At 46.2% G+C, this 144,179-nt stretch overlaps 1 protein-coding gene across 1 annotated transcript in view; it reads right to left on the reverse strand.

Moving 5' to 3' along the window:
• LOC311220298 (butyrophilin subfamily 3 member A2-like) overlaps window positions 1-1,278 on the reverse strand; it is a gene marked incomplete at both ends in the record, with an annotated part of 9,925 nt that extends 8,647 nt beyond the window's left edge. Inside the window, one exon of the mRNA XM_084303804.1 lies at window positions 1,206-1,278. Within this exon, the coding sequence (XP_084159930.1) occupies window positions 1,206-1,278 (73 nt within the window). The remainder of the gene's footprint in view (window positions 1-1,205) is intronic.
• Between the last annotated feature and the right edge of the window lie 142,901 nt (window positions 1,279-144,179).

The following is a 144,179-nucleotide window of genomic DNA, read 5'->3' on the forward strand; positions in this document are numbered from 1 at the left end:
TGTAAATATTGAGTGTCACTGATGTTCTCATTAACACTTCCAATAGGAAACTGTAATATCAGATTTGTGAATGTAATAAAAAGTAACTATTCTATACAGTTCATCAGAAAATTCTGTCAATCAGGATGTTATCTCAAGAGCAAGTTCTGTAATCTCACACTGTAAAATCAGGGACTCGTGAAACCAAACAAAATATAGTGGAAGACATCCCATAGCAGTAATCAGATCACATCTCTGTAGGTCCACATGCACTTTGTGTGTGTGTGTGTGTGTGTGTTTTTCCATCCTCTGCCATCCTTCATCACTACCACTTATCTCCTCAGAGCTTAGTATAACCTCAGGGAGGTGTTGTTAGAAATACTGAGCTCAGCTTGTAAGCTAGTTCAGAGGTAGAAAAGACATGTCTACCATGCAGAAAATAAAGATCATTTTGTGAAGCTGGAATTCAAAAGGTGAGAGTCTGCTGTTTACCTAACATCAGATGTCTATAATATTCTCACTAGGACAACTGTGTTTAGTGATGAAACACACCACAGTAAGTACATTTAATTTGACATATAGTCTATTTTTTGAAATATAGTCATTTATGAAAAAAATAAATCTTGATGTTTAACAGCAAAGATACCATTGGCCCTTTACAGTTTACTTTCCTATTCAGCCACTCTGAAATGGGCAGCTCTTGGCTTTCTCAGCTTGATAAAGTGACAGGGCCAGCTAAGCTGAAAACAAAAACAAAAACAAAAAACACAACAACTCCAAAACAGAGAATTGAAAGTCCCTTATAAACAGGCATGTAAGGCCAGTAAATCTAATTTTAATCCTATATTGAAGATTTAAATGAGTCTTTAATATTGCTTAGACATTGTATAATGTGCATGAATGGAGTATATTATGATTTCATATAATCCTACTCTTTGTTTCAGCTTCAGAAAATGAGTAGAGGGAATGGTGTGTGTCTATATAAAAAGTATAGCTACAAATATATTGCAAAATAAAATACTCATTGACAAACAACACACAAGTCTATAATTCTTTTTCTTCTTTTCTTTTCTTTTCTTTTCTTTTCTTTTCTTTTCTTTTCTTTTCTTTTCTTTTCTTTTCTTTTCTTTTCTTTTCTTTTCTTTTTCTCTTCGCTTCGCTTAACTGCTCTGAAAATTATTGTCTTTTTAAAATCAAATTCAGATTAGAACAGAACACAGACTTACCTGTGACCAAATGAGCTATGTGTAGAAAAATAATAATGTGAAGAGTCATTGCATACTGAAATCTGGAACCCATCATTCGGAAGACATCAATAAGCAACACTTGCAGGGCAAATCTTACCAGATTCCTGTAATATTTTCAAGCACAGAATGGAAAATTAGAAGACTGACACAAGAACCAGTGCCATGTTTACATATGTATGTGTATTTATGTCACTGTATATGGAGTGACACAAGGACAAATCCTTAAAGGTATTTAGGCTGAATCCTAACTTGAACGAAACTAAGACAGTGAATGAATGAGCTGTTTTTAATGGAAGATGATCAATTAATTTATGTTTCCAAGACTTTTACTTGCTAGCACAGAAAGAGTGATATTTCTGAGGCTCAGAAGGACATTATATTGGATCTCAAGTGCATTTCACAGGCCTGACCTCCAAGGGTCCCTTACACACTACGTGTTCAGGAAACCTCTAGTCTGGATGCCAACATATTTTCTAGATTATGAGAGACTAAATATATACTTAACAAGATGTATCTAACTTCAGGCAAGTGACACCATGAGGCAGGCAGAAGTCATACAAAAAGCAACTTCATTTCTAAGTCCCACTAAAAGACACCTGTTCTGCACTGAAATTCCATATACTGTTTCTCTACTTAATCCTGCTTGGTGAAAACTTCTGTTGTTGTTAATTTCCTGATGGAGAAAGGAGCTAGGGTTTCTAGAAATAATGTTTAAAAATGGCGGAAGAAAACTACAACAAAATCATGTGTTTTTTTTTTCTTTTGTGAATAAAATACTTAAGTATTTCTAACAGTAGCAGACTTGTGTGCCATTTAAAATCAAGAACTGCAAGCGTTCAGCTTGGGAAATGAATGAATTAGCTTTTAAATTGTTATTCCAGGCCTATACATTCAGTAAAAGAAGCTATGAGTAGAACTGACCTCCTTCCTATGAGCTAACTCACTATATACAGATCCTTGGATAGAAATATATAGGTAAGACAAAGTGACCTATTGGGTTACTGTAAAGAAATTCAGAGATGATACAGAATCACAGAATCACAGAGTCATCTAGGTTGGAAGAGGCCTTCAAGATCACCTAGTTCAACCTCTGACCAAACACTAACCAGTCCTCCACTAAACCATATCACTAAGGTCTACGTCTAAGTGTCTTTTAAAGACCTCCAGGGATGGTGAATGCACCACTTCCCTGGGCAGCCCATTCCAATGCCTAACAACTCTTTTAGTACAGAAGTTTTTCCTAATATCCATCCTAAACCTCCCCTGGTACAACTTTCTCCCATTCCCCCTCGTCTTGTCACCAGGCATATGGGAGAATAGACCAATCCCCACCTCACTACAGCCTCCTTTAATGTACTTATAGAGTGCAATAGGGTCGCCCCTGAGCCTCCTTTTCTCCAGGCTGAATAACCCCTGCTCCCTCAGCCACTTCTCGTAAAACTTGTTCTCGAGACCCCTCACCAGCTTCATCGCCCTTCTCTGGACTCTCTCGAGCACCACCATGTCCTTCTTGCAGTGAGGGGCCCAAAACTGAACACAGTACTTGAGGTGCAGCTTTGCCAGAGCCGAGTACAGGGGGACAATCACTTCCCTAGACCTGCTGGCCACTGACATACAGTCAGTGATACACTGACATGCAAATCTAGGAATCTCACCCATTGTTTATATATACTTATATACATACCTATATATATATAATATAAAATGTAAATACCTTCCCCTGATCAGAGCTTTCCCTATGAGCTCTAGAAATAATTTAGTCCAGCCAAGACTACTTATAGTACAGACTCACATAAATGTGCATGGGAAGGGACTAGTTTCTTTAGAGCCTAAAAGCATTACTGTTCGTATGCAAGGACTGCAGAATATACACAGTGCTCACTTCTTTGTGAAAGCTAACCCATGTGCATTTTTTCTTTCCTAACAAAAGAAAAACATGGACCAGTCAAAAGTTTAAAAGGAAACTAGGAATTGTAACTGCTGAATGTTATGCCCATGGTTGTAGTCTGCACTCACTCATTTATACTTCTGTTGAACTACCAACTGTTCACTGGAATGTAAAGTTAGCTTTACTGAGATCTAGACTGAAGGAAGGAAGAATAAAAATACTGAAATCTGTGGCTAAACTACTGAGCTTTTTGTGTCTTACTTTTATTTATTTCTGATTTACACTGCTCCAAATAAAGGTAAAGGCTCATACATCAGCCTTTATTAAAAATACAAAATAAAGAAGGATGAAAAGAAAAGAAAAGAAAAGAAAAGAAAAGAAAAGAAAAGAAAAGAAAAGAAAAGAAAAGAAAAGAAAAGAAAAGAAAAGAAAAGAAAAGAAAAGAAAAGAAAAGAAAAGAAAAGAAAAGAAAAAGAATGAAAGAGAAAGAGAAAATATTTCACTGATTTGTACCAGTATCTGGAAAAATTTGCAAAGATTTATTGCTTATATATACAAGAATATACAAATCCGTATCCTCTGTATTGATTATTTACAGAATAAATTTATACCTCTGTTAAACTTCATTAACAAAAATGATCTATATTGTGGTATGTATAATAAATCATATTTTTATATACCTATTAGACAAGTAGGTATAAGAAGTCTCTATTTCTGACCAAAAAAAAAAAAAAAAAAGTGAAATTTTGCTTTCATAAATGGAAATAAGTTTCCAAATCAGCAAGTTACAGCCCTTAGCCCAAACCCCAACCACTACAAGAGTTTTGGAAAACTCTCTTTCGAGCAACCTAGCAAATAAAAAGTAGCATTTCAGCAACAAATCTCTTTAATAAAGGTTGCTAGTAGATAGCATCTGATGAAAACCATAGTCATAGATCAGATTTACACATTATCTGTGATTCTGTGATTATAAACTCTTGAGAAAACAGATTGCTTTAATCTTCATATTATAGAAAGACCTTAAAAAACCTTTAACAATTTCTTTAAAGTGTCACCCACAAAAGAAAATTATATATTCCCATTGATCCAGGCAAGAAAGGAGCCATCTTAAGTCCAGACCAAAATCATTTCCTCAAGACTGTAAATAGCAAAAGACTGTCTCAATATTCATACAAACCACACCAAAAACTTAATTGTGCACAGTTCTGTTTCAGCCAGAATTTAATTCCTTACCTGAATAAGAATATTCAAAGTATCAGTTTTAAATTCAGCATGCGTTACAGAAGTAAGGAATCTTTGAGATTGACTTGTATTGCCTAAGCATATGTACTTTTGTTTTCCATATCTATAGAGGGTGTAGACTTTAGTAATTTACTCACTCAAGCTAACAACTATTAAAGACTGAACTTTCACCACTAGCAACTTATTACCTTTGGGTCCGACAATCTATGGTAAGAGATATCTAAAGGTGGAATTTGCCCACACACCTAGATCCAAAGTGCAACTTTCAAACACCGGTGTACCTGTTCAGTGCAACTAATGTTCTTGTATGACTTTTTGACAATTGCTGCAATTAAACTGAGAAAACATGATAAAACTGATAAAGCATGAACAGAAGAGAGAGAAAACAGAAGAAGGTATGTTGCCTGAGTCCATTACCCATGAGGATGATTTGAAATTAGAAGTATGAATATACTGCTCAAAGACCATGTAGGAAATCAAAGTAATTTAGAAAAGTTAAACCTTATGATTCAATTATACCAGCTTTTTTATGTATTAGAGAGAGGGAAAGTTAAGATCTGTAGAAAGAAGGGAAATATTTTGATTTACAAGAATCAGATCCTAGAGAGAAAAAATTACTGAACTTCTAAACAGGGCTTAATTCCCCTTCACTTACAGGTGGAATGGATTCTTTGTGTCACTGACATGAGATTGCACTAAGATTTAAAGCACTATTGTTGTTACTGTTGTTGTTTTGTTTGTTTGTGTGTTTATTTGTTTTGTGGCCCCTAGGAAGGATCAGTCATTTTGACAGCTATTCAAGATGCAGTTACCAGTCAAGGAAGGTTCAACATTCTGGACGGTAGAGGGAGCATAATCATTCAGCTGAGACCTGGAAACTTTGCCCAGCAGGTCCTTGCCTAGCTTCCCTCCTTGCCTGCCCTCCCTGCCTGCATTTTTACAGATTGGATCAGGTTGCCCAGGGCCTCGTGCAACCAGATCTTGAACACCTCCGGGGATGGGGCATATACAAATTCTCTCGGCAACCTGTTCCAGTGCCTCACTACCCTTACAGTGAAGAATTTCCTTCTAATGTCTAATCAAATCTACCACCTTTTAAGACCATTTCTCCCTTCCCTATCATTATCTGAGTAAAGAGTCCTTTTCCATCCTTTTTATAAGATTCCTTTAAGTATTGAAAGGCTGCAATGAGGTCTCCCCAGAGCCTTCTCTTCTCCAGGATGAACAACCCCAGCTCTCTCAGCCTTTTTTCATATGAGAGGTGCTCCAGCCTTCTGATCATCCTTGCGGCCCACACCTTGTGGTCCACATCTTTCTTGTGCCGGGGGCCCCAAACCTGGATGCAGTACTCCAGGTGGGGCCAATCCTTCAGCAGTGGACTGCTCAAGTCCCCTGCAAGCAGCAGTTAATGCCAGAACTCCTGATCCACCATAGTTTCCTATCTATGGGCTGCAGGTCCTGCCTGGGCTCTATGCCTGCGGGGCTCTCCATGGGCTGCAGCTTCCTCCAGGCCACAGCCACCTGCTCCACTGTGGTCTCCTCCTCCAGCTGCAGTGTGTAGATCTGCTCTGCAGTGGGATCCATGGGTGCAGGGGGACAGCCGGCTCCACCAGGCACCTCTCCTTGGGTTGCAGGGAAAATTGTGCTCTGCATCTGGAGCATCTCCTGCCCTCTTTCTTCATTGACCTTGGAGTCTGCAAGGCTTTTTTTGTGCACACATTTTCTCATTCCTCTCCCATTTGCTGTGGCACAGCAGTTATTTCCCTTTCTTAAATATGCTATCACAGAGACAAAACAAGTGTTAAGTCCTTGGCTTGGCTCTGGGCCTTTTGGAGTCATTAGGAACTAGATCTTCTCCAACATGGGGCAGCTTCTTGAGTATTGTTGCAGATGCCATCTGCTACCATAGTGTTGCCACATAAGCCCAATATACCTGCTCTTTATGGTCATCCTGGGCTCCATCATTCAGAAGGTTCATTTTCAAGCAAGTTCCTTTGTGGTTTCTCCAGCTTTGCCTCTGGAAAGATGTTTTTAAGCATCACTTATGCTTCTTCAAAAGTCTCCCTTCCTAAGTGACTGTAGGATTTACTACAAATTCAGTGGTGTTTCATGTCCTGGTATAAAGATAAAAAAATATGTTTTTCTTTAGTTTTCTTGAAGGGTGCTTGGGTCCAGTAGTACTGAGTAAAATCCAACCTGAGTGATGATGATATTCCTGCACCTTTTATAAAATGTGCCTGAGGAGGTTCCTGGGGTGTTCTTTTAATAAATTTAATTTAATTTCCCCAGGAAGCATTTCAGCTAACAAAAGAACTTCAACTATGCAGTTACTGCAGAGAAATTGATTCTGAATGTAGCCATACTCAAATTATATATATAATATTATATATATTATATTATATATTATTATATATATTATAGAGATAATATATATATATTATCTCTATAATATATATATAAATTATATATATATATATAGTACAAATCTATGTCTTTCTTTTGAGAAATAAGCAACTCTTTTTTCACCAACCTTACATAAACTTTGTATCTCTGGGAAACTACACAGCTTAATCAAATTTGGTTAGAAACAATAGTGTTTCTGGCTTCAAAAATCAGAAGGATGAAGGAGATTGGCACACTTTGCCCTCATAAACTTGGTTTCCAGTCATGTTTTTGTTTAAATAAATAAATAAATAATAATAATATATATAATATAAAATAACAATAATAAAATCTGGAGTAAAGTTAATAAGCTATTTGGCTGACATTTTCAGTCAACAGTAGTTCTTGTATTTCCATGATGGAAAACAGGAAATATGGACAGAAGCTTCCCCCCAGAGCAAAACAAAACAGAAACAAAACAAAACAAAAAGACCCTTTCTATTCTACTGCCACACATAGCAGTTCTAGAACATCTGTTTTTCAGGAATCTTCTATACAATCTGGATATGGAAAGAGAAAAAGCAGTCTCATCCTGAGAGCACTAAATCCTTGTTGACAGGATGACCACCAGTCAGGAAAGCTGAAGTATAAAAACGGGAAGAAAGTTCAACTGAAATTGTTAAATTGTTTCCTGATCTTGAACAGGACAGAAGACCTCTGTGAGAGAAAAATGATAGAATCAGAGTATCATAATACTACCAAGATCCAGATATGTCTGCAAACAGAGGGCAATACTTAAGCATGTGGTGAAAATGGGAAGGGAAGGGAAGGGAAGGGAAGGGAAGGGAAGGGAAGGGAAGGGAAGGGAAGGGAAGGGAAGGGAAGGGAAGGGAAGGGAAGGGAAGGGAAGGGAAGGGAAGGGAAGGGAAGGGAAGGGAAGGGAAGGGAAGGGAAGGGAAGGGAAGGGAAGGGAAGGGAAGGGAAGGGAAGGGAAGGGAAGGGAAGGGAAGGGAAGGGAAGGGAAGGGAAGGGAAGGGGAAACATGATGTACTAACTTGTTCATTACATACTTCTAAGTCTTATTTTAAATGATGGTTGCTAAGAGAACCAATTTGCATAGAAGCACAAGGAGGAATATCCCCATCTTGTTTCACTTGTTTCATTGATCTCTATACTTGTTCAGTATAGAGATCAATTGGGAAGAATGAAGCTATTTCGGTGCTTCAGCATGAATTTTGACATTAACCTTTTCCCCAATCAGGCTGGTCAAGCCCCTCTAGCCCTATTGGATGTTGAAAATGCAATCACAAGTTTCAGTAGTAATAAAGATATGAGGACAAAGGTGCACCACAACCAACCCCCCTACAGAAGTCTTAAGGTTCTTACTATTCAGGTAAGAGATTATATTTTCACTAAATCCATAAAGAAAAATCCCCTGCGTCTACAATGATACTTGAATTAACTGCTGTGGATTTAACAGGTTGCCTGACGTAGCATGCTGTAAGCATGCTGAGTACAGATTTGTTCAGTGGTGACTTAGAAAATCAAGATCTTTGGAGGAAGCTGGAAAAAGCCACATGTATTAAATCACAAGTTTCTTTTTAAAATGCTGATGGAATTCAACAGGGAGATTAGTACAGTAACATTTTTTCCCTAGGAATTTATCCACAGGGGTAGTTTTATTTTGTTTTGTTTTGTTTTTCATTAAGAAAGAAAGAATTAAAAAAGAGCAGTTTGCTAGTATCAAAAGACAAAATGAAATACTTTTAACACCTAACTGAAAGGAAGAAAAAAAGTATGTTGGTGAAGGCAATAGAGTTTCTGGAAGACAAAGGTAAGTATGGACAACTGAAGAGAGCAGGCAAGAAGTATATTTCTTTTGCACCATTTAGTGTAGGTAGTTAAATTTAATAGGGAGATGTCTAGAGCAAAGATGCCTTGCAATCTTCTTTGCCTTTGACATCATCCAGTGCATTGTCTGAATCTTTATTCATGTATTTTCCTATAGTGTTACATGTGCATTTATGCTTGTTATTTTGCATTGAACATGTGAAGAGAGCAAAGGAGTCACACAGGAGTTTCATCTGGAAGCTTTAGTTTTGGTCCTGTGGGTGATTAGGAAACCAGCACGATGATGGGTTCCACCCTTCAGTGGTTGACAGCTATTCACATACTGACTTTTCAACACGTATCATGTCTAATTACAGGTAAAAATAGTTCAACTTCAAATATATTTAATCAAACAGCTTAATTTTTTCCTCAGTTCACATAACTGTAAAAGTAAAAAATAATGTCTCCATCTTCTATTTCCTTTTAACTTGGATGACATCAGAGACTTAAAATACACAAGTATGACCCTGGTACAGTCTGGTTTGTGTTAAGGTTGAGACCTTAAGGTCTGAGATCTCTGTGTAGGCTAAAAGACAAGATCAGGCAGAAGGAGACTTATAACCCTCAAAACAGGTGAATGGATACCAGGTGGGATGTTCCAGGGTAATTCAGTACTAGACAACCAGGTGTAGCCAAATAAATTATGCCCAAGATTTTCAGTTTAGTTCATAGATTTATCTGCTTACACTTAATTCTCAACAAGTAGGTGTTGGCATGCAAGCTTAGCATCTAGGACACAATTTATTGTCCATGTAATGGAATCTATTGGTATTTTAGACAGTGCAGAGTTCTATTCTTGCTTTTTGATGCTCCAAAAAATTCCAGACTCAACATGTACCTTGAGTCACGTCTACCAGTCCTGTATCTAGGGTACATCAGGGCATCAGGTAAGGGCGTTAAAAACTCTATCACAACCAATGAACAGATTCACTGTCTACTGTAGGATGGATGAAAGGGAGTATTGACTAGATGTCCATGGACTATTGTAAGAATGTAGTCAATTAAATAACTGACTGGAAGTCAGGTCAGTTGCAGATCTCAGTTTATTCAAAGATGGAAGCTTCACTTTTGGTTCTGTTGATGATTAGGAAGTCTGGGTGTCTGTTTTTAAGTGCCCAGTTCTGGATCTTAATCTAACTCCCTTTGTCTCTCACTTTGTCTCTCCTCTATCTACTGCTTCACATGAGTGAAGGTCTGTTGCAGGTCACATCTGCCAGCACCGTAGCACCATGTGAATGTGTTAGACACCCTATGACACTTCAATTTATAGAAAGTACCATAGTCTGGGCAGATGAATCCCACTTTTGTATTTCTTTTAGATAGATTCTGCATCCTGTATGAGACTTTTTACAGTCTTCTCCTTTATTTTTCATTTTCACCTTTTTTCCATGACTTCTCAATAGCCATCACTTAATGGCCATGAACTTACTTAAGTTCATGTTCAATGTACTGAAACTCCATGAGCCTCAGATGATATGAACATTATTTATCTAAGTTCTTTGCCACATTATCTGATGTACTTGTCTGTCATTGTCTGATGTACTGCCATGTAAAATGTGATATGGGCAAACAAAACAACTGTTATTTTATCTCTACACAGATCAATTTATTAGCTATCCTCCTAATAGTTCAGTCATTGGAGTCATCGGAGAAGGAGTGGTTCTGCCTTGCTATGTGGTAGCAGAGAACTTTCCTGAGATATTCTCTGTCCAGTGGATATTTAATGAACAGTCTCAAAAAATACCTGTGAGCACATATGATGGAAAAACTCAAAAGGAAAAGCAAGATGAGAGATATCAAGGCAGAACAGAATTCTTCCATAGTGAATTTGGGGCAGGAAACATGTCTCTGCTCTTGAAGAACATCAGGAGTTCTGACAAGGGATCATATACTTGTGTGGTCTCTTTCAACGATGAGTACCATGATGTGTTAATTGAACTGAAAGTAGCAGGTCAGTGGCAATTCTCTCTCTCATTTTATTCAAAGATGAAGCACTGATCAGAGACATATATATACATCACTGACTGAGGAAAATATAATTTTAATATAATTTCACGGATAAACTCTTCTCATGTAAGAATGTGTTTTATTTGAGTTAACTTTCTCTCAATTAATGCCTACATCAGATTATTTGAGGTAAGATTTAGCTCCAGCTTGAGATACCTGCATTCAGGTAGCCAAACACTTGCATCTGTATGTGACTTGGGAGTACAACCTCCTTTCAAACTCAATGGAAGCCTAGAGTTCAGGGAACCCTGCAGTTATCCAGATACATTTAGGTTTCTACCATGTAATTGACCATTTTTGATCTTATTGCCCATGCTCTCTCTATGGTCAGTATAATCAATTGGTTCCATCCCAATATCTCATTGCTTCCCTTGCTGTTTGTACACAGCAGGAAAACAAATTAGTGGGTAAGTCTTCACTGCCCATATTTCCATTTCAGTACATTAATAGACACCATCTTCACTGGTAGCTTTTGTTAATGTGGTTTGCTTCGAATTGGACACATTTCTTCCTGCCACACAGGAGCCAATTTCTGCTGAATAGCTGTAGTGACACTTCATGTTGCAGCCAAATTTTTCAGATGTCTTCTTAGCTAATTCGAGATGAAACAAAAGTTTAACATCTAAGTAACACTACACGTTAGTTATCTGAGTTCCTGATTATAAATTTTATGACCTATTTATTTATTTATTTATTTATTTTTCTCTGTAGACTTCATTAGTGCTATGTCAGTAGAAATTTATTTGAAATAACTAGCTTAATCCTCTAATACATTCCACTGGTAACATCATTCAGGAATAGCAGTCCCTAGCTAGCCCTGTCTACCATAATCTCCATTAAGCCAGTCCTTATTCTTAATCTGAAAGTTACTGAATTGTTAACCATGAAGCAAGTAACTTCAGGGCCCAAATTCCTGTCAAAGTTCAAATTCAGAAAAGTCTTTCCATGTGCTTCCATACAAATATATATTTATATACACCCATATGTAAGTGTTGAATATGAGTGATGTCCTTATAAAACAGACAATTTCCCATTCTCAGTAGTGTTTGAAATAGAGAATACTTATGTTTTTTCCTTAGCTAAAGGTAGTGTGCCTTCCATTTCCCTGAGAAGTTACATGAAACAGAGCATTGGCCTCACCTGTCATGCAGATGGATGGTTTCCTAAACCTGAGGTGATTTGGCTGGACGGCCAAGGACAGGTGCGGAAGGAACAATCAACCACAAAGATGATGATGATGCCTTCAGGCCTTTACAGAGTCATAACTTCCATGAACCTAAAGCCCGGATCTGACATGGAAGTCTCCTGCAGGATAGTCAATAATCTGCTAAAGACAACGAGTGAGTCTAGAATTCAGATTTCAGGTGAGTGAGCACAATAGTCAACTGTTTGTAAGATTAAAAAGATAGAAAAACTGATATAGGTCCCGTTTTTATGTTGTGAGCTAGCCTGAAAAAGTAGTCCCAGAACGAGTACTGGAAAAAGTTCTTGAGAGCTGCAGTCTTCCGACACCTTTATTTCTAGTTTACTACACAACTATCAATTGTACCCAATAAATCATTTTCTTCTTCAAAGAAGGGCCCAGATACTTTCTATGTTCCCTTCTTCAGATTTAGGGCAGTCAACTACTGGAGCTGAATTAAAATTAATTAAAAATCCATCTGTATGCATATTTGAAAAGGACATATTTCCTTAGCTATGGCTGAATGCTCCACAGGATTTCATTATCCAGAAGTATGTTACCTGGCAATTTAACAAGGTGTGCACATGTAGGTTTCATAGCCCATAGCTGGAAAATAAAATAAAATAAAATAAAATAAAATAAAATAAAATAAAATAAAATAAAATAAAATAAATAATAAGAATATATAGTCGGAAGAATTAATATGATAGTTTCAATACCTCATAAATATTTTTATTCTATGTGTTTATGTTTGCTGTTTTAAACATGTACATTACTGTGTAATCATTATAGGGTGGATATAATGTCATGCTTCCCTGCACTCTGTAGCACTTAATACATCTCTTTTTCCTGGGAATATAGACAGGCATCAGGTAGTGTCAAGATAGGGTTTGACCCCCAAAAGAACTTCACCAACCCAAAATCTAATGTGTAGGCTGGAAAGGGAACTAGAGAGAAGCGTAGTGCTCTTGAAGAATTGAGTAAACTCCCTTATACGATGGCATTAAGAAATAATATAACACTGAATGTGGAGATACCTGTAATGAGACAATAGGAATCAACATAATAGAGAACTGTCTTAAATGTTATTCTTCCTGACTTATGCATCTTAGTTTGCAGGATGTGTCAGATATTAATTTCTCAAATATATTCAGAGTGAGTGTGTCTCTATTGCCCAGGGGTGATGGTTTCTTCCTTCTTTCCATCACCTGCTTTATACTCAGTTTATTATGAAGTACAACACACCCATGGAAAAATAAAAACAAAAATAGAAATTGAGAGACAGTACAGCTGTTTTTCTTGTCTTTTTTTGTTTTTCATGAACTGTGCAAACCTGTCTACCTATCTCAGACATCTCCTTCATATTTTCAAATGTGGTACCCACAGAAAGAATATCCCCAATTTACTTCTGAGGGAGAGTTTGAATTTGAATTTGATTCTTCCTGAATGTTGTTCTTTAGCAACATTACCAGGAAAATTCAAGCAAAATACAAATTCATCATCTCCTCAGATGTATTGGCTACAACCTGAGTTACAATTATCTATATGTTTTACTCATTAATACAATACAACTCGTTTTGGTCATTTTTACAGAGATTTTCTTTCCCTCCATTTCAAAGTGGCTGATTGTCCACCTGGTAATTTTATGTTTTATCACGGTCCTAATCTCCACTGTATTTTGTAAGCTGAGAAGTAAGTATTTCTTCCCATGTTTTATCAGTCAAAGTATAGAAATATCACAACAGTTCATATTGAAATCTATGATTGTAACAAAAGCATACAATCAAAATCACCAGTAATTATTGAATGACTGTATTCGGGAAATGGAACAAAAAAGGTGTGGGAAAGCACATGGGCTTAACAAGGAGGAATGCAAATTGAATGTCCTTAGGTCAGAGAGTTTCAGGTCTGACAAGTAGGCCCCTTTCTGTAATTGGAGACATAAATCCAGAGAGTAACCGATGACATGAAACACAAAACATGGAACGGTTTACCCTCAGTATTACTCTACAGAAATAGTGGAATTTTTTTTTTTGTTTGTTTGTTTTGTTAACCAGGTAACCACAAGAAAACAATTAAATCAGGTAAGAAATAAAGATGACGATTATGACAATTATGATACTTTGTAGAGTGTACGTGTTATTAGAATTTAACTAGAATAAATATTAAGGGACTAATTAGAAATCCTAGTTATAGACAAGTGTTTTATAGCTTTCCAGCTTACTTTTGTACCACATTGCAATAATACCCTGCACGAGCTTTTTCATCTGTGCTTATAAACAGCCTGCTTCAAAGGAGCTGACTGGCATTCCCTGCCATCTCAATCATATCTAAGATCCCTGTTTAGTCATTCAAGAGTTAATTAAGGTATCATAATCATTCCTCCACATCTTTAAAAGATAAAAAAAATAATAATAACAAAACCCAAAACTAACAGCAATTCAAGGATCCAAACCAAGGCCTTCCAGAAGACTTTACATGCAAGAAGCAAGTTTTCTTTGACTATGTCTAGTTGGTGTTCATGAGCTATATCTGTACTTAAAAATATACTTGAGTATCCACAGTCAAACTACCTGTTAGCAATAGCCCCGGGCTCATGCTGTCACACAGAAAAAAACTGCTTATTGTTGAGAACTAATAGACCCATGCCATAAACATACCAGGCTCTATTCTAACAAATAGATTGAATGAACAATTGTATCCTGAGGTACTTGTGGTCCCTGACTGCTCCCTGATATAATTGGCAATTGAGGCTAGAGATATCCATTGATCCATTGATCAAAAAATATCCATTGATCAGAAAATATGTATTCTCAGTCTATGAACCTTAGTTGGGCAGCAGTTGTGACAAACGATACCTAGGGAGGACTGAGTGTCTCAAGATGTTATCTTATTTGTTGTTGAACTCCATTAAAAATGAAGCAAGGTAAAAAAAAAAAAAAAAAAAAAAAAAAAAAAAAAAAGTTCTCTGGAAGAACAAGAAGCCTTGGGAAATTTAAATTATTAGGTTAAATTAAATTAAAGTTTGAACATCAGTTACTTCTGTTCACACATGATTTTCACTGTTGTAAGGTAAGTGAAGCTTACATGAATAACTACCATTATGATCCAATTTCTTTTGTTTTTCAGTAAAAATGAAGATGAAGATGGAAGAAGGTAAAACCTCTTTGCTTTTGAAATTATGTTAGGCTGTTCAGAAGTCTGAAAGACATAAATTCAGGAAAAAAATATTCGAATGCACGTTGATTTTCAAAACAGTAATTGTGGAGTAGCAGCCCTTTTCAATGCTATATCCAATTTCACTGTTTCAATGGATATCCACTGGGAGCACGGATTCACCTATAAGAGACCAGAGCTCTTTTAGAGTGACACCTACATGTCACTTGGGATACCCCAGGGCATCTCAAATGTTCTAGGTGTCCATGCATCTGAATACCCCTCTTAAATTGGTCAATTAAGGCATAATCTAAACAGGTTTTGAAAGAAGATACCTACCAGCAGCACAAATATGTCTTGTTTCTACTCTGTTTAAAAAAATGAGTTATCTAAATAAAATAAGGTTAAAATTTAGTGATACATTCATGGGTTATATTGTTGGCCTTACACCTACTTAAAGCAGTTAACAGTGCAATGAAAGCAGCCAAGCTTCAAGGATACATATACTGTATGGTTTTACAGTTTGTGTATTTACATTTTTGAGATCATTCAGCAATTCTATCACAGAGATTACACTGCTATCTGTGTACTGTTTTTTCTAGAAAATGAACAACTGAAGTCAATGTTAGGTAAGATGTTTTTGTTGTTGCTGTTGTTCATTGCATATAAAATCTATGTATTGAAGACATGCCTGTTTGTGGTGGTTTCTGTTTCTTTTTTTGTTGGTTGATTTTGGTCTGATTATTGGTCTTGATAGTACTCTTTAATGTGCTTACGCATTTAAAATTAGACACAAGACTCAACTAAAAGAATTATTTTCATGTGAAAATCTCCAAGCACAATCTGACACATTTACTTTACTTTTTATTTATTTATTTATTTTTAAAATAAGATAAATGTTGTGTGCTAACCTGTAAAATATTTGAAAAGAAAGTGTGTTTTTCACAGAAGTGATACATGTTTAAAGTGAAGATTTATGGAAAGTCCATATGTATAAAGTACAAAAGTTCTCTTAGTAACTTTTAACTTCCAGCTCACATCCAATAACTACTCAATTTCTGTTATTTCTTTCATTTTATGTGCTGAACTGTTTAGAACAAGAGAAAACCACGAATCGTAGAGGTAAATCTAATTTTCTTAAAAAAAATCATTGATGCAGTCAAGCCACAATGAAATAAGCTGCTTTATATAGATAGTTTGGTTTTAGTCTGAATAGCTTCTCAGAAATGCTTTCAGAGGTGCTTACATAGGAAAAGTATGGATGATATTTACCTCTGCCTCTATGTGCAGGAACTGTTGTACCAGTGCCATTGCCCTGCTCATGGTCCACTTACCTCCCTCTAAGGTTATTTCTCTTCCCTATGGTTTCACCTGAAAACAACTACAAATTTCTGTTCAGCTTTCTTATTCTATGCTTCCCCTCTTCCCATGTTAGAAGGAAAACAAAACAAATCAAACAAACAAACAAAAAAATAATTACTTGTATGACTTTTTGTCAGGGAATGTAGTGACAGGACAAGAACAATTAATGGTTTTAAACTAAAAGAGGGTGGGTTTAGATTAGATGTTAGGAAGAAATTATTTCCTGTGAGGGTGGTTAGGCACTGGAAGAGGTTGCCCAGAGAAGTTGTGGGTTCCCCATCCCTGGAAGTGTTTAAGACTGTGTTGGATGTAGCTTTGAGTAACCTGTTCTACTGGGAAGTGTCCCTGTTCATGGCAGGGGGGTTGTAGTTAGATGATCTTTCAGATCTTTTCTAACTAAAACCTTTTAGTGGTTCTATGATTCTAAGTTTAATGACAGAAGTCTCCCATGTAATTATATGCACTGTTCCCAGAATGAACAGCTGGGGATATATTTCTACTATCTTTCTTACAAACATTTGCTGTTGTTTCCTTCATTTTTTACATCAGTCATTTATGCTCTTGTCTTTTAGCAAAATCAAAACTCAAAGACCGCTTTGGTAAGACAAAACATCTTATATAAATTTTATGTTCCTGTCAAGCTTAGAAACAATAATCCAGGTCTTCAGTTGAGTGTGTCTATGCCATCTCTGAATGTGAAGCTGAAAAAATAAGGTGAAACATCCACCTATGAGATTCTGTCCCTTCCATTAAAAAATATCCCCCCTGGGTTCTTTTTCTGCTGCTTTACACTGTGACTAGACTAGGCCTCACTTTTTTGCTCACAAGATTTTGTTGCCCGACTTCACAACAAAGCTATAACTAACACAGATAACTAATGGGTTTTATCCTAGAGAAAATGCACCACATTTCCTCCCAGTCATCTAAAACAGCCCTCTACTTGAATGTGCTCTAGAAGGCTTATAAAGCACAAGCAGCTGGAGTAATCTTCACTGCTGTGGGGCTAATCCTTTTTCTAGAGAGCAAGAGAGATCAGTTCCAGTGTCTTCTGGTGAAGCAGCAAACAAACAACCTAAACAAATCATTCTTCGTGAAGGATTCCCACAGCCAGGCTTTTAGGCAGGAGGCAGAGTATTCTGTTATACTTTTGACCTTCTCCATTTGGAAGAATATGTTCCAGGAATGTAAGAAAATCCTGGGCCTGTACCTGTAGGGAGCTGAATTTAGGTTCAGTTGGGTCCAGGATGTCCACAAAACAAACTGACAGCTCATCACAAAGTAGAGAAACCCTTCTAGGGAAAAGCCAGACATTTTTTTTTCCTTCTAAAAAAGTCAGATAGTGTTATTATAAGAGCCATTAGGACACACAGGTACATCCAGGGTCAAACACATAGTAGAGAAATGGACTTTCCTGAGAGCACACTGAAACACAAAGATAAAATCAGAATTTCCCTGAAATGATCCCATCTAGGCTGTCCCTCAGCTGGCTCCCAGCTTCTCTGCTAAAGGACATGCCAAGCTTTATCCCAGGTCTAGTGTGTAAATGTAGAGCTGATGGAATCTGGAGGATAAACTCCGTGTTCTTCACCTTGGACCACTGACACTGGTATTGAAATAACATGAATAAAAATGTTTCTCACCAGATTTCAGAATTCTTTCCTTTTCTGTATTCTGGTGTTGTCCTATTTAGTAAAACTTTTGTGAAAAGGGAAAAAGAAAAAAAAATGTAGTGACAGGAATATTTTTCCCTTCCAGGTCAACTGAAAGCTGAGCTGGGTAAGTCATTAAAAACTGCTAAGAAGCAGAAGAATTTGTGAGTGAAGAGAAGAAAAGGCAAAACTGATGGAGAATCAGAGATGAATTGTACACGAGTAGTCTTCTCATTATTTTAGTTTGAGAAGTATTGTGGCGGCTTCACTCAGCTGCGCAGGCGAACATACAACTGCTCTCCACCACAACTGCTCTCTCACTCCCCCTCGCCAAAGTGAAAGGGAGTGAAAATACAATGAAAAGGGCTCAAGGTTTGATTGCCCAACAGTTATTGCCACAGGCAAAACAGACACAGCATAGGGGGATTAATGAAATTTAATACCTATTACTAAGAGGCTAGAGCAGTGAGAAACAAAAACCCAAGAACACCTTCCCCCCATTCCATCCCCTTCTACCTCTTCCCCTGAACAGTGCAGAGGAGTGAAGAATGAGGGTTACGGTAGTCCATGACATTTTGTATCCCCCACTCCTTCATGGTCTCTTTCTCTCCTCTGCTCCAATGTGGGGTCCCTCCCACAGGATGCCATCCGTCCCAAACTGATCCTACATGGCCTTCCCACAGGCAGCAGCTCTTCAAGATCTGCTCCAACATGGGTCCCCCATGGGCAGAAGCTTCCCCCCCAAGCCCCCAGCTCCTGTGTGGGCTCCTTTCCACAGGCTGCAGCTCTGGCCCAGGGCCTGCTCCTTTGGGGGCTTTCTGTGGGCCACAGCCTCCTCCAGGACACTGCCACCTGCTCCACCGGGGGCTCCTCCATGGGCTGCAGCGTGGAGATCTGCTCCATGTGGGAGCCATGGGTGCAGGGGGACAGCCTGCTCCACCAGGGGACTCTCCACAGGCCACAGGGTAACTTGTGCTGCATGCCTGGAGCACCTCCTGCCCTCCTGCTGCACTGATCTTGGTGTCTCAGTCTCACAGAGTGATATGCTCTCACAGAAGTGCTAAAAACATTACTTATTGGCTTGGCACTGGCCATTTGGAGCTCCCTGAAACCATCTCTTATATAACATGGGACAGCTTCTGGACTCTTCTCATAGAAGCCATCCCTGCAGTCCCGCACTACCAAAACCTTTCTATGTAAACCCAATACAAGTATCTAACTGCCTAATAGGATGTTAAAACCCTACTGTCTCTTACCTTTCTGCAGATTTCTGGGAAGCCCGGAGCCATGCAGGTAATTCAACAGGAAAAAAGGGTGTGAAAAGTGTTTTTCCATCTGTCCAAGTTACCCTGAAATGACAATGCCATGACTTTAGAAACTGGTAGGCTGAGCTGGAGTCACAGGGACATGCCGTCACCTGAGTTGGTTAAAAGGAAATGATAGTGGGATGGGCAATTTGGAAGACTGAGAAAAGCAGTTGCTAAGAAGTGTCAAAGGGTAGGGTATAGGCACCATTCCAGAGGGGATGGATGGTGACATGGAAAAGAGAGACAAATTTATTGTGAAGTGAGTGAAGAGAGAGAAAGAGTCACCTGGACTTACACCCCGAGAGAGTACATGGCTATGAGAGCTCTGAAGGTACCTGTTGGTTCCTCAGTGACCGTTGCATGCCCTGTTTGGGAGAATGTTTCAATTCTTTGTTGAATCACACCAGGACTGCTCAGACCCTCAAAGATTTCAGCCCATAGTCCCCTACAGAGACAGGTCCCTGAGTGGCTCTGCTCACTGGATTCTTCTTGTTTTCTCCTCCAGTGTTCATTGATGTGAATCCTGACTGCCGAGTCCTAGAGCTCCCAGTGCCGGGGACTCCAAAAGTTGAGGACACCTCATCTGAGCCTGAAAGCCTGAGCAATCCCTCCACAGTCCCGGTTCTGGTGGGGAAGGAAGGGTTTACAGCTGGGAAACACTACTGGGAGGTGGAGGTGGACCAGCAGCAGGACTGGGTGCTAGGGGTGGTGAGGGAGAAAGAAAGGCAAGAGGAGGAAGGGACAAATGCTGGTGAGGACTTCTGGGCTCTGCACAGATCCCAGGGAGAGTTATTCTCTAGCAAAGGAAACATCAAGATTGAGAAGAAGAGTATGAGTTACTCAGTGATTGGTGTGCTTCTGGACTTGGAGGAAGCACAAATTAAATTTTATGAAGCAGGGCAGAAAAATATCATAGTGAAAATCCCTCTAAGCCTTGGAAAGGAACATGCAGAAATATTTTACCCATTTTTACCTAAAGGAGAAGAAGGGGTAGTCACACCTGTTATCTGCCCAGTCTTAATCCCTGTCCCTTTGGAGACACTGTAGAAGGATAATTTGAATCAAATAGCTTGTAGAGGTAAGGTTCTCTTCAATGTGTCAGAGTGGACTAGAGGAGAGACAACAATGTCTTAGGACATCAGTTCTTATCAAATCCAGAGAGCAGTACTGTGGAACAAAACAGAAAAACTTGGAAAGAAAAAAAAAAAAAAAAAAAAAAGTAAATACTGAGGCAAAGATGCTGTGTCTAAAAGTAGAGAAAAAAAAGGTGAAGTTTGAAGCAAAATATCTTTTAATATTATTTGTTCTCAACTAAGAGAACATAAGAAGCCTGTAATGACTACATTTTGGTTGAGCATATGTCAAGGATATATTTGAATTCCAAGGCATGCATAAAGAATCACAGAAAAATGCATGATGGTAAATACAGGACAAAGAAAAACAAAATCCTTAATTTTTATTTTTTTTTTCTGAATGTTGTAAGAAGAGTGAGTATGAAGAAAATCAAAGTTTGAATTATAAAAGAACATCAGAAATGTTGGATTATTCAGTTAATCCATTTAAATGAGTATGATTATTAGAGGATTATTGCCTCCTGCTGTTGTAGAGGTCCTGTTATTTTCTCTGTCATTTCTTGATCTGTGACATTGTTGGGTGATGTTTTTTGTTTGTTTGTTTGTTGTTTGTTTGTTTTTCCATAACAACATGTTTTTACTACTTATCCATGCAATCTTGAGCACTTGTGATAACTGAATGGAGATAACAATGCCCTGGCCAGTAGCTGCCTCACCAAAGAGGGATTTATCCACTATTACTAGTGCAGTTGAAAAAGGAGTTAGGGTTCCCCCATTTAAGCTCTTAGATTTATGCATTTCTCTTTTACATGCAAATACTGTTTGACAGTTTCTCCAAGCTCCTGAAAGGACAATATAACTGGGCATCAGTCAGCTGGTAATGAAAAATTGCATGTTACAGCACTACGTTTTCTATTGTATTGTTTTGTTTGTTTGTTTGATTGTTTATCTTAGCCCATGAATTTTCTAACTTCTGCCTTTCAAGTTCCTAAATACTGCTTGTAGAGAGTGAGCTGTTTGATGCTGAGCTAGTTTACCACAACATGCATGCAACTTGTTTTAAAAGAAACCACAATGCTTTATTGGAGCTTCACGTTTGACACATGATGTCCAGCTGTTTTAGAGATGTGATGAGACAAAAGGGTGAAATTAATAATCTGTAGAAGACGTCTACCAAGAGAATGGACAAAAAGCATGGGATTAAATGCCTGAAGGTCTCATGGAACATGGAAATATTGCGCTAAACCTTAAGAATATATTATATGTAAATATATTACAATATATGTAATTTAATAATAATAATAATAATAATAATATATATATAAATAATAAATAATAAACTTTATATCTCTTGTTTATATGTTATATCATTTGTTTTTTTATTTGATTTCATCTGTTTACATCTTTTTCGTTTCATTTTGATGGGATGAGGGGTGTCACATTAAAAAGACACTTATCAGAGTCCTGTATTTGCCTGTTTCAGAGCTCTGCTAGGAGCTTTCACTGAGAGAGTCTCAGAAAGACGAAAGTATTTGCAGTCCAACATTTGCCAAGGACTTTCACTGAGGCCATTACACAAAGTTGAAACCTCTTCTAGGTTTCCATTGCAATCCATGTCACTCCAAGTTAGAGACAAGGGTATAATGAAGAACAGTGTAAGATGCTTTGCAGTTGCTCGTCCCCTATCCACCAGTGCTGTAACCCCATGGTAGAAGGCCACCAGATTTGTCAGGCACAAACTGCCCTTAGTGGAGCCACATGGGCTGTCACCAATCACCTCCTTATTTCCCATGTGCCTCAGCATAGTTTCCAGGATTATCTGCTTCATCATCTTGCCACGCACAGAAGTGAGACTGAAGGGCCTGAAGTTCCCCAGGTCTTCCTTTTTTACCTTTTCTAAAATATTTCCACTCTTCCAGTCAATGGGAACTTCACTGCACTGCCACAACATCTCAAACAGTTCCCTGCCAGTTCCCTGAGGACCCGTAGATTCATCTCATCAGGTCCCATGGACTTGTGCAGGTTCAGGTTCTTTAGATGGTCTCAAACCTGATCTTCTCCTACACTAGGCAGTTCTTTTTTCAAACAATCCATGCCTTTGCCTTTTGGGGCCCAGGACACGTGTCTTGAACTCTTGTCAGTGAGGACTGAGGCAAAATAGCAATTAAGTACCTCAGCCCTCTGCATATCCCAGATGACCAGGTCTCCCATTTCCTTCCACACAGGGCCCACGAATTCCCTGGTCTTCCTATTGTCACTGATGTACCTATAGAAACCTTCTTGTAGCAGTTGAAGTCCCTGGACAAATTTAATTCTATGAATGCTTTGGCTTTCCTAACCTGATCCCTGACTGCTTGGACAATGTTGCTGTATCCCTCCCAGGTTATTCATCCTTGCTCCTACTTGTGCACCCATGCAGGCCTCCTGGTGTTTTTTCCTGACTTCCTCTTTGCTGGGATGCATTGCTCCTGACCTTGGGGGAAGTGATCCTTGAACATTAAGCAACTTTCCTGGGTCCCTCTTCCCTCCAGGGGTTTGTCCCATGGCACTCTACCAGCCAGACCCCTGAAGAGGGCAAAGTCTGCTCTCCCAAAATCCAGGGTAGCAAGCTTTTTGTGCTCCCTCCTCACTGTCCTCTGGATCCTAAACTGCACCATTTCATGGTCACTGCAGCCAAGGCTGCTCTTGAGCTTCACACACCCCACCAACCCCTCCTTGTTGGTGAGAATGAGATCCAGCACAGCACGTCTCTTCATCTTAATGGCGCAGGAGCAGTCTGTTCCCATGTGCCCAAAGACGAGCCAGCGGGGAAGAAGACCGGCCTGGCTCAACAGAGAATTGTGGCTTGATCTTAGGAGAAAAAAGAGGGTTTATAATCTTTGGAAAAGCGGGCAGGTCACTAGGGAGGACTATAAGGATTTTGCGAGGCAGTGCAGGGACAAAATTAGGAAGGCCAAAGCTCATCTGGAGCTCAATCTGGCTACTGCCGTTAAAGATAACAAAAAACATTTTTATAAATACATCAACACAAAAAGGAGGACTAAGGAGAATCTCCATCCTTTACTGGATGTGGGGGGAAACTTAGTTACAAGAGATGAGGAAAAGGCGGAGGTGCTCAATGCCTTCTTTGCCTCAGTCTTTAGCGGCAATACCGGTTGTTCTCTGGATACCCAGTACCCTGAGCTGGTGGAAGGGGATGGGGAGCAGGATGTGGCCCTCACCATCCACAAAGAACTGGTTGGTGACCTGCTATGGTACTTGGATGTGCACAAATCGATGGGGCCGGATGGGATCCACCCAAGGGTACTGAGAGAACTGGCAGAGGAGCTGGCCAAGCCACTATCCATCATTTATCAGCAGTCCTGGCTATCGGGGGAGGTCCCAGCTGACTGGCGTCTAGCAAATGTGACGCCCATCTACAAGAAGGGCCGGAGGGCAGACCCGGGAAACTACAGGCCTGTCAGTTTGACCTCAGTGCCAGGGAAGCTCATGGAGCAGATCCTCTTGAGAGTCATCATGTGGCACTTGCAGGGCAAGCAGGCGATCAGACCCAGTCAGCATGGGTTTATGGAAGGCAGATCCTGCTTGACGAACCCGATCTCCTTCTATGACAAAGTGACGCGCTGGGTGGATGAGGGAAAGGCTGTGGATGTGGTCTACCTTGACTTCAGCAAGGCTTTTGACACCGTCTCCCACAGCATTCTCCTCAAGAAACTGGCTGCTCTTGACTTGGACTGGCGCACGCTTCGTTGGGTTAGAAACTGGCTGGATAGCCGGGCCCAAAGAGTCGTGGTGAATGGAGTCAAGTCCAGTTGGAGGCCAGTCACTAGTGGCGTCCCCCAGGGCTCGGTGCTGGGGCCGGTCCTCTTTAATATCTTCATCAATGATCTGGACGAGGGCATTGAGTGCACCCTCAGTAAGTCTGCAGATGACACCAAGCTATGCGCATGTGTCGATCTGCTTGAGGGTAGGAAAGCTCTGCAGGAGGATCTGGATAGGCTGCACCGATGGGCTGAGGTCAACTGCATGAAGTTCAACAAGGCCAAGTGCCGGGTCCTGCACCTGGGGCGCAATAACCCCAAGCAGAGCTACAGGCTGGGAGATGAGTGGCTGGAGAGCTGCCAGGCAGAGAAGGACCTGGGAGTGATGCTGGACAGTCGGCTGAATATGAGCCAGCAGTGTGCTCAGGTGACCAAGAAGGCCAACAGCATCCTGGCTTGTATCAGGAACAGTGTGACCAGCAGGGCTAGGGAGGTGATCGCCCCCCTGTACTCAGCTCTGGTGAGGCTGCACCTCGAGTACTGTGTTCAGTTTTTGGCCCCTCGCTACAAGAAGGACATGGAGGTGCTTGAGCGGGTGCAGAGAAGGGCGACAAAGCTGGTGAGGGGCCTGGAGAACAAGTCCTACGAGGAGCGGCTGAGGGAGCTGGGCTTGTTCAGCCTGGAGAAGAGGAGGCTCAGGGGTGACCTTATTGCTCTTTACAGATACCTTAAAGGAGGCTGTTGTGAGGTGGGGGTTGGTCTGTTCTCCCAGGTTCTCCCAGGTTCTGTGCCTGGTGACAGAACGAGGGGGAATGGGCTTAAGTTGCGCCAGGGAAGTTTTAGGTTGGATGTTAGGAAGAACTTCTTTACTGAAAGGGTTGTTAGACACTGGAACAGGCTGCCCAGGGAAGTGGTGGAGTCACCATCCCTGGAGGTCTTTAAAAGACGTTTAGATGTAGAGCTTAGGGATATGGTTTAGTGGGGACTGTTAGTGTTAGGTCAGAGGTTGGACTCGATGATCTAGAGGTCTCTTCCAACCTAGAAATTCTGTGATTCTGTGTGATTCATTGGCTCCTCTATCACTGGGAAAAGGAAGCTAAGCTTTCTGTAAGCTCCTCATCTGTCCCCAGGCAGAGCTCCATGCACTCCAGATGCTCATTGACACAGAGGGCATTTCCATCTCCCCTGTCTGCCTTCCTAAAGTGCCTGTATCCTTTGATTCCATCACTCCAGTCTTGGAAGCCACCCACTATGTCTTCATAGTATCAATGAGGTCATAGCCCTGCATCCGTAATTCTGTTTGTTCCCCATGTCAGGTGAGCTAGCACAGAGACATTTAAATTGGGTCCGTGATGAAGCTGTCTTACTGACTGGAGTAGCTGGAATGGCTGGAATTCCTGTATGCTGCTTTTCAGGTGCCCTCCTGCTGATCCGTGACTCTTCTCCAGACTCTGGACATCCATTTCTAACACTGTCTTCAAGTTGGAAGGAGTATGATCGACAGAGGTTCTCCTCCCCTGGAAACTCTTGTTTAAAACCCTCTTCACCAGATTGGTGAGCCTATCACCAGAAATATTCTTCCCCTTATCTGACAGATGGACCCCATCAGTCCCCATCAGACCAGGTTCCTCAAAGCAAGTCCTACTGTCTAAGTAGCTCTGTCTGTAGCACCAGTCCTGCACACCTCTGTTGATTTGACTGACCCTTTCAAAACCCTTCCCCTTGAGCTGGAGGACTGATGAAAATGCTACCTGTGCTACTGAGTCTTTTCTGCTGCTCCCAGGGCTCTGTAAACTCTCTTGACAGTCCCCAGACAGCTCCAGCTGCTCTGGTGCCCTCATGGAAGAGCAGCAGCAGGTAAGAGTCCTTAGGATTATGAGGCTTATCCGTTTCTTGGTGATGTGAGCCCCTGGTAAGCAGCAGACTTACTCAAGAGCAGATTGGGTCAGCAAATCAGGCTGCCTTACCCAGCTCCACACCCCTGCACTGGGTCTTTTGTTCCTTTTCCATCTGCAGGGGGTAAAACGATTCTGCAAGAACACCTCAGGCTTTAGGGACTCTTCCTCCTGCTGGTCCTTGTCATTGCTAGCTTCCACTGTCCTGCATTATTAGCAAAAATGATTAATTATGTAACTCTGCAGAGTCAGGTGTTTGGCAATCTTTCACAAAGCAAGGACACCTCTGGCTTGAATCACCATTATTTATACACAGCAAACTTGTGAGACTATCTCTTTTGCTAGTTTTAATTGGCTATTTCATCTCGCCTAACTTACCTCTTCTGAGTTTGCCCATTACAGAGGACAAAGGGTGTGTGTGTGTGTGGAGAGGAACCAAATCCCACATTAACATACATTAGTATTCTGATGGGTGTGGTTTTTAATATGTTAATGACCTTCACTGAGCTAAAGGTTTCCATAGGTCAGTCTGGAATCTTCCTGCAGCTGTGTTTTTTTTTTTTTTTTTTTTTTTTTTAACCTTTCATCCTTTATCTCCCTTGCTTCTGCTATCTCAAGGCTACCCATCTCCCTGTTTTCTTTAAGGTTTCCTTATTTTCCCCAGGTTAAGACTACAATTGGTCCTACTAATGCAGCCCAGAACACCATTACCCTTCTATGCAGCAAGGGCACATTGCTGTCTGTTGGCCATCTTGCTGTCCACCAGGACCTCCAGGTCCTTTTCTTCTGCCAAGCTGCTTTTCCAGCTGGATGTTCCCAGCATGTCCTTGTGCCTTATATAGTTCTTCCCCAGGGGCAGGACTTTGTGCTCCATTTTTCTGATTCACCTTGGTGAAAATTCAAATTATTGAAAATTACAATAGGTTTGGGTGGTGAGAAACAAAGACATAATTGAAACAATTCCCTTCCTCCACCCCTGCTTTGCCCAGGTTCAGCTTCACTCTATTATTCCCAGTCCCTCTCCCCACCACTTGGCACAGGCATATGGGGAATGAGGAACTGCAATCAGTCCTTAACGGCTGTCTGTTGTTCCTTCCTGCTCACACTTTTCCCCTCCTCCAGTGTGGGTCGTGTCCAATGGCTGTAGTCATTTAGGATAAACCTGCCCCACACTGAGGTCATCCCCCCTATTACTCTGCCATGTAAATCCAGCACAGCCTGGCTGTTCAAACTGTTTCCCCTTTATAGAGTATTCTACCTCACTGTCTGCTGATCTAACATACACTTTGTCAGCATGTCTACAAGGACATTAATGGGAGGCAGTGTCAAAATCCCACTAAATAGTAGGTATAAAACATCATCTTTCCCCATCATCCAACAAGCTGGTCACCTCTTCATAGGAGTTTAACAGGGTAGTAAAGCATGATCCGTGCTTCGGAAATCCACGCTGACTGTTCATAAGCACATTCTTGTCTTCTGTGTGTTTGGAAGTGGTTTCCAGGAGTGTTTTCTCCATCAGCTTTCCAGGGACTGCAGTGAGGCTGCTTGGACCATAGTCACCCAGGTCTTCTTCCTATTGCCCTTCTTGAATTTAGGGGTAACATTTGCTCTCTTTCAGACTTCAGGAGCCTCTCCCAGTTGCCATGACCTTTCAAAGATAATGGAGAGTGGTCTCTCAGTGACATCAGCCAGATCCCTCAGAACTTGAGGATGCAATCCATCAAGCTCCATGGACTTTTGTATGCCACATTTCTTTTAAGTGCTCCCTAACTTGGTCCTCCTCCACCAAGTGTAACATCTTCTTTTCTCCGTTCTGCCTTCACTCCTTCCTAAAGAAAATTCAACTTTGTTTCTAAGGCAACTAGAAATACCTCCTGCATTGTATTTTTCAGGAAGAAACTGCTGTGAGAAATGATATTAAGAGGAAAACCCTGTGAAAATCCACAAATAGTTAGATTCAAAGACATTACCTTCTCCAAAGGGAAAGTTACACCCTTTTCAAGCTGGTTTCTTTTAAGGGTATCTGCCAAGTCCCAAGGACAACATGCTTCCATTACCATTGTAACTTGACAGTAAAGCATCAGTCTTAGAAGAAAACGTGATCTTCAGAGTTGCACCCTGAGTTAATCTTTAACATTTCATTCTTCATTTCAGTTCCACTGTTCAGAGTTCAGTCTCTTTGATCTGAGACAGAAGATGGAGAGACCTTTCCTACCTTACAACAGGTGAAATACACATTTTATTCTGAAATAAGGTTCACTTCTGATGCTGGGCAGTGAGCATTCAGCTGGATGCATGATTGTCTTAAACTTCTTCCTAACACCAAAGTTTCTTTTGCATCTGATCGTTTACAACACAACAATGCAGCCCTCGTATGAAAGATGAAGTGTGATCTTCTGGCAGAGGAATGTCAGATTTAAACTTCAGTACCTGATTCTTTCTTTCATTTTCCTTTCCTTCTGCAGGGAGATGGTGCATAACCCACTGTCATCCTGCATGAGTTAAGGCTTAAGTTCACTTTCTCCGGCAAGAAGGTAAAACAGCTATCCGATATCATTGTTCACCTTCATACATCAAGACAGGTAAGGCGTTTCTCTTTTAACTTTTTCACTTCTGAACAAACCAAGAATGTCAGGCTTCCATAGAGATGGAAGGGAACTGCTCTATTCCCTTCAACAAAGCTGTGCACGCAGGGGCCAACAGTCTCTTCTCTCCACCCATGTCTCCTTAAGTGTTGTCAGGGAGGAAGTGTAGGCATCAGCAGCATGTTTGCTCCTGATAGCTCTTGCAGAGAAAAATGAAAGGGGGAGAAAGGGGGAGAAAGCTGAGGTATTGACTAGCCAGATGGGTTAGGTTTTGCTTCACCAAGGATTTGTCAGTTGTCTTTGGTGTATGGAAATAGCATTTATCTTGCAGCATATCTCTGAAGCGGAGGCTGCAGAGCAGGAGAAAAGGTCTATATTCCCTTTCTGAAGGGGACTGTTTGGTTCAGGGAAGCTCCTCCCTCTGTTCCTCCCCCCCACACACCCCCCCCCAGCACAGTGTCTCAGGGTAAAATAAATGCTTTGCAGAGATGTTAACAACCTCAAACTTTTCTGATTAGTTTGAATAATTAAGGTTGTCATCTTCTATGCAGTGAATATCAGGCCTTCATGAAAATGTCTTTTTTTCTTACCATTAAACCATCCATATTAAAATTCTACTGCATTCAATGAATTTGTGCGTTTGATACAAGTTGCAGTGCCAAAGTTAATTTAATTTTCTATCCTTCTCGTAGAATAATGATTGTTTATCTTAAAATATGTCACACTATGTCTATTTAGCAATGCACATGAAGCCTATGGGAATTAAGACAAACTGTTGTTTTTTGTTGTGTTTCTTCTTGTTTGTTTGTTTTAAAATGGCATATAAGCATTCAGTTGGTTTTGTTCTTTGAAGTTATAAATGTTGATCTGCTAGTCAGTGAGGTTTTTTTTGGTCTCTCCTCATATAACACAATATGTGTTTTTTTAAGCCAGAGAAAACAAAAAAATAACATTTGTTAGCAAAAATACCTTTGCTAAACAAAGTATCAGGTCTCAGCATTTGCTGGCTGGAACTCCTTTGTCCAGATGCTCCCATATGTGTCTGATCCTACTTTCTGCTCTCTGATGTATCCAGTCTCATCAGTACAATTCATCTCAGTTGTATTTGGGCTGGATGTATGGGGTTTCACTGAATTTCAAAAGAACTTGCAGTATTCAAATGGCAATGAATACAGCTAGAAGAGAAGCTGCTTTTGTCTAAGCACAAACATCTTGTGACATTTTTGGTATTTCCAAGCCATTTGGTATTTATAATCCAGATGGCAATAGGTTTCTACAAGTCCCCCACCCAAATGCCTGTCCTAGTATTCCAGGAAGAATAATACAATCTGAAACACTTTAATCACAGCCTTTAATCACCAAATAATAGAATCACAGAATTACACAGAATCACAGAATCACAGAATTGAAGGGGTTGGAAGGGACCTCAAAAGATCATCGGGTCCAACCCCCCTGCCAAGCAGGTTCCCTAGAGCAGGTTGCCCAGGTAGGTGTCCAGACGTGCCTTAAATATCTCCAGAGAAGGAGACTCCACAACCTCCCTGGGAAGCCTGTTCCAGTGCTCCGTCACCCTCACTATGAAGAAGTTCTTTCGCATGTTGGTGCAGAACTTCATGTGCTCTATCTTGTTGCCATTACTACTTGTCCTGTCCCCAAAAACCACTGAAAAGAGGTTGGCCAAATCCCTCTGTCTCACACACCTCAGGTATTTATACACACTGATGAGATGCCTTCTCAGTCTTCTTTGCTCCAGGCTGAACAGACCCAGGTCTCTCAGCCTTTCCTCATAAGGCAGATGCTCCAGGCCCCATATCATCTTTGTGGCCCTCTGCTGGACTCTTTCCAGGAGTTCCCTGTCTTTTTTGTACCAGGGAGCCAGAACTGTACACAGTACTCCAGGTGAGGCCTGAGCAGGGAAGAGTAGAGGGGGAGGATCACCTCCCTTAACCTACTGGCCACACTCCTTTTAATGCATACCAGGATCCCATTGGCCCTCTTGACCACCAGGACACACTGCTGGCTCATGGTCAACCTGTCGTCCACAAGGACCCCCAGGTCCTTCTCTGCAGAGCTCCTCTCCAGCAGGTCATCTCCCAGGCTATAGTGGTACATGTGGTTGTTCCTTCCCAGGTGCAGGACTCTACACTTGCTCTTGTTAAACCTTATTTGGTTTCTTCCTACTAACCTCTCTAGCGTGTCCAGGTCTTGTTGAATGGCAGCACAGCCTTTTGGCATGTCAGCCACTACTCCCAGCTTTGTGTCATCAGTGTACTTGCCTCGGGTAGACATTTTTCCCTCATCAAGTTCATCGATGATGTTGAACAAGACTGGACCCAGCACCGACCCCTAGGAAACACTGCTAATCACAGGTCTCCAGCTGGACTCTGCACCACCAATCACCACCCTCTGAGCTCGGCTAGTCAGCCAGTTCTTAACCCACCTTACTGTCCACTCCTCTATCCCACACTTTCTCAGGTTTGCTAGCAGGATGTCATTGGAGCCAGTATAGAAAGCCTTGTTAAAATCAAGGTAGATGGCATCAGCTGCTCTCCCCATCTACCCAGCAGGTGATGCCATCATAGAAGACAACAAGGTTGGTCGAGCATGATTTCCCCTTGGTGAATCCATGCTGACTACTCCTCATAACCTTCTCTTCCAATTGCTTGGAGATGGCATCCAGAACAAGCTGCTCCAATACCTTTCCAGGGACAGAGGTGAGACTGACTGGCCTGTAGTTTTCTGGATCCTCCTTCCTGCCCTTCTTGAGGACTAGAGTGACATTGGCTATCCTCCAGTCTTCAGACACCTCTCCTGTTCTCCAGGACCTTTCAAAGATGATAGAGAGCAGTTCGGCAATCACCTCTGCCAACTACCTTAGCACACATGGATGCATCCCATCGGGACCCATGGATTTGTGTGCTTTGAGCCCACTCAGACACTCCCAAACCACTCCCTTATCAACAAGGGGGGAGATCTCCACTTCCCAGACTCTTTCTCCTCCCTCAAGGGTCGAGGAGTCCTGGGGGGGAGTCCTTGAAGTAAAGACTGAAACCAATAAAGCATTCAGTATCTCCACCTTCTCAGCGTCTCTTGTTACCAGGACACCCCCCTTGTTCAGCAAGGGACCCACATTATCCCTAGTCTTCCTTTTACTGTTTACATACTGAAAAGAACCCTTCTTATTATCTTTTATCTCTTTTGCAAGCCTCATCTCCAGGTGGGCTTTAGCCTTCCTTGTCGCGTCCCTGCAGGCCCTGACAACATTTGTATACTCCTTCCAAGAGGACAGGACCTTTTTCCACATTTCATAGATCTTCCTCTTCCTTTCGATCTTGTCGATGAGCTCCTTGCTCATCCACACAGGTTTCCTTCCCCCCTTCCATGATTTCCTACTCTTAGGGATGCACCGATCCTGAGCTTGGAAGAAGTGTTATTTAAGTGTAGCCCAGCTCTGACATGCACTCTTGCCTTCTAGCAACCTAGCCCATGAGATACCCCCAAGCAGGTCCTGGAAGAGGTCAAAATTGGCTCTTTGGAAGTCCAGGGTAGCAATTCTGCTTTTTGTCTTACTTCTTTTACCAAGTTCCATCTTGAACTCCACCATCTCATGGTTGCTGCATCCCAAGATGCCCCCAACCTTCACATCCCTAACAAGCCCATCCCTGTTGGTAAGAGTAAGGTCCAGAAGTACCCTCTCCTCATCGGCACCTCCACCACCTGCATCAGAAAATTGTCTTCAATGCATTGTAGGAACCGTTTGGATTGTGCGTGTCTGGCTGAGTTGCTTACTCAGCAGATGTCTGGATGATTGAAGTTCCCCATGAGAACCAGCGCCCATGATTGTGAGGCTACCTCCAGCTGCTTGTAGAAGGCCTCATCGACCTTCTCCTCCTGATCAGGTCACCCGTAGTACACCCCCACAACTGTGTCCTCCATACCAGCCTACCCCTAAATTCTCACCCACAAGCTCTGCACTTGTCCTTCACCCTCCTCCAGGTGGAGCGGGGTACACTCTAATTGCTCCCTCACAGAAAGGGCAACACCACCCCCTCGCTTCCTCAGCCTGTCTTTCCTAAAAAGGACATAGCCCTCCATGACAGCATTCCAGCCATGTGAGCTGTCCCTCCACGTCTCTGTGATTGCAATGAGATCTTGGCCCCATGACTGAACACAGATCTTGAGCTCATCCTGTTTATTTCCCACATTTCGCACTTTGGTATACAGGCATTTTAGGGAAGCAGCAGGCACAGTTACCCCTAGAGGGACACAAGAAGATTCCGGATGGAATATCAGAATTATTACCTCCTCTGAGGAACCCTCAGATGATCTTATGGGACAACTCAGAGGTTTTTCCATACTATCTTCAACAGTGACACCAGTGACAACATCCCCCAGCCCTTCTCTGTCACTTTTAGCTCTCCTCCCTTCCCCCATCAAACCTAATTTAAAGCCCCGGTAATTAGCCCAGAGAGCTTGCTCCCCAACACACTTGTGACCCACTTACTGAGTTGAAGTCAGCAGCCCACACACCTGGCTTCTCAGAGGCCTGCCCATGATCAGCATACCCAAATCCTTGGTCTAGACACCACCCGCTCATTCACCTGTCCTGTTCTCCTTCTTCTTTCTGGGTCCTGGTCACCCAGAGGGAAGACAGAGGAGAACACTACCTGCGCCCCTGATTCCTTCAACAACCTTCCCAAGGATGCAAAGTCCTTTTTAATATTCCTAATTTTTCTAGTTGCAGCTTCCTAGGATCCAACCTGAATGACAACAGGAGGATAGTAATCCTCCGGTTTAACGAGCTGTGGCAGAGCCTTCCTAACATCTCTGACACATGCCCCAGGAAGACAGCACATCTCTCCGGATAGGTTATCTGGGCGACAAATAGGAGCCTCAGTGCCCCTCAGCAAGGACACCTCCTTTGAGGAGATGAGGAGATGCAATGCTCTCATCTCTAGGCAAGGTTAATCCCTTTCCCATATTAGGTCTCTAAATTAATGTCTTCAATAACATTTTCTAGTTTCTTGTGTGCCTATTATCTGTAAAGAGTCAATTTCGTTTATCTCAAATCCCATGAAAACTCCTGGAGAGTGGCAAGAGCAAGATTCAGCATCGATGAAGTTGTTGAACATTTATGAAATTTAGTGCCAGTTGCAGTGTCACATTCAATGGCCTGACCTACCTGTGAAGTTCATGGGGATGTGGACAATATACTTAACAGTGTCATCTCATTCTGTGGTGCAAGCATGATCTTTAGCTTCTTGGATGACCTGGGAACCAAAAGAGCCCATTTCCCTCCATGTACCACAGACTGAAGGGCTACCCACTCTAAGAAAAAAAATACAGAATATTGAACTATGGCAAAGTAGTAAAGATACCATACCAAAACTGTTGCTATGGGGACTGAGACAGCGACAGTCAACCATGTACTGGAAATGTCAAACTCCACAAAAAAGCCAGAGACCAGAGAAGGGTATGTTTTCTAGCACAGGGCACCAAAGTTGACCCTGGTGCAGCCCTAAATTATCTCAGGTTTGTGTCAGTGCTGAATGTGGTTGGCTGTGTCAATTAGTTACATGAAATCTTGTGTGAAGTTGAAAGAGAGGTTCTGATTTCACTCTGAAGTCTGATTGTTTCAGGGAGCCGTGTCTTCATGATAGCAAAGAGGACAGTTTCCCCTTCCTGTAAACCTTTGTACGGAAGCTGCTAAACACCATTTCTTCCCTCTTTCTTTACCCATCTCATAACATGGACAAAGAGACTTGTGAAACTCAGACCAGAGATTTAAATTGGTGTGTTAATTCATGTGTTCATCAAATTTTGCAGAAAACAGTGTGGGCTGGGTTGTATTTTTCTGTTTCTTGCATACACTCTTATAACCTTCTGGGAGCATGGTAGGCTGCAAGAAATTCTCAGAAGCTGAAATTTAAATTGAGACATCTGGACAGCAATAGGTTTTCCTGGCATTTAAACTCAACTGCTTGAGTGCATTGGAAGGCGTGTTAGTGCAATTTAAGAAATGTCCTGTGTTTAGGACAGATTTCCCTTCTATTATACTTACCTTCTGTGTCTTTTTCAGGTCAGCTGAATTATCATTCTACATATGTAACTGCAGTCATGGAGCAGAAGAATTGGCTTTTGTTCACCGTGGCACTGCTAGCAGCCACCCCCATCTCATCAGGTAACACTTACATAATCTCTTTTAATTCCTGAGGGATTAAAGTCTGCAGGTGATAAGAAATGCACAAGCTGAAGTTCATGGTCTCCTGAGACTTCCTCTTAACTCCAAAAGAGCCAGAGCTGCCCTGTCAGTATGATGTTTTGGAATTTTCCTCTTTCCAGCCTGAGTTTATATTCTTTGTTAGAGATGAGGTAGCCCTAACCCAACCCAGCTCTGCCACATCTGCCCTTGCCAAAGCAGCAAGAGCATTTCCAAGTCTACATGGGCAGTTTCCATTGACACAGCTGCCTCACTGCTGCTGACATAGATTGGAAAGGGCCATGGCAGGCTAGAAAGTTGGACAAAATGTTTCTGTACATTCTTTTAAGCAATTTTGTTGTTGTTGTTATTTTTCCTCCAAATAATCCCCTCTTATTCCACTTTTAAGAGCCTATTTTCTCCATACTTTTCAACACTTTGGGCTTCCACTTTTCCAGTGTTCATTTTGCTTCAGAGAAAAGAAAAAAGAAAAAGAAAAAGAAAAAAAAAAAAAAAAAAAAAAGAGAGTGAGAGAACAAATGAGTAAATATTACAAAGATAATGAAATGAAATGAAATGAAATGAAATGAAATGAAATAAAATAAAATAAAATAAAATAAAATAAAATAAAATAAAATAAATACATTTTATTTAATCTATAAATATGTTAGCAAACATGCTAACAGTTTTCCTCATATCATTAAAAATGCTTTCCAGATGTTATTCCAGTGGACAACAGTCATTTCCCCAAAGGATCACATAGGCTCTTTTTCTTTTTCTTTTTTTTTTCTTTTTCTTTTTCTTTTTCTTTTTCTTTTTCTTTTTCTTTTTCTTTTTCTTTTTCTTTTTCTTTTTCTTTTTCTTTTTCTTTTTCTTTTTCTTTTTCTTTTTCTTTTTCTTTTTCTTTTTCTTTTTCTTTTTCTTTTTCTTTTTCTTTTTCTTCTTCTTTTTCTTCTTCTTTTTCTTCTTCTTCTTTTTCTTCTTCTTCTTCTTCTTCTTCTTCTTCTTCTTTCTTTCTTTCCCTTCCTTCCTTCCTTCCTTCCTTCCTTCCTTCCTTCCTTCCTTCCTTCCTTCCTTCCTTCCTTCCTTCCTTCCTTCCTTCCTTCCTTCCTTCCTTCCTTCCTTCCTTCCTTCCTTTCTTTCTTACATTTCTGTTCTGATGTATTGCTTCATGGTCTTTTCAGATTTAACTGAAAAGAGAATAGTCTCTAATGAAGATTTCCAACTTGCAAGTGTTATCCATTCTCTGCGGCAGGCATAAATATCCCAGTTCTCTTTGCCTTTTATACTGGTACATTTTCTGATGGATTTCAGGCAGGTGTTTACTCAAGTTTGGTTCCTACAGAAAATTTCGAGGTCATCTCTCCCCCCAATGTGTTGGGGGTTGTTGGCCTGGACACAGTTCTTCCCTGCAATGTCACTTCCACGAAACCATTGTATGACATTGAAGTTCAGTGGAAGAAAATCACAGATGGGCATATAGAAGATGTCTACATATGGAGGAACACAGTTAACAAACCAGGGCAGAAATACGTGGGGAGGACTGAATTGCTAAAAGATGGACTTGCCGCTGGGAATGTGTCCCTAACACTGAAGAATGTGCTGCCAGCGGATGAAGGAACGTACAGCTGCATTGTGAATTCCAAGGACTGGAGTGCTGACACAACCACCGTGCTCAGCATTGCAGGTTGGAGATTTTGTGGGCTGGATTATGAAGGGAAGAGGGTTTTTACAGAAGGAAAAAAGCTATTCAAAAGTACACTGCCCCCAGCTGATCTCCCCTCATATGATCCATCATGTAATATGACCAGTCATATGATCCAGTGGGCCACATGACACCCAAATTGTGATGTGATTTAATTTTTTAATTCAGAGCCACTGAGAGACTGAGAGGTTGGCAAGAGGCTGGGAAGAGTTCAATCCATGTGCCACTCACTGTACAGGAGGCAATTAGGGGCACTAGCAACCTGGGCAGCCCAAGGAGGGCCACTTTTAGTTTTAGGCAAGGAAGGAGCTTTAAACTCTCATAGCATAAACTGCTTCCTTGAGTCTCTTGAGAGACTTCACCATACATGTTCAAAAGTGGTTGCATTACATAGAGAAGTGGAGTATGCGGGGATAGCTTGGTAAGACGGCCAAGAGATCAGGGTGAGTTCCTATGCAGGGTTCATCCCTGCTCTCAGCTTTACTGTGACAAGTGTAGGGTTAGCTAGCTGCAGTAATCACTGTTGGGGAGACGTGAGACCACATGATGGGGCACAACAACCCCAAGCAGCTCTACAGGCTGGGAGATGAGTGGTTGGACAGCTGCCTGACAGAGAAGGACCTGGGAGTATTGGTTGATAGTCAGCTGAATATGAGCCAGCAGTGTGCTCAGGTGGCCAAGAAGGCCAACAGCATCCTGGCTTGTATCAGAAACAGCGTGGCCAGCAGGTCTAGGGAAGTGATTTTCCCCCTGTACTCAGCTCTGGTGAGGACACACCTCAATTACTGTGTTCAGTTTTTGGCCCCTCACTATAAGAAGGACATGGAGGTGCTTTGAGAGAGTCCAGAGGAGGGCAACAAAGCTGGTGAGGGGGTCTGGAGAACAAGTCTTATGAGGAGTGGCTGAGGGAGCTGGGATTGTTCAGCCTGGAGAAAAGGAGGCTGAGGGGCGACCTTATCGCTCTCTATAGCCACATTAAAGGAGGCTGTAGTGAGGAGGGGCTTGGTCTATTCTCTGACCTGGTGACAGGACAAGGGAGAATGGGCTGAAGTTGTGCCAGGGGAGGATAAGGCTGGATGTTACGAGAAACTTCTTTACTGAAAGGGTAGTTACATGTAGGCATTGGAATGGGCTGCAAAGGGAAGTGGTGGAGTCACCATCCCTGGAGGTCTTTAAAAGACATTTAGATGTAGAGCTTAGTGATACGGTTTAGCGAAGGACTTGTTAGTGTTAAGTCAGAGGTTGGACTAGGTGATCTTGAAGGTCTCTTCCAACCTAGATGATTCTGTGATTCTGTGATTCTGTATGATGGACACATAAGTCCCCACCTATTGTGCTGGTGTGAAAGTTTGCCCTGTCTTCATGGACAGTAGGCATAATCTGTGTGTGGGAAAGTAATGTCACATGAAGCCAGTCAGCCTAGACTTGCTGATTGAAAACATCATCTCCTCATCCAAAAGTGGCTAGATAAGCTTTAAGGATAGGCAAGAGAAAGAGGTCCCAGCTGGTGTCCATTTCCTACTATCAACCAGGAAATATCTCTACAAAGTCCAGCTTGGACTCAGGGGTCTGACTAAGATATGCATGTGGTACATCCCACACCCTCACACTAGAGCAGTTTTGGTGCAGTCCCTATACAGCAATCATCAATACCCACTCCTTCATGCTAGCATGAACTGGGTAGATGCCAGGGAAAAAGCTGTGCATGCTTTACAGTTTTTATGTTTTCTTCTTTCCACTTCCTCAAAACTGGACCAGTGTCATACAGGTTCTGTAACAGCAGTAACAGATTCTTTTTGTAAGCAAAAGGTATAAAGACACACATCTTCTCTCTGCCAGGTAGGGAGCTGAGAGGCAGACCCATCCAGCATTGTGTCTTTTTCTTAGCCAAGGACAAGCTGGCATACATAGCAGAGAGGATCTGTGATCCCAGGGGACCATTTCAAGGTCTAGGCTAAGTACTAAAAGAAACTGGCAGGAAATGGGGCCAAACTCTCTATTAAACAAGAGCTGTAAATCCCAGGTAGAGATGCTTTTTGTGGAAACACTCTCCTCTCACTAATAAACTCTTGCTTTTAAGGTACCAATGAAGTATTCTTTGAAATATTGGGCCCCCGAGGACAAGGTATTGAGCTTGCCTGCAGATCACATGGATGGTTCCCCAAACCCACTGTCGAGTGGGTTGTTCGGAATAAGCAGATGCTGTCTCCAGACACCGAAATACATCAGGACAGCAAGGAGCTATTCAGTGTGCTGAGCCGAGTCACAATTACAGGACAGGAAGCAGAAGAAGTCACCTGTCAAATCCAGAACAACATGGCACAGGCTGAGAAAACTACTGTGCGCCTCTCAAGTGAGTCATACCTGTGGCGGTTTTACTTACCTGGGCAGCTGAGTTCCACCACAACAGCTCTCTCTCACTTCCCCTCCTCAAAGGGAAAGGGAAAGAAAATATGATGAAAAGGCTGAAGGGTAGAGATAAGAGCAGGGAGATCACTCAGTGTCCTGAGAAGCCTTTGCTATAACGATATCCTTTGTCCTAGAAGCTCTGTAAGGTGTTTTCTAGTGCCAGCGAAGTTAATAGGTCCAGCTAGAAGACAGAAGCTGGATCCAGCTGGAAGATAGTCCAGCTAGATGGATCACAAACCACCATGCCCAACTGCAGGCTGGACAGGCTGTAGTAAGGAAAGGGAAGGGTCCTTCTTGGCCTGAATGCTGTACAAGTCTCTAGAGAAGGCAGGCTCTGCCCCAGAAGGTAGGGTTTGTGGCTATTTCTTACATCAGTTCTAAGGGAACTCTTGGGTAGGTACTCTTTAAAAAGGTTAGATGCCCAAGGGACTGCTGAAAAACACTATCCCAGGAGTCCCAGATCATTGCTCATCCATCCACACATTTCTGTAACACTTATCACAGCTCAGATGAATTAACTTGTCTTTATAGACACTTGTAACCTCTGTGATCCAGAGGAAAAACGCCTGATAATTTTAGGGTAGAATTCAATTCTCCATCTTTTTCCAAAAGCTGAGATTTTGATCTGAATAGGTCAACTCAGCTCTGTAGTTCCTGGAGAAGTACTGACATGATCCCAAAGTGATTCCTCCTGATTGATTCCTCCTGATTGCACATTACAAGATGAAACTCAAAGATTTTTCTTTTCAAAGGTGCTGCTTTTCCACATACATCTGCATGGATCCATGCATTCTGGATACTATTGACTTTAACTCTTCTTATAAGTGCTGTGAGCGCTCTTCTTTTATTTAGAGGTAAGATTATTTTTATTTTTATTTTTTGCCTCAATGAAACCTATTGAAGACAAAGTGGTCATTGAACAAAACAAAAGAGCTTGGCCCTTCATCCATACCATGCTAGGCACCTGTGGGTGTAGATACATCTGCACAGAGACACGCCACAAGTCTTCACTCAGCTGGTAGTGTGGCCACAGTCCTGCTGCTGTGCAAAGTGGCCTTTATTTCAGTTGCCCCTGCCTGACCCCATCACACTAAAGTGTTCAAACCAGTCAGAGTTCAAGGTAGGGAGTGGAGATTGTTTATTTATCATAAGTTGCAAAATTTAAAGAAGCTAAGCCCAATACTCCCAATCTTTACATTGTACCTAAGCTGGAACCTTCAAAGAATACTTGGTAATACATTATGGCCAATAACAGGGTGGAAAAGAATGTAAAATAAAATAAAATAAAATAAAATAAAATAAAATAAAATAAACCCACTATAATTTCATAAAAAATGACATGGTTCAACTAAATACAAGTTATTTGTTTCTTCTACTCCATCCCCAGCATGATGTGCTTATACAACCCCCTGTGATACCCAACATGCTATGACCTGCCCCCAACCGAATTCAGATATTTTTTTCACATACAACCTACGTATGATCTTCAGATATTTCCTCTGTTCTTCATTATTTCATTTGCTTCTTTGAACATTACAGCAAAACAGAGGACCTCTAAGAAAAAAAAAGTTGTAGAAGAGACTTTTGAAAATCAAGGTAAGGGAGATCTCCATCTCTAAGTACCCACTTCAACAATCAGTCACAGTTGCCATCCATCTTTCATCTGGAAAGAGATTTCCTTGCATTCACAGAAGAAAGCTACTATACTTGTGCTCTTATCTCAGCTGAAGAGTTTGTTAAAATATGAAAAACATTTACTTTCCTAGGAGCCTTTTAGACTCACTAGCTTGCACAGGAAGATGTCAGTTCCTTTCCCTGGACATTTCCCTATGATGTGCCTTGAAATTCCTTCTGCTGTCATCCCTTCATCTAGCACAAGCACAAAGAACGCAACCCTCTGAACAGCTCAGAGCCCTTTTCCCAAGTCCCCAACTGACCAGGGAAGGATGTCTTAATTCCCAATATCTGAAAGCACTGAGGAAACCTGCAACCTCCTTGCATTAGTGGGTAACAGAAGAGAGAGTGCAAGCATCAGGAGGGGGTATCTCCATCTGTCTACAGGACTGAGGGACTGAGTGTTCTGAGGCTGACCTCTGTTAGGGCTATGTGGTGTAAATGCCTGAAGTAACTAAGAAAATAAAACTAACATTCACATTTTTAAGGAAAAGGTACAGCTTTGAAGAGGCTTTCAGGGTAGGGCATAACTGCATTACCTGAGCGTTTCCTAGGCTCCCAACCTTAGATGCTATCGCGCTGGGGAAACTTGGTGTGCTAGCTCTAAGGAACAGCGCGGAGCGTGGAGTGGAGTGGAGACACCACGGCTAGGCTCTGTAATCAGGTGGGGCCTCGATTGTTCTTGTGCACAAAGCTGCACTTTTTGCCACCCTAAGCCAAAGACCTGTCATGTTTTGACAAATGCTGTATCCTAGTGTACTTTTTGCTCATTATAATATCATTATAATACCAAAACACACCTCCATCCCAAAAGCTACCCGCCTCCAAGGTGCGACCACCCCTCACTGAGCATGCGCCCTGAATTTCTCGGAGCCTATTACTTTAAACGGAGACGGGAAAACTTTACACCAATCATAACTAAGATATGCTTGACTAGAGCCACTCAAGCTCCACCTAAAAGATAGAAAATAACATAAATTGGCCCAAGAGAGAGGGGATGTTAGGGAAGATACCACCGTCAGGGGAGATACCATCCCGAGGAAATACAACATCCTTAGGACCTCCTGACTCCTGGGATCAGTCGACGGGCTGAGCCTCTCTTCCCCCCCCATTGGGATGCCTTTGGGTGAGATCTGAATACTTGCTTATAAATCTCTATAGAGTCTTTGATCCTTTTAACGCGTTTATTTCTAGGCTGTGCACCTGTGACACCTGTAACACCTGTAACACCTATAACATGTATAACACCTGTAACATCTATAACATCTATAACACCTGTGTATTTTATGCATACTAGCTTGCTTTTGCAGACAGTCACTATCACCGGCAATCCAAAAGGACCTGATTATCTGTTGCTGTAATAAACCATACTTGATTGCATTGTGATAACTCTCATTAAGTGCAACGAGGGTGAGGGTGGTTATCCATGATAGTTCAGTGTTCTGAATCTAACCAGACCCCCAGACGGTTAATGCATTTTTGGTGAATGTCTGAACAGACCCCCAGACGGTTAATGCGTTTTTGGTGAATGTCTGAATGGACACCCAGACTGTTAATGCGTTAATGGTGAATGTCTGACGGGACCCCCAGACGGTTAACGTGTTTTTGGTGAATGTCCAACTGGTTCAGTACTCTGAATCCGACCGGGCCCGTAACGGTTAATCAGCTACACCCCTTAACGCGACAGTAAAATGTACTCTGAATCCGACCGGGCCCGTAACGGTTAATCAGCTACACCCCTTAACGCGACAGGCTACGACCATCTCTTTCGCATCAGTTTTCAATTCTCTGTGAGGAGTCTTATGGATCTCAAGCCATTACTCAATGTCTAACATTTGTGTTTTTTTCCCTTGCTGTACAGAATCTGAGAAAATGACATCAAATGCAGGTACAGTAAAATTAATCTCTCCACACTGAGAAAGTCCCACTCCATTTTTCCCAAGTTTTTGTAGTCATTATCCTTTAGCCTTTCTCCTAGGCCAGGCATCCACCCTTCCTCACTGTGGACCTCCTCCAATCTGCCCTTTCCTTTCACATCCTCTTTTTCATTCCCATAACAAGTTTACACTAAAGAAATTGTGGGCAAGGCATCTGCAGAACAAAATCCATGCCTGCAGCCATCACTAGAATTCACCTCACAAAAATGGAGTGGGTGTAGGCTTATCTAGCTCACTCAGGGTACCATGCTCAGAAGGGGAAATCACTTCACTGTCCCTTCAGGCCATGCATATCTGATGCAGAAAGATCTGAAATGTCTTCTTCAAATCCTCTACACAGAAAGCAAAGATGTTTTTATCTTTTTTCTCTTGCAGATTATGACTTACTTCAGGCTCGATATGGTAAGAGACAAATTATGGGAGAAAATAAATAGTGTGTTGCCACTATTGTGGAAAACAGACATAGATACAAACTGTCTGTGTTCTGATGCTCTAGGCAGATGTTAGTGAGAGATGAAGTCCAGTTATCTGACCTTGTGGTCATTGTTCTTCTCCCTGGGTAGCTCTCAGTACCTAGTAGTGGTAGCTCCCTCTCATTGACCAAGCACATAACAGTCCATGTTTCTCTTTCAGATACAATAAACAGAGAACTAGGTAAGTCAAGGCATCTTTCCTCTCTCTCTTTAAATACAAATCTGTCAGTGGTTGGGAACCACACCTTCCACTGATCACACAGTCCTAGCAAAACACTGTACTCCAGACAGTGAGCTCCTGTTTGAGGGCTCAGAGGGACTCAATGGAGACTCCAAATGACAATGAATTATTATCCACCATTTCCCATACCAGTCAGCATGCTGCAGGATTAGAGAACTTGTCCATAAGCTGCCTGATATATCTGGGGGTACTCGGGGCATATAATGCAAGTCCTGTGGGCTAGACCACTACATACACATGTGAAGGCCGTGCTCAGCTCCCAAGGAGCTTCTCCTTTGTCCCATATCATAAGCTTTCCTCAGTGGCAGGCCTGGGCCAATGCCAGGACAGAAGGTTTACTCCTTTGCTTGTGAGGTATCTCAGGCATGGCACAGTACTGCTCCACAAATGTGGAAGGGACATGGATCCAGCAAGGGCATTTTGGCCTTTGAATGCAGCCTCTGCTTTTGATTTGTGTTTTCTTTTCTTTTTTTTTTTTTTTTTTTTTTAAACAGAGTTCAGACGGGCTCGAAGCTACATGGGTAAGTTTGTGGACGTAATCTGACAGAAGGATTAGAAGCAAAGTCAAGGTGTCAAAGCTTAGAGCAAGTCCCCTTGTTCCTTCTGGAACAAGCTGGCCAAAACACTGCTGAGCAGTGGCAAATGGGCAAGGGTTGGTATCTCCCTTGGTTTTAGCTACACCCATGGTATGGGTCCCACAGTACTGAACCATGAGCAGCCAACTTGGGAATGAAGTTGTCATTCCTTGCTTGCCAGGAAATTGGCATCGCCCTCAGGCTAGAAGCCACGTTTGAACTCCAACATGACCTGGGAGCAGAGCTCTATTTCTAAAGCTCACTCTAAAAGACAACAGGTCCTCCTCCTCATAAGGATGTCGATGTCTGGGATTCTCTGCTATTTGTAACTAATGACTCCTCCTCTGTCTTTCCAGTGCCCATCACCCTGGATGTAGCATGGAAACACCCTGAGCTCGCCCTGTCCCCTGACAAGAGGACAGTCCATCATGAGCCTTCTGATCAGGGTTCCATCATCAAGTGCCAGCTTCCCATCGTGGTGGGCAGGGAGGGCTTTGCCTTGGGGCGGCATTACTGGGAGGTGCAGGTGTGGGATGGGCTGGACTGGGAGGTGGGGGTACTGACAGAGACTGTGAGGGACACTCTGAAAGGAGAGAGCTGGGAGGAGCTTCCTAAGCATGGAGTCTGGTCACTGAGAAGGGAGAAAGGAAAGTTCTGGCCCGAGGAAGCCAATAATGTGATGCATCAGAATACTGCCCCACTAGCAGCGGTTGGGCTTGACCTGGACTTAGAGCAGAACACGCTCTCCTTCTACAATGCTGGGGTTTCAGGACGTATCCTGGAAGTCTCCATCGAACCATCAATGAAACTGTACCCTTTCCTCAAACCAGGCCTTGGTAAGGTAGGAGAGAAGGGGAAACCCCTCTCCATCAACCACAACACAGGGTGGGACTACCCACAAAAAATGCAGCACGATATGGTACGTAGAAACCTGACCTGAGCTGCAATGATTCTTCTGGTCTCCATGGAGAGGGAGAAAGGACAGAGAAGCAGAGCAGATCATTGACAGACCTGCTTGGTTCCACCCAAACTCTGTCAGTGGCAGAGAAGCCTGGACTGGCAAATTCAGAAAGAGCAGGAAGTATACTTGTGCTTGTCATCTGAAATATCATCAACCCCCAGGAGCAACAGCTGGACCTATCAAACAAGGAGATGCAGTCACACCTTCTGCAGCTACCAGTTTTTGCTATTCCCTTGTCTTTGCACTCCATGTTCCTCTTCATTAAACAGAAAATGAAATAAGAAAGAGTGATTTTTCCTGTGATGCTGAGTGCTCTGATGTTGTTCTTTCTTCTTCTTACTGATAATCTGCTCATCAATGGGGATTCAAAGCCGTTCCTGCCCAGATTGTTAGGTTCCCATATAGCAACAATCTTCTGGAAATCCCTTGCAGCTAGTTAACTGATGCTTTTTGATGCAGGAAGCACTCTTACTAGAGATCCCAGATCTCAATAAATTTAATGCTTATTTGTTGCCTTGAGGTTCTTTCCCTGAGGGCAGCTATTTTTCCTTTGAAGTGCCTGCTTATGTTCAGCACAAACGATAATTACTTATTGTCTGCAGCAAGTGCACACCGCCAAATCATGAGCCTTGACTCCCTGCCCTGACAAGCACAATGCAGATGCAAGTGCAAATGTTGACAGGAAAGGCAATATGAAGCAGTCTCCTAGGGAAATTATTTGAATTTTCACTTGTCCCAATTCTTTCAGCTAACCTTCCCAGCCTGCTGCACCCTACGGGAGGTACTGAAGACACACTGGAAGGATATCTCAGGAGTGCCAGACAGCTATGATCACAAATGAGATATAATATTTTTTTTCTGTTTCAAATGCAAAGCCATTATCAGAATCACAGAATCACTGAATCACAGAGTTGTAGGGGTTGGAAGGGACCTCAAGAGATCATCGGGCTAGTGATGGGGAGGGGACATCATTAGGGCAGCTGACCTAAACCGACCAAGGGGATATTCCATGCCATATGATGTCGCACTCAGCAATAAAAGGTGGGAAAGGGGAAGCAGAGGGGGGCTGTCACTGTGGAAGCGTCTATCCTCCTGAAAAAACACTATGCATATTGAGGCCTTTCTGCCTTACTTCCCACGATGTGGTTGAACATTGCTCATGGGTGGAAAGTAGAGAGGAACTGCTTTTCTCTCTCTGCTCTCTCTGTGCTTCTGTGAGGTCTTTTTTTTTTTTTTTCCTTTTTTTTTTTTTCCCCTCTCCCTTTTCCCTTTAATTAAATCATCTTCTAAAAGGGATATTTAGTTTAGATATTTGGAGGGAATTAGATTTAGATGGTAAGATATAGGAAGAGGTGGAAGAGGAGGTTGCTCAGTGAAGTCATGGATATATCATCCCTGAAAAAGTTCAAGTCATGCTTGGATAGGGCTTTATGGAAGGTGTCCCTACTCATACTGGGGGAGGTGGATGCAGGTGAACTGCTATTCAGTTAATCCTGTTACCTGTAACAGAAGAAATGCCCAGTATTTGGCTCTGAACTTTCTACAGGCTTTGGCCACAGGAATGACAGATCACAGAAAGGTTGATGTTGGCACGTACATCTGGAGGTCATCTGATCAAAATCCACTGCTCAAGCGGGTCCACCTAGAACAGATTGCCCAGGACCATATCTTTGTATGATGATGGTTTAAGGTCAAGTTGGATGGGACCCTTAGCTGACCTAAGGGGTGTCATCTCTGCCCTTGGTGCAGGTGATCATTAAGATCTCTTTGTAAACAGGTGATCTTTAAGATCTCTTCCAACCAAAGCCATTCTCTGATTCAATGCTTCTATGATTCGTTGAGCTCTAACCTCACATCTGCTTTGCCACCCATAGCACACCAGAATATACCACAGGCTGCAACTGTCATTAATCTAAAATATATATATATTTTTTTTCCTGCTTGCAAAAGACTTTCTAATCAAACCAGCTTTTCTTGACACTGGTTCATGTTTATGAGATTTTAAACATAAAGATTAAATGAGATTTAATCTTAATCTACTGTTTCCCAGCATCATCCTTACAGACATCTTCAGTTCCTTGCTAGCTATTGCTTCCTTGCTTCCAATGCATGTCTTCACTTCTTTTACCCTGACTCTAAATTTAACTTTCAAAAAAAATGACCAGTAACCAGGCTTGGTTTTCAATGTCATGAGAATGGTGTCATTTTGAATGTTCTGCAAGGTAGAAGATTTCTGGCCACTTTGCCATCACTATCTGCCAAGAGTTAGGGGTGATCAAAAGGATTCTCAGCATCCTGGCATCTGTCTGTGTGTGCAGGGCCTCCTGGGCTCATGATGAACTTCCCATGAGAGGGTATCCTAGCAGGAGAAAGCCCCAACAGAGAGTAAGGGAAAGACATTCTCCTTCTGCCAGAAGCTCTTCTGAAAACTGTGCAAGGGAGAATTTGTACAGGCATTGTAAATTCTCAGTGTTCTTGAGGATGTATTTGTTGTCTCTTAATGAGAGAAAAGGATTAAATGCATGAATCTAGAAATGGCAGGAAGGGCAGGAGAGCTTGAGAGCAAACTCATTGACGTGGAAAGTTTGGCTATCTTGATTTTCATGTGTGAATTCTGTCCTTGCTCACTACAAAAGTAAGGTTATTTATACTTTACAAATTCCCCTGAAGATTATTTGGACTTGTGGTTTTAGTCGGGTGGGCAGCTGAGTTGCACCATGGCCATTTTCTCACTCCCCCTTCTCAAAGAGGAAGGGGGAGAAAATATGACACAAAGAGCTCAAGATTTGAGATAAGGACAATTTAATTAAATGGAAAAAGGATAGAAAGAAAAAAAAAAAAAAAAGAAAAAAAAAAAAAGTAGGCCGTGCGGAAGCACCAAGATAGAAAAGCAGTTATTCTCTCCTTGCCATCAGTGAGCAATGTTCGGACACATCCTGGGAAACAGGGCCTCAATACATGTAGCAGAGGACAAATGTTTCTACAATGAGAGTCCCCTCCCTCCTCCCACCCCTCCCCCCCAGCCTTTTTTCTTTCCCACCTTTTATTGCTGAGTGTGACATCATATGTCACGGAATATCCCTTTGGTTACTTTAGGTCAGCTGCCCTAGGGATGTCCCCTCCCCATCACTTGCCCACCCCCAGCCTACTGGCTCTTCTGGGGTTAGAGGGAATCCTGATGCAGTGCTGGTATTGTGCAGCAGTAGACCCAACACTGGTGTGATGCCAGTGCTGTTCTAGCTACAAGTGCAAAGTACAGCACTGTATGGGCAGCTGCAGGGAAAGCTAATGTCATCCCAGCAAGACCCAGCACAGGACTACATCCCCAAACCAGTCAGGTAGAACTGTGTTTCACACAGCCTCTCAAGAAACACTGATAAGACATCAGGCAAGTAGTGTTCAGAAGGCAAGGCATACTTGCAAATGACAGGAAGGATCTGCTGTGACTGGTGACCATCTAGAAACATAAATCAGAGGTATTTTTAGGAAGGGATGGTTCTGTTCATCAGATACTTCTCCCACTCTAGAACAACAAACCACTTTTGCACAAAGATATTAAAAGTATTTCAGTGGCATGAAATCCAGGTCTTCCTACAGAAAAGGATCAGATAAGGCTCAGCAAGCAGTGATGAAACCATCTTTTAGCAACTTTAAATTTGGTGGCACAAAGCATGGGGTTAAATATAGTGCTATCAGACCTACGGCTCTGGATTTCAGCCATACATTAGATGTGCAATCTCAATTCATCCCTTAGCTTTTCATCATCATCAAACCCCTGTGCTATTTGTAGAGGCTCAATGTCAACCTTTCCTGTAATAGAACCTGTCGAGAAGAAAGGAAAGAGCTCCATTTCCTGGCTGCAGTCATTATGAAAGGAAAAAATATGCAAAGCATTTTTCTGGTGGACATTGTAAAATAACAGCTTCTTGGCTAAGATATCCAGGAAGATCCCAATCTTTCGTGGTCTACCACTCACAGTCAAACGGGTCCAAGGATCCGTGTAAACCCAATAGTCTCGCCCATCTGCCAACCCTATGGCCCAGAAGCCATTCTGAGGAGAAAGAACCAAAGTCCCTTTGCGTGTCACAGTCTCCTGGGCAACGCCCAAGATCCAGTTTTTCCTATTTCCAATATCCACTTCCCAGTAGACTCTCCCAGATGCATAAGCTTCTTTTGCCAACACAAAAGTGTGGGAATCAAATCTCTCCTTCTTGCTGGGCACCCTTCTGACTGCACCAGTATCAGTCACACTCTTCCCATCTTTTGACACTTGAAGCCTCGGATGAGCCGTGTCAGCATCAAGGGTGACATCAACTGCAATAATCAATTAGTTAAGTAGTAAAGGGCAAGAAGGTTAGTACTTTGAAACTTTCTATTCATTGACCTTGTGCATTTATTTCCCTTCCATGCCTTGATCTCCAGTCTGATGGGCCCTCGGAACTTTCTCTGACCAGGCTCCTTCCACCTTCTTCTATCCCAGATCTCCTATGTCCCTTGTCTCTCTTCTATGGTATACTGAGTCAGAAGCCAACATTCAGCAAATTTAACACAACTCATAGAGATGCTTCCCAGAAAATGGCATAAAGCTTCAAAGAGGAATGTAAGGAGATTACAAGCCTTTGCCTTAATCACTGAACTGTATAAAGGACACCAGAGGATAAGAGGTATGCTTACACACAGATCTTGTCTTTGAGTAAAACTAGGATCACAAAATCCTCTTGTATGAGAATGAGGGGAAATTCCACTGACCGAGATTTGCACATACATCGTGTTAGTACACCCTTGGCAGTAGAATAGCTGGAGCTAAACACCCTGAAATGAGCTTCTCCTTCTTTCAAAGTCCAACACATTTTTTACTGGAGAAGCAATAATGTTGTTTTATATTCCAGTAGCAGCAAAAAAAAGGCCTTGCAGAGATTCCAGGACACCAAATGAATAAGAGAGATTCATGAACAATTTGTGCTGTTCTACTGTTAATTTCAGAAACGTTACCTGAGAAGAGCAAAAAATTTAAATAACTGCATTGAAGATCCAAGTAGTGGAATTCAGCCAGTTTTGTTTTCTTTTCTTACCTTTGTACCGTTGTACACGCAGCAATTCTGTGGAAAACAAGAAAAGGATGTAAAGGATGCTTTTTGGGAGACCAGGTGTCCAAAGACTTAAATAACAGCTTATGCTATTTAAAGAAGAGCATGCTCTTCTACAATAGCGTGTCTCTTCTACAGGTCAGAAAGCTAATCAGAATACTATTTAACTTTCAGTAGTGAAGAAGAAAACATCAAGTGAGAAAACAACCGTTTACATACAAGTTGGCCACAGATAATCAGGAAGTCCACAGGTTCTGTACAGTGGAGCCCTGCAGCACCAAAAAGAAAAGGTGAGACAGTCCACAGGGGGCTAAGGGGCACTGCCTTGGCAAATCCAAAGCTAAAAAGCACCAGCTGGAACAGTGAGACCGGGGCACTGGCAGGTGCCTGGAAAAGCCATCCTCATGATCTCCAAAGACTGAACCACTACACAGAAAGCTTGTGGAGAAGCTGAAAGACACTTCATATTCCTTGGGCTTTGGAAATTACAACAGACACAACATTGAAAGACACAACATTAGAACCCCACTATCCTCCAGGATGCTCCCTTTATCTCAGGGCAATGTCCCTAACTGGCACACACAGCCTGCAACATTGCTGCCTCTAAGGCTATGACAGCTTCATGCCTTTGCTAGCTGTTTAGGTGCTGAAGGACACAGCAGCTCTCCTTGGCCAGAAACTTGCACATCAGAAGCTGCAGTAGCCCTAACACAGCACCACTACACGTTCTTGCTGCCTCCCACTGCAAATTCAACCTGGCAGTTCTCTATGGCCCAGAGCTTGGCATTCACATTCTGTGGGGCTACTTGCTCTCCTGAGGTGCTGCTTTAAGCCTTGACTCAACATCAAGGTTATTGAGCTTTCACAAGGGAGCCCACTAAGCAATGAGGTCCCAAAAGGTATAAGATCATCACAGCATCTGCTCTGATTGCATGCTTGGACAAAAAATAGACCAGGATTGCTCCATCCCTGATACTTCCACCCTCCACTTAACTTTAGTGACAGTTTTACTCTTTCCAAACACATGCAATCAGAGCCAATGAAAATTTAAATAAAATAAAAATTAAAAAAATAAAATTAAAAAAATATTCAGAAGTTAAACATCGAGATTATGGGAGCAAAGAGCTTCCTCCAAACAGGTGTCTCCAGTTTCTGACAGGAATTGCACTCCACCCGAAGGTAACAGGTCTGCTCAGTGGACCTGCCTCTCCAGCTCCAACCACCACTTCTCAGACTTCCCTCCAAATCCATTTCCCTCAATCTTGCTTGTGTTCCAAAGACTCCTCCACACAGAGGACCACTATACTATGTCCCAAAAACCTCCACATCAGCTGTTGTGCTTGGCCTTCAGGAAGACAGACAAAGACACTCACCATTCTCCTTCTTCAGGGACTCTTCCAGAAGAGAGTGAGAAGGAAAGACACAATGCTTAGTATCCTGTTCCAGAAAAGGTCTGGTGGAAGAGAATGGGAAGCCTGCAGCAAGCCACACTCATCCTCCACCAGCACCTGCACCCAGCCACTGCTTCCCCACACATAGAGGCACGGGAGCAGCACTCTGCATGCACTCATCCATCATGTCTGTATCCCCCTGCATCCTGCCTTGTGCTTGCAGCTCCTCTGCAAATACAAGTGAGGAAAACGAAGAGAAATGAGGGCTGTGCCAGGCAGGAGCTGCTGCCAGCAGGGGGGGACAAGGGATCCCTGGGTTCTGGGCAGTATAGTATCCAGCTCCAATGCTGGGAGATCCCCACCCCACTATCCTCTCTGCTGCTCCCCACACTCAACCTCCACCAACCCCTGTACAGAGACAGGACCACCCTGGGCACTGAGGCATGGGTCCCATGTCCCCACCAAAACCTCTCTACACTTCCCTTCTGGCTCACACCTGGACAGGATCCCAGCTGCTCTCTACTTCCCAGGGGACAGTGATCCCCTTCCCTGGTTTTGCTTTCCCTCACAGTTTCATGCTTATAGCCTTCTCTCAGCCATAATGCCACCGAGCTTTCACTAGGGAACCCACTCTGAATCAGCATCCTTAATGTTATGAGAACATCCCATTAGACATGCCAAACGAACGGTGGAGAAAAAGAAAGCCCAGGTGCCCAGGAGAGGCCCAACCATCACATGGTCTTCATTCCACTATGGAGCATGCTCCATCCATGGACATTATACACTGAACACACACACTTACCAATCTTCCTCTGAGTGTTCACTGAAATGAAAAATAAAATAAAATAAAATAAAATAAAATAAAATAAAATAAAATAAAATAAAATAAAATAAAATAAAATAAAATAAAATAAAATAAAAAACTGTTCCTCCATGTTCCCTTCTTCCCAGGGAGTAGTGTTCTCTTTCCTTGAGGTTCTTTTCTCACCAGTTGCCCTTCTTCACCAGTTAATTGGGCAATAATTACAATCTATATTCTGAAGTCAACATTTCTCTGATCTGCTTCTGCTGTCTCCTGTCAGAAATTCCTACCATCCCTGCTGAATGTATGCTGTGGTAGGAGAACAGTCTTGCCTTATAGGTGAGGACAACCCTTGTAGAATCGCCTCTCCCATTCAGAGCTCTCCCTTTGTACATCAATTATATGTCCTATATACTCAGACTTATTAGTCTGAGTCTATCTATTTCATTCTATCCCATTCTCTCTGCTTTGGTCTGTGGTATCACACCCATCAGGACCATCTCTTGCAAAGGACAGGATATCTTCTGTAAGGGGGAAAGGTGTCTGGGACCTGTAAATTTGTCTTGCTTATAGTACCGCTGTGGTACACTGCCATTGTCGCCTGTGAGGAATAGACTTGACTGTTACCTTTTAGAAAGGACCAAGAAGAGACAGGTCTTATTTCAATGCCACAGCCTTACAGCATATTGTAGCATAAAACATGGAGATTGTGACCTGTGGTTTGTTTTTTTATCTTTCATCAGAAAAGGACACGTTGCTGGGTGAGATGGTGTAATGAGGACAGAATCCACAAATGCACACAACGACTTATGGGGCACTCCTTATCCAAAGGAAGAGAAACAGAGCTGAGTCCAGGCACTGTACTTTTAGTTCTTTCTCTGAGGCTTTCAGCCTCCTGTGCTAATTCCCTCTGTGAATTGTCCACTTCCCAGTGGTCCAAAAGGACAGAAGACAGAAAAACCTTCAACTTCCGCTACTTGATGGGAGTAGTCTCCTCACATACAATGACATAGGCAAGGCAGAGACATTTAATGCCTTCCACACCTTTGTCTTCAACACGGATGATGGGCCTCAGGTCCCAGGGTGTCTTGAGCTGGAGGACCATGACAGTGGGAATGACAAACTCCCAACCGACCCTGAACATGTGCAGGATTTGCTGCTCTGCCTGGATCCATACAAGTCCATGGGTCCAGATGGGATTCATCCCAGGGTGCTTAAAGAGCTGGCTGATGTCATTGCGGAACCTCTCTCAACTATTTTTTTCAACAATCTTGGGAATCTGGAGAGGTCCCAGTGGACAGGAAGCTGGCAAATGTTGTGCCAATTTTCAAGAAGGGTAAGAAAGAAGACCCTAGCAATTACAGGCCTGTCAGTCTCACATCAGTGCCTGGTAAAATTATGGAGAAGATGATTTTTGAAGTTATTGAGGCACACCTGGGGGACAATGCCGTCATTGGTCCCAGACAACATGGGTTCCTGAGGGATAGGTCCTGCCTAACAAATCTAATTTCCTTTTATGATAAGATCACCCATCTAGTTTGTTAGAAATGGCTCAATCTTCAAAATAGGATTAAGTAAAAAATAGGATTTATTAAAAGAATAGAAGTAAGCAAACAGCGCTGGGTGCACCAGGAGTCTCCGCTCCACCAGGACGCACACCAGTTACATCAAGTAGCTGATTTTTATGCTCCTCGACAGGTTATTATAATTAGCTTCTGGGGTCCAGTCCCTCCTACTGGAGCATGCACATCAGTCTCCGGTGGTCCCTCTGGGGGTCTCCAGGGGTCTTTCATGCTGAAGTCTTGTAGTCTTCCTCTCCAAGTTTTTTTCTTGTCCTTCCCCTTTGTACTGCTTTGGCACTATATCAAGTTTATAGAACAACCCCTGCAGGTCTTGTCTCCCAGCCGTCCTTCAGCTTCTTTTTTCTTCTTCTTAATCTCTTGGCCACCTGGCCAGATATCAGAGGCCTGCATAGTATCCCATAACAGTCACTAGTTGTTATCAGTTGTTCTGAAACCCCCAGACATCAAAGACTTCATACAAACACAAATAACTTTCTTATTGACACTTCACCAGTAATTAAAACATTCTTCACCAGCCATTCACAGGGACAGTCACACCTATAGCAGCGTTAAGTTAATCCGGAAGAAGACAGAAAAAAGGCTGTAACTGTTAGAAATAGAAGTCCGGAATAACAAAAGCAAACAGGTTCATAAATTTGAGGAGTATTTTCTGAAGACTTGATAAATTGACTAGAATGAGGGGGAGACTGGGACACACTGCATCTGTGGTTCAAGAATTAAATTGCCCGTGCAGCGCCCAGAGGCAGACAGGATTGTTCTTTATGGACATGAATTGTTAAAACATTCCTAACAATCCCTTATCTTCTTTTTAATATCAACAATTTGTGTCTCTTCTGTCGTTAATAACTGGATTTCATCAGTCCATTCTTGGAGGGTCCAATTCTTAAGCATCATAATTGACATATCCCCTTCCTTTTTTAATGAAATTATTACAAATGTACTATTTATCACCCAGTGTATTAATAATGTAAGGCAAGGTATCATACAAGGTATAAACAATAACATCATTACACCACATAACAGTAAAAATAACACTCTTTTAACCCATGGTCCACCAGGCAGCCATGAAAATAAATCCCATTCCATATCCTTCCAGGTTTGTGCTGGGACGTGGGCCAATTTTCTAATTTCCTTTTCAAGTTCATTTACAGCTTTTCTTTCTGATGTGATTTAACTCAGCTAAACAACACACAGCAAACAGCGCTGGGTGCGTCCTGGTGGAGCAGAGACTCCCGGTGCACCCAGCGCTGTTTGCTTACCTCTATTCTTTTAATAAATCCTATTTTTTTATTTAATCCTATTTTGAAGAATGAGCCATTTCTAACAAGTTGACCAAGGAAAACCAGCTGATGTGTTTTTTTTGGACTTCAGCAAGGCTTTTGACATGGTTTCCCATAGGATGCTACTGGACAAAATGTCCAGCATACAGCTAAACAAAAACATCATACGATGGGTAAGCAATTTGCTGACAGACAGGGCTCAAAGGGTTGTGGTTAATGGGGCCAATTCTGGCTGGTGTATGGTCACTAGTGGGGTCCCTCAAGGCTCCATTTTAGGGCCAGTCCTCTTCAACATTTTTATAAATGATTTGGATGCAGGACTAGAAGGTGTTATGAGCAAATTCGCTGATGACATTAAACTTGGAGGAGTTGTGGACTCAGATGAGGGTGGAAAGGCCTTGCAGAGAAACCTGGACAGACTGGAGAGCTGGGCGATCATCAACGGCATGAAGTTTAACAAAAGCATGTGACGGATCCTGCACCTGGGATGGGGCAACCGTACTGTGGCTTTACATACAGACTGGGCAATGAGACACTGGAGAGCAGCCCCACAGAGAGGTATCTGGGGGTAGTGGTTGATAGCAAGTTGAATATGAGCCAGCAGTGTGCCCTGGCAAACAGGAGGGCCAACCGTATCCTGGGGTGCATCAAGCACAGCATTGCTAGTTGGTCAAGGGAGGTGATTGTACCACTCTACTCTGCACTGGTATGGCCTCATCTCGAGTACTGTGTGCAGTTCTGGGCACCACACTACAAAAAGGATGTAAAGCTGTTGGAGAGTGTCCAGAGGAGGGCAACGAAGATGATGAAGGGCCTAGAGGGGAAGATGGCTGAGGAGCAGCTGAGGTCACTGGGACTGTTCAGCCTGGAGAAGAGGAGGCTGAGGGGGGACCTCATCGTGGCCTACAACTTCCTCACGAGGGGGAGTGGAGAGGCAGGTGACTTATTCTCTGTAAACACCAGTGATAGGACCCACAGGAACGGTGTTAAGCTGAAGCAGGGGAAGTTTAGGCTTGACATCAGGAAGAGGTTCTTCACTGAGAGGGTGGTTGCATTCTGGGACAGGCTACTTTGGTGAAGTAGTCACTTCACCAAACCTGTCTGAATTTAAAAAGCAGTTTGACTGTGCACTTAGTCACATGGTCTAAACTTTTGGGTAGACCTGTGCGGTGCCGGGAGTTGGACTTGATGATCCTTATGGGTCCCTTCTGAATCAGGATATTCTGAGTCTATGTTTCCCTTACATTTGCCTGTATGAATTGAGTGCCAGGGGAATACAGAAAACACAGACACCCTATGATCCTGCCTGATAGGTCTTCTAGGTAGAATGGAGACTAGGAATTTCCCTACTCCATCTCTCTCCAGGCAGGTTTGGTGGGCTGTGGGAGAGAAGACTGTATGTAGATGAGGAAGATGAGTAAGTGAAAGGGAGAAACAGTAGTGGGATGTTAAGGTCAGAAACACGGGGAATATGACATAACTTCCTGACAAGTGCGTCCTTATATTTCTAAAATGGGAGAGCACTTTGTCTTAGAAAAGTCAGAGAAAATGCTCTTCTCGTTTCAGTGCAAAGATGGATTCTCATTGTAGAATGTGATGGCAGAACATCTGCTCACCAATCAGAAGCAGTGAATGGCTTCTGTATTTTGCTTTGCTTGTGCATGCAGCATAAGTCTTGCCTTGCCTATTAAACTGCCTTTATCTCAACCCGTGTGCTTTCTCACTATCACCTTTCCACTTAACTCCCACATCCGCTGAGGGAGCAGCTGTGTAGTGTTTCGCTGCTCACCAGGGTTAAACCAGAGGTCAAAGGCATGCTTGGGGATTGTAGTGCTCACCTGGTTTATTGTCGATGTCCAACAGGTTCTCCTCAGACAACAACCTCTTTGCTGCCTCCAAATCGTTGCTTATTTTACCCTGCATCACTGCTCTGAGGATCTCAAGGTCTTGCTTTCTTGATGCCTCCACGTTCTGCAAAGATGCCATCAGACATTGCATTTTTTCAGAGATTGCCTGGAGGGAAGCCTGGGTGTTGGCCCGTTCCTCCGGAAGTGGGGCTGCATGCTGTGAGGCTTCCAGTTGGCTCTGCAACACAGTCAGCTTCTCACTCAGAATTCTCTCCACCTCCCCCCGTATGGATTCGAGGACCCTCGTGGTGTTTCTGTCCATGGTCCTCCCTGCAAAGAAAGAGAGGAGCAACTGGGAAACTGACTTGGTTTCCTGGGAATGGGGTCTTGGACTTACTAAAGAGGGGAGCACTTCCTCTTAGAAAGGTCAGAGAAAATGCTCTTCTGATTTCAGTGCCATGGTGGACGTCTCATTACAGCATGAAAAAATCCATTCCTGAGATGTTTGTTTCCAGGCAAGGGATACTGATTGTGTTGGGAAGAGGGAATCCACACAAGGTCTGGCAGGGCACTGCTTAGCCACTGCAGGAGAAGTGGGGCTTACCAAAGGACTGAACACTAGTTCCCTCCCCTACAGTCGCTTTCTAGGCCATTCAGTCACAGCATTCTCCCTCACAAGAGACTCCTTCTCCATAGTCCATGGCAAGTGGGCTCTGGATGGAGGAGGAGGACAGAACGGAGAAGGTCCTTCCACCTTCCAAGCGTTTGTTTTCATAGATTCAATTCCAGAGGGATGGACAAGGAGAAGAGGCTCCGTGATCCTGCCTGAAGGCTTGTCAGCGTGCTGCTGAGAGGGATGCAGGGTAGGAATTGCTCCTCTGCATCTCTCCAGGTGGGATCTGTGGGCCGTGGGTGGGAGAGATGACTCTGTTGCTGAGCAATGTGAGTGAGAAAGAGAGGGACGGTATCGGAGCCTGGAGGTGGATGTTCCTTAGATCCATCCGCAATCTTCACCACTTACAAGCATCATAGGTGGACTACCATACCAAATCCCTTTAAAGGGGAGGCAGGGAAGGAACACCCTTACCACCAGCAGGCACCACTCTGTCATGGGGCTGTGTCATCGGAGTGGGACACAAGACCTCTCCCAAAGAAAGGGCTGTCCTTCCCACTATCATGGAAGCAGTGCCGGAAACTAGCTCATACAATGGTGTCACCGAATGACACCATTTGCCTTCAGGAGGCCATCCTGGTTTTGGCTGGCCTAGCTTAAGCGTCTTCCTTGGAGCTGGTATGACGTGGTGTTTTGGATTTGTGATGAAAATGTTGTTGTTAACTAGCGGATGTTTTAGTTGTTCTGGGCAGTGCTTCCACACAGTCAGGGGCCCCTCTGCTTGTCAGCATGCTCTGCCAGGGAGGGTGTTGGGGGTGCCCAAGCTGCAGTGGGGGAACACAGCCAGGACAGCAGACCCCGGCTGCCCAAAGGGATCCCATACGACACTTGGTTCAGCAATAAAAGCTGGGGTAAAGAAGGAGGAAGGGGAGACATTCACAGTTTTTGCACCGGTCTTCCCCACAAAGTACTGCCTCTGGCGGAGCCTTGCTTTCCTTGTGATGGCAGAACATCTGCTCATCAACCAGAAGCAGTGAAGGACTTTTGAATTTTGCTTTGCTTGTGCTCGCAGCATATGTCTTGCCTATTAAACTGTCTATATCTCAACCCGTGTGCTTTCTCGCTATCACCTGTCCACTTCTCTCCCCCATCCTCTTAGAGGAACATGAGGGAGCAGCTGTGTAGTGTTTCGCTGCTCACCGGGGTTAAACCACAGGTCAAAGGCTTCTTTGGGGATCTATGTGCTCACCTAGTTTATTGTCGATGTCCAACAGGTTGCTTATTTTGCCCTGTATCTCTGCTCTGAGGATCTCAAGGTCTTGCTTGTCTTGCTTTCTAGATGCCTCCACGTTCTGCACAGATGCCATCAGACATTGCATTTTTTCAGAGATTGCCTGGAGGGAAGCCTGGGTGTTGGCCCGTTCCTCCAGAAGTGGGGCAGCATCCTGTGAGACTTCTAGTTGACACTGTAATGCAGCTGTCCTCTCACTCATATTTTTCTCTGAATCTTGCTGCAAGGATTCCTCTGCTATTCTGTTTTTGTCCACGGTCATTCCTGCAAGGAAAGAGAGAAGCAACTGGGAAACTGACTTGGTTTCCTGGGAATGGGGTCCTTGTCTTACTACAGAGGGACCTTCCCAGCTCTGAAGTATAACCTATGGAGCAGCACTGGAGGCTTCGAAGTAGGATAGAACCCCAGAAGGCAGAGGAAGAGACCCAGCAGTGCCCTTCTACTTCATCTCAAGACAAATGCATTGCTCCCAGGCTCTCTGCCTCTCTTTGTCTCCAGACAGCATGCATGATCACCTGCATGAGGAGTCATCTTCCTTTCCACAAATGCTCCCGGCTTAGGAGCTCCAGAGGTAGCACCTGCAAGAGAGTTTAGGGTGAACAATGTCCATTGCTTCCCTGGGCAGAGGAAGACCCAGCCTTGTGTCTTGCCCTACCTGTCACAGGGAAGTCCCACAAAGGGGTGAGACACTACTCCTTACCATACAGCAAAGGAGGAAAATCTCACAATGACCTGTTACCTCTCCCATGTTCTTCCTCTGAGCTCTTTCTTTGAAAGCTTTCCACTCCCCACCTCAGCAATACACTCTGCTTGGGTTGGATGCGACTGGCATCAGAGAGGTGTGCCCCTAGGATCAAATTAATCCCTTCCCAAATTCTACGTCTTCTGCTGTGGACTGGCAGGACTTGTCTATGTAACTTGCTCAGAGGAGTAGACCTCACAGGGGCTCACTTCTCTCCACAGTGATCTATCCCACCCGAGATGTTCCCAAGGATGACCGCGGTCAAGAGGAAAGGGATCCTGCATACTTACTTAAACGCTGATAAAACTCTATCAGCTCTGGGATGGTGTGTTCCTTGGTCACAAATTCTTAGCACAATGTTCAGAGAAAAAAAAATAAAATAAAAGAGGAAATTTAGCAAAGACCTTTCCTGAAGGAAGTACAAGAAATGATTTGCACAGATTTTGGGGAAGAACACGTCGCATTTTTAGCCCATCAGAGGGTGCTGTGAAACGTGTCTGATAATAATGCCATGGGTTTCAACCAATGTATCCTACAACGGAGCCCCACTCATGTTCTCAGGGGCATGAGGCTCTCTCAAGTGTCCCAGAGCCTGTGTAGCATCCCATGGTCTTTCCCAGCAAGGCATCAGAGGGCTCATGTTGCTCCTTCCTTTGAGGACACACTAAGTAGAAGTTCACAGGACGGTTTCCCCATGGACCAGCTTTTGCTTTCAGGGAGGTGAACACCTGGCTGGGGATGGCTCTGCTCATCTCGTTTCTTCTCCTTCTTCTCCACTGTCCTCACAGAACAGTGTCTATCCATATCCTCCTGCATCATTTCAGGGGTGCTCCTACTCTTACCTCAACTTCACTTTCTCTGAAGGAACAGCAGTTGCTGAGAAACTGATAGTGCATCTTGGAAGTTGAGACCCCCTATCTGCAATGAGGATGTCCAAAGGCTCTGAAATTATATCCTTTCCAGGTAATTCCCACTTAGGACTCTCTTGTGGGTGTTTTGTAGCCATATGTTCCCTTGTTTCAGCTGGAGCAATTGTATGATCCACAGGCAGGTAATGAATGCCCATACTTTTCCTTAGCTTTTGCTCTCCTCTGTGCAAGAGGCCTTTCCCCTACAAATATTATACTGAGCTTGAGAATGGTCCGTGTGATCTGGGTGTTACCCAGCACACGCTTATTTGTTTTCTATTTTTGGACTTCTGGATTGAGGATGAAAATGAAGTTTTAGCTTTAGCTATTAATCTGTCTTTATCTCTGTGTACAAGTTTCCACACTTTTAGCTTTTTGATTCTCTCCTGCATCCCACTTGGGCAGAGTGAGTGAGTGGCTGTGTGGTGTTTGGCTTCCACACAGAAATGTTGCGTCATATGGATCAAATGGTGCTTACCACTCTCACAGATTTGAACTGCTGTATCCTACGGTGGAGCCCTGAGCATGACATTAACAGATTCATCAACAGTTTTGGCTTTTACTCTGACATTCTTCCCAACTTTTGTAAAACCAAAGCTGTGATGTTTTTCTTTCCCTAAATAATTACTAAAACTCATTTGACTGCAGCTCTCTAGTATTCTACTTTGTTGGGCTGGGATAATTCTAAGCAATACATCTTTACTCCTAAGGGAAGAAAACTCTTATTTCGGTGTGGGAAATCTTTTAAAGGGGCTTGCTCCAGTTTACTCCAGATAAGCAACTGTACTGAGTCTGGCTGGAACGTTAACTTTCCCTGCAGCAGCCCATACAGTGCTGTGCTCTGCACTTGTAGGTGGAACAGCAGTGATATCACACCAGGGTTGTGTCTACTGCTGAGCAGTGCTGGCACAGCATCGGCACTCTCTCTGACCCTCCTAGGGGGTGGGCAAAAAGTGAGAAGAGAAACATCACTAGGGCAGCTGACCTAAACCAGCCAAAGGGATATTCCATACCATATGATGTCATACTCAGCAATAAAAGGTGGAAACAGGAAGAAGAGGGGAGGGGTGGGCTCTCATTGTGAAAACGTCGGTCCTCCTCCCGAACACGGGCTATGTGCGTTGAGGCCCTGCTTCAAGGACGTGGTCAAGCATCACTCATTTGTGGGAAGTAGAGAGTAATTTCTTTCCTCTGCACTTCCACATACCTTTTATTTATTTTGTTTGTTTGTTTTCCTCCGTTTTTTCCCTTTCCCCCTCCCTTTTCCCCTTTCACTTTTTTTTTCCTTTAGTTAAGTTGTTTATTTCATAATAATCTTTCCTTTATTATTATTGTTATTATTATTATTATTATTATTATTATTATTATTATTATTATCATTATTATTATTTCCCTTTAATTAAATTGTTCTTATCTCAACCTGTGAGCTGTTCTTTACTCTACTTCTTTCCCTCCTCATCTAAGGAGGGGGAGTGAGAGAGCAGTTGTGGTGTTTAGCTGCCTAGTACCGTAAAACCACCACAGCAACTCCAGGCCAGACAGTTCAAACCCCCACATTCAAGGTTGCTATCTCTGCCTCAGAGCAAAGCTGGCTGTTCCACCCCATTCCCAGGATTGCTCCCATCTCCCACTACAAAATGGTCCTTCTGGCGAAATACCACTGCACATGGCTTTAGCACCAGAAGGTAGATTAATCACTTTTCCTGCTGTTGGACTGGTCTGGAATAACGTCTGTGGGCTGAAGGAGCAACACAGATTAGAAGAGGTACTCCGTTGTGCCCCTGAAGTCATGGACTCCCTTTTTATTCTATGCCATCTTCCCAGGGATACAGGATTTCTAGATGGCTCACTTTTCTGTCCAACCCAACACAAGGAGAAGATGCCCCACTCTTACCAGGTTTCCAAGACATGTCCTCGTGACTTTTGCTTTCCTTTGTCCTTTTCTGAGAAGTTAGACTGAAATGCAAGGAAAATAAAATGAAAAAAGGAATGAAAAAAGATGTATGGTGGTTAGAGGGCAGGAGACCAGAAGGTAAAGTCAGAGAGATGGTCCAATGGCCTCCCAGCTAGTCACTATTATAGCCTGGGGCAGTGCACCAATCTGAGCGTTATCACAGCCATGCCCAAATGAGTGGTTAGAAAGCTGCCTGGCAGAGAAGGACCTGGGAGTATTGGTGGATAGTCGGCTGAATATGAGCCAGCAGTGTGCTCAGGTGGCCAAGAAGGCCAACAGCAACCTGGCTTGTCTAAGAAGCAGTGTGGCCAGCACGTCTAGGGAAGTGATTTTCCCCCTGTACTCGGCTCTGGTGAGGCCGCATCTCGAGTACTGTGTTCAGTTTTGGGCCCCTCACTGCCTGAAGGACATGGAGGTGCTCAAGTGAGTCCAGGGAAGGGCAACGAAGCTGGTGAGGGGTTTGGAGAACAAGTCTTATGAGGAGCAGCTGAGGGAGCTGGGTTTGTTCAGCCTGGAGAAGAGGAGGCTCGGGGCAACCTTATCACTCTTTATAAGTACATTAAAGGAGGCTGTAGTGAGGTGGGGATTGGTCTATTCTCCCACATGCCTGGTGACAGAACGAGGGGGAATGGGCTGAAGTTGCACCAGGGGAGTTTTAGGTTGGATCTTAGGAAGAATTTCTTTACTGAGTGTTAGGCATCTTTACTTCTTTACTGTTGTTAGGCATTGGAATGGGCTTCCCAGGAAAGTGGTGGAGTCACCATCCCTGGAGGTCTTTAAAAGACGTTTAGATGCAGAGCTTAGTGATATGGTTTAGTGGAGGACTTGTTAGTTAGAGGTTGGACTCAGTGATCTTGGAGGTCTCTTCTAACCTAGATGATTCTGTGATTCTGTGAAATGTTTTCCTGGGTCAAAATGCAAAATGTTCCTTACATGTGCAGGGTGCAGAAGAAGGTGCTTGACCCCAGCTACAGTTTTCCTCAGAGGCAGAGTAATAGCACTGTTACTCATACTGTGCACGTCTTTTCAGACTAGACTCTATTCGTGGCAGTGACCTTGATCAATCTACACAAAAAGGGGCAGTGTTGTGTTGACATTTGCTGGATACCAGGTGCCCATTAAGCCACTCTCTCATTTTCTCTCCTCAGCTTTTTAGGCGAGAAAATACCTCATATGCTTCAATGCTTCCAAAATGTACAGGTAGATTTTACAGAACTCCTTAGAGTTCTGTAAACTAATACTTATTAGTCTTGGTCAATCATTTGTCAGGTTGGGTGGAAGCTTTCCCTTCAGTATCTGCTACAGCAAACATAGTAACTAAAGTAATTCTAGAACAAATAACTCCCAGGTATGGAATTGTTGAAAATATTGACTCTGGTCAAGGAAATCACTTTACGTCAGAAATATTGCAAGGGCTAATATGTACTCTAGGATTTACATGGAAATTTCACGCTCCTTGGCATCCTTCCTCTTCTCAAAGGGTGGAGCAGATCAGACAGTAAAGAAGCAATTGACTAAGTTCTGGAAACTCGGCTTCCCCAAATGAATTGCTTACTTTTGGCACTTCTCCGAATTCAAACTGCACCAAGAAAAGATGTGGGACTTTCACCATATGAAATATTATTTGGATTGCTGTATCTGGACAAAGGGAATGAATTACCTCGATTTGAGACAAAAGAGCTCCTGAGCACCTTCAGTACATTGACGACATCCTCGTGTGGGGCAACACAGCAGAAGAAGTTTTTGAGAAAGGGAAGAAAATAATCCAAATTCTCCTGAAAGCTGGTTTTGCCATTAAAAAAAGCAAGGACAAGGGATAATGATGAGAATGCTTGTATGCTAAAGTATGGGGATCTGAGTGTGACACAAATGTTATGGAATAAGGGGTGGAGGTTGTACTGGGTCTGGCTGGAATGTTAACTTTCCCGGCAGCAGCCCATACAGTGCCGTACTCTGTACTTGTAGCTGGAACAGCAGTGTTATCACACCAGTGTTGTGTCTACTGCTGAGCAGCAGTGGAACAGCATTGGGCCTTTCTCTAACCCTCCTAGGGGGTGGGCAAAAAAGTGAGGAGAGAAACATCACTAGGGCAGCTGACCTAAACCAATCAAAGGGATATTCCATACCATGTGGTGTCACACTCAGCAATAAAAGGTGGAAACAGGAAGAAGAGGGGAGGGGTGGGCTCTCGTTGAGAAGACGTCGGTCCTCCTCTCGAACACCGGCTGCGTGCGTTGAGGCCTTGCTTCAAGGACGTGGTCAATCATCGCTCATTTGTGGGAAGTAGAGAGTAATTTCTTTCCTCTGCACTTCCATATAGCTTTCATTTATTTTGTTTGTTTGTTTTCCTCCCTTTTTCCCCTTTCCCTTTTATTTCCCCTTAGTTAAATTGTTTAGTTCATGGTAGTCTTTTATTTAATTATTATAATTATTTCCCTTTAATTAAATTATCCTTATCTCAACCCGTGAGTTGTTCTTTGCTTTACTTCTCCCCCTCCTTATCTAAAGGAGGGGGAGTGAGAGAGCGGTTGTGGGGTTTAGCTGCCCAGCATGGTAAAACCACCACAACAATATACCATGTTATCAAGGGTGCCTTTTAAACAACATTGATAGAAACTCAGGGGACAATAGTTCTGACCCCGGGTGTGGAAATATTATCCACAAAATAAGAAATCATTCATACTGTACCAAATATGGCACTGTACCAAATATGCCACGAAATATTGTAGCTGTAGCCATGGGAATGCTTATACACATAATGCACACCAGATACAACATGAGAATCCTGTAACAACACGGCCTGTCCCAAATAGCAAGGGGGTGTTACTGGCTTCGTGACTATAAAGCCAGGAAGGTGTTGCCCCTAGAATGGAAGGGAGCTTGCACCCTGGGGGCAATGATTCCAAATGTAACTATTATTGAACTATAGTTTAAGAACTAGAAAATAACACTCTGTATGCAGTCCAGGAACTACAAAAGGAGGTAACAAGATTGTAAAAATAATACTCCAGAATCGAATGGTATTAGATTTATTGCTAACCTCGCAATGAGGAGCATGCACTGTAATTAATGCTAGTTGCTGTATGTATGTAGATCAAATGGGTCGAATTTGACTGATCTTAAAAATATTTGAGTGAAAAAAAAATATCCTATATAGAATGGCTCAAGATGATACGTTCTGGCAATTTAGAAATATTTTGGAGAAAGTAGCTTCATGATTGAAATGTCTCAGACACCTATTTTTTGGTATTACGATAATAATGACATTGTATAACCAACATCCCCCGTGACATCCGAAGAAAAATATTACGACTTAATGCTGAAAACACTCAAGAGTGGGGTATGTGGAGAGGTGCAAAAACAACAATGGGAGAAAGAAAAGAAGAGGGGAGGATTGTGAGAAATAAAGTTGTGTTTTTGCAATAGAAAGTGTTTTTGTAGTGGAAAATTCGACTACCCAGGCCCCCTAGTCATGAGAGAAGAAGGAACAAAATAAATAAATAAATAAATAAATAAATAAATAAGAGGAAAAGGCGAAATTAACAGTTGGTCAAATTAAATTGTACATATATGGTATAGAAGTGCTTCGAGTAGGTTGTGAAGCTGTAATACTCAACCAATGAGGAAACAGGGGAGAAATCAGGTGTCGGGTGATAGGGAATATACAGTTATGATAAACTAACTGTGCACTCCTGCTTGCAGGATGCCCTCCATTGCAATCGTGAATAAAATAGCTTCACAGAAGACCCTGTCTGAAAAATTATTGAGATTTTTCTCACAGAGAAAGGACCGTTAGGTTTCAGCAGTGTCGCTGCCTTGGATGTCTCAAAGGCCTTGAGAAAGTGGAGCTCATAACAATGAAAAAAGATCGATGCTTGTGTTTGTGCTAGTGAATGTGTGTGTCTGCATGTAGGCAACTGGCAGGGAACCATTTCAGAAGAGCTTTCTCAGTGTTGTGTCTGAGCTCTGAATTCCTGATATGTGCTTTGTGGTATCCATGCAACCTGCAGAGTAGGCTGGAACTGTGGATTCGTTGAGATATTTCCTAAAATACACAACTTCTAAAGTTGTATTAGGTGTGTATCTAAAGTTGTATTAGTTGTGTATCTAAAGAACGAGTGATGGAAATGTACAATGTATGCATATGAGCAAACACATGAGACACAAGGCAGCAGCCCATGGGTGTGGGATTATTAAAGTGAGGAAGAGGAATCCTGAAGAGGAGCCTCCAGAATCCTACTCTGCCTACTACAAGGTGATCTACATCCTCCTACCAGAGGCCTTTGGCTCTCCTCTAGAATACAAGCTAAACTGAACAACACACATGTGGATCACCCCAGCCTTGGGCATTGAAATGTTGGTGTCTACAATTTATGCCAGCACTGGTATTTGAAGGCAGAATTTCACTACAACACCCTCCCCGGAGTGCAAGGAATCCTATTCTGGGTCGTGTAGTGCCACTAACTTAACCGTCTGGATATCTGGTGTCTGGGAGGTGTTGGTGATGCCCTTCATCATCCATCCCTGCTCTTATCCAGCAGCTGCCACACGAGGGCCCGGGTCTCACTGATTACTCAGTCAGACCTGCCAAGCCCATAAGGAAGTCTCCGGTAACCAAGGGCTTCCAGAAAGATGCCAGACCCCCATGGTAGAGATGTGAACTGCACCACTGAAAGTGAGGTAGTGGTGCCGCTGACTCAAGTGTGTAAACCTCCGCACACAGTCCCAGGAAGGACACCCTGTGCAACATGTTTTCCTCGTGCCTGTGCAACTATGAACTCTGAGTGACTCAGCCCCTGTGGAAGGACCCTCTGCCCCAGCATTGGATCTTTAAGTCCCAAGCCCAGAGACATAAGTCCTCCTCTCTCAGGGCAATAAATGCCCAAAGTTACCATGCTGGGAAAGAGCACCACAGAGGTATGATGCTTCCCATCTCAGTACTTCTGGGAGCAACAGAAATTCTCAAAAACAGCTGCAGACCTGAAAGTAACTTTATGGAAACAGTTCCAAGCACAGGGCCTTCTTCTACAACCAGAGCTCCCTTCCGGAGCAAGTGAAACTTTTCTACAAGTTGATCTGGCACATGGAGGGAGAAATCCCTTATGAGACATAGAACAAAGAATTTTTCCTCTCAAAATTGGTTTTGCAGGTATGACTTGCCATACCTTACTTTTTCTCATGGCAAAACAACTTAAGATAGCAAGTGAGTGTACTTCTGATTACCTTTCTTTTCACCCCAGAACAACACATTTCTCAAACCTGAAATTGAAAAATTCTTGAAATCCAGTTGGTTGAAAATAATAGGCATGCTTTAACACAATTAGCAAACGCTGTCTTCCTTTAAGCTACTTATTTATTTATTTTCCCATTGTCAGAAAAGGAGAGCAAAGGCAACCTAGGACGCTACGTTTTCGGGGATTTTCTCTTCTCAACAGTACAATGGAGAGATGCATTATTAAAGAATAAATGGGAGTATATACAAAAATGCGGTAACTTACCTTCAGAGGAACCTCGTCTTGTCTGTGTCTCTCCCGAGCTGACTGGCTTTCACTTGCACAATGATGGCACAGTTACGGGCAGCCTTCAGTGTCATTGGACTTTACACAGTTACAGGGAAGAGGGCTCTAAAAAAATGTTGAGACCTTGGTACTTGGCCTTTCACTGACAGACAGAAGAGTATGTATCACCATTGGCAATCTCACCCTTGCATAAGATTTAGTGCTGTGGCTCTCTTCAGGGAATGCCTGCAGGTAATCTGAGGAAGAAAGGTTGTGCACTTAGAGTTATCTTGAATATGCCTCTGGTACAGATAACATTTGAATGGCTCATACACAGTGAAGGTTGGTCACTAAGAGAAAGACAGCTGTACTTTCAAGAATGGGTTACCCCGCTGATTTCATAGTAAACAAATTAATTTCTGGAAAAGAAACCTCTTTCCATGCATTATTAAGGATGCCTTTGTTGGCCTCGTAGAGCCATATCTGCCTTTTTCTATTGTTGTCTTTACAGAACAGTTTAGAACATTCAGTGGTGAAAAGGACCTTTTACATTCAAAATAAGAGACCGGGTCTAAGAAGCTTTGTCTTGGCTATGCAAGCAGTGATTTCCAGTAGTAACATGCCAGCAGCCATGTTCCAGATGTCTTCTATAAAAAACAGAAAATTGTCCTCCACTGAAACTGACAAGAGTTCCCACTTGCAGGCTTAATAGCCCTATCTGAAACCTACTAGTATTTATTGCCATATCATGCCTCCTCTTGATAAATGATATTTAAAGTACAAAAGTCACTCATAACACTTATCAGGGTTTCTTGGACTTTTTTTATGGACTTTTGATGGTAATTTTATGAAATATTACCTTGTGTTGTGGATTAGTCTGACAGGCAGCTAAGTAACAGACAGTCATTTGCTTCCCCTCTTCTCCCTCCTCCCCTCCCCTCCCAAGGAATAGGGGAAAGAATTTGGAAAAAGTGTGTCTAGTATTTCTAGGTGATAATTTGTGTGATTCAGCTAGTCGTCATTTTTTTACTGGGAGCCCCAGACCTGCATGCAGTACTGCAACTGGGACCTCAGAAGGGCAGAGCAGAGGGGAGCAATCACCTCCCCCATACTGCTGGCCACTCTTTATCCACTGAATGGCCCATTCTTCAAATCCATATCTTTTCCATATCTTTTCCAATGTCATGTGGAATGTCAAAGTTCTGAAAGGCCACAATGAGTTTTCCCCAGAGTAAAGCCTTTTGTCCACTTGATCTCCCATGTTCTTAATGTGTCCTGCTCCATTTGTCCTCCTGTCTGGGACTGCCCTCACCCAGGTGCAGCACCTTGCACTTGGACCTGTTGAACATCCAGTTCCCTTTGGATGGCATCCCTTCCTTCTGCTGTACTGACTGCATCACTCAGCTTAGTGTCACCTTCAGACTTGCTGAGGATGCATGCTATTCCATGGTCTATGTCGTTGATAAAGATATTAAACGGTAAAGGCCCCAGGAGAGACCCCTGAGGGACACCATGTCACCAGCCTCCTCATTGCAGAGCCAATTATTTATGCATTGAATGGTCCAACCAGCAAATCCATATCTTGCAAATTTGTATATCAGGACATCATATGGGACCATGCCAAAGGCTTTAAGAAGTCCAGGCTGATGACAGTGGTCAGTTTTCCCTTTCAGCTGATGCAGTCACTCCATCATAGAAGGCCACCAGATTGGTCAGGCATGATTTCTCCTTGGTGAAACCATGCTGGCTGTCTCAGACCACCTCTTTGTCTTTCATGTGCCTTCACATTGCTTCCAGGAGGATGTGTTCCATGATCTTGCCAGGCACAGAGGTGAGACTCACAGGTCTGTAGTTCTGTGGGTCCTTCTTTCTACCCTTCTTAAAAATGGGAATGCTGTTTCCCTTTTACCAGTCAATAGGGACTTCACCTGACTGCCGGGACTTTTCAGGTATGATGGAGAGAGGCTTGGCAACTCCATTAGCCAATTCCTTCTGGACCCTGGGATGGATGTCATCAGGCCCCTTAGACTTGTACTTGTTCAGTTTCATCAGGTGATCTCCAACCTGCTCTTTGCTTACAGTAGGAGGGACTTTTGCTCCCCCGAGCCCTCATCTTCAGGTTCAGCTGTACTACGTTCTAAATCTGTATCTTTCTTGAAGACGTCCAGGAATGGTAACTAAACCACTTCCCTGGGCAGCCTTCTTTTCCAATCCTACAGAAACAGTAAAGATATTTCAGTAAAGATATTTCTCCTAATATCCCACCTAATCCTCCCCTGACACAACTTGAGGACATTTTCCCTCATCTTACCATTTGGTGGCTGGGAGGAGAACTCAATCCTCCCCTTGCTGCAACCTCTGTTAAGCTAATTGTAAGGTACAATCAGGTCTCCCCTGAACCTTCTTTTTTTCCAAGCTAAACAAACCCAGCTCCCTCAGCTGGTCTTCATTAGTCTTGTTCTCCAGACAAGCTTCACAAACTTCCTTGCCCTCCTCTACACACTCTCCAGCACCTCACTGTCCTTCTTGAAGTAAGGATCCCAAAACTGAACAGGTGCAGCTTCACAAGAGCCAAATGTGGATAGACAAGCACTTCCCTAGTCCTGCTGGCCACACTATTTCTGATAAAAGACAGCATGTCTTTGGCATTGTTGGCCACCTGAGCACACTGCTGGCTCATATTCAGCTGGCTATCAAGAAATATTTTGAGGCCTCTTTCTGCCAGGCAGCTCTCCAGACTTTCTTCCCAAAGCCTGTAACATTGCATGAAGTTGTTGTGCCCCAGGTACAGGACCCAGAACTTAGCCTTGCTGCACTTCACACAGTTGGCCTTAGCCCATCAGTCTAGCCTATCCAGATGCCTCTGCAGGGCCTTCCTACACTTGAGCAGATCAACACGTGCGCCAAACTGGGTTTCATCTGCAAACTGATTGAGAGTGCACTTGATCCCCTCATTCACGTCAATGATAACTACTGAAAAGAACTGGCCTCAGTACTGAGCCCTGGTGGATAACACTAGTGACCGGCCTCCAACTGAAATGGAACTCCATTGACCGTGACTTCTTGGGCCCAATCGCCCAGCCTGTTTTTAAGCCAATGAAGCATACAGCAACCCAAGCCTTGAGCAGCCAGCTGCTTCAAGAGAATGCTGTGGGAAGAGGTGTCAAAAGCTTTACTGAAACCTAGGTAGATCACATCCACAGCCTTTCCCTCATCAGCTGAGCATGTCACCTTGTCCTAGGAGATCGGATTTGTCAAGCAGGATGTGCCTTTGATAAACCCATGCTGACTGTGCCTGATCACCTGGTTTTCCTGTAGGTGCTGCGTGATGGCACCCAAGATCATCTTGAGCTCCATGAGCTCCCCCAGCACGGAGGTCAGACTGATGGGCCTGTAGTTTCCCAGATCCTCCTTCCAGTCCTTCTTGTAGGTGGGCATCACATTTGTTAGCTGCCAGTCCACTGGGACCTCCCCTGATAGCCAGGACTACTGAAAAATGATGGAAAGTGGCTTGGTGAGCACTTCCACCAGCTCCCTCAATGCCCATACCATTGACCTGTGCACATCTAAGTAGAGTAGCAGGTTACTAACCATTTCCTGGTGGATTATTAGGGCTTCATTCTGCTCTCTGTCCCTATCTACAAAGCTCAGGGGGCTGAGTACCTGGAGAATGACTGGTCTTGCTCGTAAAGACTGAGGCAAAGAAGGCATTAAGTACCTCTGCCTTTTCCTCATCTCTTGTCACTATGTTTTCCCCCACATTCAGTAAGGGACGGAGATTCTTTAATCTTTTCTTCAGTAAAAGATGGAGATCCTTTGGTAGCCCAGTGTAGGAGAAGATCAGGTTTGGGACCATTTGAAGAACCTGAAGATGCAAACCTCCATGGCGTTGCAGGAGATGCATCCACACACTCTAAGGGACCTAACAGATTAAGCTGCTAAGCCACTGTTCATCATATTTGAGAATGGAAGAAGGAAACATAACCCCAAGACCTGTGGAACTACAGGACATTCAGTCTCACCTCTGTGCCTGGCAAGACCATGAAGTAGATCCTCCTGTAATTTATACTAAGGCACATAGAAAATAAGGAGGTGACTGGTGACAGCCAACATCTGACACAACCAACAGGTGTATCAAGAATCTATCTCCCACACACTCTAGAAACTTCTGTGGTGGTTTTACTCAGGTGGGCCTACTGTGATGGAGTTAGAGCATTGGTGGACAGGGGAAGAGCAACAGACTTCATCTACCTCTGCTTGTGCAAAACATTTGACGCTGTCCCCCATGACATCCTTGTCTCTCAACTGGCGAGACATGGATTTGGCAGATGGGCCACTCAGCGGGTAAGGAATTAGCTGGATGGTCATGCTCAAAGAGCTGCGAGTGGTTAATGGTTCAATGTCCAAGTGGATATCAGTAATGTGCAGTGCTCCTCGGGAGTCAGTATTGGGACCAGCACTTTTTAACCTCTCTGTCAGTTACATGAACAGTGGAATTCAATGCACCCTCAGCAAGTTTGCCAATAACACCAAGGTGCATATTGTGGTCAATGTGCTGGAGGGAAGGGATGCCATCCAGCGGGACCTGGACAGGCTCTACAGCCTGAGGTGGGCCTGTGCGAACCTCGTGAAGTTCAGCAAGGCCAAGTGCAAGGTCCTGCTTCTGGTCTTGGGCAATCCCAAGCACAAACATACGTTGGGTGGAGAATGGTTTGAAAGCAGCCAAGAGGAAAAGGACCTGGGAATTTTTGTTGATGAGAAGTTTGACGTGAGTGGGCAGTGTGTGCTTGCAGCCCAGAAAGCCAACCATAATCTGGACTACATCAAATGCAGCATGGTCGGCAGGGTGAGGGAGGTAATTCTTCCCCTCTGCTATGCTCTTGTGAGACCCCACCTTGAGTACTGTGTTCAGCTCTGGGGCACCCAGCATGAGAAGGACATGGAAGTATTAGAACAACTCCATGGAAGGGCTACAGAGAAGATCAGGGGTCTGGAGCACCTCTCCTATGAAGACAGGCTGAGAGATCTGGGGCTGTTCAGCCTGCAGAAAAGTAGGCTCTGGGGAGACCTTATAGTGGCCTTCCACTACCTAAAGGGGCTGTATAGGAAAGCCAAGGAGGGATTCTTTACCTGGAAGTGTTGTAATAGGACACATATAAAGGTTTTAAGATAAAAGAGGGTAGATGTAGCTTAGATATAAGAAAAAACTTCTTTCCTATGAGGGTAGTGAGGCACTGGAACAGGCAGCCCAGAGAAGCTGTGGATGACCCATCCCTGGGAGTGTTTAAGGCAAGATTAGATGGGGCTTTGAGCAACCTTGTCTCATGGAAGGTTCCCCTGCCCATGGCAGGGAGTTAGAACTAGGTGATCTTTAAAGTCCTTTCCAACCCAAACCACTCTATGTTTCTACGATTCTATGTTTCTCCTTAGTCCTCCTTTTCTTGTTTACTCATTTATAAGAAACATTTTTTGTTTGTCTGTTTGTTTGTTTGTGTTGCAGGAAGCATGGCTGAAGTCATGATATATACCAGTATGGTCAGATCATGCTCTCTCTTTGTTACCCAAATAGCCTGACTTTTATAGCAAATTTAACAGGGGAGGATAGTGTCTCACACAAGATTATTGGTCAAAAGCACTCAGACAAACAACTGCAAGAAAACAACCCCACCTGCAAGAAAACAACCCCCTTGTGATTAGCAGTCATGTAGATCTTGTCCTTGAAGCCAGCTGCTGGCAACAATATTTTTTAATTCCTCAGTCGGGTGATGTGGGAACATTGTCATGGGAACATCTCGTAGTCATCCTGGTACCTTGGTTTGCTCAGCTGAAGCAAGTCATGGCCTCCTTACTGTTTCAAAAATCCCTCAACATGTTTGTTTTTGTCTTTAACAGCAGTAGCCAGATTGAGATTTAGTTGGGCTTTGGCCTTTGTCATTTTGTCCATGCACAGCGTCACTACTTCTCTATAGTCTTCCTGAGTGGACCTCCCCTTCTTCCAAAGGTCATAAAATCTCTTTTTTTTTTTCCTGAATTCTCTTCAGTTATTTGTTCAGCCAGGCAGGTCTTTTTCCGTGGCAGCTCATCTTGCGACAGGTGAGGACACCCTGCTCCTATGCCTTTAAGATTTCTCTGAGAGTGTCCAGCCTTCCTGGACTCCTTCACCCTTCAGGACTGCCTCCCAAGGGACTGCACCCTTCAGTCTCTTTAGCAGGCCAAAGTCTGCCCTCCGGAAGACCAGTGCAACAGTTCTGATAACCCCTCTCTTTACTTTTCCAAGAGTCAAAAGCTAGATTAATTTGTGATTGCTGTGCCCAAGACGACCTCTGACCTTCACACCAGCCACAAGTCCTTCCCTATTTATGAGCAAAAGGCCTAGTGGAGCACCATTCCTTCTTGGCTCACTCATCAGCTGTGTCAAGAACTTATCTTCCACACACTCTAGAAACTTCTGTGGTTGTTTTACTAGGGTGGGCAGTTGAGCTCCACTACAACCGCTGCCTCACTCCCCTCCTCAAATGGAAAAGATAAGAAAAATATGATGAAAAGGCCTCGAGGGTTGAGATAAGGACAGGGAGTTCGCTCAACAATTGTCATGATGGGTAGAACAGACTCAGAGTAGGGAAATGGTAAAATTTATTGCCCATTACTAACAACTTAGAGAAGTGGGAACCAAAGGAAAGAAACCAAAAACACCTTCCCTTCATTCAACCTCTTCTTCCTCCTCCCCCGAGCAGGGGAACAGGGAGTGGGGGTCACAGTCAGCCTATAGCACTTCATTTCTGCCGCTCCTTTGCAGTCATTCTCTTCCCCTGCTCCAACATAGGGTCCCTCCCACGGAGGGAGTTTGTGCTGTCCTTCACAAACTGATCCAGCATGGGCTTCCCACAGTGAGCAGCTCTTCAAAAACTGTTCCACTGTGGGTCCATACCATGGAGTTCATCCTTCAGGAGCAAACTGCTCCAACATGGGTCCCCCACAGGCAGCAGCTCCTGCCAGGTCACCTGCTCCTGCATGGGCTCCTCTCCACAGGCTGCATTGTGGAAACCTGTTCCACCATGCTACACCATGGGTTGCAGGGGAACAGCCTGCTTCACCATGGTCCTCTCCACAGACCATAGGGGAACTTCAGCTCTGGTGCCTGGCATACCTCCTACCCCTCCTTCTTCTCTGACTTTGGTCTCTGCAAGGCTGCTTCTCAATCCTCACTCTCCCAGCTGCTGCTGAGAAACAGATACTTTTTTTTTTTTTTCTCCTGTCTTAAATATGCTCTCACAGAGGCACAAACAACATCATTTATTGGCTTGGCTCTGGCAGAGGTGGGCCCCTTATCTAACATGGAGCAGTTTCTGGATTCTTCTCACAGCAGCCACCTCTATAGCCCCCCACTACCCAAACTTTGCCATGTAAATCCACTACACCCTGTCATTGCCATTACTAATCTCAAGACAATCTGAACACTCCCTAATATACAGGGTTACCCTCCTCCTCCCCTCCCCACCCCCCCACCTAGCCTATTCTTTCTGAAGAGTTTGTAGCCATCTATTGCAGCGCTCCATTCATGCGAGCCATCCCACCATATTTCAGTGATAACAACTATGTCATAGCCGTCCTGCTGCACAGTGGCTTCCAGCTCCACCTGTTTGTTGCCCATACTACGTGCATTGGTGTAGATGCACTTCAGTTGGGCTACTGATCCTGACACATGTTGGGGGCAGAAGCCTTAATTCCTGAAAGACCATTCCAGGACACTTTTGTGATTTCTAACAGGTCAGTGTCCCTTGTTGCTTTTCTGCCGCATGACTCTCCATCAGCAGTAGACTGATGGACCTTGCTAGTACACCATCCCACAAATTTTGTTATAACACCACAAATTTTGTTATACCAACCCAAGGCTTGTCTCTGTCAAGCCTGGTTTCATCCTTTTCCCCCTTCCAAACTAGTTAAAGCCCTACCAATGAGACCCGCTAACTCCTGTTCCTGTGCAAAGATCCTCTCCCCCCTTAGAAACAGTAGAAACATCCGTTGTCAGCAGGCCTAGCGTCTTGCAAAACAACCTGTCATTAAAAAAACAAACAAACAAACAAACAAACAAACAAACAAACCAAAAAAAAAAAAAAAAACCAAAAAAAAAAACCTAAAACTTCTGCCCCAGACCCAAATATTGATTTGCTGGCTTTCTTCCTGTTCCTTGCCTTGTCAATCCCTGCAATTGAAGGGATAGAGGAAAACACTTGTGCTTCTGATGCCTTAGTCAGTTGTCTTGAAGTCTCTTTTGATTGCCCTTGGACTTCTTGGAGCTTCATCACTACCTGCCTGAAAGATCAAAAAATAGTCTGAGGGCTGAACCAGCGCAGGAAGCTTGCTCATCACATCCCTAATCCAGGTCCAAGGGAAGCAGCAGATCTCCCTATGAACTGGGTTCAGTCTGCATAATGAGCCTTCTTTTGCCTTCAGAAGGGAGTCTCCCAAGACAACAACTAATCATTTCTTCTTAGAGAAAGAAGTTTTAATGCAGGATACAGGTTGATGTAACCTCGATGTCTCCTCCAAGCCAGATGTACAGTGTTCCTCAATATTGTTCAGATCAACCTGAAAAGCTTTGTACCTACTGTGCACTAGCACCCGGGAAGGTGGGGAAGTCCCTGAGGGGTCTAACCTACCACACCATGCAGGGACTTGTTGCCATTGGCCCTTATCCTTTAGGTCAGTGCTTTCAGCCAGGTGGAGAGAGGATAAGGAGTCCTCCAACTTGTGTTTCCCTTCTGCCTGCTGGGCCTCTCTCAGGGAAGGTAGGGAGTGGCTCCAGTAGTCTGTCTCCCTCTTGGACTCCTTGGTACTCCTCAGCCTATTCATCCCTTCCCTGAGTCCTGTCACTAGGTGGAGGAGTGCCTCCACCTGGACGCACCCCCCACAGGTTTGTTTGCTCCTGCTGTCCTGAGCTGGTGTGAGAGTTGGGCATACCTTGCAGCCTGACACGTGGGTTGCAGCTGCATTACTTGTGTGGGGTGCCAAGCTCCAAGATACCGTGGCTTTCTGCTGGATAGATAACATTGCTCCCTGAACAAGGTGGCCAAGTGTCTGGGCCACAATGTAGTTGACAAGCCACTCTCCATCATATTTGAAAAGTCACAAGAATCAGGTGAAATCCCTGGTGACTGGTGCCTTTCAGGACTTAAAGGAGGCGTATAAAAAATAAAAATAATTAAAAAAAAAACAAGCAATTTTAAGCAATTTTTACATGAGCAGATAGTTATAGGAGAAGGGGAGATGGTTTTAAACTAAAAAAGGGGAAAATTGTTTTAGATGTTTGGATGGAATTAGATGGTAAGACATTGGAAGAGGATGTCCAGTGGAGCTATGGGTACATCATCCCTGGAAAAGAGTCATATTTGGATGGGGCTTTGTGGGAGGTGTCCCTACTCATGTCAGGGAGGTAGGATGTAGGCGATCTGTTTTTCACTTAACCGTGTTACTTCTAATGAAAGCTGTGCCCAATATCTGACTTTGAAGTTTCTACAGGCTTTTGCCACAGAAATGACAGATCACAAAACAGTTAATGTTGGCAGGGATGTCTGGAAGTCATCTGGTCAAAACCTGGTGCTCAAGCAGGTCCACCTAAAACAGATTGCCCAGGACCATATCTTCATAAGCGGATGGTTCAAGGTCAGGTTGAATGGGACCCTGGGCAACCTGATCTAAGGGGTGTCATCTCTGCCGTTGGTGCAGGACTTGTGACTAGATGGTCTTCCAACCCAAGCCATTCTGTGATTCAATGTTTCTATGATTCCCTGAACAGTAACCTCACATCTGCTTTGCCACCCTTAGCAAGCCAGAAAATAGTACAGGTTACAACTGCCATTAATCTAAAATAAAATTATTCCTACTTTCAAAAGATTTTCCAATCAAACCAGCTTTTCTTGATGCTGGTTCATGTTTATGAGATTTTAATCAGCACTCTTAATTTAGTGCTTCCCAGCATCCTCCTTGCAGAAGTCTTCAGTTCTTTGCTTGCCATTTTTTCCTTCCTTCCAATGTGTGTCTTCACTTCTTTGACCTGGACTGTAAATTTAACTTTCATAAAAACGACCAGTACCCAGGCTTGGTTTTCATGTCATGAGAATGGTGGGGTTTCAAATGTTTTATGAGGTAGGTGATTTCTGGCCACTTTTCCATCACTATCTGCCAAGAATTAGAGGTGATCCAAAGGATTTTCAGCATCCTGACATCTGACTGTGTGTGCAGTGCCTCCTGGGCTCATGATGAACTTGCCAGGAGAGGGTATCTTCTGCATGAGCTTTGCTCATTATAATCCCATTATAATGCCAAAACACACCTCCTTCCCAAAGGCTACCCACCTTCAAAGTGCGACCACCCCTCACTGAGCACACACTCTGAATTTCTCTGAGACTATAACTTCAAAACAAAAGCGAGAAAAATTTATGCCGATCACAACAAAGACACATATGACTAGTCACATATGACACACATGACACATATGACTAGAGTCACTCAAATTCCACCTAAAGGTAAGAAAATAGTATAAAAATGGCTCAAGAGAGGTAAATAATAGGGAAGACACCTGTACTGGGTCTGGCTGGAATGTTAACTTTCCCGGCAGCAGCCCATACAGTGCCGTACTCTGTACTTGTAGCTGGAACAGCAGTGTTATCACACCAGTGTTGTGTCTACTGCTGAGCAGCAGTGGCACAGCATTGGGCCTTTCTCTAACCCTCCTAGGGGGTGGGCAAAAAGTGAGGAGAGAAACATCACTAGGGCAGCTGACCTAAACCAATCAAAGGGATATTCCATACCATGTGGTGTCACACTCAGCAATAAAAGGTGGAAACAGGAAGAAGAGGGGTGGGGTGGGCTCTCGTTGAGAAGACGTCGGTCCTCCTCTCGAACACCGGCTGCGTGCGTTGAGGCCTTGCTTCAAGGACGTGGTCAATCATCGCTCATTTGTGGGAAGTAGAGAGTAATTTCTTTCCTCTGCACTTCCATATAGCTTTCATTTATTTTGTTTGTTTGTTTTCCTCCCTTTTTCCCCTTTTCCCTTTTACTTCCCCTTAGTTAAATTGTTTAGTTCATGGTAGTCTTTATTTAATTATTATAATTATTTCCCTTTAATTAAATTATCCTTATCTCAACCCGTGAGTTGTTCTTTGCTTTACTTCTCCCCCTCCTCATCTAAAGGATTGGGAGTGAGAGAGCGGTTGTGGGGTTTAGCTGCCCAGCACGGTAAAACCACCACAGTCCTTTTTGGCACCCAACGTGGGGCTCGAAGGGTTGAGATAACAATAGAATTGATTAAACGCATACAACTAACACACTTGCTTGCTAGTAACCATGTACATTGTCCTGTTAATAATAGCTTTGTTCATATGTCATGCAATCCGTGTCATATTCTCCTTTCTCCTATATATCCGATCCGACAAAGTGCTACAATCTGTGTTCACTTTTTTTAATTCGCTGTGCTGCCAAGCACTGACCTTGGGTTTACTCTGGAATTCAGGCTCTGCGCTGTTATCATTTGGGTCCCATGGAAACTATCTTCCAGAGAATATTCAGAACTACACTGCCTTCCTTTTCTCATCTGGACACCAGTTTATTAATAATATCAGGAACGGTACCTTTCCCTTCTTTCACAGTGGGCTAATTACAACAGTTTGGGAGTATTTTGAAGATCCATCTGTAACCCATGTATTGCTATTTCTAATTCTGAATAACAGGTTTCATTTTCTCTCTAAGATTAGTCGATTGTTTAGAAAACTTATTTGGGAATCTGTCCCGAAACAGTCTTGTGGTGAGTGGTACGGTGTGTGGGATGATGTTAGCAGGTACCTGTCACGAGTGTCTCCTCCAATAGTTTTGAACTTCACCCCTGAGCAAGTGCTAAATCCTAAAAACTTGGTAGAATGTTTGAGAGTTGTATGTCCTGATCCTGATAATGCCGGAGAACAACAGCTTGCAGCATTGTGCTGGGTCCTGGTTTATTCCTATCAAACACTGTTTAACATCATCCAGCAACTTGAAGAGAGGGAGGAAGTCTCTGAATCTGATGACCAAGTAACACATGCTGTGGCTGACCCAGCGGACCAACCAACTATGGTATCAGTCGCCCCCATAGTCAAGTCAAAACAATGGAAACGGAGGTCAGCTCGTTTAGTAAGGGAAGAAGGCTCTCCTAAGAAGGAGGGAGAAGGGGAATTGGCAGGCACCTCTAAAGCAGAGCCGTCACAAAAACAGCAGGAAGACGAGACGGAAATCATAAAGGAATCAGAAATCACTCGATCCTTATCCCTGAGTGAGATGCGAGAAATACGAAAGGATTATGGTCAACGCCCAGGTGAACACATCCTCACTTGGCTGCTCCGATGCTGGGATGCCGGGGCCAGTAGCCTACAATTAGAAGGCAATGAAGCCAAGCAGCTGGGATCCCTCTCTAGAGAAAGGGTAATCGACAAAGTAATCGGGAGAGGAGCACAGGCCCTCAGCCTCTGGAGACGACTCCTGGCAGCTATCAAAGAAAGATATCCCCATAAGGAAGATATTGTATATCACATAGGCAAGTGGACCACTGTGGATAAAGGTCTCCAGCATCTGCGGGAATTAGCTGTGCGGGAGATGATTTATAGTGATTTGGACAATGCCCAGACACCTCAAGACCCCGATGAAGTCCAGTGCACAACATCCATGTGGCGTAAATTTGTGCGGAGTGCACCAGCAGCACATGCCAGTACCCTGGCAGCAATTCACTGGGATGAGGGGATGGGACCAACAATGTATGATGTCTCCTGCCAGCTTCAAAAATATGAAGACAATCTCTCTGCTCCGCTACAGTCCTGTGTCTCAGCTGTGGAGAAATTGTCTAAAGGACTTGACAAGCTTGTGGAGAAAGTATATTCCCCCTCGTCTAGACAGAGTGATACTTCAGCCACTAAGAATCAGCATTCACCTGCTCAAGAGAGAGAGTACCCAAGACGTACACCACGTGGCACCTTGTGGTTTTATCTGCGTGACCATGGGGAAGATATGAGGAAATGGGATGGTGTACCTACTTCAACCCTAGCTGCTCGGGTACGTGAACTGAAAGGAAATACAGCAGCAAGAAGAGGGGCTCCTAAGAGAAATGCTGCTCCGGTTTCTATTGGGCAGTACCCCAGAGACAGTAGAAGAGCTGATGTTATTCTTGACCATGATGAAGGGACCTCTACCTCTCATTTGCAAGAATTAAGTGGCAGACGCTCCAGCCAGGACTAGAGGGGCCCTGCCTCTGGCCAGGTAGAGGAGAGGGATAACCGGATTTATTGGACTGTGTGGATCCGATGGCCTGGCACATCAGAACCACAAGAATACAAAGCTCTAGTGGACACTGGCGCACAATGTACCTTAATGCCATCAGGCTACCAAGGGACAGAACTCACCTGTATCTCTGGAGTGACAGGGGGATCCCAACAACTATCTGTACTGGAAGCTGAAGTGAGTCTAACTGGGAATGAGTGGCAAAAGCATCCCATTGTGACTGGCCCAGAGGCTCCGTGCATCCTTGGCATAGACTATCTCAAGAGAGGGTACTTCAAGGATCCAAAAGGATACCGGTGGGCTTTTGGCATAGCTGCTTTGAGCACAGAGAAGATTAGGCAGCTGTCTACCCTGCCTGGCCTTTCAGAAGACCCTTCTGTCGTAGGATTGCTGAAGGTTGAAGAACAACAGGTACCAATTGCTACCACAACGGTGCACCAACGGCAATATCGCACCAACCGAGACTCCCTGATTCCCATCCATGAGTTGGTTCACCGACTGGAGAGTCAGGGAGTAATCAGCAAGACTCGCTCACCCTTTAATAGTCCTATATGGCCAGTACGAAAGTCTAATGGCGAGTGGAGGCTAACAGTGGACTATCGAGGCCTGAATGAAGTCACGCCACCACTGAGTGCTGCAGTGCCGGACATGCTAGAACTTCAGTACGAACTAGAGTCAAAGGCAGCCAAGTGGTATGCCACAATTGATATTGCTAATGCATTTTTCTCCATCCCTTTAGCAGCAGCATGCAGGCCGCAGTTTGCTTTCACTTGGAGGGGCATCCAATACACCTGGAATCGGCTGCCCCAGGGGTGGAAACACAGCCCTACCATTTGCCATGGACTGATCCAGTCTGCACTGGAGCAAGGGGGAGCTCCTGAGCACCTTCAGTACATTGACGACATCCTCGTGTGGGGCAACACAGCAGAAGAAGTTTTTGAGAAAGGGAAGAAAATAATCCAAATTCTCCTGAAAGCTGGTTTTGCCATTAAAAAGAGCAAGGTCAAGGGGCCTACACAGGAAATCCAGTTCTTGGGGGTAAAATGGCAGGATGGACGTCGCCATATTCCAATGGATGTGATCAATAAAATAACAGCAATGTCTCCGCCAACTAGCAAAAAGGAAACGCAAGCTTTCCTAGGCCTCGTGGGATTCTGGAGAATGCATGTGCCAGGCTATAGTCAGCTTGTGAGTCCTCTATATCGAGTGACTCGAAAGAGAAACTATTTTGAGTGGGGCCCTGAGCAACAACAGGCATTTGAACAAATCAAACAAGAAATAGCTCGTGCAGTAGCCCTTGGGCCTGTCCGTACTGGACCAGCTGTGCAAAATATACTGTACACTGCAGCTGGGGAGCATGGGCTCACCTGGAGCCTTTGGCAGAAAACCCCAGAAGAAACTCGAGGTCGACCTCTGGGCTTCTGGAGTCGGGGCTATCGAGGATCAGAAGCCAATTACACCCCAACTGAAAAGGAAATACTCACAGCATATGAGGGTGTTCGAGCTGCTTCAGAAGTTGTGGGTACAGAGGCACAGCTCCTCTTGGCACCGCGGCTACCTGTGTTACATTGGATGTTCAAAGAGAAAATTCCCACTACACACCATGCAACTGATGCTACATGGAGTAAGTGGATAGCGTTAATTACACAGCGGGCTCGAATGGGAAAACCCAATCGCCCAGGAATCCTGGAAGAGATTATGGACTGGCCGGAAGGCAAAGATTTCGGAGTGCCAACAGAAGAGGTAACCCGTGCTGAAGAGGCACCACCATACAATGAGTTACCAGAAGACAGAAAGCAGTATGCGTTGTTTACTGACGGATCCTGCCGTGTGATAGGGAGCCATCGGAAATGGAAAGCTGCTGTGTGGAATCCCATACAACGAATTGTGGAAGCCATGGAAGGGGAAGGTGAGTCGAGTCAGTATGCAGAAGTAAAAGCCATACAACTAGCCCTAGATATTGCCGAAAGAGAAAATTGGCCAGTATTGTATCTTTATACTGACTCATGGATGGTGGCAAATGCTCTGTGGGGGTGGCTGCAGCAATGGAAAGAGAGCAACTGGCAGCGCAGAGGTAAACCTATCTGGGCTGCTACCCTGTGGCAAGATATTGCTGCCCGGGTAGAAAACCTGGATGTTAAAGTACGTCATGTAGATGCCCACATGCCCAAGAGTCGCACTACTGAAGAACATCAGAACAACAAAGAAGTGGATCGAGCTTCAAAAATTGAAGTGGCTCAGGTGGACCTAGACTGGGAACGTAAGGGTGAGCTGTTTGTAGCTCGATGGGCCCATGAAACATCAGGACATCTAGGGAGGGATGCCACTTACAGATGGGCTCGTGATCGAGGGGTGGACTTGACCATTGAGGCCATCACGCAGGTTACCCATGAGTGTGAGACCTGTGCTGCAATCAAGAAAGCCATGAAGGTAAAATCTCCCTGGAACAGGGGGAGATGGCTAGGGTTTCAATATGGTGAGGCCTGGCAAATTGACTATATCGGACCACTCCCAAAAACTTGCCAAGGCAAACGGTACATACTCACCATGGTAGAAGCAACTACTGGGTGGCTGGAAACATACCCTGTAAACCATGCCACAGCCCGAAACACTATCTTGGGCCTGGAAAGACAAGTATTGTGGCGTCATGGTACACCAGAGAGAATTGAGTCTGACAATGGGAGTCATTTCCGAAACAATCTTGTTACCTCCTGGGCAAAGAGGCATGGTATTGAGTGGGTGTACCACATCCCTTATCACCCACAAGCCTCTGGGAAGGTTGAGAGGTACAATGGACTGTTAAAGACTATGTTACGAGCATTAGGTGCTGGGACGTGGAAACAATGGGACACAAATCTACCAGAGGCCACTTGGCTAGTTAACAATAGGGGGTCTGAGAGCCGTGCTGGTCCTGCCGAAACAAAACCCCTACACACTGTGAAAGGAGCTAAAGTTCCCGTAGTGCATATAGGAAGGTGGATGGGGAAGGCAGTGTGGGTTGCTCCTGCCTCGGGAAAAGGCAAACCCACTCGTGGGATTGTCTTCGCCCAAGGACCAGGGTATACCTGGTGGGTCATGCAAAAGAATGGGGATATCAAGTGTGTGCCTCAAGGAGATTTGACATTGAGAGAAAACTAATCTATAATCTAAGTTGTATGTTGTAGGAAGATGCTGTAGGATCAACGACAGGTCAACTTTGCAAGGAGCCGGGCAGTGCAACAAGGACTTGAGCTAAGCTGGTGCTGGTGTCCAGACATCCAACTCCGCCTGCCTTGAGTGGCCACTTTGGCAGATGAAGACCTAATCATCAACAGTTCTTATGAACATTTTCCAAGAAAGACCTATGGAATGAAAAGATACACCTGCCTATTAATCCTGTCTAAAACCACCACAACACCATTGCAGACAAGTTGGAAGGACATTGCTGACTTCTGGGATCCGTCGATGGGCTGAAAATCACTTCCACACCCACAGCGATGCCTATTAGGTGAGATTAGAACTTTCAGTTATACTCGTAAGAATTAATGTTGTGTTTTTGCAGTGTAAACTTCCACTAATGTTGCATATTCAAAAGTGATTGCACAGGCATAACAGTAGGGGGTATTTTAAGCAGATAAGGGGACAATGGAAGGTCCTACTGTCCCAAAATAAGTAAAACAAGACAAGTGGTTGCAGAATCAGCAAGAACAAGAATCTACAAAATCATTGGCCTGTCCAGTTCCAAAAAAAAAAAAAAAAAATTAGAAAGGAGAAATTAAGTATCGGTCAAGTAAAACTGTACATACAGGGCATAGTGACAAATGTCAGGTAGGTTGTGAACATGTAGTACTCAGCCAATGGGGAAATGGGAGGAACCAAACAATGGTTAATAGGGCATATAATGCTATGATACATTTCCACTATGCACTTCTGCTTTCTTGTCATTACAATCAGAAAGCAAAATGATACTTCACTGAGATCCTCACCTGAACCTGTGTTATTGTCTGCAGACTGTTTCTGACATTCTGAGTGCTTCCCAAGTAAATATAACATTCTCTATAGCATTGTTTAATAAGTCAGTACATGTGTAGTTGGTTGTGTTTGTCATCTTGTTATTTGCTCATGTTTTGCAGACAGTGTATTAATCACCGTCAATGCAAAAGAACCTGTACTCCTGTTGCTTCAATAAACTACACCTCTTGTTTACAAGACTGAAAGTATAGTATATTATTTGTGCATCTGCAATCATTATTATTTAATATATTGAATGCGACTGGACATATAGTACCAAATTGAGCATCACTCAGAATCTAAGCTGCCCCCAGCCCCTCAGATCTAAGGACAACCTGGAACACAAGGGGGTCAGGTTCTGACAAACTTTCTTACCTTTTAACGAACCACTGACTAGAAAGGGGAGGATATTCACACTTTACAAATTCTCCAGAACTATTTGGACTACATTCCAAAAGCAGTGGGGTAGGACTGTATTTCACACTCTTCCCATGTGAAAGGGGTTTCTGCAGCTCCTCAATAAACACTGAAGACAAGTCAGGCAAGTATCTCTCAGGAGGCACCCTCTACTTGCAAATGACGTAGAAGGACCTGCCATGATTGGTAGCAATCTAGAAATAGAAGTCAGAGGTAATTTTAGGAAGGGTTGTTTCAGCTCATCAGAAGCTCTTCCACTCTAGAACAGTAATCCCCGTTTGCTCAAAAAAAAAAAAAAAAAAAAAAAAAAAAAAAAGGCTCATATTCACACCAATAGAAGGATTTATACACAAAACAAACAAACAAAACCACTACTGAATATTTTTAATTTCCCGGTCTGAGAATTCTTTTATTTATGTAAGTTCTTAGAATACTTGGTGGCTGTCTGTACCCAGTGACTTAATGGCCTGAAGTCCAGGTATTCCTCCAGAAATATCTCACAGAAGGCTTAGCAAGCAGTGGTGAAAGCATATTTCTGAGTTAGCTATTCAGACTTAATTTGTCGGCACATACAGTGTAGTCGGAACTCAGGCTCTGGGTATCAGTCATACATTAACTGTGCATTCTTGCTTCATCCCTTCAAATCTCATCATCATCGAACTCCTGTGCTATTTGTAGAGGCTCAGTCTCAGCCTTTATTGCAGTGGAACCTGTTGAGAAGAAAGGAAAGAGCCTCACTTCCTGTCTGCGGTCACTATCAAAGGTGAAAGTGTACAAAGCTTGTTTCTGGCGGACATTGTAAAATGACAACTTCTTGGCAGGGATATCCAGGAAGATCCCAATCTTTTGTGGTCTACCACTCACAGTCAAACGGGTCCAAGGATCCGTGTGGACCCCATACTCTTGCTCATCTGACAATGCTATGGCCCAGAAGCCATTCTGAGGAGAGAGAACCACTTCTCCTTTGCGTGTCACAGTCTCCTGGGCAACACCCAAGATCCAGTTGCTTCTCCTTCCAACATCCACTTCCCAGTAGCGTCTCCCAGATTCGTATCCTTCCGTTGCCAACACAAAAGCTTGGCAATCAAATCTCTCCTTCTTGACTGACACCCTTCTGATCACACCAGTATCAGTCACACTCTTCCCATCTTCCGACACTTGCAGTCTTGGATGAGCCGTGTTAGCATCAAGGATGACATCAACTGCAATAATCAAGTCATTTTTTAAGTAGTGAAGGGCAACAAGGCTACTGCTTTGAAACTTTCTATTCATTGACCATCTGCATCTATTGTTCCCCTCCCATTCTTTGATCACCATTCTGATGGGCCCTAGGAAGTGTCTTTGACCAGGATGCCTCCACCTTCTGCCCTCCCAGAACTAGCATGTTCCTTATCTCTCATCTATGGCATACTGAGAGAGACACTAAGATAAAGAAAATGCAAAGTAACACATAGAGACTCTTCCTTAAAAAATGGCCTGTAGCTTCAAAAAGGAATGTATGGAGATTACAAGCCCTTGCCTTAATCACTGGAACTGTATAGTAGTGACAAGAGGAAAAGAGCCATGCTTTGGCACAGAACATGTCTTTGAGTAAAACTAGAATCATAAAATCCTCTTGCATGAGAATGGGGAGAAATTCCATTGGCCAAGACTGTTTGGCAAATACACTGTTAGTGTACACTGGGCAGTAGAAATGTTCCAGCTAAACACCCTGAAAGAAGGAGTCTCACCTTCTTTCAGATACACACTCTTGGAGAAGAAATAAGGTTGCTTCATATTCCAGAAGCAGTAAACAAATGTTTTATGTTTTCCAGAATAGCAAATAAATAAGAGAGATTCAGATCTTATTACTATTATTATTATTTTGCTGTTGTGATGCTAATTTCAGAACTGTTACATGACAAGGGCAATTTTTTTAAAGAACTGCATTGAAGCTCTAAGTGGTAGAATCCAGCAAGTTTAGTTTTCTTTTCTTACCTTTGTATCGTTGTACATGCAGCAATTCTGTGGAAAAGAAGAAAAGGATACCAAGAGTGCTTTTCAGGAGATCAAGTGTACAGTGACCTAACTAATGCACTGTGCTGTTGGTAGAAGATCATGGTCTTCTGTGAGCCAGGTTGGAGCAGTTTTCTCCTGAGGGATGGACCCCGTGGTACGGACCCATATCTGGAGCAGTTCTAGAAGAGCTGCTGCCTGTGGGAAGCCCACGCTGGATCAGTTCATCAATGACTGTATCCCGTGGGTGGGACCCCACAGCACAGGGGATGAGAGTGACCAAGAAGGAGCGGCAGAGAAGAAGCACTGTAGACTGACCATAACCCCCATTCCCCCGTTCCCCTGCGCCGCTCAGGGGGAGGAGGTGGAAGAGGGTGGATGGGGGGGGAAGGTGCTTTTGGTTTCTTTCCTTTGTTTCTCACTTCTCCAGCTTGTTAGTAATGAGCAATAAATCTTACTATCTTCTTATGCTGAATCTGTTTTGCCCGTTATAATAATTATTGCATGATTTTCTCGTCCTTATCTCAACCCTTGAGCCCTTTTCACATATTTTCTCCCCATTCCTCTTTGAGGAGGGGGAGTGAGAGAGCGGCTGTGGTGGAGCTCGGCTGCCCACTCGAGCGGAACCACGACACAAGTCCATTAAGAACTCACAAAGAAGCACACTCACCAGTGGTGTGCAAATGCTATGAGTCCATCCCTGCAGTCATTCTGATTGAATGCTTCTGCTAAGAGGAGACCAGGAGTGTCCCATCCCTGATACACTATTCCCTACATGTAACTTTTCTGACATCTTTACAAAAACATGTCCTCAGGGCCTATATATATATATGTATATATATATTAGATGGATTCAAAAATTAAACATTAAGATTACGGGGCCAAATGGCCTGCTCCAAGTAAGTGCATCCTGCATGCAATTGTGCCCACCTGCAAGTGCTCCCTAACACTATGCCACTGTCATGGTTTTGTCTGGGACAGAGTTAATGTTCTTCATAGAGGAACATACAGTGCTTTGTATGGGGGTTTTGATGAAATAGTACTGATAACACACCAGTGTTTTAGTTGTTGCCGAGCAGTGCTTACAGCAAGCCAAGGACTTTTACCATTCTCAAATAGCCCTGCCCTTTTCCCCTTCACAAACTGGAAGTGGGGTGGGGGGAATGGGAGGAGAGAAAAGTGTGTGTGTGGGGGGGGGGGGGGGGGGGGAAGGAGGGAGAGGAGTGCACCAGGAGCTGGGAGGACACAGAGCCAAGATAGGTGAGCCGGGTTGACCACTTTTACCTTTCTGATTCTCTCCCCCATCCCATTTGGGGAGAGTAAGTAACCAGTAGCTGCCTGAGAGGTTTAAACCACACCAATGACTCAGGCTCTCCACCTCCAGCCACCACTTCTCAGATTTCAATCAACATACACTTCCCTCACTCTTGCTCCTGCTCCAAGACCTCCCACCACACATGACGCTGCCAGCAGCACTATAGCGTGACAGCAAACACATCACATTAGCTGGCATGCTCAGCCTCCAGGCAGCTTACCACACTCACCATTCTCCTTCTTCAGGGACTCTGAAACAATAAAGTAGAAAGGGAGGAAACGTTGGTTAACATCCCATCCCCATAGAAAGACTGGCAGAAGAGCATGGGAAGCCTTCATCAAGGCACACAAATCCTCCACCAGCACCCACACCCAGCCACGGCTTCCCCATGCACAGAGCACAGGGGCAGCGCTCTGCACGCACTCACCCTTCTCCGCATCCCCCTGTGCCCTGCCTTGTGCCTGCAGCTCCTCTGCAAAAGACAGGTGGGGAGAAGGAAGAGAAATGAGGGCTGTGCCAGGCAGGAGCTGCTGCCAGCAGGGGTGGGGGACAAAGGCTCCCTGGGCTCTGGGCCATTCACGGTCCAACCTGACACTGGCAGACCTCCATTGCCCTCCCATGTCCTCCCCATACCTTGGGGAAACAGCCATGCCGGGCATACATGGCCTGCTACGTGTACGTCACCGTGCTCATGACAGCCACGTGTCTGGGCTAGCAGCTGAGGTGCTGGGGGACACGGCACCTCTCCTTGGCCACACCGTGCACGCCAGAATCAGCAGTACCCCCTACCACAGCACCCCTTGACCTTCCTGCTGCCTCCCACCAGGAATTCATCTTGGCAGTACCCGACATCCCAGCACCTGGCATTCCTTTTCCGTGTGCCTACTTGCTCTCCCCAGGCACTGCTTTAAGCCTTGACTCAGACTGAAGTCTCTTCAGATTGCACGAGAAAGCCCACTCGGCAACAGCGTTTGACATACTGCAAGGCCGTCCCAGCAGCCCTGCTCATGGCATGCTGGAGCAATGACTACACCAGGAATGACCCATCCCCAGTACACGCCACACCTCCCCCCACTACGAACTTGAAACAGGGGGATCTGAGCAGCCATCTAGCCTTAGTCCCACACTTACCAATCTGCCTCTGAGCGTAAGCTGAAAGGCAAAGACAACATCAAAAGTACCTGCACGGGAGGTTTCGTGACCCGCACCCACCCCTCCTTCCACCGTCCGCTTCAAATGAAGAAGCAAAAGCACCTCCTCCAGTGGCCGATGGGCACTTCTTTGACAAAACCAAACCTAGGGAGCACCAGCTGGAACCCCGGCCCTGGCACATTGGCTCACTCGACCATGGTACAGGCTCAGGGGCAGCTGCCATTGCTGGAGCGGCTGTTCTCACTTGACACCTCCAAGGCCCGCGTCCCCACAGGGAAAGCTGATCAGCAAATAGAAAGACTCACCATACTTTGCAAGGAGTTCCTCTGCACAGTCGCCGCGGACACCAGAGAAGAAGACAATTTACGTCAAGACACACGAGTTACAAAGCAGTGCCTAATTTGCACTGTCCAACTCCATGCAGCGCAGAAAATACCTCTGGCAAAGGCCTTGGCTCACGTCCCTTACTACTACCCCTAGAACCCCTTTAACTCTGACACGGATTATTGCCACCAGCCCAGTCCACACAAGCACTCCACCCAAAGGAAACAGGGCTGCTCTCTGGACCAGGCTCTCCACGTCCAGTCACCACTTCTCACATTTCCCTTCACAACCCCTTCCCTCACCCTCGCTCCTGCTCCAAAGCCTCCCCCACACATGACACCACCAGCAACACTATACCGTGACCAAAACCGTGGAACTAGCTGGCAGGCTCAGCCTCCAGGCAGCTTACCACACTCACCATTCTCCTTCTTCAGGGACTCTGAAACAATAAAGTAGAAAGGGAGGAAACGTTGGTTAACATCCCATCCCCATAGAAAGACTGGCAGAAGAGCATGGGAAGCCTTCATCAAGGCACACAAATCCTCCACCAGCACCCACACCCAGCCACGGCTTCCCCGTGCACAGAGCACAGGGGCAGCGCTCTGCACGCACTCACCCTTCTCCGCATCCCCCTGTGCCCTGCCTTGTGCCTGCAGCTCCTCTGCAAAAGACAGGTGGGGAGAAGGAAGAGAAATGAGGGCTGTGCCAGGCAGGAGCTGCTGCCAGCAGGGGTGGGGGACAAAGGCTCCCTGGGCTCTGGGCCATTCACGGTCCAACCTGACACTGGCAGACCTCCATTGCCCTCCCATGTCCTCCCCATACCTTGGGGAAACAGCCATGCCGGGCATACATGGCCTGCTACGTGTACGTCACCGTGCTCATGACAGCCACGTGTCTGGGCTAGCAGCTGAGGTGCTGGGGGACACGGCACCTCTCCTTGGCCACACCGTGCACGCCAGAATCAGCAGTACCCCCTACCACAGCACCCCTTGACCTTCCTGCTGCCTCCCACCAGGAATTCATCTTGGCAGTACCCGACATCCCAGCACCTGGCATTCCTTTTCCGTGTGCCTACTTGCTCTCCCCAGGCACTGCTTTAAGCCTTGACTCAGACTGAAGTCTCTTCAGATTGCACGAGAAAGCCCACTCGGCAACAGCGTTTGACATACTGCAAGGCCGTCCCAGCAGCCCTGCTCATGGCATGCTGGAGCAATGACTACACCAGGAATGACCCATCCCCAGTACACGCCACACCTCCCCCCACTACGAACTTGAAACAGGGGGATCTGAGCAGCCATCTAGCCTTAGTCCCACACTTACCAATCTGCCTCTGAGCGTAAGCTGAAAGGCAAAGACAACATCAAAAGTACCTGCACGGGAGGTTTCGTGACCCGCACCCACCCCTCCTTCCACCGTCCGCTTCAAATGAAGAAGCAAAAGCACCTCCTCCAGTGGCCGATGGGCACTTCTTTGACAAAACCAAACCTAGGGAGCACCAGCTGGAACCCCGGCCCTGGCACATTGGCTCACTCGACCATGGTACAGGCTCAGGGGCAGCTGCCATTGCTGGAGCGGCTGTTCTCACTTGACACCTCCAAGGCCCGCGTCCCCACAGGGAAAGCTGATCAGCAAATAGAAAGACTCACCATACTTTGCAAGGAGTTCCTCTGCACAGTCGCCGCGGACACCAGAGAAGAAGACAATTTACGTCAAGACACACGAGTTACAAAGCAGTGCCTAATTTGCACTGTCCAACTCCATGCAGCGCAGAAAATACCTCTGGCAAAGGCCTTGGCTCACGTCCCTTACTACTACCCCTAGAACCCCTTTAACTCTGACACGGATTATTGCCACCAGCCCAGTCCACACAAGCACTCCACCCAAAGGAAACAGGGCTGCTCTCTGGACCAGGCTCTCCACGTCCAGTCACCACTTCTCACATTTCCCTTCACAACCCCTTCCCTCACCCTCGCTCCTGCTCCAAAGCCTCCCCCACACATGACACCACCAGCAACACTATACCGTGACCAAAACCGTGGAACTAGCTGGCAGGCTCAGCCTCCAGGCAGCTTACCACACTCACCATTCTCCTTCTTCAGGGACTCTGAAACAATAAAGTAGAAAGGGAGGAAACGTTGGTTAACATCCCATCCCCATAGAAAGACTGGCAGAAGAGCATGGGAAGCCTTCATCAAGGCACACAAATCCTCCACCAGCACCCACACCCAGCCACGGCTTCCCCGTGCACAGAGCACAGGGGCAGCGCTCTGCACGCACTCACCCTTCTCCGCATCCCCCTGTGCCCTGCCTTGTGCCTGCAGCTCCTCTGCAAAAGACAGGTGGGGAGAAGGAAGAGAAATGAGGGCTGTGCCAGGCAGGAGCTGCTGCCAGCAGGGGTGGGGGACAAAGGCTCCCTGGGCTCTGGGCCATTCACGGTCCAACCTGACACTGGCAGACCTCCATTGCCCTCCCATGTCCTCCCCATACCTTGGGGAAACAGCCATGCCGGGCATACATGGCCTGCTACGTGTATGTCACCGTGCTCATGACAGCCACGTGTCTGGGCTAGCAGCTGAGGTGCTGGGGGACACGGCACCTCTCCTTGGCCACACCGTGCATGCCAGAATCAGCAGTACCCCTACCACAGCACCCCTTGACCTTCCTGCTGCCTCCCACCAGGAATTCATCTTGGCAGTACCCGACATCCCAGCACCTGGCATTCCTTTTCCGTGTGCCTACTTGCTCTCCCCAGGCACTGCTTTAAGCCTTGACTCAGACTGAAGTCTCTTCAGATTGCACGAGAAAGCCCACTCGGCAACAGCGTTTGACGTACTGCAAGGCCGTCCCAGCAGCCCTGCTCATGGCATGCTGGAGCAATGACTACACCAGGAATGACCCATCCCCAGTACATGCCACACCTCCCCCCACTATGAACTTGAAACAGGGGGATCTGAGCAGCCATCTAGCCTTAGTCCCACACTTACCAATCTGCCTCTGAGCGTAAGCTGAAAGGCAAAGACAACATCAAAAGTACCTGCACGGGAGGTTTCGTGACCCGCACCCACCCCTCCTTCCACCGTCCGCTTCAAATGAAGAAGCAAAAGCACCTCCTCCAGTGGCCGATGGGCACTTCTTTGACAAAACCAAACCTAGGGAGCACCAGCTGGAACCCCGGCCCTGGCACATTGGCTCACTCGACCATGGTACAGGCTCAGGGGCAGCTGCCATTGCTGGAGCGGCTGTTCTCACTTGACACCTCCAAGGCCCGCGTCCCCACAGGGAAAGCTGATCAGCAAATAGAAAGACTCACCATACTTTGCAAGGAGTTCCTCTGCACAGTCGCCGCGGACACCAGAGAAGAAGACAATTTACGTCAAGACACACGAGTTACAAAGCAGTGCCTAATTTGTACTGTCCAACTCCATGCAGCGCAGAAAATACCTCTGGCAAAGGCCTTGGCTCACGTCCCTTACTACTACCCCTAGAACCCCTTTAACTCTGACACGGATTATTGCCACCAGCCCAGTCCACACAAGCACTCCACCCAAAGGAAACAGGGCTGCTCTCTGGACCAGGCTCTCCACGTCCAGTCACCACTTCTCACATTTCCCTTCACAACCCCTTCCCTCGCCCTCGCTCCTGCTCCAAAGCCTCCCCCACACATGACACCACCAGCAACACTATACCGTGACCAAAACCGTGGAACTAGCTGGCAGGCTCAGCCTCCAGGCAGCTTACCACACTCACCATTCTCCTTCTTCAGGGACTCTGAAACAATAAAGTAGAAAGGGAGGAAACGTTGGTTAACATCCCATCCCCATAGAAAGACTGGCAGAAGAGCATGGGAAGCCTTCATCAAGGCACACAAATCCTCCACCAGCACCCACACCCAGCCACGGCTTCCCCGTGCACAGAGCACAGGGGCAGCGCTCTGCACGCACTCACCCTTCTCCGCATCCCCCTGTGCCCTGCCTTGTGCCTGCAGCTCCTCTGCAAAAGACAGGTGGGGAGAAGGAAGAGAAATGAGGGCTGTGCCAGGCAGGAGCTGCTGCCAGCAGGGGTGGGGGACAAAGGCTCCCTGGGCTCTGGGCCATTCACGGTCCAACCTGACACTGGCAGACCTCCATTGCCCTCCCATGTCCTCCCCATACCTTGGGGAAACAGCCATGCCGGGCATACATGGCCTGCTACGTGTACGTCACCGTGCTCATGACAGCCACGTGTCTGGGCTAGCAGCTGAGGTGCTGGGGGACACGGCACCTCTCCTTGGCCACACCGTGCACGCCAGAATCAGCAGTACCCCTACCACAGCACCCCTTGACCTTCTTGATGCTTTACACTAGGGATTCAGCCTGGCAATTCCCTACATCTCAACACCTGATGTTCCCTTTTCCGTGTGCCTACTTGCTCTCCCCAGGCACTGCTTTAAACCTTGACTCAGCTTCAAGTCCACTGAGATCTTATGAGAGACCCAACTCAGCAAAAATGTCCCAAATGCTGGGAGACAATCTGAGCAGCCCTGCTGATTGCATGAGGAAGCAAAAAGGACAGCAAGAGTGTCCCATCCCCAATACACTTAGAGGTCAAAGGCTTGTTTGGGGATTGTAGTGCTCACCTGGTTTATTGTCGATGTCCAACAGGTTCTCCTCAGACAACGACCTCTTTGCTGCCTCCAAATTGTTGCTTATTTTGCCCTGTATCTCTGCTCTGAGGATCTCAAGGTCTTGCTTGTCTTGCTTTCTAGATGCCTCCACGTTCTGCACAGATGCCATCAGACATTGCATTTTTTCAGAGATTGCCTGGAGGGAAGCCTGGGTGTTGGCCCGTTCCTCCAGAAGTGAGGCTGCATGCTGTGAGGCTTCCAGTTGGCTCTGCAACACAGTCAGCTTCTCACTCAGAATTCTCTCCACCTCCCCCCGTATGGATTCGAGGACCCTCGTGGTGTTTCTGTCCATGGTCCTTCCTGCAAAGAAAGAGAGGAGCAACTGGGAAACTGACTTGGTTTCCTGGGAATGGGGTCTTGGACTTACTAAAGAGGGGAGCACTTCCTCTTAGAAAGGTCAGAGAAAATGCTCTTCTGATTTCAGTGCCATGGTGGACGTCTCATTACAGCATGAAAAAATCCATTCCTGAGATGTTTGTTTCCAGGCAAGGGATACTGATTGTGTTGGGAAGAGGGAATCCACACAAGGTCTGGCAGGGCACTGCTTAGCCACTGCAGGAGAAGTGGGGCTTACCAAAGGACTGAACACTAGTTCCCTCCCCTACAGTCGCTTTCTAGGCCATTCAGTCACAGCATTCTCCCTCACAAGAGACTCCTTCTCCATAGTCCATGGCAAGTGGGCTCTGGATGGAGGAGGAGGACAGAACGGAGAAGGTCCTTCCACCTTCCAAGCGTTTGTTTTCATAGATTCAATTCCAGAGGGATGGACAAGGAGAAGAGGCTCCGTGATCCTGCCTGAAGGCTTGTCAGCGTGCTGCTGAGAGGGATGCAGGGTAGGAATTGCTCCTCTGCATCTCTCCAGGTGGGATCTGTGGGCCGTGGGTGGGAGAGATGACTCTGTTGCTGAGCAATGTGAGTGAGAAAGAGAGGGACGGTATCGGAGCCTGGAGGTGGATGTTCCTTAGATCCATCCGCAATCTTCACCACTTACAAGCATCATAGGTGGACTACCATACCAAATCCCTTTAAAGGGGAGGCAGGGAAGGAACACCCTTACCACCAGCAGGCACCACTCTGTCATGGGGCTGTGTCATCGGAGTGGGACACAAGACCTCTCCCAAAGAAAGGGCTGTCCTTCCCACTATCATGGAAGCAGTGCCGGAAACTAGCTCATACAATGGTGTCACCGAATGACACCATTTGCCTTCAGGAGGCCATCCTGGTTTTGGTTGGCCTAGCTTAAGCGTCTTCCTTGGAGCTGGTATGACGTGGTGTTTTGGATTTGTGATGAAAATGTTGTTGTTAACTAGCGGATGTTTTAGTTGTTCTGGGCAGTGCTTCCACACAGTCAGGGGCCCCTCTGCTTGTCATCATGCTCTGCCAGGGAGGGTGTTGGGGGTGCCCAAGCTGCAGTGGGGGAACACAGCCAGGACAGCAGACCCCGGCTGCCCAAAGGGATCCCATACGACACTTGGTTCAGCAATAAAAGCTGGGGTAAAGAAGGAGGAAGGGGAGACATTCACAGTTTTTGCACCGGTCTTCCCCACAAAGTACTGCCTCTGGCGGAGCCTTGCTTTCCTTGTGATGGCAGAACATCTGCTCATCAACCAGAAGCAGTGAAGGACTTTTGAATTTTGCTTTGCTTGTGCTCGCAGCATATGTCTTGCCTATTAAACTGTCTATATCTCAACCCGTGTGCTTTCTCGCTATCACCTGTCCACTTCTCTCCCCCATCCTCTTAGAGGAACATGAGGGAGCAGCTGTGTAGTGTTTCGCTGCTCACCGGGGTTAAACCACAGGTCAAAGGCTTCTTTGGGGATCTATGTGCTCACCTAGTTTATTGTCGATGTCCAACAGGTTGCTTATTTTGCCCTGTATCTCTGCTCTGAGGATCTCAAGGTCTTGCTTGTCTTGCTTTCTAGATGCCTCCACGTTCTGCACAGATGCCATCAGACATTGCATTTTTTCAGAGATTGCCTGGAGGGAAGCCTGGGTGTTGGCCCGTTCCTCCAGAAGTGGGGCAGCATCCTGTGAGACTTCTAGTTGACACTGTAATGCAGCTGTCCTCTCACTCATATTTTTCTCTGAATCTTGCTGCAAGGATTCCTCTGCTATTCTGTTTTTGTCCACGGTCATTCCTGCAAGGAAAGAGAGAAGCAACTGGGAAACTGACTTGGTTTCCTGGGAATGGGGTCCTTGTCTTACTACAGAGGGACCTTCCCAGCTCTGAAGTATAACCTATGGAGCAGCACTGGAGGCTTCGAAGTAGGATAGAACCCCAGAAGGCAGAGGAAGAGACCCAGCAGTGCCCTTCTACTTCATCTCAAGACAAATGCATTGCTCCCAGGCTCTCTGCCTCTCTTTGTCTCCAGACAGCATGCATGATCACCTGCATGAGGAGTCATCTTCCTTTCCACAAATGCTCCCGGCTTAGGAGCTCCAGAGGTAGCACCTGCAAGAGAGTTTAGGGTGAACAATGTCCATTGCTTCCCTGGGCAGAGGAAGACCCAGCCTTGTGTCTTGCCCTACCTGTCACAGGGAAGTCCCACAAAGGGGTGAGACACTACTCCTTACCATACAGCAAAGGAGGAAAATCTCACAATGACCTGTTACCTCTCCCATGTTCTTCCTCTGAGCTCTTTCTTTGAAAGCTTTCCACTCCCCACCTCAGCAATACACTCTGCTCGGGTTGGATGCGACTGGCATCAGAGAGGTGTGCCCCTAGGATCAAATTAATCCCTTCCCAAATTCTACGTCTTCTGCTGTGGACTGGCAGGACTTGTCTATGTAACTTGCTCAGAGGAGTAGACCTCACAGGGGCTCACTTCTCTCCACAGTGATCCATCCCACCCAAGATGTTCCCAAGGATGACCGCGGTCAAGAGGAAAGGGATCCTGCATACTTACTTAAACTCTCAAATTGCTCTATCAGCTCTGGGACGGTGTGATCCTTGGTCACAAATTCTTAGCACAATGTTCAGAGAAAAAAAAATAAATAAAAGAGGAAATTTAGCAAAGACCTTTCCTGAAGGAAGTACAAGAAATGATTTGCACAGATTTTGGGTGAAGAACACGTCGCATTTTTAGCCCATGAAGCAAAGGGTGCTGTGAAACATGTGCCTGATAATAATTCAATGGGTTTCAACCAATGTATCCTACCACGGAGCCCCACTCATGTTCTCAGGGGCATGAGGCTCTCTCAAGTGCCCCAGAGCCTGTGTACCATCCCATGGTCTTTCCAAGCAAGGCGTCAGAGGGCTCATGTTGCTCCTTCCTTTGAGGACACACTAAGTAGAAGTTCACAGGACAGTTTTCCCGTGGACCAGCTTTTGCTTTCAGGGAGGTGAAGGCCTGGCTGGGGATGGCTCTGCTCACCTCGTTTCTTCTCCTTCTTCTCCACTGTCCTCACAGAACACTGTCTATCCACATCCTCCTGCATCATTTCAGTACTGCAACTTTACTTTCTCTGAAAGAACAGCAGTTGCTGAGAAACTGATAGTGTATCTTGGAAGTTGAGACCCCCTATCTGCAATGAGGATGTCCAAAGGCTCTGAAATTATATCCTTTCCAGGTGATTCCCACTTAGGTCTCTCTTGTGGGTGTTTCGTAGTTATGTTCCCTTGTTTCTGCTGGAGCAATTGTATGATCCACGGGCAGTTAATGAATGCCCATACTTTTCCTTAGCTTTTGCTCTCCTCTGTGCAAGAGGCCTTTCCCCTACAAATATTATACTGAGCTTGAGAATGGTCCGTGTGATCTGGGTGTTACCCAGCACACGCTTATTTGTTTTCTATTTTTGGACTTCTGGATTGAGGATGAAAATGAAGTTTTAGCTTTAGCTATTAATCTGTCTTTATCTCTGTGTACAAGTTTCCACACTTTTAGCTTTTTGATTCTCTCCTGCATCCCACTTGGGCAGAGTGAGTGAGTGGCTGTGTGGTGTTTGGCTTCCACACAGAAATGTTGCGTCATATGGATCAAATGGTGCTTACCACTCTCACAGATTTGAACTGCTGTATCCTACGGTGGAGCCCTGAGCATGACATTAACAGATTCATCAACAGTTTTGGCTTTTACTCTGACATTCTTCCCAACTTTTGTAAAACCAAAGCTGTGATGTTTTTCTTTCCCTAAATAATTACTAAAACTCATTTGACTGCAGCTCTCTAGTATTCTACTTTGTTGGGCTGGGATAATTCTAAGCAATACATCTTTACTCCTAAGGGAAGAAATCTCTTCTTTCAGTGTGGGAAAACCTTTAAAGGGGCTTGCTCCAGTTTACTCCAGACAAGCAACTGTACTGGGTTTGGCTGGAACGTTAACTTTCCCTGCAGCAGCCCATACAGTGCTGTGCTCTGCACTTGTAGCTGAAACCGCAGTGTTATCACAGCAGGGTTGTGTCTACTGCTGAGCAGTGCTGGCACAGCATCGGCACTCTCTCTGACCCTCCTAGGGGGTGGGCAAAAAGTGAGAAGAGAAACATCACCAGGGCAGCTGACCTAAACCAACCAAAGGGATATTCCATACCATATGATGTCATACTCAGCAATAAAAGGTGGAAACAGGAAGAAGAGGGGAGGGGTGGGCTCTCATTGTGAAAACGTCGGTCCTCCTCCCGAACACGGGCTACGTGCGTTGAGGCCCTGCTTCAAGGATGTGGTCAAGCATCACTCATTTGTGGGAAGTAGAGAGTAATTTCTTTCCTCTGCACTTCCACATACCCTTTATTTGTTTTGTTTGTTTGTTTTCCTCCGTTTTTTCCCTTTCCCCCTCCCTTTTCCCATTTCACTTTTTTTTTCCTTTAGTTAAATTGTTTATTTCATTATAATCTTTCCTTTATTATTATTGTTATTATTATTATTATTGTTGTTATTATCATTAATAATATTACTATTATTGTTTTTTAATAATAATAATAATAATAATAATAATAATAATAATAATAATAATAATAATAATATCCCTTTAATTAAATTGTTCTTATCTCAACCTGTGAACTGTTCTTTACTTTACTTCACAGAATCACAGAATCACAGAATTTCTAGGTTGGAAAAGACCTCAAGATCATCGAGTCCAACCTCTGACCTAACGCTAACAGTCCCCACTAAACCATATCCCTAAGCTCTACATCTAAACGTCTTTTAAAGACTTCCAGGGATGGTGACTCCACCACTTCCCTGGGCAGCCTTTTCGAATGTCTAACAACCCTTCTATCCCTTCCTCATCTAAGGAGGGGGAGTGAGAGAGCAGTTGTGGTGTTTAGCTGCCTAGTACGGTAAAACCACCACAGCAACTCCAGGTCAGGCAGTTCTAACCCCCACATTCAAGGTTGCTATCTCTGCCTCAGAGCAAAGCTGGCTGTTCCACCCCATTCCCAGGATTGCTCCCATCTCCCACTACAAAATGGTCCTTCTGACGAAATACCACGGTACATGGCTTTAGCACCAGAAGGTAGATGAATCACTTTTCCTGTTGTTGTACTGGTCTGGAATAACATTTGTGGGCTGAAGGAGTAACACAGATTAGAAGAGGTACTCAGTTGTGCTCATGAAGTCATGGACTCCCTTTTTATTCTACGCCATCTTCCCAGGGATGCAGGATTTCTAGATGGCTTACTTTTCTGTCCAACCCAATGCAAGGAGAAGATACCCCACTCTTACCAGGTTTCCAAGACATGTCCTCTTGACTTTTGCTTTCCTCTGTCCTTTTCTGAGAAGTTAGACTGAAATGAAAGGAAAATAAAATGAAAAAAGAAAAAAGATGTCTAAACTGTATGGTGGTTAGAGGGCAGGAAACCAGAAGTTAAGGTCAGAGAGATGGTCCAATGGCCTCCCAGCTAGTAACTATTCCAGCCTGGGGCAGTGCACCAATCTGAGCGTTATCACAGCCATGCCCAAATGAGTGGTTAGAAAGCTGCCTGGAGGACTTGAGTGGAGGACTTGTTAGTCAGAGGTTGGACTATGTGATCTTGGAGGTCTCTTCTAACCTAGATGATTCTGTGATTCTGTGAAATGTTTTCCTGGGTCAAAATGCAAAATGTTCCTTACATGTGCAGGGTGCAGAAGAAGGTGCTTGACCCCAGCTACAGTTTTCCTCAGAGGCAGAGTAATAGCAGTGTTACTCATATTGTGCACGTCTCTTCAGACTAGACTCCATTCGTGGCAGTGACCTTGATCAATCTACACAAAAAGGGCTGTGGTGTGTTGACATTTGCTGGATACCAGGTGCACATTAAGACACTCTCTCATTTTCTCTCCTCAGCTTTTTAGGCGAGAAAATACCTCACATGCTTCGATGCTTCCAAAATGTACAGGTAGATTTTACAGAACTTCTTAAAGTTCTGTAAACTAATACTTATTAGTCTTGGTCAATCATTTGTCAGGTTGGGTGGAAGCTTTCCCTTCAGTATCTGCTACAGCAAACATAGTAACTAAAGTAATTCTAGAACAAATAACTCCCAGGTATGGAATTGTTGAAAATATTGACTCTGGTCAAGGAAATCACTTTGCGTCAGAAATATTGCAAGGGCTAATATGTACTCTAGGATTTACATGGAAATTTCACGCTCCTTGGCATCCTTCCTCTTCTCAAAGGGTGGAGCAGATCAGACAGTAAAGAAGCAATTGACTAAGTTCTGGAAACTCGGCTTCCCCAAATGAATTGCTTACTTTTGGCACTTCTCCGAATTCAAACTGCACCAAGAAAAGATGTGGGACTTTCACCATATGAAATATTATTTGGATTGCTGTATCTGGACAAAGGGAATAAACTACCTCAATTTGAGACAAAAGATGCTTTTCTTAAGAACTCTACAATCGGGCTGTTGTCCTCTTTGTCATCTCTCACAACCTGTGGATCATTAGCTCCTTGGAAGTCCCGATCTATCCATTCCGAGAAGATTGGGTTCTGATGCAAACATGGAGAGATTTGAAACTGAAACCTGAGTGGGACAGACTGTTCCAAGTGCTCCTGACTACTGAGACCACAGGAAGAACGGCTCAGAAAGGGTGGACTCATACCTGGGTAAAAGCATCAGTTAACCCTCATACCTGAGAGACTGCATTAACAAAGACTTCTAAGGTTGAAACTGATGAAACCATCTATTGTAAACCTTTAACTTCTCCTTAGAAGAATTCTAAATGAATTAATGAGTACAAGGGATTGAATTACACAGAATTGGAGTGTTTCCAGGGAATACTCCTTGGAAGTGGGAGAAAAAGAAGGAGAGAGGAGGGTATTTAATCCCCACCAGAAGAATTCTTATTAGTTCGTGATTTTTATTGTTTGTTTGTTGTTTAATTATTATAGGGATGTATATACATACAGAAATGATGCATTTTAAGTTTATCATGGTGATACCTATTCTCAATGGATTAGTGATAGGACGGAGGGAAAAGTCATCATTTCCAATTAATCCAGAACATCTCTTGAGTTCTGTCTCAAAATAGTTGTTGGATTTGCACCCAGATGCCTAGAAAGACTGTAAAGGCCCTGTCCCTGATTGCTATCCCAGTAACAGCAGTAACTGTGTCTAGATTCTCTAGATTTCTATAAACGACAGATCATACTTAGTCCTGGGAAGGAATAGATTTTGAAGTTGAGCTCCCAGTGCATAATCCTGGCTACAATATACCATGTTATCAAGGGTGCCTTTTAAACAACATTGATAGAAACTCAGGGGACAATAGTTCTGACCCTGGGTGTGGAAATATTATCCACAAAATAAGAAATCATTCATACTGTACCAAATATGGCACTGTACCAAATATGCCACGAAATATTGTAGCTGTAGCCATGGGAATGCTTATACACATAATGCACACCAGATATGACATGAGAATCCTGTAACAACATGGCCTGTCCCAAATAGCAAGGGGGTGTTACTGGCTTCGTGACTATAAAGCCAGGAAGGTGTTGCCCCTAGGATGGAAGGGAACATGCACGCCGGGGGCAATGATTCCATGTGTAACTATTACTGAACTATAATTTAAGAACTAGAAAATAACACTGCATGCAGTCCAGGAACTACAAAAGGAGGTAACAAGATTGTAAAAATAATACTCCAGAATCGAATGGTATTAGATTTATTGCTAACCTCGCAATGAGGAGCATGCACTGTAATTAATGCTAGTTGCTGTATGTATGTAGATCAAATGGGTCGAATTTGACTGATCTTAAAAATATTTGAGGGAAAAAAAATCCTATATAGAATGGCTCAAGATGATACTTTCTGGCAATTTAGAAATATTTTGGAGAAAGTAGCTTCATGATTGAAATGTCTCAGACACCTATTTTTTGGTATTACAATAATAATGACATTGTATAACCGACATCCCCCGTGACATCTGAAGAAGAATATTGCGCCTTAATGCTGAAAACACTCAAGAGTGGGGTATGTGGAGAGGTACAAAAACAGCAATGGGAGTAAGAAAAGCAGAGGGGAAAATTGTGAGAAATAAAGTTGTGTTTTTGCAATAGAAAGTGTTTTTGTAGTGGAAAATTCGACTACCCAGGCCTTTAGTCATGACAGAAAAAGGAACAAAAAAAAAAAAAAAGAGGAAAAGGCGAAATTAACAGTTGGTCAAATTAAATTGTACATATATGGTATAGAAGTGCTTCGAGTAGGTTGTAAACCTGTAATACTCAACCAATGAGGAAACAGGGGAGAAATCAGGTGTCGGGTGATAGGGAATATACAGTTATGATAAACTAACTGTGCACTCCTGCTTGCAGGATGCCCTCCATTGCAATCATGAATAAAATAGCTTCACAGAAGACCCTGTCTGAAAAATTATTGAGATTTTTCTCACAGAGAAAGGACCGTTAGGTTTCAGCAGTGTCGCTGCCTTGGATGTCTCAAAGGCCTTGAGAAAGTGGAGCTCGTAACAATGAAAAAAGATCGATGCATGTGTTTGTGCTAGTGAATGTGTGTGTCTGCATGTAGGCAACTGGCAGGGAACCATTTCAGAAGAGCTTTCTCAGTGTTGTGTCTGAGCTCTGAATTCCTGATATGTGCTTTGTGGTATCCATGCAACCTGTAGAGTAGGCTGGAACTGTGGATTCGTTGAGATATTTCCTAAAATACACAACTTCTAAAGTTGTATTAGGTGTGTATCTAAAGTTGTATTAGTTGTGTATCTAAAGAACGAGTGATGGAAATGTACAATGTATGCATATGAGCAAACACATGAGACACAAGGCAGCAGCCCATGGGTGTGGGATTATTAAAGTGAGGAAGAGGAATCCTGAAGAGGAGCCTCCAGAATCCTACTCTGCCTACTACAAGGTGATCTACATCCTCCTACCAGAGGCCTTTGGCTCTCCTCTAGAATACAAGCTAAGCTGAACAACACACATGGGGATCACCCCAGCCTTGGGCATTGAAATGTTGGTGTCTACAATTTATGCCAGCACTGGTATTTGAAGGCGGAATTTCACTACAACACCCTCCCTGGAGTGCAAGGAATCCTATTCTGGGTCGTGTAGTGCCACTAACTTAACCGTCTGGATATCTGGTGTCTGGGAGGTGTTGGTGATGCCCTTCATTGTCCGTCCCTGCTCTTGTCCAGCAGCTGCCACATGAGGGCCTGGGTCTCACTGATTATTCAGTCAGACCTGCCAAGCCCATAAGGAAGTCTCTGGTAACCAAGGGCTTCCAGAAAGATGCCAGACCCCCATGGTAGAGATGTGAACTGCACCCCTGAAGGTGAGGTAGTGGTGCCGCTGACTCAAGTGTGTAAACCTCCGCACACAGTCCCAGAAAGTACACCCTGTGCAACATGTTCTCCTTGTGCCTGTGCAACTATGAACTCTGAGTGACTCAGCCCCTGTGGAAGGACCCTCTGCCCCAGCATTGGATCTTTAAGTCCCAAGCCCAGAGACATAAGTCCTCCTCTCTCAGGGCAATAAATGCCCAAAGTTACCATGCTGGGAAAGAGCACCACAGAGGTATGATGCTTCCCATCTCAGTACTTCTGGGAGCAACAGAAATTCTCAAAAACAGCTGCAGACCTGAAAGTAACTTTATGGAAACAGTTCCGAGCACAGGGCCTTCTTCTGCAACCAGAGCACCCTCCCTGAGCAAGTGAAACTTTTCTACAAGTTGATCTGGCACATGGAGGGAGAAATCCCTTATGAGACATAGAACAAAGAATTTTTCCTCTCAAAATTGGTTTTGCAGGTATGACTTGCCATACCTTACTTTTTCTCATGGCAAAACAACTTAAGATAGCAAGTGAGTGTACTTCTGATTACCTTTCTTTTCACCCCAGAACAACACATTTCTCAAACCTGAAATTGAAAAATTCTTGAAATCCAGTTGGTTGAAAATAATAGGCATGCTTTAACACAATTAGCAAACGCTGTCTTCCTTTAAGCTACTTATTTATTTATTTTCCCATTGTCAGAAAAGGAGAGCAAAGGCAACCTAGGACGCTACGTTTTCGGGGATTTTCTCTTCTCAACAGTACAATGGAGAGATGCATTATTAAAGAATAAATGGGAGTATATACAAAAATGCGGTAACTTACCTTCAGAGGAACCTCGTCTTGTCTGTGTCTCTCCCGAGCTGACTGGCTTTCACTTGCACAATGATGGCACAGTTACGGGCAGCCTTCAGTGTCATTGGACTTTACACAGTTACAGGGAAGAGGGCTCTAAAAAAATGTTGAGACCTTGGTACTTGGCCTTTCACTGACAGACAGAAGAGTATGTATCACCATTGGCAATCTCACCCTTGCATAAGATTTAGTGCTGTGGCTCTCTTCAGGGAATGCCTGCAGGTAATCTGAGGAAGAAAGGTTGTGCACTTAGAGTTATCTTGAATATGCCTCTGGTACAGATAACATTTGAATGGCTCATACACAGTGAAGGTTGGTCACTAAGAGAAAGACAGCTGTACTTTCAAGAATGGGTTACCCCGCTGATTTCATAGTAAACAAATTAATTTCTGGAAAAGAAACCTCTTTCCATGCATTATTAAGGATGCCTTTGTTGGCCTCGTAGAGCCATATCTGCCTTTTTCTATTGTTGTCTTTACAGAACAGTTTAGAACATTCAGTGGTGAAAAGGACCTTTTACATTCAAAATAAGAGACCGGGTCTAAGAAGCTTTGTCTTGGCTATGCAAGCAGTGATTTCCAGTAGTAACATGCCAGCAGCCATGTTCCAGATGTCTTCTATAAAAAACAGAAAATTGTCCTCCACTGAAACTGACAAGAGTTCCCACTTGCAGGCTTAATAGCCCTATCTGAAACCTACTAGTATTTATTGCCATATCATGCCTCCTCTTGATAAATGATATTTAAAGTACAAAAGTCACTCATAACACTTATCAGGGTTTCTTGGACTTTTTTTATGGACTTTTGATGGTAATTTTATGAAATATTAACTTGTGTTGTGGATTAGTCTGACAGGCAGCTAAGTAACAGACAGTCATTTGCTTCCCCTCTTCTCCCTCCTCCCCTCCCCTCCCAAGGAATAGGGGAAAGAATTTGGAAAAAGTGTGTCTAGTATTTCTAGGTGATAATTTGTGTGATTCAGCTAGTCGTCATTTTTTTACTGGGAGCCCCAGACCTGCATGCAGTACTGCAACTGGGACCTCAGAAGGGCAGAGCAGAGGGGAGCAATCACCTCCCCCATACTGCTGGCCACTCTTTATCCACTGAATGGCCCATTCTTCAAATCCATATCTTTTCCATATCTTTTCCAATGTCATGTGGAATGTCAAAGTTCTGAAAGGCCACAATGAGTTTTCCCCAGAGTAAAGCCTTTTGTCCACTTGATCTCCCATGTTCTTAATGTGTCCTGCTCCATTTGTCCTCCTGTCTGGGACTGCCCTCACCCAGGTGCAGCACCTTGCACTTGGACCTGTTGAACATCCAGTTCCCTTTGGATGGCATCCCTTCCTTCTGCTGTACTGACTGCATCACTCAGCTTAGTGTCACCTTCAGACTTGCTGAGGATGCATGCTATTCCATGGTCTATGTCGTTGATAAAGATATTAAACGGTAAAGGCCCCAGGAGAGACCCCTGAGGGACACCATGTCACCAGCCTCCTCATTGCAGAGCCAATTATTTATGCATTGAATGGTCCAACCAGCAAATCCATATCTTGCAAATTTGTATATCAGGACATCATATGGGACCATGCCAAAGGCTTTAAGAAGTCCAGGCTGATGACAGTGGTCAGTTTTCCCTTTCAGCTGATGCAGTCACTCCATCATAGAAGGCCACCAGATTGGTCAGGCATGATTTCTCCTTGGTGAAACCATGCTGGCTGTCTCAGACCACCTCTTTGTCTTTCATGTGCCTTCACATTGCTTCCAGGAGGATGTGTTCCATGATCTTGCCAGGCACAGAGGTGAGACTCACAGGTCTGTAGTTCTGTGGGTCCTTCTTTCTACCCTTCTTAAAAATGGGAATGCTGTTTCCCTTTTACCAGTCAATAGGGACTTCACCTGACTGCCGGGACTTTTCAGGTATGATGGAGAGAGGCTTGGCAACTCCATTAGCCAATTCCTTCTGGACCCTGGGATGGATGTCATCAGGCCCCTTAGACTTGTACTTGTTCAGTTTCATCAGGTGATCTCCAACCTGCTCTTTGCTTACAGTAGGAGGGACTTTTGCTCCCCCGAGCCCTCATCTTCAGGTTCAGCTGTACTACGTTCTAAATCTGTATCTTTCTTGAAGACGTCCAGGAATGGTAACTAAACCACTTCCCTGGGCAGCCTTCTTTTCCAATCCTACAGAAACAGTAAAGATATTTCAGTAAAGATATTTCTCCTAATATCCCACCTAATCCTCCCCTGACACAACTTGAGGACATTTTCCCTCATCTTACCATTTGGTGGCTGGGAGGAGAACTCAATCCTCCCCTTGCTGCAACCTCTGTTAAGCTAATTGTAAGGTACAATCAGGTCTCCCCTGAACCTTCTTTTTTTCCAAGCTAAACAAACCCAGCTCCCTCAGCTGGTCTTCATTAGTCTTGTTCTCCAGACAAGCTTCACAAACTTCCTTGCCCTCCTCTACACACTCTCCAGCACCTCACTGTCCTTCTTGAAGTAAGGATCCCAAAACTGAACAGGTGCAGCTTCACAAGAGCCAAATGTGGATAGACAAGCACTTCCCTAGTCCTGCTGGCCACACTATTTCTGATAAAAGACAGCATGTCTTTGGCATTGTTGGCCACCTGAGCACACTGCTGGCTCATATTCAGCTGGCTATCAAGAAATATTTTGAGGCCTCTTTCTGCCAGGCAGCTCTCCAGACTTTCTTCCCAAAGCCTGTAACATTGCATGAAGTTGTTGTGCCCCAGGTACAGGACCCAGAACTTAGCCTTGCTGCACTTCACACAGTTGGCCTTAGCCCATCAGTCTAGCCTATCCAGATGCCTCTGCAGGGCCTTCCTACACTTGAGCAGATCAACACGTGCGCCAAACTGGGTTTCATCTGCAAACTGATTGAGAGTGCACTTGATCCCCTCATTCAGATCACTGATAACTACTGAGAAGAACTGGCCTCAGTACTGAGCCCTGGTGGATAACACTAGTGACCGGCCTCCAACTGAAATGGAACTCCATTGACCGTGACTTCTTGGGCCCAATCGCCCAGCCTGTTTTTAAGCCAATGAAACATACAGCAACCCAAGCCTTGAGCAGCCAGCTGCTTCAAGAGAATGCTGTGGGAAGAGGTGTCAAAAGCTTTACTGAAACCTAGGTAGATCACATCCACAGCCTTTCCCTCATCAGCCGAGCATGTCACCTTGTCCTAGGAGATCGGATTTGTCAAGCAGGATGTGCCTTTGATAAACCCATGCTGACTGTGCCTGATCACCTGGTTTTCCTGTAGGTGCTGCGTGATGGCACTCAAGATCATCTTGAGCTCCATGAGCTCCCCCAGCACGGAGGTCAGACTGATGGGCCTGTAGTTTCCCAGATCCTCCTTCCAGTCCTTCTTGTAGGTGGGCATCACATTTGTTAGCTGCCAGTCCACTGGGACCTCCCCTGATAGCCAGGACTACTGAAAAATGATGGAAAGTGGCTTGGTGAGCACTTCCACCAGCTCCCTCAATGCCCATACCATTGACCTGTGCACATCTAAGTAGAGTAGCAGGTTACTAACCATTTCCTGGTGGATTATTAGGGCTTCATTCTGCTCTCTGTCCCTATCTACAAAGCTCAAGGGGCTGAGTACCTGGAGAATGACTGGTCTTGCTCGTAAAGACTGAGGCAAAGAAGGCATTAAGTACCTCTGCCTTTTCCTCATCTCTTGTCACTATGTTTTCCCCCACATTCAGTAAGGGACGGAGATTCTTTAATCTTTTCTTCAGTAAAAGATGGAGATCCTTCAGTGTAGGAGCAGATCAGGTTTGGGACCATTTGAAGAACCTTAAGAAACTCCCTTGTGCTGCAAACATCCCGGCGCTTGACTCCGTTGACATTCACAGTCCATTTGGGTTACTGATGTGGCAAATAAAATTATGCATATGCATTAACATTGGTAATACCGTGCCTGAAATGTGCGCTCATTAACACATGGAAATCCATTTAGGAAGAGAACTCACGTCTATATTTAAATCAGAAAAATCACTCAGCTGGCCGCAGGGCAGTTTCTGCTTGCATCTGTCACTCCTCGGCAGAGCTGGAATTGTTTCAGAAGAAATTCAGCCTTTGTTTTTTAAGTTCAGAAAGAAAAAAAAAAAAAAGAAAAAGAAAAAAACAACAAAAACAAAAGCATTGGCACTCCCATACCCTGCAGCCCTGTCTATTATAAAATTAAAATAAATAAATAAATAAATCTAAATTAATGAGGCAGAGATCTTGTTTCAGGTGGCATGAAAGCAACTGTGGTGTGGAGCTCGAGGGCTCGGCAACCTTTTGCCAGTGGCCACAGCAATACCTCATTGCACTGCAGCTCCTCCAGCTCCCCTGGCTAATGAAATCACCGCACTGCCAGCCCCAATGACAGATTTGAAACTTGAACACGAGCTCTTCCAAACTGAGAAATATCTTCTCTGAGCCCAGTAATTTTTAGTGTGCTGCTCGGCTCCCAAGCTGCTAATTGGCGATATTAAATAATCGCATTGCGCTCTGCTTCCTCCTAGAAAGGGATCTGCGAGCGCTGGAACTGAAAAGCAATTTTAGGCTCCTAAAGAATGTGCCCCCCCCCTCCCAAAATAATACATATACACAAATAAATGTGGCCCCCCAAAATAGCTACACACACTTAAATAAAGAACTCCAGTGGCCACTGCTTCTCGCTCAATGGTGCAGCTCGCTGCAGGTCTTATTTCTGAAATGCATCAACCCAATCAGAAATAAAATAAAATAAAATGAAGAAGGCAGCTCCCCAACATGTGTTAGGAGAAGTTTTCACAAAAGATATTTTGGGCCGTAATTCAAGCCGCCGCTGGCAGTTGGACTTCAGGTGTGGAAGGAAATGGATGAATGTGATCTGGGAGAATGTGAAAACAAAACCCACTGGAGCCACGGGGCTGTTCCGCACAATACACCTTCTGGTTCAACACACCTTCTTTGCTCAACACACCTTCTGGTTCAACATCCAAATCATTTATAAAAACATTGAAGAGAGCTGGCCCTAAAACGGACCCTAGGGGGACCCCACTAGTGACCATCTGCCAGCCTGACGCAGCCCCATTAACCACAACCCTTTAAGCCCTGCCCGCCAGCCAATTGCTCACCAAAAAAAAATGATGTTTTTATCTAGCTGTATGCTGGACGTTTTATCCAGTAGGATTCCGTAAGAAATTGCATCAAAGCACTACTGAAATCCAAAAAGTTCACATCAGCTGGTTTCCCTTGATCGACTAGATGGGTGATTTGTCATAAAGGGATAGCAAGTTAGTCAAATAGGACCTACCCTTCCTGAGCCCATGTTGGCGGGGACCAGTGACTGCATTGTCCCCCAGGTACGCTTCAGTAACTTCAAGGATCATTTTCTCCATAATTTTACCAGGCACTGACGTGAGACTGACAGGCCTGTAATTTCCAGGGTCTTTTTTCTTACCCTTCTTGAAAATTGGCACAACATTTGTCAGCTTCCAGTCTACTGGGACCTCTTCAGATTCCCAAGATCATTGAAAAATAATTGAGAGAGGTCCGGCAATGACTCTTTAAGCACCCTTGGATGAATCCCATCCGGACACATGGATTTGCATGGATCCAGGTGGAGCAGGAAATCCTGCACATGTTCAAGGGTGGTTGGGAGTTTATCATTCCCAACATCATGGTCCTCCAGATCAGGGCACCCAGGGTCCTGAAGCCCATCATCAGTGTTGAAGATGGAGGCAAAGAAGGAATCACAGAATCACAGAATCGTCTAGGTTGGAAAAGACCTCCAAGATCACCTAGTCCAACCTCTGACCTAACACTAACAAGTCCTATCACTAAGCTCTACATCAACACGTCTTTTAAAGACCTCTGTCATGGTTTCAGCTAGGACAGAGTTAATTTTCTTCCTAGTAGATGGTAGAATGCTATGTTTTGGCTTATGATGAGAAGAGTGCTGATAATATGCTTATCTTTTAATTGTTGCAAAGCAGTGCTTACACCAAGCCAAGGACATTTCAGCTTCTCACTCTGTCCTGCCAACAGGTAGGGTGGGGCTGCAGCAAGAGCTGGGAGAGGACAGACCCATAGCAGCTGACCCAAACTAGCCAAACGGCGTATTCCACACCATCTGACGTCACGCTAAAGACTATATATAGGGGTGTCTAGCTGGAGAGAGGAAGGCCAGACTGCTTGGGTTTAGGCTGGGCATTGGTCAGCGGGTGGTGAGCAATTGCATTGTGCATCACTTCTTTTGTACACAGTAGTAGTAGTAGTACTATTATCATTATTCAATAATGATGATTATTATTACAGTTATTATTATTTTCCTGTCTTAATAAATTGATTTTACCTCAATTCACAGGCTTCACTTTCCCATTTCTCTCCCGCATCCCAGAGAGGAAGGGAGGAGGGTGAGCGAATGGCTGTGTGGTGTTTAGCTGTCAGCCAGGTTAAACCACAACAGGGATGGTGACTCCACCACTTCCCTGGGCAGCCCATTCCAATGCCTAACAACCCTCTCAGTAAAGAAGTTCTTCCTAAAATCCAACATAAAACACCCCTGGTGCAACTTTAGCCCATTCCCCCTCATCCTGTCGCCAGGCACATGGGAGAATAGAAGAACCCCCCACCTCGCTACAGCTTCCTTTACGGTATCTATAGAGAGCAATAAGGTCGCCTCTGAGCTTCCTCTTCTCCAGGCTGAACAAACCCAGTTCCTTTAGACGCTCCTCATAAGACTTGTTCTCCAGACCCCTCACCAGCTTCGTTGCCCTTCTCTGGACTCGCTCCAGCATCTCTATGTCCTTCTTGTAGCAAGAGGCCTAAAACTGAACACAGTATTCGAGGTACAGCCCCACCAGAGCCGAGTACAGGGGGACAATCACTTCCCTAGCCCTGCTGGCCACACTGCTTCTTATACAAGCCAGGATGCCGTTGGCCTTCTTGGTCACCTGAGCACACTGCTGGCTCATATTCAGCCGACTGTCCAGCATCACTCCCAGGTCCTTCTCTGCCAGGCAGTTTTCTAACCACCCCTCTCCCAGCCTGTAGCTCTGCTTGGGGTTGTTGTTCCCCTGTTGCAGGACCCGGCACTTGGCCTTGTTGAACTTCATAGAGTTGACCTCAGCCCATCGGTCCAGCCTATCCAGATCCTCCTGCAGAGCTTTCCTACCCTCGAGCAGATTGACACACGCACCTAACTTGGTGTTATTTGCAAACTCACTGAGGGTGCACTCGATCCCCTCATCCAGATCATCAATAAAGATATTAAAGAGGACTGGCCCCAGTACTGAGCCCTTGGGGGACGCCACTAGTGACCGGCCTCCAACTGGATTTGACTCCATTCACTACAACTCTTTGGGCTCGGCTGTCCAGCCAGTTTTTGACCCAACAAAGTGTATGCCAGTCCAAGCCAAGAGCAGACACTTTCTTGAGGAGAATGTTGTGGGGAATAGTGTCAAAAGCCTTGCTGAAGTCAAGGTAGACCACATCCACAGCCTTTCCCTCATCCAAACAGAGTGTCACTTTAACATAGAAGAAGATCAGGTTTGTCAAGCAGGACCTGCCTTTCATAAACCCATGCTGACTGGGCCTGGTCACCTTCTTGCCCTGCATGTGCTGTGCTATGACACTCAAGATAATCTGCTCCATGAGCTTCCCTGGCACTGAGGTCAAACTGACAGGCCTGTAGTTTCCCAGGTCTACCCTCCAGCCCTTCTTGTAGATGGGCGTCACTTTTGCTAGCTGCCAGTCAACTGGGACCTCCCCCGATAGCCAGGACTGTTGATAAATGATGGAAAGCAGCTTGGCCAGCTCCTCTGTCTGTTCTCTCAGTACCCTTGGGTGGATCCCATCCGGCCCCATCGACCTGTGCACATCCAAGTGCTGTAGCAGGTCACCAACCATTTCCTCGTGGATTATGAGGGTCACATTCTGCTCCCCATTCCCTTCTGCCAGCTCAGGGTACTGGGTATCCAGAGAACAACCGGTATTGCCGCTAAAGACTGAGGCAAAGAAGGCATTAAGCGCCTCCACCTTTTCCTCATCTTTTGTAACAAGGTTTCCCCTCGCATCCAGTAAAGGATGGAGATTCTCCTTAGTCCTCCTTTTTGCGCTGATGTATTTGTAAAAACATTTTTTGTTGTCTTTAATGGCAGTAGCCAGATTGAGCTCCAGATGAGCAGTGGCCATTCTAGTTTTGTCCCTGCACAAATTTGTAAAACACCTTATAGTCTTCCTCAGTGGCCCGCCCTTTTTTCCAAAGATTATAAACCCTCTTTTTTCTCCTAAGATCAAGCTGCAACTCTCTGTTGAGCCAGGCCGGTCTTCTTCCATGCCGGCTCATCTTTGTGCATGTGGGGACAGACCGCTCCTGCACCATTAAGATTTCCTTCTTGAAAAGCGCCCAGCCTTCCTGGACTCCTCTGCCCTTAAGAACTGCCTCCCCAGGGTCTCTACAAACCAGTGTTTTGAACAGTTCAAAGTCGGCCCTCCGGAAGTCAAATACAGCGGTTTTACTGGTCCCCTTCCTGGCCTCGCCAAGAATGGAGAACTCCACCATTTCGTGGTCACTCTGCCCAAGACAGCTTTCAACCACCACAGCTCCCACCAGTTCTTCTCTGTTCGTGAAGAGAAGGTGTAGCGGGACACCACCCCTGGTAGGCTCACTAACCAGCTGCATCAGGAAGATATTTTCCACGCTCTCCAGAAACCTCCTAGACTGCTTTCTCAGGGCTGTGTTGTGCTCCCAGGATATGTCTGGGAAGTTGAAGTCCCCCATGAGAACAAGCACTGCTGATTTCGCAACTTCTGTCAGCTGCCTGTAGAACTCCTCATCCATCTCCTCATCCTGGTTTGGTGGTCTATAACAGACCCCCACCAGGACGCTAGCCTTGTTGGCCTTCCTGCCGATCCTAACCCAAAGGGACTCGACCTTATCATTCCTAGCCTCAAGTTCCACAACATCGAAAGATTCTCTAATATAGAGAGCCACACCACCACCCCTTCTGTGCTGCCTGCTCCTTCTGAAGAGTCTATAGCCAGACGTTTCAGCACTCCAGTCATGAGTGGTCCCACCACGTCTCCGTGATGGCAACCAAGTCATAGCCTGCCTGCTGCACGATGGCTTCCAGCTCCTCATGTTTGTTACCCACGCTGAATGCATTAGTGTAGGTGCACTTCAGTTGGGCCATTGCCTTATCCCCTGGCCTTGCCATTGTTCCCCCTGGCACAGCTCCAACAAGCCTTGTTTCAGCCCCATCCCCCTTCTTACCTAGTTTAAAGCCCTCTCAATGAACCCTGCCAGCTCCTGGCCCAGGATCCGTTTTCCCCTTAGAGATAGGGACCCGTCTGCGGCCATCAGGCCAGGTGCCGAGTAAAGCGCCCCATGGTCAAAACAACCAAGATTTCTGTGCTGGCACCAGCCTCTGAGCCATGTGTTTATCAGGTGGGCTTTTTGTGTTCTGTCAGTACATCTCCCTGCCACCGTAGGGATAGACGAAAACACCACCTGTACTCCTGCTCCCTCCACAAATCGCCCCAGCCCACTAAAGTCCCGTTTGATAGCCTTGAGGCTTCTCTCTTCAGTGTCATCACTGCCCGCTTGGACTATCAAAAGAGGATAATAGTCAGAGGGGCAAACCACGCTGGGAAGCTTCCTGGCAACGTCCCTGACCCTGGCCCCAGGGAGGCAGCAGACTTCCCTACAGGTAGGGTCAGGCCGACAAATAGGGCGCCCTGTTCCCCTGAGAAGGGAGTCACCCACAACAATCACCCTTCTTTCTTTCTTGGCGGAGGCAGTCCTAAGGTGTGGAGTCGACTTCCTCGCCCTAGGCATCCTCCTGGGCAGACTTTCTACCTTTTCCTCAGCTACCGGTCTCTCAATCTCCAGGGCCTCAAACCTGTTGCGTAAGGGCACCTTGGAAGGCGGGGCTGGAAGGGGAGGGTATCGCCTGCGATGTCGAGCAGGAACCCGTCTCCATTCCTTCTCAACTCCCAGGTTGCTTCCCTCTGGCCCATGGTGCCAGGGCAGGGGGTCCATGCCCATTTGGGGTGTCTCACCCCTGTAACTCTCCTTGAGGCCTGGCAGGGAGTTGCTCCACCAGTCTATCTCCCGCTCACACTCCCCGATATCCCTCAACCTCTCCACCTCCTCCTTGAGGTCCGCCACCATGCGGACCAGGTCATCCACCTGCTCACACCTCACACACGCAGTTTCTCTGCCTCCCGCCGATGGCTGCAACAGGCTCAAACACTTCCCGCATCCAGTGACCTGAACTGCTGCATTTTTGAACAGGTAGTCGGTCTGGGTGTGTAATTTTTGAACAGGTAGTCGGTCTGGCATGTTCCACATCTGCTTAGGAAAGGTTTATCTCACAGAGTCCAAAGGGTTCTTGGACAGCAATTAGCAGAGCTCCTTCGGAGAGCTTCAAGCTATATCCGCAGGAGGATGGTTCTTGTAGCAGGGCTTGCACTAGTGGGGCAGCACCCTTGCAGAGATGAAGACTGGCAGGCCTCCTAGCCCCATGGGGTGAAATTGCTGTGCTCAGCTCCTTCCCTGAAGTGGACACTATTGCACATGGCATGGGGAATAAGCAGGAGGAGTTAGAAATCAGTGTTTGGTCAGGAGACTGTGATCTGTTGGCAATTAAAGAGTCATGGTGGGACAGCAGGTTACCCATGTAGGCATCCAGACGGGCCTTGAATATCTCCAGAGATGGAGAGTCTGCAACTTCCCTGGGCAGCTTGTTCCATTGCTCTGTCACCCTCAGTGTGAAGGAGTTCTTCATAGTGGGCCAAATCCCTCTGTCTCCCACACTGAAGGTATTTGTATACATTGATAAGATCTCCTCTCAGTCTTCTTTGCTCCAGGATGAGCAGACCCATGTCTCTCAGCCTTTCTTCACAGGGAAGACCCTCCAAGGTCTGTATCATCTTTGTGGCCCTCTGCTGGACTCTTTCCACGAGATCCCTGTCTTTTTTTGTACCAGGGAGCCCAGAAATGGACACAGCACTCCAGGTGAGGCCTGAGCAGGGCAGAGTAGAGGGGAAGGATCACCTCCCTTGACCTGCTGGCCACACTCCTTTTAATCCACGCCAGGATCCCGTTGGCCCGCTTGGCCATCAGGGCACACTGCTGGCTCATGGCCAACCTGTCGTCCACCAGGACCCCCAGCTCCTTCTCCTCAGAGCTCCTCTCCAGCAGGTCATCTCCCAGCCTGTACTGATATATGCGGTTGTTCCTTCCCAGGTGCCAGACTCTACACTTGCTCTTATTAAATCTCATTTGGTTTCTTCCTGCCCATCTCTCTAGCCTGTCCAGGTCTTGCTGAATGGCAGGACAGCCTTCTGGCATGTTGGCCACTCCTCCCAGCTTTGTGACATAGGCGTACTTGCTGAGGGCAGACACTATTCCTTCATCAAGGTCGTTGATGAAGATGTTGAACAAGACCAGACCCAGCACTGACCTCTGGGGAACACCACTAGTCACAGGTCTCCAGCCAGACTATGCACCGCTGATCACCACCCTCTGAGCTCGGCCAGTCAGCCAGTTCTCAACCCACCTTACTGTCCACTCCTCTATCTCACACTTTCTCAGCTTTACTAGCAGGATGTCATGGGAGCCAGTATTGAAAGCCTTGCTAAAGTCAAGGTAGGTGACATCCACTGCTCTCCCCTCATCTACCCATCAGTTGATGCCATCATAGGAGGCAACGAGGTTGGTTGAGCACGACTTCCCCTTGGTGAATCCATGCTGACTACTCCTCATAACCTTCTTCTCTTCCAATTGCATGGAGATGGCATCCAGAACAAGCTGTTCCAACACCTTTCTAGGGACAGAGGTGAGACTGACTGGCCTGTAGTTTCCTGGATCCTCCTTCTTGTCTTTCTTGAAGACCGGAGTGACATTGACTATCCTCCAGTCTTCAGACACCTCTCCTGTTCTCCAGGACCTTTTGAAGATGATAGAGAGTGGTTCAGCAATCACCTCTGCCGATTCCCCTAGGACACGTGGATGCATCCCATCGGGACCCATGGATTTGTGTTATTTGAGCCCACTCAGACACTTCCAATCCACTCTCATCAACCAGGGGGGAGCCCTCCATTTCCCAGACCCTTTCTCCTCCCTTCAGGGTTGTGGAGTCCTGGGGGGGAGTCCTTGAAACAAAGAAAGCATTCAGTATCTCTGCCTTTTTGGCATCTCCCATTACCAGGATACCCCTTTCATTCATCAAGGGACCCACATTATCCCTAGTCTTCCTTTTACTGTTTACATACTTAAAAAAAACCTTCTTATTATCTCTTACCTCTTTTGCAAGCCTCATCTCTAGGTGGGCTTTAGCCTTCCTTGTCACGTCCCTGCAGGCCCTGACAACACTTGTATACTCCTCCCAAGAGGACAGGCTCTTTTTCCACATTTCATAGACCTTCCTTTTCCTTTTGATCTTATCGATGAGCTCCTTGCTCATCCATGCAGGTTTCCTTCCTCTTTAGCCTTGCTTCTTCCACCAAGTTCCATCTTAAACTCCACCGTCTCACGGTCGCTGCATCCTAAGCTGCCCCCAACCTTCACATCCCTAATGAACCCATCCCTGTTGGTAAGGACAAGGTCCAGCAACACACCCTGTCTCATGTCAACCTCCACCACCTGTGTCAGAAAATTATCTTCAACACATTGTAGGAACTGTTTGGAGTGTGCGTGTCTGGCTGAGTTGCTTACCCAACAGATGTCTGGATAATTGAAGTCCCCCATGAGAAACAGTGCGCAGGATTGTGAGGCTACTTCCAGCTGCTTGTAGAAGGCCTCATAGACTTCCTCCTCATGATCTGGTGACGTGTAGTACACCCCTACAACAGTGTCCCCCATACCAGCCCACCCCTTAATTCTCACCCACAAGCTCTGCACTTGTCCTTCACCCTCCCCCAGGTGGAGCGGGGTACTCTAATTGCTCCCTCACATAAAGGGCAACCCCACCCCCTCGCTTCCCCAGCCTGTCCTTCCTAAAAGAGACATAGCCCTCCATGACAGCGTTCCAGTCATGCGAGCTGTCCCACCATGTGATGGTGAGGCAGCTCAGATGACACAGCACAGGTGATGCAGGGATAGGGGCAGTCCTTGAGAGATGCTCTCTCACTAGAGGCTCCGTTGGAGGAGAAGGAACACTCCTGTGGGGGAACCACACCAGAGCCATGCCCTGCCTGCTGCAGCACACGGCTCCAGCCTCAGCGGTGTCCCCGTCCCTCTGCTCCCACTGCCCTGGGGCCGATTCTCACCTGCCACAGATGGGGTTCAAGGAGCACTGATAGCAGAGCACCCGAACTGACTGGGGACTGACCATGAGGACACTGAGCACGTCCCCTTCGTCCTCTGGGGTTAGAAGTATATGGAGGATGTTCCTCTGCTCTGGTTTCACATCTCACCTGTGACTGCCAAGTCCTGGGGGACACTGTGGGCAGAGTTCTTCACTTGGTTGCTCTGATCCTTGAGCTGGTTCATCCAGCACAGATGATAACTTCCTGATACAAATGGTGGACGTGCCAACTAGGAAAAGACTGCTGTCAGAGCTTGTTGTCATTAACAAGGAGGGGCTGGCTGACACAGAGAATCACAGAATCACAGAATAGTAGGGGTTGAAAGGGATCTCAAGTAATCATCAGGTCCAACCCCCCTGCCAAAGCAGTTTCCCTAGTGTGGGATGCCCAGGTACACATCCAGACAGGACTTTAGTATCTCCAGAGGTGGAGAGTCCACAAGCTCCCTGGGCGGCCTGTTCCAGTGTTCTGTCACCCTCACTGTGAAGAAGTTCTTTCACATGTTGGTGTGAAACTTCCAGTGCTCCATTTTTTGACCATTGCCCCTCCTCCTATCCCCACAAACAACTGAAAAGAGGTTGGCCAAATCCCACCGTCTCCCACACTTAAGGTATTTGTATACATTGATAAGGTCTCCTCTCAGTCTTCTCTTCTCAAGGTTGAAATTTGAGTGCAGCCTTGGTTGTGGCAACCATGAGATGGTGCAGTTCAGGATCTCATGTGGCAGGATGAGAATACTGAGCAGAATCGCAACCCTGGACTTCAGCAGGGAAAAGTTTGGCCTTTTCACAAAATTGCTAGGGGAAATCCTATGGGACAAGGTATTTGAAGGTGAGGGTTCCAAGACTCTTGGATAGTGTTCAAGGACTGCTTCTTCCGAGCTCAAGATCCGAGCATCCCAGAAGGTTGGAAGTCAAGAAAGAGAAGCAGGAGACTCTCATGGTTAAAGAGGGAACTGCTGGGCCAACTCCAGTGAAAGAGGAGAGTCTACAGATTATGAAAAGAGGGTGTGGCCACTTGGGAGGAATATAAGATTGTTGTCAGAGGATGTAGGAAGGGAACTAGAAAAGCTTAGGTCTCCCTAGGAAGGCCTTGCACATGAGACCCATGGGAGTGTGAGGCTCTGGTAGACGGTGGCACACAGAGGACCCTACTGCCAGCAGGTTATCAAGGGCAGAACCCCCCTGTATTTCTGCAAGGACAGGGGGATGCCAACCATTGTCTGAACTGCAGGCTGAAATCAGCCCAACTGGGAATGTGTGGGGAAAGCTGTCTGGTTGGTGGCCCTGAGGCACTGTGGAACCCTGGAAAGAGAATACTGAGGGAAGGGAGGGGAGCTTCTCTGGCAGTGCTCTGGATACACAGAATCGCAGAATCACAGTGTTTTGGATTGGAAAGGATGTTGAAAGATCACCTAGTGAAAATACATCAGCATTCCAAGAAGTACTTGTTAAACAAATGGAACAAACAGGAGACTTCCATAAATTTACTGGCCAAATCTGTGGTTATCTCAGCCCTTGCAGTCCCAAGTAGCAGCTTGCCAAATAGAGCAATTGAGGTTTACATCCAGTCATTAGGCAAGCAGAACAAAGCTACTTGCCCAACCAAACCCCAATGGGAGCAGGGTAGAAAACGAAAGGGACAAAAGTTAGGAAATAGATGGTAAGTTGATGTAACTAGGGTTTATTAAGGGGTGCTGGGTCTGGCTGGGATGGAGATAACTTTCCCTGCAGCGGCCCAGTAGGTCTGGGGGTGGACAAGAGGTGGAGAGGGGACATCATCAAGGCAGTTACCCTAAACCAACCAAAGGGGTTTTCCATAGCACGGGATGTCACACTCAGCAATAATAGGTGGGAAAGGGGAAGGAGAGGGGGGTCTCTCCTTATTAATATGTCTGTCCTTCCAAAAAACTGCTATGCATACCAAGGTCTTGCTTCCCAACACATGGAACAAAATCGGTCATTGATGGGAAGTAGATGATTTCTTTTTCTCTCTCCTTTATTCCCACATGGGTGTGGAAGAGATAGAAATCAACTTGGAAGATGTTGCACATACTTGCTAGCCTGATGGAGAGCTGCAAAAGAATGAGCCAAGTCTGTCAATAAAAAAAGGGGCAGGAGGCCACTGTTGGAAGAATACTGCCCTTGAGATACGCGTAAAAACAGCATGAGCAGCAGTGTGAGCGGACAGAAATAACAGCGGAGGCTCTACAAAAGCAGCGGATGTAGCAGAGGCTGAGGCAGAGCCCTGCTGATAAGAGGCTCTGGCTGTGGGCCAGGCTCAGGCGGCCACAGAAAGCCCACAGGACAGCTCCCAACTGCACTGCAAGCCTCTGTCCCACTGTCCCCAGCTCACAGCAGAGCAGAAACTTGAAGCAGACGCTGCTCCCCAAAGGAAGTGCCCCAAAAGATGCTGAGGCAGGCATCATGGACAAGGCTGTCTCCTTTTGGCCCTGCTGTTCTGCTGCTGGCACTCTGTGAGTTGGGGCATTGCTGGGTGTGGGGACTGAGGGCTGGAGAGCTGCTGCTGGGGGCAGGACAGGCCAGTGGTGGGCACAGGGGAGGATGCGGAGAACATGTGTGGGGCAGGCATGCAGCACCGTGGGGCAGAGTTGCTTTGGGGAAGGCAGGAGGTCGCTGCTGCTTTAAGCAAAGCCCTCTCTGCCCCTTGCTGCAGGTGCTAGAGTGACCACCGAGGACATCTGCAGCTCTCCAGGATTGCAGGAGCATGGAGGTGAGTCCCGAATGTGTCCTGGGGAAAGAGATGGGAAGGGTGAAGGGGATTATTCCCTCAAAATTCCCCCTGTAATCCCCAGGACAGCAGACTCTTCCAGCCTTGGCATGCAGTTGGTTTTGCCACCCGGCAGTCACTAATGCTTGTCTGGGGAATCCCTCTGCCTTCCCTCCAGGAAAAGACCAGGCTCCAGTCCTGTTTCTCAACACTTCCAGTGCCCAGGAGGGGGAAGTAGTTTTCTTTCAATGTACCATTGATGCTCATTTTCCTGCTACGCGAGTTGTCTTCTGCAAGAATGGGCTGGAGGAACGCAGCCTGAAAGCCCAGCAGGGCAGGGTCATCTACCCTCTAGTAGTGAACATCACCTTGAGAAGTGCTGGGACATACACATGTGGGTACCAGCAGAGGAATGACAGCAACTGGGTGAGGAACTCTGCTCTCAGTGCTCCCCAGATCCTGTCCGTGGCAGGTGAGATACAGCCCCAGGGCGGTGGGGACAGAAGGGACAGGGAATCCACAGAGGCTGGAGACGTGCTGCAGCAGGCAGGGCATGGCTCTGGTATGGTTCCCCCATGGGAGTGTTCCTTCTCCTCTAAGGGAGCCCCTTGAGAGAAAGCTGATCTCAAGAGTCCACCTCTGATGCAAACTTGGGGATATGCTGGGCGGAGGCACAGAGAGCAAGGGCTTGGATGTTGATGGACCCTAGGCTGAGATATGGTTGCTCCAAGGTCTGACATTTACATTGATGAGACTGTGGCCAGGGAATTCATATGATTGTCATGAGATGGGATACAGGCTATATGTGAGAAAAAGTAAGTTCTGGTAAACAGAGGGGAGACAACAGTGGTGCTGGTTTGAGACACCAGGGTGGGAAGGTGCCTGCTCAGCAAGGACAAACAGTGGGGACATGGGCACAGGCAAGGTGGTGCGCAAGGTCTTGTGCCTACTAAGAAAAACGCGCTTTGCCCCAAGGTGCAGGTGCTGGTGAGACCAACCAGGACATCCACAGCTCCCCAGGTGAGGACCACCATGTAGGTATGCCAGCTGCACAGGCACGTCCTGCTCCCTGACTCTCCCCATCACACCCCGTTGCCCTCACACACTCTGTCCCCCAGCTCCAAATTCCTGGTTCCCGCACACCCTCTCCACAGGCACGGTGCTGGCAGTGGCGGCCATCAGCCTCATCCTCCTGGCTGCAGGCAGCTGGTTTGCCATCAGGAAAGGTGAGGTAGTGGGGAAAGGTGGGGGGAAAGGCTGAGGCCGTGGGGGTCCTGCTGCAGGGCTGGTGCAGAGGAAAAGTTGGGGGAGGGAACCTGGGGGTGCACAGCTGGGGCAGACGGTGCCTGGGGGTGATGGCTGTTGGCAGCCCAGATGGGGAGGCTGCTGAGGGAGCTGGGGAGCTTCAGCCTTCATTCCCCAGCCCCAAGATGGGAGCCAGGGCTGGGCAGCACCTTGGCCTGTGCACCTCAGCCCTTGTTCTTCTTGCAGGTGCCTGCAGAGGGAGATGCCCAAGGTGAGCACCAAGGGATCCTGGCTGTGGGGTTTGCAGGAGGGAATGGGGGGCATGGCAGGGTCCTGGGGTGCTCCTTGTTCAGGGGCATCTCCAGTGCAGAAGGCAGGAAGGATGGGGCTTGTCTTGGGCTGCCCTCCAGTTCAATGACAAATGCAGGAAAGGAACACCAAAGGGCATAAGCCTCCAGACCCCTCCTCAGCACATGCACATCCCAGAACCATTCCATTCCTCTCCAGGCAGCAGCACGTTGACAGACCACAGATGGAAGATACCAACTATGGTGACATCCAGTGTGAGTACTACCTCCTCCCTCAGGGGAAGCCACATGCCCCTCTCCCCATGATAATCCTGTGCATACCCCATGCAATCCCATCACTTCATTTCCCACTGGGACATACAAAATCTCTGCCCGTTCATCAAGGCCAGGTTTCTCTCCAGCACCTGACGTCCTGCTTCTTCCTTGCATGCAGAGTGCGAACAGCTGCTGGCTGCACAAGGGACATGGCAGCATCCCAGTGCTCATAGGGACAAACCCCTTTTGCCTAGGGGGTTCTTCCACAGCTGCTGAAGCCCCAGGCTGTAATTCCTCCACTTCAGCCTCTGCATTTCTCCTTTCTTCATTTTTCCTACAAAGCGATTTCTGTTTTCATGCAGTTGAAAGGACACAGTGGCAATGAAGATGTGGCTCTGTTTCCTTGCGCTTGTGGGGAAAACATTTTATAGTTTGCTCTGAAACCACAGGCAGCATCAAAGAGAGGATGTTGTGGTTGAGCGACAGGCTATAGATATATCCCCACCTGACGTGCACTGTGCTCGAGTTGCAGCATGACCTTGGTTTCCCACGCCTGTACAGAGCAACTCGCAAGGTGTGCTGGCTCTAGGGAGGAGATGCCACAGACCGGTGGAAATACACCAAAACCTCAGCATCTCTGCTCCACTGCTGCTTAATGCACATCCCAAAGCAGGGAGGAGGGAGGGGAAGTGGGGCTGGGTATTGAGTGCTGACCACAGGCAGCTGATGCCCAAAGCCAGGGTGGGTCTTGGTACCCCTCTAACAAGTAGAAAAGGCTCATGGTGTGTATTTTTGACCCCACAGATTCCACCATCTCCCACGTTCAACGGGACAGGGTGAGTCATGGCACAGCTGTGCACAGCTCCTTTCTGCACTCCTGCAGCCTGGTGCCTGCTCATTGTGCAGGGCTCACAGTCAGCAGCTGAAGTAACAGGGCTTTCTTTTCCCTCTAAAGCCTCCTCCTGTGCAGCAGATGAGCAATACCACAACGTATGCCACGGTGACCCACACCCAGACCCGATAGCGCGGCCACAAGATCAAGGGCACAGGAGCCTTGTCCACATCTGCCTTTGCTCTCCTGCAGAAGGCTCTTGCAGCCATAACGTGGGACTGGGGTTGCCTTTTGGACTTCTTTGGGGTTTTCTGTCACAGGGATGGACTGTGTATGTCTAGCCAAGACGATGTAGGACTTACACCTACATCAATAACACATTAAAACTTCTAAAATATAAGAGCTATAAAAAATCATACTGTGAAAGTATTGATTATTTCTCAACAGAAGAAAACATCTTGCTTTGCTCAGTGGAAGACTTGTACAACTAAGCTGCATTATAAAGTCGCGACGGTGCTATTCCACCCACGGAGATGCACATTTGGACCTACAGGGACAGATATCAGTGCAGGGATGTGTTCACATGTGTGGGCCAATAGGTGTGTGCACTGCAGATGTGGTTTTGCTTTGATGACAAACATCTCTGACTTTGTGTTCCTGATGGCACCTAAGTCTCATGCAGCCACATCAGGAATGGAATGGAGCAGACAGACAGACACCGAGACACAAAGGGCTGGCAGTGTCGATCTGAAGCGATGTGATGAGCGTTGCTGACAGACCTTGCCAAGAAGAAATACACCAGCTCCTTCCTGTTTGGGGTGGCTTTATTCACAGCTCACAGATCAGCAAGGCTTTCCCCAGTGCTCTCTGCCTCTCTCAGCGAACCAGCTGCATTACCTCTCCCTTGCTCAGCTTTTGGCATACAGTGGGTGTTGAGAGCAGTTGGATTGAGAGAGCTGCAAAAACACAAGGGAGAACAAGGAGTGGCCTTGCTCTCATGGGGTCATGCTTAGAGCATGGAAGGAGGGGGATTCAGCCAGAGCACAGCCATGGGAAGCTCCCAGGTTCCTGCCATTGGATGCACTTTTGGCTTGCATTTGCTCTCCAACAGCCTGCCCTCTCGCAACCATCATGTGCACGCTCAGCCTGCAAGGCTGGGCTGGGGCTGAACTCACCTTCACTCTGCCCATCTCATCCACGTTGGCATCTGGAGGGAGAACCTGAGTCAGTGTCCAGCCACACACAGCAGGCAGGGCTTCCCCATCCCTCACCAGAGATGACCCCATGGCCACGGCTTGCATCAAGCACTTCACACAGTGCCTAGAGAAGGGTGAAGAAGGGACTGGCACTTACAGAAACGGCTGGGATCAGAAGAGGAGTCCTGAGCAGTACCAGCACCATGGAGAGGCATAGAGAGACCACAGAGAAAAGGAGTGGAAGGTCCTCAGAAACAGGAAGGAGCTGGTGTAGTTCTTCTCAGCATGGTCTGTCTGCAAAGCACTTCACATCCCTTTGTAATAAATGGCTCAGTCTTCAAAACAGGACTATGATCAAAGTTTACAATTTATTAAAGGAATAGAGGTAAGCAAACAGCGCAGGGTGCGCCGGGAGTCTCTGCTCCACCAAGATGCAGACCAGTTACATCAAGCAGCTGATTTTTATGCTCCTAGGCTAATACATATTCATTACTACTTCTAAAAAAAAAAAACACAGGGTTATTATAATTAGCTTCCGGAATCCAAACCCTCCAACTGGAGCATGCGTATCAGTCTCTGGGGGTCACTCTGGGGGTCTCTGGGGGTCTCTCGTGCTGAAGGCTCATAGTCTTCCTCCCTCTTGTCCTTTTGCTTTGTCCAACTTGGCTGTATGTCAAAGACTTGTGCAACGTCCCCTGCAAGCTTTGTCGTTTAGTTGTTCTTCAGCTCTCCCTGTCTCCTTAATCTCCTGGCCAGGTATCAGAAACTTGCACAGTGTCCCATGCAATAGTCATAATAGGTAGCAGTTATTCTGAAACCCCCCCAGATATCAGAGACTTCAAGGAAAAGCCTGCAAATACATTTCTCTTCAAGCTTTCTATTGACATGAATTGCTGGATCATTCCTTTGCAAGACACAAGAACTATCACAGAATCACAGAATTTCTAGGTTGGAAGAGACCTCAAGATCATCGAGTCCAACCTCTGACCTAATGCTAACAGTCCCCACTAAACCATATCCCTAAGCTCTACATCTAAACGTCAAACTATATTTTATTATATAAATTTATTATATATATTTATTGATAGTTGGCTGAATATGAGCCAGCAGTGTGCTCAGGTGGCCAAGAAGGCCAACGGCATCCTGGCTTGCATAAGAAACAGCGTGACCAGCAGGGCTAGGGAGGTGATCGCCCCCCTGTACTCGGCTCTGGTGGGGCTGCACCTCGAGTACTGTGTTCAGTTTTGGGCCTCTTGCTACAAGAAGGACATTGAGGTGCTTGAGTGGGTCCAGAGAAGGGCGACGAAGCTGGTGAGGGGCCTGGAGAGCAAGTCCTACGAGGAGCGGCTGAGGGAGCTGGGCTTGTTCAGCCTGGAGAAGAGGAGGCTCAGGGGCGACCTTATCGCTCTCTATAGGTACCTCAAGGGAGGCTGTAGCGAGGTGGGGGTTGGTCTATTCTCCCACGTGCCTGGTGACAGGACAAGGGGGAATGGGCTAAAGTTGCACCAGGGGTGTTTTAGGTTGGATCTTAGGAAGAACTTCTTTATCAAAAGGGTTGTTAGACATTGGAACAGTCTGCCCAGGGAAGTGGTGGAGTCACCATCCCTGGAAGTCTTTAAAAGACGTTTAGATGTAGAGCTTAGGGATATGGTTTAGTGGGGACTGTTAGCATTAGGTCAGAGGTTGGACTCGATGATCTTGAGGTCTCTTCCAACCTAGAAATTCTGTGATTCTGTGATTCTGTGATATATACATTAACCACTCTGTTTTTCTTAGACTTGTGGTTATACAAGGGTATGTAAGACAGAAGATCACATTCATCATACCATGCGGCCCTAGCATTGTTCCATACTGACACAAATCAGACGAACATATCTCACACCTTCAGATCGACACCGCCACCCCTTTGTGTCTTGGTGTCTGTCTCTCTCCTCCGTCGCATTCCTGATGTGGTTGCATGGGTCTGAGGTGCCATCAGGAACACAAAGTCAGAGACATTTATTTGTCTTCTGAGCAAAACAACATCTTCAGTGTACACAACTATTTGCACACACGTGAGCACATCTGTGGTGGTTTTACTGGAGCGGGCACTTGATCTCCAGCACAACCGGTCTCTCACTCCTCCTTCTCTAAGAGGAATGGGGAGAAAATACGATGAAAAGTGCTCAGGGGTTGAGATAAGGACGAGGAGATGGCACAGTAATTATTGTGACAGGAAAAACAGACTTGGCATAGGGAGACAGTAAGATTTATTACCTATTACTAACAAGCTAGAGAAGTGAGATACAAAAGAAAGAAACCAAATGCACCTTCCCCCCCATCTGCCCTCTTCCACCTCCTCTCCCTGAGCGGCGCAGGGGGACGGGGGAATGGGATTTGTGGTCCGTCTACAGCACTTCTTCTCTGCCGCTCCTTCTCGGTCACTCTCGTCCCCTGTGCTGTGGGGTCCCACCCACGGGATGCAGTCCTTGATGAACTGATCCGGCGTGGGCTTCCCACAGGCAGCAGCTCTTCCAGAACTGCTCCAGATATGGGTCCATACCACAGGGTCCATCCCTCAGGAGCAAACTGCTCCAACTTGGGTCCCCCACGGGCAGCAGCTCCTGCCAGGTCACCTGCTCCTGCGTGGTCTCCTCTCCACAGGCTACAGGTGCAGCCTGAAATCTGCTCTGGTAGGGGTCTTCCACAGCGTGCAGCCTTCATCGGTGCAGGGTCACCTGCTCCACTGTGGTACTCCATGGGTTGCAGGGGGACATCCTGCTTCACCATGGTCTTCACCACAGGCCGCAGGGGACTTCTGCTCCGGCACTTTGAGCACCTCTCCTCCTCCTTCTTTACTGACCTTGGTGCCTGCAAGGCCATTCCTCACTCCTCTCACTCTCCCAGCTGCTGTGTGGCGCAGCGTTTTTTTTTTCCCTGTCTTAAACATGTTCTCATGGAGACACAAAATAACATCAAATATTGGCTTAGGTCTGGTCAGCAGTGGGGTCCTTACCAAACATGGGACACCTTCTAGATCCTTCTCACAGAAGCCACTTCTATCGCCCCCTGCTACCAAAACCTTGTCACGTAAACCCACTACAACATCCCTGCAGTGATATCTGTCCCTGCAGGTCCAAATGTGCATCTCTGTGAGTGGGTAGAAGGGCACCCCTGTATCTTTATCGTGTAGTTTACAAGTATTCATGTCTTCCACTGAGCACAGGGAGATGTTTTAACTCGATGAAGAAACATAGACACACTCACAGTATCATTTCATATACCTGATATATATTAGAGATCTTAATGTGACACCAAGTTAGGTGCGTGTGTCGATCTGCTCGAGGGTAGGAAAGCTCTGCAGGAGGATCTGGATAGGCTGCACTGATGGGCTGAGCTCAACTGCATGAAGTTCAACAAGGCCAAGTGCCGGGTCCTGCACCTGGGGCGCAATAACCTCAAGCAGAACTACAGGCTGGGAGAGGAATGGTTGGAGAGCTGCCAGACAGAGAAGGACCTGGGAGTGATGGTGGATAGTCGGCTGAATATGAGCCAGCAGTGTGCTCAGGTGGCCAAGAAGGCCAACGGCATCCTGGCTTGTATCAGAAACAGTGTGGCCAGCAGGTCTAGGGAGGTGATCGTCCCCCTGTACTCAGCTCTGGTGAGGCCGCACCTTGAGTACTGTGTTCAGTTTTGGGCCCCTCGCTACAAGAAGGACATCGAGGTGCTTGAGCGGGTACAGAGAAGGGCGACGAAGCTGGTGAGGGGCCTGGAGAACAAGTCCTACGAGGAGCGGCTGAGGGAGCTGGGCTTGTTCAGCCTGGAGAAGAGGAGGCTCAGGGGCGACCTTATCGCTCTCTACAGGTACCTCAAGGGAGGCTGTAGCGAGGTGGGGGTTGGTCTGTTCTCCCACGTGCCTGGTGACAGGACGAGGGGGAATGGGCTAAAGTTGCACCAGGGGAGTTTTAGGTTAGATGTTAGGAAGAACTTCTTCACTGAAAGGGTTGTGAGGCACTGGAACAGTCTGCCCAGGGAAGTGGTGGAGTCACCATCCCTGGAAGTCTTCAAAAGATGTTTGGATGTGGAGCTTAGGGATATGGTTTAGTGGGGACTGTTAGCGTTAGGTCAGAGGTTGGACTTGATGATCTTGAGGTCTCTTCCAACCTAGAAATTCTGTGATTCTGTGTGATTAAAGAGAGAAATGAGTCCTACATCCTCTGGCTAGACACACACAGTTTTCCCTGTGACAGCAAACCCCAAAGAGGCCCAAAGCATATCCCCATGCACTACATTATGGCTGCAGGAGCCCTCTGTAAGAGAGCAAACGCAGCCGTGGGCAAGGCTCCTGTGCCCTTGCCCTGTGGCAGCACTATCAGGTCTGGGTGCGGGTCACCGTGGCATACGTCGTGGTGTCGCTCATCTGCCGCACAGGAGGAGGCTTTAGGGGGAAAAGAAATCCTGTTACTTCAGCTGCTGACTGTGAGCCCTGCACAATGTGCGGGCACCAGGCTGCAGGAGTGCAGAAAGGAGCTGTGCACAGCTGTGCCACGACTCACCCTGTCCCTGGTGATGGTGGAGTCTGTGGGTGCAAAAGAACACACCATAATCTCTTGCTGATTGGAGGGGGGTGAACCCCCATGAGCTTTGGGCATCAGCTGCCTGGGGTTAACACTCAGTGTCTGACCACATTTCCCTCCCATCACACTGATCTGGGGTGTGAATCAAGCAGCAGTGGAGCAGAGATGCTGAGGTTTTGGTGTATTTCAAGCTTTCTGTGCCATCTCCTCTCTTTGCACAGCCAGCACACCTTGCAAACTGCTCTGTGCAAGTGTGGGAATACAAGGTTGTGCTGCAATTTGAGCGAGGTGCACGTAGAGTGGGGATATATCTATAGCCTGTCACCAACCACAACATCCTCCCTTTGCTGCTGCCTGTGGTTTCAGAGTGAACTATAAAATGTTTTCCCCACCAGTGCAAGGAGCCACATCTTCCATTGCTCTGCGGTACTTTGTGCTTCTCTTGAAGCAGAATTGCCACTGAAGTAAAACTGAAGAAAGGACAAAAGCAGCAGCTGGGGTGCAGGAATTGCAGCCTGAGGCTGGAGCTGGTGTGGACGGACCTCCCAAGGAAAGGGTCTTTGTCCCTGGGAACACTGGGATGCTGCTACACCCCTTGTGCAGGCAGCAGCTATGTTCTGCATGCAGGGAAGAAGCAGGACATGAGGTGCTGGAGAGAAGGTGAATAGGCATGGATTTTGTATGTCTCCGTGGGAAATAAAGTGGTTGGATTGCATGTACAGGTGCATAGGATGCCCATGGGGAGAGGGGCGTGCCGCTTACCCCAAGGGAGGAGGTAGTAATTACACTGGATTTCTCCAGAGTCGGTGGTTTCCATCTGTGGGCTGTAAACGTGCTGCTACCTGGAGAGGAATGGAATGGTTCTGGAGTGTGTGTGTGTTGAAGAGGGGACATGAGGCTTATGCACTTTGGTATTGCTTTCCACATCTGGAATTGAACTGGAGTGCAACCCACAGTAAGGCCCATTCTTCCTGCCTTCAGCACAGGGAATGCCCCTGGCCAAGAAACACCCCAGGGCCCCGCTGTGCTTCTGAATTCCTCCTGCAAATCCCACAGCCTTGGTGCTCACCTTGGGCATCTCCCTCTGCAGGCACCTGCAAGAAGAACAAGGGCTGAGGTGCACAGGCCAAGGTGCTGCCCAGCCCTGGCTCCCATCTTGGGGCTGGGGAATGAAGGCTGAAGCTCCCCAGCTCCCTCAGCAGCCTCCCCATCTGGGCTGCCAACAGCCATCACCCCCAGGCACCGTCTGCCCCAGCTGTGCACCCCCAGGTTCCCTCCCCCAACTTTTCCTCTGCACCAGCCCTGCAGCAGGACCCCCACGGCCTCAGCCTTTCCCCCCACCTTTCCCCACTACCTCACCTTTCCTGATGACAAACCAGCTGCCTGCAGCCAGGACGATGAGGTTGACGGCCACCACTGCCAGTGCCGTGCCTGTGGGGAGGGTGTGCAGGATCCAGGAATTTGGAGCTGGTAAACAGAGGGTTTTAGGGCAGTGGGGTGTGATGGAGAGAGGCAGGGAGCAGGAAGTACTGGTGCAGCCAGCACACCCTTATGCTTGTCCTCTCCTGGGGAGCTGTGGATGTCCTGGTTGGTCTCGCCAGCACCTGCACCTTGAAGCAAAGTTTGTTTTTCTTAGTGTGGCCAAGACCTGCCACACCACCACACCTGAGCATATTTGGTTACTGTTTGTTCTTCCTGAGCACTCACCTTTATGCCCCTGTGTGTCAAACCAGCACCACTGTGGTCTCCCTTCTGGAACCATCCCACACTATTGCTGATGTACAGGCTATAGCCTGTCTCATGACAATCACACCACTTCCCCTGCCATAGGCTCATCAATTTACAGGGCAGATCTTGGAACATCCCAGGCTCATCCCAGGGTCCATCAACACCCCCAGCTCTTGCTCTCTCTGCATGGGCACTGCAGAGCCTCATGTCTCAGCCAAGGTGCTGCTGCAGAAATGGGGACAACCCTTTGAGAGCAGCTTTTTCTCTTTAGGGGCTTCCTCTGTGGAGAGGGAACACTCCCGAGTGGGCACCACCCCAGAGACATAATCCTTCCTGCTGCAGCACACAGCTCCAGCCTCAGCAGTTTTCCGAAACCTTCTACCCTCACCACCCCGGGGCTGTATCTCACCTGCCACAGACAGGGTCCAGGGAGCACTGAGAGCAGAGTTCCTCACCCAGTTGCTGTCATTCCTCTGCTGGTACCCACATGTGTACGTCCCAGCACTTCTCGAGGTGATGTTCAGGACCAGAGCATAGATGAGCCTGCCCTGCTGGGCTTTCAGGCTGCACTCCTCCAGCCCATTCTTGCAGAAGACAACTCGCGTAGCAGGAAAATAAGCATCAATGGTACATTGAAAGAAAACTATTTCTCCCTCCTGAGCACTAGAAGTGTTGAGGAACAGGACTGGAGTCTGGTCTTTTCCTGGAGGGAAGGCAGAGGGATTCCCCAGGCAAGCGTTAATGATTGCCAGGTGGCAAAACCAACTGCATGCCAAGGCTGGAAGAGCCTGTTCTCCTGGGGATTACGGAGGGAATTTTGAGGGAATAATCCCCTTCTCCCCATCTCTTTCCCCAAGACATGTTCATTTTTGGGATCCACCTCCATGTTCCTGCAATCCTGGAGAGCTGCAGATGTCCTGGGTCATCACTCCAGCACCGACAGCAAGGGGTAAAGAGGGCTTTGCTTAGAGGGGCAGTGACATCTTGCCTTCCCTAAAAGAAACTCTGCCCCACAGTGCTTAATGCCCGGACCACACATGCTGTCCCCATCCTCCCCTGTGCCCACCATGGGCCTGTCCTGCCCCCAGCAGCAGCCCTCCAGCCCTCAGGCCCAGCACCCAGCAATGCCCCAACTCACAGATCACCAGCAGCAGGACAGCAGGGCCAGAAGGAGACAGCTTTGCCCATGGCGCCTGCCCCAGCATCTTTTGGGGCCCTGCTTTTGGAGAGCAGCATCTGCTTCAGGTGTCTGCTTTGCTGTGAGCTGGGGACGGTGGGACAGAGGCTTGCAGTGCAGCTGGGAGCTGTCCTGTGGGCTTTCTGTGGCCGCCTGAGCCTGGCCCACAGCCAGAGGCTCTCATCAGCAGGGACCTGCCTCTGCCCCTGCTACATCCTCTGCCTTTGTTGAGTTACTGTTAGAAACTCTTATTTCTTTATGCTCACGCACTGCAGCTCCTGCCTTAGCCCGTGCTACATCCGCTGCCTTTGTTGAGCCCCCGCTCTTATTTCTGTATGCTCACACACTGCAGCTCTTGCTGTTTTTACGTGTCTCTCAGGGGCAGAATTCTTCCAACAGAGGCTTCCTGCCCCTTTTCCTACTGCCAGATTTGGCTCATTGTTTTGCAGCTCTCCATGAGGCTAGCAAACATCTGCAGCCTCTCCCAAATCCATTTCTATTCCTTCCACACCCATGTGGGCACAGCACTGCTGCGTCCCCTGTCGATGCTCAGCCCCTGTACTCTTGTTGCTTGTGGAAGGCTGTGCAGCCTGAGCCCCTCTGCCTGCCAGCGGCTCCATGGGGAGACCTGGTGCTGCAGCCTGTGTCCCATGTAGGAAGGGAAGTCACTTCAACACTATGTCTTGGGGGTGTCTGGCAAGAGGGCACTGGCTCCTTTCCCAAAATCTCTGCCTTTCCTACACTTTCTGAGTTCACACAGAAACACATTTTTGCTGTGGAAAAAAGAGCACTTTGTGCTGTACAACAATAACGGGGAGCCATTCTGTAGGGGATGCAATTGTTGTGCCACTGAATGGTTATAAGCCAGGTAGTGGTGAGTAATAATATTTTGCCTCTCCTTTTTGGCCTATTGTTTTTTTGTTTGTTTGTTTGTTTTGTTCTGTTTTGTTCTGTTTTGTTTTGTTTGTTTGTTTGTTTTGTTTTGTTTTGTTTTGTTTTGTTTTCTCCCCCTTTTTTTTCCTTCTCTGACAGTTTTATTTTGCTGGGCTTCTGAACTTCACCACAACCGTTCTCTGAGTTCCTCCATTGGAAGAAGATAAGAAAGTGTGTTGGAAAGAACAAAGCAGTGTCACAGGTCAAGAGAAGGATAATTAAATTAAAATTAAGAGGGGAAAAACAAGCAATGTCCATGCAGAAGAATGGAGAGAGAAAAAGAAATCATCCTCTACTTCCAATCAACGAGCAATGTTGGACCATGAGTGGGGAAGCAAGACCTCAATAAGCATAGCAGTTGCTTGGGAGGACAGACATATTTATAATGAGACACCCCCCTCTCCTTCCCCTTTCCCACCTATTATTGCTGTGTGACATCCCGTGCTATGGAAAACCCCTTTGGTCAGCTTAGGGCAAGTGCCCTGGTGATGTCCCCTGTTGCCTTCAGGGGGCAGCGGCGACCTGGTTCAGGAACAGCACGGCGACCAACCCCAGGCCTCTCGGTCCATCGGCTCACAGACACCAATGTGGTGGATGGCAAATGGCATTTATTGTCGAGTCACATGGGGTTATATAGCCGAGGCCCATAGCGTCACTTCCGCTAGCTTTCATCACAGACCATGAGCTACTGTCCATCAAGGGAGGGGCTCCACCTTTCCGTACAGCGCGACATCTTCCGGCCACCAGACCGTAACTACCCACATTATTCCCCTCCCTATGCACAACCAAATTAGCTAAAATATAACAATCTTAAGATGTAGGCATCATAACTTAAATAAAAAACATAAGGTACAAAACCAGGAGAAAACTAGGAGGTAACTGGTAACCCTGAGTAAATACACTCTTAAAGTAGTTGTTGGTGTTCTACCAACATAATGTTAACTTTCTCTAACCAACTTTTAACAAACAACACAAGCTTATTTAGTATACAAGGTCCAAAGATAAGATCACACAAAGGCATCGCAACCCCCCACCCACAGAAGTCGCTTCGCTGTTGTCTGGATTCTGCCAGTGTGGAACTCTCAGGCTTAGACAGGACGCTTGCTGACTTATTGTCTTCTCTTGTCACCGGGGTATACAGATTACGGGGGTGTCCAATGATCCATTCCTGTGAACAGAAACTCAGTTTTCATTAGTTTTATTCTGAGTCGCGGTTGGGTCAATGCGCCGAACTGGTGCCAGTGCCCAATCCACTGTGATCTGGCAAATAGTAGGCAAGTTGATCATTCCTTGAGGCAGCATTTTCCACTGGAAGTTGGAGCGTTGGCATGGGCCCACAGGCCCTGGGCTTGCGCCTGGGGGGTGATCACTGTTGGGTCCATACCCATTAGCCGCGGCAGGCTAGCATACAGTTGTCCTCCCATTCTTGTTTAAAAATGATCATACCCCCCCCCCCCCGTCAAAGATCAGTCTACAAGTTTGTTTTATATCAAACAGGAGCATATCGTCTCCCCCGAAAACACCATCTATGAGGGTGGAGACCATTGCAGAATGAAGCCCTTTATCCACAATGGCTTTAACAATCGCTTGTACATCTTTAGGGTTTATTGGTGAGTGGACCCTCTGCACTCCGTCTGTCACCCAGACCGGGAACGCTAGCATGGCCGATAGAGCCCAGACAGCACACGCAATCTTAGTTTTCCTCCAATCCGTGAGAGGAATTTCTCCCCCTCACGGTGCAGCTTTATTTCAGTTGGGGATGTTTTTGCTATCTGTCCCCATTTCCTCCTCCAAATTTGAATCGGTATCTGATCCGGAGTCGGAGCTCGACTGACTGCTCACCTCCAAGTTCCGGTACCCTCCCGTCGAGTTCGGGCCCTGCCCACTACCCCTGAGGGGGGGGCGCTCCCTGCTCCGGCCCCGCCCCCCACCCCTGCGGGCGGGCCACTCTCTCTCTCGTGGCTCGCCCCGCCGCCTTCTCAGCGAGGCGTTTGTGCCACTAGAGCGTTTTTTCGGATGGCCATTCCGATCGGCTCTCTGCCCCTCTCTCACGCTTCTACCTCCTCCCCGGTCATCTCCGCAACCGTTTTCTTTCTCACATTTCCACGTGTTAGTAAAACCTAGCACTTCATCCCCGTTCCCGCTGGAGGCTTCTTCACCCGACTCTTTGTCTTCTAGTTCAGCACCATACTGGGGCGCACATGGCCGTGGTCTCTCCCAGATTTCCTCAGGCTCTGGTTCCCCACCGGCACCCCTGGCTTCCTCAGCTGAGCCACCCCATAGCTTCCACAATTCTGATACGACCTTCACAAGGGTTTCCATCTTCCCTGTTGGTCCGGGAGTGTTCTCCCTGCCGGGCTGGTCCCACCGCTCCGGCCGCTGTTCACCCGAATCCAGGAGTTTTCCCAGGTTTCGGCACCACTTGTTGCCTTCAGGGGGCAGCGGCGACCTGGTTCAGGAATGGCACGGCGACCAACCCCAGGCCGCTCGGTCCATCAGCTCACAGACATCAATGTGGTGGATGGCAAATGGCGTTTATTGTCGAGTCACATGGGGTTATATAGCCGAGGCCCATAGCATCACTTCCGCTAGCTTTCATCACAGACCATGCGCTACTGTCCATCAAGGGAGGGGCTCCACCTTTCCGTACAGCGCGACATCTTCCGGCCGCCAGACCGTAACTACCCACATTATTCCCCTCCCGTCCCCTCTCCACCTCTTGCCCTCCCCCAGGCCTACTGGCTCTGGTGGTGGGGTAGGAGGGAGCCTTGTTGCTGTGCCATCTCTGCTCAGCAATAGACAAATCCTTGGTGTTGTACCAGTGCTGTTTTAGCTACAAGTGCATTGCACAGCACTGCATGGGATCCTGCAGGGAAAGTTACCACCATCCCAGCCAGACCCATCACCCTTTAATACACTCTACGAATATCTACCTATCAGTGGCAGCTGCCTGCAGCCAGGAGGATGAGGCCGATAGCTGCCACTGCCAGCACTGTGCCTGTGGGGAGGGTGTGTGGGATCCGGCATGGGGAGCTGTGGGACAGAGGGTGTGAGGGCAGCGGGGTGTGATGGGGAGAGGCAGGGAGCAGGACGTGACCGTGCAGCTAGAACAGCTCCTGCCTGGTAAAGCTCCCACATGACCTGGAGGTCTGGGGAGCCTGGCAGCCCTAGACTTCATACTGGTGTTCCTGGGGGTGCAGGAGGGAATCACTCACCTGGGGGTGACGACCATGTCAGGGAAGCTGTCACACTGCCTGGCAGAAGAAAAAGACAGGATGAGTGTCTGCAGCATGACCGGTACTGCCCAGACTAGGCACATACTGATCTTGTGTCCTGCAACATCCCTCTGCACATCTGTGTGGGGCAGGGGAAACACAGCCCCATGGGCCCATCCCCCCACCGATAGCCAGCACCATCCTCAGTGGAGGTGTAAAAGTGCCCATGGCTGCTGTGCCAACATGGGCCCGTATGGATCCAGTGTCTAAATGCAAGTGTCTCTATTTCTTCTCTCCAGACTTCTATGGGGCTGTGTCTCACCGGGGACATCCAGGATGCGGCCAGCACTGAGGGCAGAGCCCCTTGCTCGGTTGCTGCCATCGTTGACCTGGTACCCACATGTGTATGTCCCCTCGTTCTCCTGGGTGACCTTTAGAGTTATGGTGTAGCTCAATTTCCATGGTTGCCATTTCAGGCTGTGGGCCTCCATCCTATCCTTGCAGAATACAATCAGGAAAAGGCACTGAAGGGCCATCAATGGTGCAGCGGAGTGAAATCAGTTCCCCCTCCTGATTCCTGGAGGTGTTCAGGAAGAGGGCTGGAGCCGGGAGGTCACCTGGAGAAACAGCACACGGATTGCCTGGGCAGCATTACTGACAGCAGAGACACAAAGAGACCTGGATCCCAAATGGTGAAAAGTCTCCTGTCAAGGGATTAACACGGGAAAAAAAAACCTCCCCTGCCTTCCCATATCAATCACCACACCCACACACCCCTCCCCTCTGCCACCCATCACTACGCTCCCCCCTCACCTGGGGATCTGCAGATGTCCTGGGTGGTGACACCAGCACCTACAGCAAGGGGTAAAGAGGGCTTTGCTTAGAGGGGCAGTGACCTCCTGCCTTCCCCAAAGCAATGCTGTCCCACAGTGCTGCACACCTGCCCCGCACACACTGTCCCCATCCTCCCCTGTGCCCACCACGGGTCTGTCCTGCCCCCAGCAGCAGCCCTCCAGCCCTCAGCCCCAGCACCCAGCAATGCCCCAACTCACAGATCACCAGCAGCAGGACGGCAGGGCCAGAAGGAGACAGCTTTGCCCATGGCGCCTGCCCCAGCATCTTTTGGGGCGCTGCTTTTGGGGAGCAGCGTCAGCTTCAGGTGTCTGCTTTGCTGTGAGCTGGGGACGGTGGGACAGAGGCTTGCAGTGCAGCTGGGAGATGTCCTGTGGGCTTTCTTTAGCCGCCTGAGCCTTGCCCACAGACAGACACTCTGACCAGCCAGGCCCTGTCTCAGCCCCTGCTGCGTCTTTTTCATGTGCAGAGCCTGCACTTTCAGTTACAGATACTAAGACACTTTGCCACACATTATTTTCACTTGTATCTCAGAGGCAGCATCCTCCCTGCAAAGCCCTACTGGACCTTGACCCCAGCCAGCTTTAGCCCCTTGACTGACAGCTCCCATGGCACTAGAAAACATCATCAGCCTTTCTGAGAACTTTTTAGTTCATTCTCCTTGCATGTGTTTGTTAATTGTAAATCAGCCCCCATAGTGTTGTTGTTTTTACATGACTGCACAGCTTGAGCCCCTTTGCCTGCCAGCAGCTCCATGGGGAGACCTGGTGCTGCAGCCCTCTGTCCTGTGCAGAAGGGCACTCCCTCACAACCCAGGCCTTGGGGGTTTCTGGCAAGGAGGCACTGGTTCTCTTCCCCAAATCTCTGCCTTTTCTCTCATTTCCTAGTGCACCTGGAAACCTGCTTTGTGCTGTACAAGAATAAGTGGGGGTGCAGTTCTGTGGGGGCTGCCGTAACTGTGGGACTTGATGGGCATGGGTCAAGTAAGAGTGAGAAATTTTGTTTTCATCACCTTTTATTTTTCCCACTTTTGCTTAATATACCATATTTATTTCAACCCATGAACTTCCTAAATTTTGCCACCTTGATTCAGTTGCCATGATCCCATTTGGGATTTGGAGACTCTGGCTTCTTTCCGCAACCTATGCCTTTTCTGACGTTTCCTAGTGCATCTGACAAGACAATTTATGCTGTACAAAAAAGAGGGCCTGGGGTGGGAAGGACAGTTCTGCTGGGGCTTCTGTTGCTCTGGGACTGGATGAGCATGGTTCAGATATTGGTGACCAATTGCATTTTCATCACCCCTGCTTTTGTTGTTGTTATGTGTTTTTTTTTTGTTTTGTTTCCCTTTTGCTTACTATACTGTACTTATTTCAACCCACAAATTTCCTAAATTTTGCCGTCTTGATTCTCTTGCCCTGATCCCACTGGGGTTTGGCTGAGTAAGTGGCTCTGTGCTGCTCCCCTACCCACTGGATTTAAAGCACAACTACTCTATTTGGCATCCCAGTTGGGGCTGCGAGGGTTGATATTATAGCAGATTTGTCCAGCAAATTTATTTAAGACTATTCTGTTCTATTTCTATAGCAGGTACTTTTGGGGATGATGATGTATTTGCTTTTGATGTAGCTTTATGTGATCTGTCCCATGCTCTCTGTTTTTCTCTTGTATCTGATCTAGAGCTTGTGAAAGGCTAATTGGCTCTCTGGGTTTGCTGTGCTGTGCAGCACTTGGTTAGGTTTTGCCTGGAAATCCCACAACTGTGGAATCATAGATTGAACGCCTCCAGGGATGGGGCATCCACAACACTGGGCTACCTGTTCAAGTGCCTCACCACCCTCTAATGAATGAATTTCCTCCTAAGCTTAAATCTAAATTTCCCCTCTTTAAGTTTAAACCCATTCCCTTTTCCCTGTCACTGTCTAATGAGCAAAAACTTGATCTCCATCTTTTTTCTAAGCCCCTGTCAGGAAATTAAAAGCTGTAATGAGGTCATTTATTGGCCTTATGTTGTAGGGTTATTTGTTTCCTTTTTTCCGTAATATCCTCTAGTTCTATCAACCGAAAAAATTCCTAACTTTTGCCATCTTCATTCTCTTGTCCATATCCCACAGGGGTTTGGTTGAGTGCTGCTGGGGGCTGCTTGCCTGCTGACTGGATTTAATCAACAACTGCCCTTTTTGGAACCCTACTTGTGGCTTCAAGGGTTGAAATCATGACAGGTTTGACTTAAAGGCTGCGCAGAATTCTCATCTTTATTCAGTTTGTTTCCCATCCTGCTCAGGATGGTGATGCATTTCCTTTTGGTGTTGTTTTATGTTATTTGTCCCATGCTCCTTCTTTCGCAGTAGATCAGACGCGAGAGCGTGTGAAAGGCTGTTTGGCTTTCTGGGTTTGCTGTGCTATGCAGCCCTTGGTGATATTTTGCCTGGGACAATTTTGATAGAAGCAGTGGCCATGAGTCTACTCTGGTGAATGGGCTCTGTGTTCCTCTCCTTCTTGCTTTTTGGGAACTTTCTGTTAGAGACATTTAACATCTACAAATATACTTTGCCTCCTCCAAGGGGCAAGTGGAGGAGTAAACAAGGAGTGGCACCTTCACCTTCTCTCCAGCATGTGTCCTGGGCTTTTCCAAAGGCTAAATGTCTATTTCTGAGTCTAAGTAAGGGACCTGTGCCCCGGCAAAGTGGTTATGGATAGCAAGGTGAGTGAGAGAATCAGGGTAGGGATGGAGAACAATGCTCATGTGCAGTGCTTTGGGACTTCACCCTTGAACAAGCGTGTGATACTGATGATCTGAGTGAATGTTGGAAAAAAGGATGTCATTACCATGGCACTCAAAAAGTGACCCAGAATCACAGAATCACAGAATGTTAAGGATTGTATGGGACCTTGAAGAATCATTTAGTCCAATCCCCATGCAGGAGCAGGAACACCTACATCAGGTCACACAGGAATGTGTCCAGGCAGGTTTTGAATGTCTCCAGAGAAGGAGACTCCACAACCCCCCTGGGCATCCTATTCCAGTGCTCTATCACCCTCACTGTGAAAAGTTTTCTTCTCATAGTTGGGTAAAACATCCTATGTTCCAGCTTATACCCATTGCCCGTTGTCCTATCATTAGATGTCACCGAGAAGAGCTTGGTTCCATCCTCGTGACACTCACCTGTCACATATTTCTAAACATTAATAAGGTCACCCGTCAGTCTCCTCTTTTCCAAGCTAAAGAGACCCAGGGAGATGTTCCACTCCCTTCATCATCTTTGTGGCTCAGTGCTGGACTCTCTCAAGCAGTTCCCTCTCCTTGAACTGTGGGGCCCAGATCTGGATGTAATAGTCCAGATATAGTCTCACCAGGGAAGAGTAGAACGGGAGGAGAACCTCTCTTGACCTGATAACCACATCCCTTGTGATACACCTCAGGATGCCATTAGCCCGCTTGGCCACAAAGGCATGGTTCTGGCCCATGGTCATCCTGCTGTCCACCAGGAATCCCAGGTCCCCTTCCCCTGCACTGCTCTCCAACTGGTCAGTCCCCAACTTATACCAGTGTCTGGGGTTGTTCTTGGCCAAATGCAGGACTCCACACTTGCCCTTGTTATGTATTGCTTAGGTGATCAGCTCCGGGGCAGACACATTCTGCAGCGGCGCAGGGGATTGGGACAGGCAGGGTTTTTTCTGGCATTAAGGCCACTCGAACCAGCCGAAGGAGCTGCCAGGACCTGGCAGCCCTCACAAGGGAGGCTCAAGAGGCTTAGGTGGAGCCAGCAATGCCCCGCTACCCTGACATTCAGAAGCAGCCCCTAGGGAGTGCAAGTGACCAGGAGCATGCCAACCAGGGTGGGCAAACAGGGCATGGCATGTCAGAAGGTCGCGAAGTGGCAGTTTGCATGGCAGTTCATGTGGGCAGGGCACACTCAGGCAGGGCAGAGCGTTCCCCCTCACCCGTAAGAGTAACTCATCTAAAGGCTCTCTGTCACTAGATAGGCTGCAATGGTCTACACTGGGCAGAGAGCTCTCTCTAGAAAGTCTGTAAGCACCCAGAATAACTGCCTGCTCAAAAATGCGGCAGTTCAGGTCTCCGGGTGCAGGGAGTGCCTGAGCCTGTTGCTGCCGTCTGAAGGAGGCAGAGAAACTGCATGTGTGAGGTGTGAGCAGGTGGATGACCTGGTCCGCATGGTGGCGGACCTCAAGGAGGAGGTGGAGAGGTTGAGGGCCATCAGGGAGTGTGAGCGGGAGATAGACTGGTGGAGCAACTCCCTGCCAGGCCTGAAGGAGAGGTACCAAGGTGGGACACCCCAAATGGGGGTGGATCCCCTGCCCTGTTGCTGCCGGGCAGAGGTAGTGGACCTGGGAGTTGAGGAGGAATGGAGACGGGTTCCTGCTCGACCTTGCATGCAACGCTCCCCCCCTACCAGCCCCACATTTCCAGGTGCCGTTACACAGCAGGTTTGAGGCCCTGGAGCTTGAGAGACCAGTAGCTGAGGAAGAGGTAGAAAGTGCAACCAGGGGGATGCCTAGGGTGAGGAAGTCGACTCCACGCCTCAGGACTGCCTCCACCAAGACAGAAAGAAAGGTGATTGTTGTGGGTGAACTCCCTTCTCAGGGGAACAGAGGGCCCTATTTGTCAGCCTGACCCTACCTGTAGGAAAGTCTGCTGCTTCCCTGGGGCTGTGGTCAGGGACATTGCCAGAAAGCTTCCCAACGTGGTTCACCCCTCTGACTATTACCCTCTTTTGATAGTGCAGGCTGGCAGTGATAATACTGAAGAGAGAAGCCTGAATACCATCCAACAGGACTTTAGGGGACTGGGACAGTTAGTGGATGGAGCGGGAGTACAGGTGGTGTTTTCGTCCATCCCTACAGTGGCAGGGAGGGGTACAGAGAGGAAACGGAAAACCCACCTGATAAGCACGTGGCTCAGAGGCTGCTGCCAACACAGAAGTTTTGTTTGTTTGTTTGTTTGTTTTTTACCATGGGGCGCTTTACTCGGCACCTGGCCTGATGGCCGCAGACGGGTCCCTATCTCTAAGGGGAAAACAGATCCTGGGCCAGGAGCTGGCAGGGCTTTAAACTAGGTAAGAAGGGGGATGGGGCTGAAACAAGGCTTGTTGGAGCTGTGCCAGGGGGAACAATGGCAAGGCTAGGGGATAAGGCCCAGCTGAAGTGCATCTACACTAATGCACTCAGCGTGGGTAACAAACAGGAGGAGCTGGAAGCCATCGTGCAGCAGGCAGGCTATGACTTGGTTGCCATCACGGAGACGTGGTGGGACCACTCTCATGACTGGAGGGCTGCAATGTCTGGCTATAGGCTCTTCATAAGGGACAGGCAGCACAGAAGGGGTGGTGATGTGGCTCTCTATATCAGAGAGAGTTTTGATGTCGTGGAACTTGAGTCTGGGAATGATAAGGTTGAGTCCCTATGTGTTAGGATCAGCGGGAAGGCCAACAAGGCTAGCATCCTGGTGGGGGTCTGTTATATACTGCCGAACCAGGATGAGGAGATGGATGAGGAGTTCTACAGGCAGCTGACAAAAGTTGTGAAATCGTCAGTGCTTGTTCTCATGGGAGACTTCAACTTCCCAGATATATCCTGGGAGCACAACACAGCCCAGAGAAAGCAGTCTAGGAGGTTTCTGGAAGATAGCTTCCTGATGCAGTTGGTTAGTGAGTCTACCAGGGGAGGTGCCCCGCTAGACCTTCTCTTCACAAACAGAGGACTGTTGGGAGATGTGGTGGTTGGAAACTGTCTTGGGCAGAGTGACCACGAAATGGTGGATTTCTCCATTCTTGGAGAAGCCAGGAAGGGGACCAGTAAAACCGCTGTATTGAACTTCAAGAGGACCGACTTTGAACTGTTCAGGACACTGGTAGAGTTTCATGGGAGGCGGTTCTGAAGGGCACGGGAGTCCAGGAAGGCAGGGCACTCTTCAAGAAGGAAATCTAATGGCTCAGTTATTTAGTAAAGTACTTAATTAAAAAACATGAGGAAAAGGCTGTGGTGCTTAATGCCTTCTTTGCCTCTGTCTTTAGCAGCCAAACCAGTTGCTCGCTGGATACCCAGTACCCTGAGCTGGTGAAAGGGGGTGGGGAGCAGAATGTGACCCTCACTATCCATGAGGAAATGGTTGGTGACCTGCTACAGCACTTGGATGTGCGCAAGTCGATGGGGCCAGAAAGGATCCAACCAAGGATACTGAGAGAACTGGCGGAGGAGCTGGCCAAGCCGCTTTCCACCATTTTTCAACAGTCCTGGCTATTGGGAGAGGTCCCAGTCAACTGGTGGCTAGCAAAAGTGATGCCCTTCTACAAGAAGAGCCGGAGGGTAGACCTGGG

Source organism: Netta rufina, assembly GCF_964035555.1.
Source record: "Netta rufina genome assembly, chromosome: 31".
In the NCBI taxonomy this organism is placed as follows: domain Eukaryota; kingdom Metazoa; phylum Chordata; class Aves; order Anseriformes; family Anatidae; genus Netta; species Netta rufina.